General features: G+C 42.1%; 4 protein-coding genes across 7 annotated transcripts; all 4 read left to right on the forward strand.

Moving 5' to 3' along the window:
* The first annotated feature begins 15,679 nt into the window (after positions 1 to 15,679).
* COPS3 (COP9 signalosome subunit 3) lies at positions 15,680 to 47,828 on the forward strand. Its single transcript, XM_049874778.1, has 12 exons — positions 15,680 to 15,841; positions 20,745 to 20,874; positions 23,009 to 23,121; positions 23,217 to 23,266; positions 24,787 to 24,879; positions 26,276 to 26,455; positions 29,083 to 29,223; positions 30,865 to 31,038; positions 36,743 to 36,829; positions 45,661 to 45,774; positions 47,169 to 47,249; positions 47,499 to 47,828. Exons 1-12 carry the CDS (start codon positions 15,787 to 15,789, stop codon positions 47,550 to 47,552), a joined length of 1,272 nt encoding a protein of 423 aa, XP_049730735.1. The 5' UTR covers positions 15,680 to 15,786; the 3' UTR covers positions 47,553 to 47,828.
* Positions 47,829 to 77,988: 30,160 nt separating this feature from the next.
* LOC126068403 (uncharacterized) lies at positions 77,989 to 79,190 on the forward strand. The gene is made up of 3 exons (XM_049870891.1): positions 77,989 to 78,127; positions 78,355 to 78,518; positions 78,600 to 79,190. Exons 1-3 carry the CDS (start codon positions 77,989 to 77,991, stop codon positions 79,188 to 79,190), a joined length of 894 nt encoding a protein of 297 aa, XP_049726848.1.
* Positions 78,413 to 99,077, forward strand: FLCN (folliculin). 4 transcript variants are annotated; one of them, XM_049874774.1, is made up of 12 exons: positions 78,413 to 78,592; positions 84,324 to 84,596; positions 85,864 to 86,010; positions 87,047 to 87,268; positions 88,227 to 88,387; positions 90,102 to 90,193; positions 92,039 to 92,226; positions 94,678 to 94,791; positions 95,534 to 95,657; positions 96,869 to 97,000; positions 97,134 to 97,239; positions 97,814 to 99,077. In XM_049874774.1, the coding sequence occupies exons 2-12, from the start codon at positions 84,348 to 84,350 to the stop codon at positions 98,013 to 98,015; spliced, it is 1,737 nt and encodes a 578-aa protein (XP_049730731.1). In that variant the 5' UTR covers positions 78,413 to 78,592; positions 84,324 to 84,347; the 3' UTR covers positions 98,016 to 99,077. The 4 variants fall into 4 exon arrangements, with proteins under 4 accessions (XP_049730731.1, XP_049730733.1, XP_049730734.1 ...); XM_049874775.1 differs by lacking the exon at positions 78,413 to 78,592 and adding an exon at positions 79,949 to 82,785; XM_049874776.1 differs by lacking the exon at positions 87,047 to 87,268.
* Positions 99,078 to 139,434: 40,357 nt separating this feature from the next.
* PLD6 (phospholipase D family member 6) lies at positions 139,435 to 143,230 on the forward strand. The gene is made up of 2 exons (XM_049874783.1): positions 139,435 to 139,879; positions 142,963 to 143,230. Exons 1-2 carry the CDS (start codon positions 139,435 to 139,437, stop codon positions 143,208 to 143,210), a joined length of 693 nt encoding a protein of 230 aa, XP_049730740.1. The 3' UTR covers positions 143,211 to 143,230.
* The last annotated feature ends 949 nt before the right edge of the window (positions 143,231 to 144,179 follow it).

Below are 144,179 nucleotides of genomic sequence, written 5' to 3' on the forward strand. Positions count from 1 at the left end.
CTGTTCTTTATCAATGAGTAGTATTCCATTGTGTGAATATACCACAATTTATTTACCCATTCATCCGTTGATGGACACCTTGGTTGCTTCCAGCTTTTTGCTATTGTAAACAGAGCTGCAATAAACATGGGTGTGCATATATCTGTTTGTGTGAAGGCTCTTGTATCTCTAGGGTATATTCCGAGGAGTGGGATTTCTGGGTTGTATGGTAGTTCTATTTCTAACTGTTTAAGATAACGCCAGATAGATTTCCAAAGTGGTTGTACCATTTTACATTCCCACCAGCAATGAATGAGAGTTCCAATCTCTCAGCAGCCTCTCCAACATTTATTATTTTGTGTTTTTTGGATTAATGCCAGCCTTGTTGGAGTGAGAGGGAATCTCATCATAGTTTTAATTTGCATTTCTCTAATGGCTAATGATTGAGAGCATTTTCTCATGTATCTGTTGGCTGCCTGAATATCTTTTTAGTGAAGTGTGTGTTCATATCCTTTGCCCACTTCTTGATTGGGTTGTTTGTCTTTTTGTGGTTGAGTTTTGACAGAATCATGTAGATTTTAGAGATCAGGCGCTGGTCGGAGATATCATAGCTGAAAATTCTTTCCCAGTCTGTAGGTGGTCTTTTTATTCTTTTGGTGAAGTCTTTAGATGAGCACAGGTGTTTGATTTTTAGGAGCTCCCAGATATCTGGTTTCTCTTTGTCATTTTTGGTAATGTTTGTATTCTGTTTATGCCTTGTATTAGGGCTCCTAGGATTGTCCCTATTTTTTCTTCCATGATCTTTATCGTTTTAGTCTTTATGTTTAGGTCTTTGATCCACTTGGAGTTAGTTTTTGTGCATGGTGTGAGGTATGGGTCCTGTTTCATTTTTTTGCAAATGGATATCCAGTTATGCCAGCACCATTTGTTAAAAAGGCTATCTTTTCCCCAGTTAATTGACACTGGTCTTTTGTCAAATATCAGCTGCTCATACGTGGATGGATCTATGTCTGGGTTCTCAATTCTCTTCCATTGGTCTATGTGTCTGTTGTTGTACCGATACCAGGCTGTTTTGACTACTGTGGCTGCATAATAGGTTCTGAAGTCAGGTAAGGTGAGGCCTCCCACTTTCTTCTTTTTCAGTAGTGCTTTGCTTATCCGGGGCTTCTTTCCCTTCCATATGAAATTGGTGATTTGTTTCTCTATCCCCTTAAAATATGACATTGGAATTTGGATCGGAAGTGCGTTAAATGTATAGATGGCTTTTGGTAGAATAGACATTTTTACTATGTTAAGTCTTCCTATCCATGAGCAGGGTATGTTTTTCCACTTAAGTATGTCCTTTTGAATTTCTTGTAGTAGAGCTTTGTAGTTTTCTTTGTATAGGTCTTTTACATCCTTGGTAAGATTTATTCCTAAGTATTTTATCTTCTTAGGGGCTACTGTGAATGGTATTGATTTGGTTATTTCCTCTTTGGTGTTCTTTTTGTTGACGTGGAGGAATCCAAGTGATTTTTGTATGTTTATTTTATAACCTGAGACTCTGCCAAACTCTTCTATTGGTTTCAGTAGTTTTCTGGAGGATTCCTTAGGGTTTTCTGTGTATAAGATCATGTCATCTGCAAATAGAGATAATTTTACTTCCTCCTTGCCAATCCGGATGCCTTTTATTTCTTTGTCTAGCCTAATTGCCCTGGCTAGGACTTCTAGCACGATGTTGAATAAGAGCGGTGATAAAGGGCATCCTTCAGTAGTAGTGGTGTTAACTCTTCTCTGAAAGTTTGGTAGAACTCTGCAGTGAAGCCGTCCGGGCCAGAGCTTTTTTTTGTTGGGAGTTTTTTGATTACCGTTTCAATCTCTTTTTTTGTTATGGGTCTATTTAGTTGTTCTACTTCTGAATGTGTTAGTTTAGGTAGGGAGTGTTTTTCCAGGAATTCATCCGTTTCTTCTAGGTTTGCAAATTTGTTAGAGTACAATTTTTCGTAATAATCTGATATGATTCTTTTAATTTCAGTTGGTTCTGTTGTGATGTGGTCCTTCTCGTTTCTTATTTGGGTTATTTGTTTCCTTTCCTGTATTTCTTTAGTCAGTCTAGCCAATGGTTTATCAATTTTGTTAATTTTTTCGAAGAACCAGCTTTTGGCTTTGTTAATTCTTTCAATTGTTTTTCTGTTCTCTAATTCTTTTAGTTCAGCTCTAATTTTTATTATTTGTTTTCTTCTGGTGCCTGATGGATTCTTTTGTTGCTCACTTTCTATTTGTTCAAGTTGTAGGGACAGTTCTCTGATTTTGGCTCTTTCTTCTTTTTGTATGTGTGCATTTATCGATATAAATTGGCCTCTGAGCACTGCTTTTGCTGTGTCCCAGAGGTTTTGATAGGAAGTATTTTCATTCTCGTTGCATTCTATGAATTTCCTTATTCCCTCCTTGATGTCTTCTATAACCCAGTCTTTTTTCAGGAGGGTATTGTTCAGTTTCCAAGTGTTTGATTTCTTTTCCCTAGTTTTTCTGTTATTGATTTCTAGTTTTATTGCCTTGTGGTCTGAGAAGATGCTTTGTAATATTTCGATGTTTTGGACTCTGCAAAGGTTTGTTTTATGACCTAATATGTGGTCTATTCTAGAGAATGTTCCATGTGCACTAGAAAAAAAAGTATATTTTGCAGCAGTTGGGTGGAGAGTTCTGTATAAGTCAATGAGGTCAAGTTGGTTGATTGTTGTAAGTAGGTCTTCTGTGTCTCTATTGAGCTTCTTACTGGATGTCCTGTCCTTCTCCGATAGGGGTGTGTTGAAGTCTCCTACTATAATTGTGGAGGTGTCTATCTCACTTCTCAATTCTGTTAAAATTTGATTTATGTATCTTGCAGCCCTGTCATTGGGTGCATAAATATTTGATATGGTTATGTCTTCCTGATCAATTGTCCCTTTTATCATTATGTAGTGTCCTTCTTTATCCTTTGTGGTGGATTTAAGTCTAAAGTCTATTTTGTCAGAAATTAATATTGCTACTCCTCTTCTTTTTTGCTTATTGTTTGCTTGATATACTTTTTTCCATCCTTTGAGTTTTAGTTTGTTTGTGTCTCTAAGTCTAAGGTGTGTCTTTTGTAGGCCGCATATAGACGGGTCGTGTTTCTTTATCCAGTCTGAGACTCTGTCTCTTTATTGGTGCATTTAGTCCATTTACATTCAGTGTAATTATAGATAAATAAGTGTTTAGTGTTGTCATTTTGATGCCTTTTTATGTGTGTTGTTGACAATTTCATTTTTCCACATACTTTTTTGTGCTGAGACGTTTTTCTTAGTAAATTGTGAGATCCTCATCTTCATAGTGTTTGACTTTATGTTTGTTGAGTCATTACATTTTTCTTGGCTTTTATCTTGAGTTATGGAGTTGTTATACCTCTTTGTGGTTACCTTATTATTTACCCTATTTTTCTAAGTAAAAACCTAACTTGTATTGTTCTATATCGCCTTGTATCACTCTCCATATGGCAGTTCTATGCCTCCTGTATTTAGTCCCTCTTTTTGATTATTGTTATCTTTTACATATTGACTTCCGTGATTCCCTGTTATGAGTTTTTGGTTTTTTTTTTTTAATTAATCTTAATTTGTTTTTGTGATTTCCCTATTTGAGTTGATATCAGGATGTTCTGTTTTGTGACCTTGTGTTGTGCTGCTATCTGATATTGGTTTTCTGACCAAACAATATGCTTTAGTATTTCTTGTAGTTTTGGTTTGGTTTTTGCAAATTCTCTAAACTTGTGTTTATCTGTAAATATCTTAATTTCATCTTCATATTTCAGAGAGAGTTTTGCTGGATATATGATCCTTGGCTGGCAGTTTTTCTCCTTCAGTGCTCTGTATATGTCGTCCCATTCCCTTCTTGCCTGCATGGTTTCTGCTGAGTAGTCTGAACTTATTCTTATTGATTCTCCCTTGAAGGAAACCTTTCTTTTCTCCCTGGCTGCTTTTAAAATTTTCTCTTTATCTTTGGTTTTGGCAAGTTTGATGATAATATGTCTTGGTGGTTTTCTTTTTGGATCAATCTTAAATGGGGTTCGATGAGCACCTTGGATAGATATCCGTTCGTCTTTCATGATGTCAGGGAAGTTTTCTGTCAGGAATTCTTCAACTATTTTCTCTGTGTTTTCTGTCCTCCCTCCCTGTTCTGGGACTCCAATCACACGCAAGTTATCCTTCTTGATAGAGTCCCACATGATTCTTAGAGTTTCTTCATTTTTTTAAATTCTTTTATCTGATTTTTTTTCAGCTATGTTGGTGTTAATTCCCTGGTCCTCCAGATGTCCCAGTCTGCATTCTAATTGCTCGAGTCTGCTCCTCTGACTTCCTATTGCGTTGTCTAATTCTGTAATTTTATTGTTAATCTTTTGGATTTCTACATGCTGTCTCTCTATGGATTCTTGCAACTTATTAATTTTTCCACTATGTTCTTGAATAATCTTTTTGAGTTCTTCAACAGTTTTATCAGTGTGTTCCTTGGCTTTTTCTGCAGTTTGCCTTATTTCATTTCTGATGTCTTGAAGCATTCTGTAAATTAGTTTTTTATATTCTGTATCTGATAATTCCAGGATTGTATCTTCATTTGGGAAAGATTTTGATTCTTTTGTTTGGGGGGTTGTAGAAGCTGTCATGGTCTGCTTCTTTATGTGGTTTGATATGGACTGCTGTTTCCGAGCCGTCACTGGGAAACTAGTTATTCCAGAAAATCCGCTAAAAAAAATGCAGTCAGATCCCTATCAGAATTGCCTTTGAATTATAACCGCCACCTTGTTCCCTGTAAGGATGAAAGTCTGAGATTTGGATCATATATGCTTGGCTGTAGCTGGTTCTGTGTTTTTAGTCCAATTAGGGGTGGATTTTTGGTCCCTGGGTTTTTTTTTTGTTGTTGTTGTTGTTCCTTCTCTCAGGCCAAAAGAGTGGGTTAGGAAAAGACCAAAAGAAAAAAATAAAGGGCGGGGGAAGCAAAGCCACCGTGGAGCCGGAGCCGTTCTCCCTCTGGCTCAGGCAATTCCAGTGTTAATGAAGCCGCCTGGGGAGGGTGGGGGAGGGATCAGAGAGATAGGAGAGTCGCACCTCAGAATACAGCCAGAGTTGCTTGTCTTGCTTGGAATGACTATTATATCTGAGATTCCTGTGGGGCGTGTCACCTATGTGTGCTGGCTTGTGGAGATTGCCCCCGGGGGTCTGGCCCTCTGAAGCCACCCGCTGCCAGTCCAAATCCTAGCGCCAAGGTTCCCCTGCTGGGACGCTTTACTCCCGGCTCCAAAATCAGTCGCTGCCTCTCGGGGACTTCTCCTCCCGCCAGCCGCTTCGCCCCGCTGCACTCGAGAACCAGCTGGGCCCCCTCCCGGGGTTAGTTCAGGGGAGTGGAGCAGCTCCCCATGCTTGTACCGTGACACCGCCCAGTCAAAATCCCGGCGGGACGATTCCCTGGCTGGGATGCTGCTCTCCCAGCTCCAAGACCAGTCACTGCCTCCCGGGGACTTCTCCCACCGGCTGTGTCGCCACGCCGCCTGCGCGAACCGGCTGAGCCCCCTCCCGGCGTGAGTTCAGGGGGTAGGACTGGGCCCCTTGTTTGCACCATCAGCTCCCCTGGGCTCTGCCCTAAATCGGGCGCCAAAGGTTACCTGACTGGGACGCTGGCTCCAGGCTCTGAAAACAATCACTGCTTTCCCGTATTTGTTTGTTTTCCGTCTCTAAACCTGTGTTTGTTGTTCAGGGTTCGTAGATTGTTATGTACGTGATCGATTCACTTGTTTTTCCGAGTCTTTGTTGCAAGAGGGATCCGAGGTAGCGTCTACCTAGTCTGCCATCTTGGCCCCGCCTCGACAGCCTAATTTTTAAAACGGGCAGAGGATCTGAATAGATATGCCACCAATGGCCAAAAATCGCATGAAAAGGTGCTCCACATCATTAGCCATTATGGTAATGCAAATCAAAACCACAGTGAGCTACCACTTCATATCCACTTTTTGGTAGTGTTGTTAGGTGCCCTCGAGTCAATTCTGACTCCCACTGACCCTATGTACAACAGAACGAAACACAGCCTGGTCCTTCGCCATCCTCGTGATTGTTGTTATGCTTGAGTCCATTGTTGCCACCACTGTGTCAATCCATCTCATTGAGGGCCTTCCACTACCCACGAGAATAATTATAATAATAATTTACGTATATATATATATACTTTATAGATATACATAATAACTTGTGTTGGTGAGGATTTGGAGAAACTGGAACCCTTGTACATTGCTGGTGGGAATGTAAAATGGTACAGCTACTTTGGAAAACAGTTCGGTAGTTCCTCAAAAAGTTAAACATAGAGCTACTGTATGACCGACCCAGAAATTGCACTCCTAGGTATACCCATGAAAACATGCTCATGCAAAAATTTGTACACAAATGTTCATAGCAGTATTATACATAATAGCCAAAATATGGAAACAACCCAAATGTCCATCAACTGATGAATGAGTAAACACAATGCAGCAGAGTCATACAATGGAATATTATTCAAACATAAAAAGAAATAAAATACTGTTACGTGCTACAACAGGGATGAACCTTGAAAACTGCTGGATGCACAGGTGTGCTGTATTATAATTGCCCCCCTCACCAACTCCCTAGTTGCTAAATGGACATAATAACTACTAATAGACATAAAGTATGTGCTTCAGGGGGAGATGACTGCCCTCTGAAGAAACCAGAACTCCGGCAAGCTATCTCAGTGGGGTAAAGAAAGAAGGGCTGGTCTAGCGACGGTAAACCTAGTCCACTCTGAACAGGGACAACAAATGATGTCCATTGCCTGCAGGGAAGTTTCCACTTTTATTACCCCCTTTTATTGCCCCTCTCTCTACCTGCTCTCCATACATGCTCTTTGGCTCATCAACATGGCTGTCCAATTAGTATCTAATCCCAGAAAAGTGGAATTTAGGTGTTCTCCTCCCAAGACATGAACAGGGGTGTGCTTGGATGCAACCTCCCCTGTGGATATAGGAGCCTAATTTTGGGAAACCTAGGATGATGATGATGTGTGCAGTTCTACTTACGCCTGTCCTATTTATTCTGTGAGTAATAAATGCCTGTTGATCATGCCATTAGAAGTGTCTGGTCTGTGCTCTGCTCCAAACGGGCCTTCACTAAGAACTTGTGAATATAGTGGCACTGCAAAAACGTCATGCTAAGTGAGAGAAGCCAGACACGAAAGGCCACGTGTGGTATGATTCCGGTTATACGAAATGCCCAGAACAGGCAATCGCTAGAGACCGAAAGCAGATTAGCAGTTGCCAGGGGATGGGGGCAGGTAGGAATTGGGACTAACTGCTAACAGACACGAAGTTTCTCTCGGAGGCAACAGAAATGTTCTGGAATAGATACTGGTGATGGATACACAACATAATAAATATACTAAAACCTACTGAAGTGTACACTTAAAATTTTAAATTTTATGTTCCGTGAATTATACATTTAAAAAATGAGTATAAAGGTGGAATAAAAAGAAATAGCCTTTTATAATATATTTTAAAGTTGCCTTCCCATCCATGGTTTTTCAACTTGATTCATACCTCCTCTAGGAAGCCTTCTGTGACTACCTTAAGCAACACTGATAGTCTGCCAGTCATCATTTCATGTCTTGTAACAATCTTTTGTTTGTGTACCTGGGAAAGAAAACAAACAGAAAAAAAAAACAACCAAACCTGCTGCCATTGAGTCAATTCATAATGACCCTATAGCGTTCCAACTCATAGCAACCCTATAGAACAGAGTAGAACTGCCCCCACAGTTTTCAAGGCTGTAATATTTACTCTGTATAGGGTAGCCATGAGTCGGAATTGACTCAACGGCACTGGGTTTGGTTTTTTTTTTTTTTTAATGTTTACAGAAGCCGACTGCCCATCTTCCTCTTGCAGAACAGCTGGTGAGTTCGAACCACCAACCTTTTGGTTAGCAGCCAAGCATTTTAGCCACTGCACCTCCAGGGCTCCTTTCTGGGAGAGAATGAGTGGCCAAGTTAAATATCTTCCAATTTTCTTTATGAAGATAAGGGCATAGCTTTACAAGAATTGACTGTGCAGCTTTGAATGACTAACTAGAAGTTGGGAGACCACTGAGGGATTTTTGTACCTTAGATTCCTTCATCTTATATTCTGTGTCGCCTACTATGTGTTAGGCTTATTGTAAGCATGTTCGATCGGCCAGTCCCTTAGCTCCTTCTCCTCTCTGCAAGAAAGGCACGAACAGGAAATTTAATGCCATGAGATACATGCTATTGATGGAAATCTAAAATTGGCTGTCAGAGATCACTTAAAAGATATTAAAAAAGAAAACATGCCCTGGCCTCAGTGAGGCTGGGGACTTGACAGTTCATTTGAGCAATGAAGGATGATTAGGAGTTTTCTGGGTGGAGATTGAGGGAGGCATTCCAGGCATCGAGAACAGCTCTTGCAACAGGTGGTACAGCACAGTGGCAGGAAAGCACACAGTATTTTTGAGAAAGGGGAATCCCTTGGGACATGAGTAGATCTCATACGAGGGGAAGTAGCTGACAGTGGCAAATGTAACATACTTTCTGTATTTTATTTTGTAAACAGTGGGGAAATATAAAAGCTGGCGCAAACCTAACTGCCAGTGGGTAATGTACACGAGTGAAATGGACAAAATGGAGATTATAAACCAAGGAGTGCACGTCTTGTTAAAGGAGGGAAATACTATTCAGCTCTAAGCATTGTAGCCATGATACTCAATGTTCTTAAATCTCATAATCTTTCAAGAGAAACTGACAAATCTAGCAGTAGATCTCAAAAATCTTAAAACTACTCTGTGGGCCAAACAAATATTTCTGTGGGCCCAATCAGGGCTGTGCTTTATTATCTTTTCTTGAAATATTAAGCATGATGTATCCTGATTTTCTCCTTCTGGCCCCTCCACAGCCTGATGGCAGGTCATTTGTACTGTTAGGTAACGCTAGATGCTGTATTAGGGAATCCAGAACTTCAATATCTTAAAGCAGTTAAAGTTTATTTCTCATTCACCGACAATGAGATGGAGGGGGTATGTGGTAGCCAGTTTCTGTCATAGCACCCAGTGATCCTTACTTCCAGGAGTTCACATCCTTGCGTAGTCTCCTCCCACACTGAATAGGGCTGACTTGTTAGCAATAGAATATTGGGGAAATGATGGTGTGTGACTTCCAAGACTAGGATATGAAAGGCATCGTGGCTTCTATCTCTCTTGTGGATCTGTAAAGGAAGCCAGCCACCATGTTGTAAAAACACTCAAGCAGCCCCATGGAAATGTCTACATGGCAAGGAACTGGGGCCTGTCACCAGCAGTCAGCACCCACTAGCCATGTGAGTGAGCTACCTTGGAAGCAGATCCTCCAGCCCCAGTCAAGCTTTCAGATGACTGCAGCCCTGGCTGATATCCTGATGCAACCTCATGAGAGACCCAGAGTCACAATCACCTCACAAGACTATGCCCAGACTCCTGACCCTCAAAAACTGTAAGAGATAAGAAATGTTTATTGTTGTTTTAAGTCGCTATATATGGGGGTTATTTGTTATGCAGTGATAGACAACTAATTTAGGGGGAGAGGCTTTGCTTCACTCAGTCATTCAGGGATTTAGGCTGATGGAGGCTCAGCCATCTTCAACACATGGCTTTCAAGTTCTTACTGGCTGTTGACTTCCAGACAGTGGGCAGGGAGAAGAGAGAGAAAACCAAAACCAAACCAGCTGCAGTCGAGTCAATTCCGACTCATAGCAACTCCATGTTGCAGAACAGAACTATATTCCATAGGATTTTCAAGGTTATGACCGTTTAGAAGCAGACCACCAGGCCCCTCTTCTGAGGTGCCTCTGGGGAGTTGAACCACCAACCTTTACAGTTAAGCACTTAACCATTTGAACCCCCCAGGGACAGAAAGAGAGAGAGATTGATTGATTGATTTACATAGATTAGGGCTGGATACAGTATATAGTATTTCCATTTCCATTCCATTGGTCAGAAAGCAGTCACATGGTCACACCTAATTGCAGGTAAGGCTGGGACATGTATCGAAAAGGAAAGAGAAAGTAGAAATGGTTTGGACAAACAACCGGCCATGCCATTATAGTTTCTAAGGGCTGTTTTAATCCTGACTTCTGCTCTTTCTCTCTGGGACTCCATATTCCTGTGGCCACTGGGGATGCTTGGAGATGGTACTTACTGAATTCCTTTTTGTAAATTTCAGCGTTATCTATTGTTCCTTTTTTTGAGTCACCACTTGGTGAGGACATTTCAGTAATACTTTTGCAAACATCTATTGGATCTGAAAATGCTTTGCAATTTTTTTTAAAAAACTGGACAAATCTAAGAGAATATTATTATTGCTATAGACAGGCAGTTCTCAACTAAGACACCCCATGACCCCCCTTATTCACTATATTCTAGCCACACTTGCATTTTTTTCTGATCCTGAGACACACCAAACTTGTTCCTGTCTAAAGACTTTGCACACCATGTTTGTTCCTGTCTGGAATTCTTTGCCCCTAGATCTTCTCTTAACTGTCTGCTTCTCATTCTTCAAGACTTGGAGAAGCAATTCCTGACCTTCCTTTTCCCTATCGCCATATTGTATTGTCTTCATGGCACACATTACTGTCTGAAATTGTTTCGCTTATTTGCTTGCTTATCGCCTGACTCCTCCAACAAGAACTTCAAGTCAGCAAGGACTTTGTCTTGTTCACCCAATATATCCACTGCATCTGGCACAGGGCTTGGCACATATTAGACACAAAGAAAACATGTGTTCAAAGAACTAAAGAACAAATGGTTAAATTTAACACCGCCACCCACTACTGTGTCACAGTTTATTGTGAGGTGTATCTCAAGTAATTGCCAGATTTTACAAATCCCTGGCCTAAAAGTTAGAATATATTCAAGGTTATCCCTGTAATCACATCTCTTTCAATCACTTTATCCTTGAGAGGAAGAAAGAAGGGTGGAATTACTCTTAGCTATTTTGAAATGAGTGTGACGTTTATCCTGGTCCATTTGCCACTATCCAGGTATTTAAGCTTCAGTGTGCATCAGCATCACCTGCAAGCCAAAAACCAAACCCATTGCCATCGAGTTGATTCCAACTCATAGCGACCCTTTAGGACGGAGTAGAACTGGACCGTAGGGTCTCCAACGAGCGGCTGGTGGATTCGAACTGCAGAACCTTTTGTAGCAGCCAAGCGAATTACCTGCAGGGCTTACTAAAACAGATTGTTAAGCACCACCTTCAGAGTTTCTAAGGTAGCAAGTGTAGAGTGGGGCCCAAGAATTTGCATTTCGATCAAGTTTCCAGGGATGGTGATGCTGCTCTGGGAACTACAGTTTGAGAACCACTGCCACAGTCTAAGAAAACATTGTGGGTATTATGAATTGCTGTAATGCTTTACCTCTCTGCAATATGTTTTGGGCTCTCATTAAAATCTGCGTACACTTACGGAAACATGTCCTATGTGTCAAAATATCTGTCTTGTGTACCACAAGAGATCAAAGATTGAGGGCCACTTGCTGCCATGAAGTGTTCAGGGGCATTGCCATCTTCGAGTGACAAGTGTTAAACTCATTCATCTAAACACGTCTCATGTCCACCAATTTATTTCCATCTCAACTTTTAAAGTGCAATTACTACTATCCTATCTCATGTCAACTACTCATGTCAGCTCCTAACTGGCTCTCTGAAGTTATCCACCTGAAAGCAGACTAGTTTTTTCTGAATGTAATCCTATCACACTACCCCCTTGCATAAAACTCGCTGATGGCTTCTCAATCTTCTCAGGAAAAAGCCGAGTATCTCTAACACAGTTTACAGGAGATGAGCCTGTAAAAATGTCATGATGCCAGACCTCGTCTAACTTCAGAGAGAGAGAGAATTACCATCGACATCAGCCCAAGGCTGATCCCTGTGAGGCAGAGGTCAGACATACCTCCACTCTCCAGACTTTTTACCGATTCTGACACCAGATGTCCCTCTGAAAGCACTCTCTATTTCTCTGCTGGGTTCAACAATTCATTGCACTGGCCACACAGAATTCATATCCTATACTCACAAATTCTGGGGTTTATTAGGGAAGTAACAGGTTACAATTCAGGCTCAGGAATGACTCAGGATACAGGTCTTTCATCGGGAACATCTTCTCGGCCATGCCTGAAGGCAGGCCACTCCATGGGCGGCTTGCCCCTCAGCCTGGTCTCTGCCCTGCTAGGGCAAGTGTTACGAAGCTTTTTAGCTCCACCAATAAGTGCCCAGAGGTCCCCCACTCCTCCAGGAAGCCTCTTGTATGAACGCTCTTAGCTCTCTTGCTCAGTGGGCTGGGAAGCCCACTGTAGCCACCTCGCTCCGTGGGCTGGGAAGTTTACTGTGCCATCTTGCACCAGTCTCCTAGTTTTGCTGCTGCTGATTCTCTGCCATTAGACTCTGCCATGCTTGCCGCCACTTCTCACTATCTTTAAGCCAGCACTGGTGTTACAGCTGTCTTGTCTCCTGGGTGTAGGAGCTTCTCAGCACAGGGACCCTGGCTCCAAAGGACGTGTTCTGCTCCTTGCTCTTCTTGATGGTACAAGTCACCCTCTGCTTCTGGGATTGGCTCCCTTTAAGCCTAGTGGGATGACAAAACTGACCAATCCCCTATAAGGGTTCCAAACACCTTATTTACATAGTCTCACCCCTGCAGGTTTCCACGTACCTTATCTGCATTATTAGCAGGCTGTCCAATCCCCTTGGTCCGCAAGCACCTTATTTGCATAATCCACCCAATCATTTTGTGGGAATCCCAAGATCATGGCTAGAAGGGCCATTTAAAGTACAGCTCCTTGATGTACACCCAACCCTGGACAGGTGAGACCAACAGATTATTAGTCACATATACTCACATCTTGCAAGAGGAGGACATCACATGTCTTGCAGGGCCACGTAGGGTTGTACTTGGGAGCAAAGTGAACAAGCAGGGGCTGTGGGAGGCAGGCTTTGCAGCGCCAAGTGGGTGGCGTGCCCCTCGTTCTGATGGGAGAATATGATTGGCTTGTGACATGGAATATAAAATCAAGTGGCATCTGACCTCAAGTAAAATGGCTGAACTAATGCTATGGCTCAGTGTAACCTTTCACACAGATTCCAACACTATTGCTTAGGAACCATCCCTATCATTAAGGAAATGGTTTTCTTGGTTAAAAAAGTAGATACTGTATGTCCTGTGGTCTATAACTAAACCATATCTAAACCCTTTGTTTCAGATCCCCTCAGGAGATTTTATGCTCTGGGCAAGGTAATGTTAACACTTTCCCAACAGTATCCACCACGCCATTTTTTTGTGACGGTCATGACACTCCCTCTGAGACCACATACCTTGCAATTATGTCCTTCAGCCAATCAGTGTATTCCAGCTGTATTAATGTAACCAATAATGTTAAAAATCACGCTTTGCTTTGTCCCGCCTTTGATTGACCTAAATCATTGTGAACCAATCAGAATATTGTGTTCTGTAGTTCTTCCTATGGCACTATAGCTATGTATGATTTGCACCCCCTCCCTTGGATCTGTGAACTTCAGACTCTGAGGTTTCCAAGATCCCCATCTGAATGATATATTGGCTTCAATAAATCCCTTTGATTTTACTTTAATAGAGTTGGAGAGTCTGTTCTCTACAACACTTGTTTGAGTAATTCCCCAATCTGGCAGGGAACTAAAACCCAATATTCAGGAACTGTGCCTGGTACCTTAGATAAGAAAGGTTGTTTAGGTAGGGCACCTTATCCGCAAGAGCAGAGTGGGTAGGGAAACATGCGGTGAGGCCATTTGAGGCCCTTATGGTTTCAGATGTCAAGGCAGCACATAATGAACCTTAATTTTAGGTCTTACACCACATCCATGTCTACCTTGCAGTCTCACCCCATACCACTGCCCTCAAACCCCAAGGACCTGCATTTAGTTCCTCCCTCAAATAGCATGCTCCCTCCCATACGAGGGTCTTGGCACATGCTGTTCCCTCACATAGGAAACTTTCTTTCCTTTTTTGCTTATTAACTCCTGCCCTTCCTTCAGAGCTCTGTTTAAGTGTTATTTCCTCAAGAAAACCTTCCCTGTCACTGCCATGTTGCATGATCTTAGAGAACCAAGTTCCATTCCTAAACAGCACTGACCCCTTTTTTCTAGTCTTTATTGCATGAAAGGAGGACCATAGCTGTTTTTACTCACGAGTGTATCCCCAGTGCCTAGCACAGAAACTAGCACATTGTAGGTGCTTGTCTTAGTTATCACAAATACCACAAGTGGATGACTTTAACAAACAGAAATTTATTCTCTCACAGTATAGGAGTCTGAATTCAGGGTGCCAGATCCAGGGAAAGGCTTTCTCTCTCTGTTGGCTCTGGGGGAAGGCCCTTGTCATCAATCTTGCCCAGGTCTAGGAGCTTCTCAGCACAAGGATCCTAGCCAAATAACACTTTGTTCTTCTGGACATCTTGGTATGATGTCCCCTTGACTCTCTGTTTGCTTCGATCTTTTATATCTCAAGATACAACATAATCGTGTAGATTGATTCCTGCCTCATTAACAAAACTGCCTCTAATCCCACCTCATTAACATCACAGAGGTTAGGATTTACAACCCCTAGGAAAATCACATCAGATGACAAAATGGTGGACAATCACACAATATTGGGAATCATGGCCTTGCCAAGTTGACACACATCTTGGGGGGACACAATTCGATTGGTAACAGTGCTCAATAAATACTAGTTGAAGTTTTCGCAATGAGTATTTATTCAGTCCCTAATATGCACTAAATCCTGTGCTAGCCCCGAAAACGGAATGGAGTTAAGACAGATGCTTGATTTCATGGAACTCACTAGCAATGGATACGGTACTAATTAAAAAAAAAAAAAAAAGAAATGGCCACATGAGCAGTACAAACTGCTTAGGGAGTAGAGTGGTGAAGGGACAGATCAATTCCAGAGACGAAAAACCAAACCCATCGCTGCGGAGTCAATTCTGACTCATAGGGACCCTACAGGACAGAGTGGAACTGCCCCCATAGAGTTTCCAAGGAGCACCAGGTGGATTCGAACTACCGACCTTTTTGGTTAGCAGCCTTAGCACCTAACCACTACACCACGAGGGTTTCAATTCCAGAAAGGAAAACCAATTTATCCATCAAGTATCTAACGTATAGTTCTATGTGCTAGGCACTGTTCTAAGTGCTGTAGGTTGTTGACGTCACTGTGCGAATTTTACATGTGGGGAATCGGAGGCACAGGCCGATCAAGTAAGTTGCTCAAGGTCACACAGTTCCCAAGCAACAGAAAGGGGATTTCTAACCCAGACTGCCTGGCTTCAGAATCTATGCTCCACTACCTCATAGGAGAAAACTTTCGGAAGAGGTGGTCAGTGAGCCGGGTCTGAAGCATTTGGCTAGGTGGATAAACGGGGCAGCCATCCTAACAGAAGCTGAAAATATGACCTACATTATGAGTTTTGTTTCTCCCTTTGGCTCAAGATGGCTGTGGGGACCTATTACACTAGAGCACAGGATTAAAAAAAAGAGAAATTTAATTTCCGGCTACGGCGAGTACCGGAACGGTTTCCACGGAAACAGTAACCGGGTCCCAGGCAGGTGAGCTCTCGCGGTGCTTGAGCAGGCGGAAGTGACGACACACCCTTCGGTAGGCCCTCGGGTGAACCGGTGCCGCCCCTCCTCCCCGAGCGGCCGCTTTTTCCCGCCGAGCTGCCTCTGCTGCTTGGGCAGCCAGGGGGAAACATGGCGTCTGCCCTGGAGCAGTTCGTGAACAGTGTCCGGCAGCTCTCGGCTCAAGGTGAGGCCACGGGCCGTGGCTGGGTCTGGCGCGCCCGCCAGGCCCCCAGGTGATGGGGCTGTGGCCCCGACGCCGGCGCGGACGGGCGGGCTGCCCTTTTCGTCCCGAGACCCTTGTCTGGGACTGGGCTCGAGGCGGCGGCGCTGAGACCGAGGGCCGGGCGCTGCTGACTGAGCCGCCCCCTTCGGTCTCAGTCTCCATCGCCGCCGCTACCCTCGGGGCCCGCCGCCAGCCCTCCCTTGGCCGCGCGGACCCTCTCTTTCGTCCACCCGGCCCGGGCCCCTTCCACGGGGCGCTGCTCTTGACAGTTTGGGGGCGGCAACTTCCGCCGGACTCTTCCGGGCGCCCATTGGCCCCTTCCTTCGCCCTTCCCGTCGGTGATTGGTGAGCTACCTGTCGGTCCCGGCAGCCCTGGGCCGCCTGCTGACTAGGCCGCGGGGCCGGGCGGGCAGCGAAACAATCCAGGGCGCCCGGCGCCACGGTTTCAGCATCGCCTGCGTCCCCCCGCCCGGCCCCTGCGGCTGTTGACCGGCTCACGCCCGGGACGCCTCTGCGCGCCTATTTGAGTCCTACAGATGCAGAAGACACCCTCGCTCATAGGACTCCATTTCTAGGGGTAGAATTGTTCCCGTTATTATTTTCCTCTTAATTTCGCTGTTAGGCTCATTCATCTCAACATCTGAACGTAGAGCACCGGCCAGACTCCTGGACTCAGGAGTTAGAGAAATTAGATACTAGATGCGAAGGCCCCTTTAGCTATCTCGTGCTATCTATAAAGTTATGAGGATTCGGTGAGAGAAACCGTGTATAAAAGCACTTGGAACAGTGCCTGCCATATAAAGGGCAATAAGTAAAGTTAAAAATTATTGTTAACAGCCATTAATTGTAACATGCTAGGAGCTGTGCGATCTTGGACGAGTCACCTTTAATCTCTTGAGTCTCCTTTGTAAAAATGAAGATGTGATATTTCCCTCCCTGTTATTGTAAGCCCTGAATGATCTGCTGTGTAGCCGTGCTTAATACATAATAGTTCTCGCTCATTTTCCTTATTAGTGATAGAAATTTGGCTCACAGAAGAGGGATAGACTTGCATTTCTGTATGAATGAGGGAACCGTTCATTTATTCCACACACACTTAGTTTGTACTTCCTGCGATGTCATGTGGTTAGAAGAGCCCAGTTGGAATCTCAGTCGCTTAATTTCTCTGGCACAATTTCCTTTTTTATAAAATGGTAATAGGACTGTTGTGCAAATCACATGGGATCCCTTACCTGAAAGCTTTGGGTACATACTTGGCAAGACACCGTTTTAGGGGCAGTCTGCCAGTCAGAGGTGAGTATAATACACTCACTGCCCTCAGTTTCTGTGCCTCCTGCTCACTGCAGATTAAATGATTTTTTTGCTATTTTCTCTGCTTTTATTCAGAATTTTCTAACATGGACCTTAAATGATGGGGATGTTATAATTACCAACTTTCTCTAACTAGAGGGAATTTCATAGGCAGCATCTCTGGTTGTGTTCATTTCAGTGCACCTTGACGCACTGAAACTGACTTTTGACTTTCCTCTTGGCTGGGCACTATCATGATTTTCCGGTGGCCCAGCTTATATTTGTCTCAACTTGGCCTGGTTATTTAATTGGAGGGAAAATAATGGGCTGAAATGCTTGCTTCTGGATGTGTCATATTGTTGTAAATGTATTTAAAGAAAAAAGGGGCAAGTAATTCAACTAGAAGAAGCTGATTATTTCATACCTACTAGTGAGATCTATGGAGCCCTGGTGGTACAGTGGTTAAGAGCTGGGGCTGCTAACCAAAAAGTTGGCAGTTCGAATCCACCAGCCACTCCTTGGAAACCCTGTGGGGCAGTTCTTCTGTGTCCTATAGGGTTGCTCTGTATCAGAATCAACTTGATGGCAACAGGTCTGGTTTTTATTTTTTAGTGAGATCTCTGATAAAATGATGGTGACATGATAGTTCTCAGTTCAATCTGTGTTTTTATCTTGAAACTTGATACCTAATAAGATCATGGGTATATGTTTATTCTTGTTTTGTGATGCATGTAATAATAATGAAATGTTTCCTTTATTTTTTGGTAAAAGTGATCAAATCTAAAAAGTATGGTATAGATACCCCAGAAATTAAATTATCAAGGTGCGTGGCTACAATCGCTTGGATTTTAAGCATTATTCTATTTAAGTGTTTTATTAAGAAAGGAAACATAACACAGCTACTAAATAGAAATAGCTAATATTGGTACCTTGAAGTTCAAAATGTAGAAGAGAAACATCGAAGGAGGAAACTTAAGAGACTAATGCCCATGGACTTGTATATACACCTACCACTCTCAATAAAACAGCCAGTAGAATATGGTAGTATACAGTGTGACCATGGCATCTGTCATCAGAATAATTATCAAAATGGGTAAGTCCACTCAAAAGGAACAATTCAAGCCCAATTAAATTCTGTACCTTAGTTGTTAAAACGTAACAGTGTTGTTGTTAAGTTGTTGTTAGGTGCCCTTGAGTCGGTTCCAACTTATAGGGACCCCACACACAACAGAACGAAACACTGTCCAGTCCTGCGCCATTGTCACAGTTGTTGGTATGCTTGAGTCCATTGTTGTAGCCACTGTGTCAGTCCATCTCGTTGCGGGTTTCCTTCTTTTTCGCTGACCCTCTCTTTTACCAAGCACTGGGGACAGATCCCTCCTGATAACATGTCCAAAGTATGTGAGATGTAGTCTCGCCATCCTTCTAAGGAGCATTCTGGTTGTACCTCTTCCGAGACAGATTAGCAGTCTATGGTATATTCGGTATTCTACACCAATACCACAATTCAAAGACGTCAGTTATTCTTCGGTCTTCCTTATTCATTGTCCAGCTTTCACGTGCATATAAGATGATTGAAAACACCGGGGCTTGGGTCAGGCGCACATTAGTCCTCAAGGTGACATCATTGCTTTTCAACACTTTAAAGAGGTCTTTTGTGGCCAGTTTGCCTAATGCACTGTGTCTTTTGATTTCTTGACTGCTGCTTCCATGGGCATTGATTGTGGATTCTAGTAAAATGAAATCCTTGACAACCTCAATCTTTCCTCCGTTTATCTTGATGTTGCTTATTGGTCCAGTTGTGAGGATTTTTGTTTTCTTTATGTTGAGGTGTAATCCATACTGAAGGCTATGGGGCCTTTGATCTTCATTAGTAAATGCTTCAAGTCCTCTTCACTTTCAGCAAGCAAAGCTGTGTCATCTGCATAACACAGATTGTTAAAGAGTCTTCCTCCAATCCTGATGTCCCATTCTTTTTCATATAGTCCAGCTTCTCAGATTATTTCCTCAGCATATGGATTGAATAGGTATGGTGAAAGGATAAAACCATGACACACACCTTTCCTGACTTTAAGCCATGCAGTTTCCCCTTGTTCTGTTGGAATGACTGCCTCTTGATCCATGTACAGATTCCTCATGAGCACAATTATGTGTTGCAAAATTCCCATTTTCCACAATGTTATCCATAATTTGTTATAATCCACTATGCCTTAGCATAGTCAATAAAACACAGGTAAACATCTTTCTGGCGTTCCCTGCTTTCAGCCAGGATCCACCTGACATCGGCAATGATATCCCTGGTTCCACATCCTCTTCTGAATTTGGCTTGAATTTCAGGCAGTTTGCTGTCGATATACTGCTGCAGCTGCTTTTGAATGGTCGTCAGCAAAATTTTGATGTTGTTTGGTAATTTCCACATTTGGCTGGATTACCTTTCTTGGGAATAGGCATAAATAGGGAACTCTTTGAGTCGGTTGGTCAGGTAGCTGTCTTCCAGATTTCTTAGCATAGACGAATGAGCACTTGCAGTGCTGCATCCGTTTGTTGAAACATCGCAATTGGTATTCTGTCAATTCTTGGAGCCTTGTTTTTCACCAGTGCCCTCAGCGCAGGTTGGACTTCTTCCTTCAATACCATCAGTTCCTGATCGTCTGCTGCCTCCTTAAATGGTTGAACACGTACTAATTCTTTTTGGTATGGTGACTCTGTGTATTCCTTCCATCTTTTTTGATGTTTCCTGCATCATTTAATATTTTCCCGTAGAATCCTTCAGTATTACAACTCAAAGTTTGAATTTTTTTTTTAGTTCTTTCAGCTTGAAAAATGCTGAGTGTCCTTCCCTTTTTGGTTTTCTATTTCCAGGTCTTTGTACATGTCATCATAATATTTTACTTTGTCTTCTCGACCCACTCTTTGAAATCTGTTCAGCTTTTTTACTTCATTATTTTTTCCTTTTGCTTTAACTATTCAGTGTTCAAGAGCAACTCTCTTTTGACGTCCCTTTAGGTCTGAAAGATCGGTGGACCTGTTAGGAGATTAAATAATTTAATAAACTGCCAGTTGATTGGCTGCTAAGTAGGCAGTGTATCCCGGGGCAGGAGAAACAGGATAGTCCCTCCATCTCAGGAGTTTATGTTGACAGTTTAAAAGATTGATGATGTAGCCTAGATAAATGAAGATCTGAATTAAGATAGAGGAAGGAATGGAGCTGAGAGAGTTAGGAGGTAAAATCAAATCATACTTGTTGATCTTTTGGATGTAGAAAGGACGCTGAGGTAGGTAATAATAGTAATGTGTACGTTTCTGGCTTGGCTGACAGGAAAAGGGAATGAAGGGGGTGGGGGAGGAGAAACCTTAGGGGCCAGAAGGAAGCAGGAGATCTGTTGTACCTTCTAACTAGTTCTGACCCATGGGCCGGTGTTTCACTTCTTTGGCTCTTTGAGGCCCTCATCTGAAATGAAAGATACAAGGAATCATCTTCAGGTACTTCCAGCTCTGAGATATAAAGTCAGTGGTTACATCTCTAGTTTGGTTAATGCTATAACTGAGTGATAGTGCTATTCCTGTTTTCCAGGGCAAATGACTCAGCTTTGTGAACTGATCAACAAGAGTGGGGAACTCCTTGCAAAGAACTTATCCCATCTGGACACTGTGCTTGGGGCTCTGGATGTACAAGAACACTCCTTGGGGGTCCTGGCTGTTTTGTAAGGGATATTTTATAGTTTTGTGGTTGTTTAAAAACTGAACATTTTCTGGCTTTTTTTTTTTTGGTATATAGAGAAAACCACATGAACAACATTGAGCTCTTTTGCAAAACTAGTTACGTAATATAGTTGCCTTTTACTTGTTCTGGCTAATCATTGTTATCATTTTATTCAGTTTTGTAATTTTTTTAAACTCTTGTTTATGTTTATACAGATTTTGTAAACTTAATAATGGCCATTTCAATTGTGGGCACTATAGTTTGCATTTATCTGAATACTTTTCTTCATGCAATCTATAAGGTCCATATTTTCTAACTTGGAAAGAAAATAGGAAAAGGTAAGGGAACAGAGTATGGTGAAATATGTGACTAAAGTTGCCAGTAATCCAAAGCAGCATTGCTCAGAATTTCTTCAAACAAGTTAGAATGGTTTAGTTTAAGACTTTATTTTAGATGGTTTTCCTTGTAACTGTTTACTTGACAGTAGAATTCTTTTTCTCTTGCTGTTGTAGTATTATAAATGGGGATATTATGGTTGTCATGAAACTAAAAAGAATATAAATAAATTGAGAAGAAATTGACCTAAAGTGAGGGTCTGGCTTCGTTCACACTAGGATTCCCAAAACAAAGAATCACATCAGGAACATTTAGAGAATAAACTTGGTCTGAATGAAAGGGTCTAGAGCTATGCTGTGTGGTAGCCAGTAGCTATATGTGGCTTTTTAAATTAATTAAAATGAAATGAAGTAAAGGATTCAGTTCCTGTTGCGCTGGCCACATTTCGTGCCCTCAGGAGGCACAGGTAGCTGCTGTATTGTCAGTGCAGATAGAGAACAGCTCCCGATATTGAAGAGAGTTATACTGGACGGTGCTGGCAGAGGTTTCTACTGTCTGTGTTTTCTGGTTTATATACAAGAACAGATGACATGTTTTATGCACACACATATGTGTGTATCAAGTAAGATAATGTACACGAAAGCATTTTGAAACTGTAGGGTATTGTACCATTGTAGTCATATAACAGTTAAAATAGATAATGTGTGGGAAGAACCCTGAACTTGTGGCTGAGCCCTCAGTTTGAACCTATATTCTTCCGTTTTTGAGGTGTGTGACTCTGAGCTTCATTTTTTGTTTGTAGAGTGGAAATTATAATCCCTGGGCTATTGTGAAACCCAAACGAGATTCTTTTTTGACACATTTTGATAATTATGAAGTGTAATTACAGGTGTAAGATGACATGGATGAATGCAGACATATTAAAATGTAGGATAATCTTTATTATGTAATAATATTTCCCATTTCATTTTTCTTGAAATTCGTTTCAACAACTGATTTTTTTTTTAATGAAGAGCTTCAAGTTTACTCATGAACAAATCATCCTAAATACCATGATGGTGGTAGCTTATGTGATTTCTTCCCAAGACCTATTTCCAGCCCACTCCCTGAGTGTTTCTCATGGCACTAGATGGCACCACCATTGCCATCTTACTCAGGCTGGACCTTCTGCACCCCTGTCTTCTCACCACCTTCGCTTGTTCCGGTCCCTCCCTTTAGCAAGGCTGTCAGTCCTCACAGATGAACCTCACCCCACTGTCTCTCTCCAGTATCACTGCACTGCCTCAGTCGTGGGGCCATCTCTGACCTGAACTCTGCCACAGCCTCCAAACTAGCCTGTCAGCTCTCATGTCTTGTTCCCTCAATCCACGTTCCTCAGGGCAGAAAAAAATAACAACTGATTTTTAAATAAGTAAATGGTCCTGACCACATCGGAGCTGAAAAATTTTTGTTTAAAAGTTTATATTCATTTCCTTTAGGAATATTAGAGGACGTGATAGTTGGCCTTTTTCAGTAGAGTTATTTGTTTTAAAAAGATGCTTGTTTTTGTTAACCCCATTGTGTCTGTGTTCTGTATCTTCAGTATGTGGAGAACCTACAGTGGTTGCTTTAGCCAGGCCAGGAGAATCTGAGGGACTCTGGTTCTTAATTTCTAGAAATACTGTTACTCCTTTAATTGAACCAAGCACCAAAAGTGAGGCAATAGGGGCAGAAGGCAGGAGTTATTCCTGGCATGAGTTGCTTTTATGTTTTCCACCATGAAATACCAGGATAATTAGGTTTTTTTCTCCTTTTTCTAGGTTTGTGAAGTTTTCTATGCCCAGTGTTCCTGACTTTGAAACGTTATTCTCACAGGTTCAACTTTTCATCAGTACTTGTAATGGGGAGCACATTCGATACGCGACAGACACTTGTAAGCTAAATAACACTTTGATATTTTTCATGGAAGGTATTTTGCCCATGGTGTAGTTATTTATATTTTCAATATTTTGTTATTGTTATATCTAGTTGCTGGGCTTTGCCATCAGTTAACAAATGCACTTGTGGAAAGAAAACAGGTAAGAAGTGTTATTCAAATATCCCTAATTCTGGTGTATCTCTAATTTTCAAAATGAACTAATTCTTTAGGATTCCAGGTTAGCGCTAAGAATCCTAACACCTAAATACACGTAGTCACTTCAGAGCACTGAATGCGTTTGATGCTGGGACAGCTAGCCTGTGTGTAAGGGTGAAGTGGGGCCACATGGTACACTACTGGGTTGTTTTGTTTTGTTTTAACTCCTTTCTAGTACCCTTTATGTTCCAATACGCTGCTTTTTTATTTGCTTCTGATTTTTTTTTTTTTTTTTTTTTTTTATCACGGTATTAGATATAACAAAAAACTTGCTAGGATAGTATAAAGAATTCCCATATACACTTCCCCCAGATTCTTCATATGGTAATATTTTACCATGTTTGCTTATCCTCTTCTCTCTGCTGCTGCTGTTGTGGAGTCGATGCTGATATACTAAACCTTTAGAAATGAAATTGAAAACATGAAGTCCCTTACCCCAAAATATTCCAGTGGGTGTTTCCTAAAAATTAGGCCGTTTCTCTTACACAACTGTGATACAACAGTCAACATCAGGAAATTAACATTAATATGATGCTTTTAACAAATCTACGGACCTTACTCTGATTTTACCCATTCTTCCGCTAGTGTCTTTATGGCAAATGGAAACCCTAGATCATGAATTGAATTGCCTTGTTACGTCTTTTTAGGCTCTCCTAATCTGAAGCAGTCATTTTGTCTTTCCTTATCTTTTGTGATACTGCTGTTTTTTAAGAATTACAATTTGAGTGTTTCTTTTCGATTTAAAGTAAACTTCAAAACTAATGGTTCAAAGGAGGCTGAAAACAAAGAATCAGCTGATATTTTGTAGGAGTACTAAATAAACTGTGGTTTGAAAGAGATAGTTAAAAAAAAAAAAAAGAATCTTTGTTGAAAAAATGTGCAAGTCGTTCAGCTATTTTACAGTCACATCTCCTGTCCAGAAACTGACTGGGCAGCACTTGAAACTCAGTCTTACTATTTAAGATCAGGATAGTAAACTGCCAGTTTGTAACCTTGTGGTATTAGTGTCAATAGTAATTCTCTATCAAGTAAGAGACATTATTATTGGAGAGAACTTACATATGATACTTAGATGGCTGGTGGGAAAACAGCAGCAGCCTTTTTCACAAGTATCCTAAGTGCACGTGTTCCCCTGTTGTGTTGGGAAAATGTTGATTTGTTTAGATGTAAGTGTAATGAACCATTGAGAAAGTTATCGTGCTTTTGATTATTGATCTTCGTTGTAATGAGAACTTTATAATTTAAAAAAAGGTACTGTCTTATTCTAAGTATTATAAGAAACATCTAAGAAGACATTTTGTGACTGAATAGGGATAGCAATTTCCTGAAAGAGTATGGAAACCTCATATTGCTATTTAAAGGAACCTATCAATTAGTGTTATTTTTTATTTGTAAGTGACAACATAAGATCCAATGTGCTGCCATCTTTGAGAACTTATCTGAAAGAGATGTCATTTCTGACAGCCCCTGCGAGGAATTGGTATCCTTAAACAAGCCATAGACAAGATGCAGATGAATACAAACCAGCTGACCTCAATACATGCTGATCTCTGCCAGGTAAACAGCCAAGTGTGTGACTTACCACAAATTAGAGGCTCAAGGTTGTGGATCTGCACAACATTGGGTTAGATGGATGAAGGCAATGTGGTGACAATTGTGATACGTTGTACACGTTGGCAACTGTAGATGCGTCTGTTAGGGAATTTTCAGCAGGGTACTGGATGCAGACTATAGAATGGGGCTCAGCCGGAAGCTTGTGATGTGAGCAGAACAGATAGGATAATTAAATGCTTGTAAATGTTTCCAAAAAATCGCAAGTCATTTTCATTTTTTTTTTAAATATAACAAAACATTTGCCATCTCACATGTATAATTCAGTGACATTATCAAGTCACTTTCTTTGTAAGGAATTGTGGAGCTTGAGACTAAATACAGATAATTTCTCATAACTTAGAGTTCTATCCATTTATTTTATTTTACATGGGTCAGAATCCAGAAGGCACAAAGGAGGGTATATATTTCTTCTCCCCAAAGGAAACCAGTGTTATTAGTTTCATGTGCATCTTCCAGTGGTATTTTATGCATATCCAAGCAAATCTTGGAGATTATTCCATATCAGTTCTTTACAGCTGCTGAGTATTCCCTAATATGGGCGGGCCATAGTTTAACCAGTCCCTACTGGGTACTTAGGCTGTTTCCTTAATGGGTGACATGGTACATGAATCACTTCAAACACAAGTTCTAATTTTTTTCTTTTAAACACTTTTTTGATTGAGGTATAACGTACTACAGTGATTTACGCTGATCTTAAGAGTACAGCTTCACCAGTGTACATGTATGTCCACACCCGTGTGACCACCACCTAGATGCAGAACTTCTCTATGTGCTTGCTGTCTCTAGTTACACAATCCTCCGCACTTACCTGAAAGATTCAGAAATTGAAAAGGATTAATTTAAGAATAAAATACAAACCAACCCCACTGCTGTCGAGTCAATTTGACAGAATAGAACTATCCCATAGAGTTTCCAAGAAGCAGCTGGTGGATTCCAACTCTTAACCACTGTGCCACCAGGGCTCCAGTTTAAGAAGAGTCTTCCATTTTTATTTCACCGTGCTGGTCTATTTCTATTCCACTAGTTCAACCAAGAGAAAAAGGACATATTGTCTCATCTGTAGACAGATGGGCAGTGGGTGGGCCAAGTGATAACTAAGCTTCATTTCATTTGTGAAGTGCTCTGTCTTACAGCTGATAAGTCTTTGTAAAGAAATGCTGTTTTGTTCTGAATGGTTAAGAAAATGGAGTAATGTGTCAACATTTAAATCACTTTAATCAGTAAAATGTAAAACAAAGTATCATATTCTTCAAATTTCTGAAAGCTATGAATCTGCTCCTTTCACTGAAGCCTGCCAGAGTAAAGTTAAAATGATGATTCAATATAAATTTGCTTGTAGCTTTGTTTGCTGGCAAAATGCTTTAAGCCTGCCCTTCCGTATCTCGATGTGGACATGATGGATATCTGCAAAGAGAATGGGGCGTATGATGCAAAGCACTTTTTATGTTACTATTATTATGGAGGTATGATCTATACTGGGCTGAAGAACTTTGAAAGAGCACTCTACTTTTATGAACAGGTAACTATGCCTCTAAATGTATTGGGGTTGTTTTGAACTTGTGAGATCAAAAAAGTGTTCGCGTAGGTGTATAGCGGGAGCCAATTGAGCCCCAAGTCTTGGAGTTTCAGATAGGGGACTTCCTAGGATTGTTTCTGTATGGCAGCATAAACTGGCCATTTGCCCCTTCAGTTGAAGAGCAGTACCAGTGGAGGAAGAGCACTATCGAATGGTTCCAATCTAGGCTCGCCACCTGCACGCTCTGATTTGGGGCAAGATATGTACATCTCTTGACCTTTGTAGCATTCTCTGCACAGGGAAGAGGTTGAACTGAATGATCTTAAAATGTTGTCTTGTTTCGAAACTATGTGTAGTGTTTTGTTAAATTGTATTTATTTTAATATGTGAGACATGGTTCAAAATCAAAGGATATCTAGGAATACACAGTAAAAAGCCCCTCCCACCCTTGTCCCCTGGCCACTGGTCTGTGTAATGAGACATATTACATAATTTGATAGACTATTTTGGAGGTTCAGTCAGGGTCTAAAATACAATATTGATTAATACCTGTGTTTTCAAGATAAATTAGTCAGATGTTCATAAATTCCTATTTTATTCACAGCACGTATTAAGGTGATAAAGGGTATTCTAAAGGTTCAAGGAGCTCACAATTGAGTTGAAACTGCAGTACACACATCTGTGACTCTGAGCACCGCCTCTGTGAGTGTTTGATTGTGGTAACAGTTAACAGACACTGCTGAGGGGCCTAGGGAAGTGTCACCCTAAAGTGGTGGTAGTCAGGGACAGTGTCGCTAAGGGATATGTCTAGTCAGAGTTTTAAAATTGTCAGCGTGACTTCTCTTTAAGCAAAGATGCACAGTTAAATTTTGCAGGTCTTCCAAAAGCTATAAAAACATTATTCTTAAAAAAGCCATTGAATGCAGTATTAGTTTTATAGCCAGTATAATAACTGATGAGCATACTGATAACTTGATATCAAGATGGTGTGGCTGTCAAAAAGCAACTTAGGAAATATTTCTATCAGAGATAACTAAAATGTTTAAAACAAAACATTTTATATGTTTATAGCTATAAACCTTTTACCTAAAAATTAACTTACTCCCTGAATTTGCCCTAAATGAAGATTGTCTAGTGTTAACAATGAGACGCATGCAGTTATCTATGGTGTTACTGTCTTAATTTCAGAAGGTAATACCAATTTTTATTATAGATTAAAAAAAAATTTTAGACCTATTGGGGGAAAAATTTCAGATCATACAGCATTGTATAATGCAAAAAGTAGAAGTAGCTTCATCTCCTCATAGCACTCTGCAGATTGGCCTAGTTTACTGGCCTCTGTTGATGGAAATTTAAGTTGACTCTGGTATTTCCCTGTTAAAACAGTGTCGACGATGGGAACCATTGTACATGTGTCCTCATGCATTTATATGAGTGTTTCTGTAGAATAATCTCGAGGAGGTGGCGGTACAGGCTCAGTGGTTTGAATTTTGATTTGGAAGATTCGGGCTGACTTGGGTATGATAGTTTTTGATTCTTAACCTTCATAAGTTAAGGTGAAAGAAAGTGAAAAGGCAACTCACAGAATAGAAATGATTTTCAAATCATATTTCTGGTGAAGGATTTGTATATAAAATATATAAAGATCTCTTACTACTCAATAATAAAAAGACAAATGATCCAGCTTAGGAATGGGCAATGGATCTGAATAGACATTTCTCCAAAGAAGATATGCAAAGGCCAGTAAGCATATGAAAAGGTACTCATCACCATTTGTCATCAGGGAAGTGCAAATCAAAACCAATTTACACCTAGGATTTTTAAAATAAAAAAAGACAACCAACAGAAAGTATTAGCAAGGGTGGGGAGAATTTTGAACCCTCGTACATTGCTGGTAGAATTGTAAAATGGTGCAGCTACTTTGGAAAACAGTTTGGCACTTCCTTAAAAAGTTAAACATGAGCCAGCAGTTCTACTCCTAGGTACACATCCAAGACAAATGAAAACATAACATACACACAAAAACTTATACTTGAATTTCATAGCAGCATTATTCTTAATAGCTAAAAAGTGGAAACAACCCAGTGTCTATCAACTGATGAGAGGGTAAATAAAATGTGGTGTAGCCATGCAATGGAATATTATTTAGCAATAAAAAGCAGTGACATACTGATACATGCTACAACATGAATGAACCTTGAAAACATTATGCTGAGTGAAAGAAGCCAGACACAAAATGCCACATACTGTATGATTCCATTTATATGAAATATTCAGAGTAGGCAGATAGAGACAGAAAGTGGATTAGTGATTGCCAGGGGTGGAGAAGTGAATGTAGCAAGTGACTGCTAATGGATAGGGGTTTCTTTTTGGGGTGATAAAAACGCCCTGAAATTAGATAATGATGATAGTAGTACACACTAGTCTGAAAACCACTAAATTTTATACTTTAAAAGGGGGTTTTTATGGTTTGTGAATTATATCTCAATAAAGCTGTTATGAAAGTAATAATAATAATGGAACTTTCAGTATGAGCATTATTTTTTAACTAAAGCTGATACATGTGGTTAGTTGCTCTTTCCTGCTATGGTGTGCTCTCTTTCTGTACTAAACACTCTTCTCTTGCACAGGCTATAACTACTCCTGCCATGGCGGTCAGTCATATCATGTTGGAGTCGTATAAAAAGTATATTCTAGTTTCTTTGATATTACTTGGCAAAGTACAACAGCTACCGAAATACACGTCTCAAATTGTGGGTAGATTCATTAAGGTGAGTTTTTAAAATAAAACTGATCTTCTTAAGTGGCATGTTAAGTCCATCAAGAAATTATATTGATACGGTTCTGTGATTTAATTTTATAGTAGCCCTCCCACCAACTTCGGATTAGTAGACAGTAAGTTTCTACTGTGAGCTTCAGTTCAGTCCAAACTCCCTAATCTCATTCCATTGCATACTCATGCTGGTCACCTCTGTTGGAATCATGTTTCTCAGGAACTTGTTTTCAAACCTTCACTCTGGGTGGTTATAGCCATAGATGTTTAAGCTTCTATAAAGGTAGGTTTTTTTGTACTTCTTCATTACATTTTAGCCAAAATACTGAAAAAGCAATGCTGATTTTATTTAACTCTCAATTTGTCTAAATGTTGACATGTTTCCATATCCCATGTCTGAAGACTACAAGCTCCATTCACAGAATTTTTGTTTCAGTTTTCATTGAGGAACTCAGCTTTGAGTCCTCACTTTAAAAATGTATTTTAATTTTGAAGTATATGCTCTTTTTTTTTTTTGTACTGAGCAGTTTAAAAGGATATGTGGGGTCACAATCCTTTTAATAACAGTTTTACCTGATCCTCCTTGTACAGAACTCAAAATTTCAGGATGTTGGGATACCTGGTGATGAGATTTTTATGCTGGCTTGATGTCCTTTGCATAAGAGTTCAGTTGTGGCGGTAGGGCACTAGGCTGCCTAGTTGTGGGTGGGGTAGGCAGTAGGGGTGGGGCAGCCTGAGAGCTCCCTGACTCCCTGTGGAACGATGATGGGCACGTAGGGGTAGAGCATCCACATGCAGGTAATGTTGGGAACTCTCATGGGTCCTTCACTGGTCCCTGAGCTGACCTGCTGTAGGATTAATGCTGTTACAAAATGGGGTCTTCATGACTTGAGGACATCGTCGATAAGCATTAGTAATTTACTTACAGTGACATCATAAATGGTGAAAAGAACGCAGACTTAAGAGTCAGAGATGTGACTTGAATTCATCTTCTGTCTGTTGGTGATGCTCCTCATTATACCACTCTCCATTCTGCCCTAATTTCAGACTGTTTCAAGTAGGGGATAATGTATATAAAGTGCCTAAAACACTCCAGGCTCTTAGTAGGCCCTCAGCCACTTGTATTCTATTCTTGTTCTTGTCTTCCCCCTTGCTAGGAAAAGTAGCGGGTTGAACCTGGTGAAGTGTCTGCTGTGTGTGAGAGGGAGTTGGGAATCATGGAGATTTTGCCTTCTTTCTTCCCAATATATCATAATTTATCAATAGAAAAAAATAGAGAACTACAAAGGAAGAAGAGATGGGCTTGCCTTTACTGGGCTCAGTGCAGGTCACTGCTCAGCTGGTTATTCGCACTGTGTCACAAAGTGTTATTGACGGTAAATTACTCCATAGTAAATTTCAGTGTTGGCCTTAAAAACTAGGCATTTGCTTTGGGTAACTTACAATTTGTCAGGTAACAATAAAGGATATTGACTTAGGATCCTATCCTGATTCATTGGATGTGTTCCTTAAGGTTTTTTGTTTGTTTGTTTTGTTTAATATACCTGCTCAATACATAGTGCCAAAAGTTTTTTTTTTCTTCCTGTACAATTTTATTACTCTAAGTTTTTTTATTTTTTATCTCCCCTTAAACCTTTAGCCCCTTAGCAATGCATACCATGAATTAGCACAAGTCTATTCAACCAATAATCCCTCAGAACTCCGAAACCTGGTGAACAAGCACAGTGAAACTTTTACTCGCGATAACAACATGGGACTGGTGAAGCAGTGTTTGTCGTCTCTTTATAAGAAGAATATTCAAAGGCTTACAAAGGTGAGGCTGTGTTGCCCTCAGATGGCGACTCCTGGCTCTCCCACGCCTGTTTCTCTCCCTTCTTTCCAGTGCTGAGGAGGCAGGTGTGAGGAGAAGGTGTGGCCGGATTTCTATATTAAGAAAGAACTCTATTGCAACTGGTTTTGAGAACAACTTTTGGTCTTTTCCAGACTAAAGTAGGGTATTTGAGAAGAGAAACAGGTGAAGAAGAAGGCAGCAGATACAGCTACACTGGGAGGCAGGCAAAAGTAGCTTTAGAGAGGTCAGCAGTTTAGATGGGGTGGTACTAGTGATGCTGAGAGAAGTCCCTCGGGGCCAGCCTTGGAGCCCCTCAGGCTGTGCTGAACCTATTTGCACTTCTTACTGGAACACTGGACGACTCTAGGCCAGGCTTGTACAAGCTAAATGTAGTTGAATCGTGGGAGGTGAGCAAGTTAGATCATTTTTCTTTTCAAAATGAAAATAACCTGATGGTTTTTTGATTATAGAAAATATGCTTACTGTCAAGTGTACAAACAGCACAGAAAAATAAAAAAGAAAAATGAAGCCCCATGTGTGTTAGGAAGGCATTTGCTGCAAGTAATGGGAAAAGTACTAAGAAGATCTTAAACATATAGAGCATTCCTTTTCTCTCTTTGACAAGTCTGCTCAGAGATCCAGCAGTTCACAGCTGTTGACAGCGTGGTGGACCCACACCTGTGCATACCCTCTGCCTTGTATCCCAGTGGTGATGGTGGAGGAGGAAGTGGGGGAGCAAGAATAGGGGCTGTTGCTAGGGCTGCCTAGCATCAGGAGGCCCACTGAGCTACTGATGGAGATTGGGGAAAGGGATGGTGGATTTGACAAGGTGAAGAACCAGAGAAGGTGACTTCTTTGGCCCCCAAGAGAAGCTTGGGAGGAAGAGTGGTGAGTCTGGGGGTAGCCGTGCAGGTCAGCAAACCAACAGGGATAAGTACTCCTGCAGAAGAGGAAGAAAGTGAGGAGATGGTCACTGGACAGAAGAGAAGGGAATTCCTTCCAGACGTTCTAGAGAGTAATTATAGCTTCCTGTCTTAGTTGTCTAGTGCTGCTATAACAGAAATATGCAAGTGGGTGGCTTTAACAAACAAATTAATTTTCTCACAGTTTAGGAGGCTACAAGTCCAAAATCGGCACCGGCTCTAGAGGAAGGCATTCTTTCACTGTCGGCTCTGGGGAAAGGTCCTTGTCTCTTCAGCTTCTATTCCTTGGTTCCTTGGCAATCTTCATGTGGCATAGCATCATTTTTCCCCATCTCTGCTCTCTTAATCTGCTCCTTTTATATCTCGGAAGAGATTCACCCAAGATACACCCTACACTAATCCTGCCTCATTAACATAACAAAGAAAACGCATTCTGAAATGGGACTGTTACCACAGGTGTAGGGATTAGGATTTACAACATATATTTCTAGGGGACACAGCCCATAACACTGACTAACAGATCAGCGGAGAAGTTGAAAAAAAGTTCATTTGTAGGAGAAAAATCAAAGACATGAAAGCAGCCCAGGAAATACCAAACACGAATTTAAGCTTTCAGCCAGAATAAAGGTGACCTGAGTCACAGACTGAAAACAAGCGTCTAAGATACACAAGGCAACCAGCAGCCTGTTTTCTCCACATACGTGTTTGCCCCAGGAGCCAGCATAACCACTCCAGCTCCCATCCTCACCACCAAGCAGAGGTTCACATAAAAGAATCAAAAGTTAAAAAGGACAGAAGTCAGTGGATGTGCAGGAAGATGTTAAATTACAACATGGCAAATGAAAATTAAATGAATTAAAGCCTAAGAAGTCTAATAAGTAGGCATCATTACAAAAATCATCCGTTTACTATCTTGTGAAAAGACTCAGCCACAGTTCATCACTTTGGAATAAGTCAGTAGCTTATAATTTGAGAAGTTAGTAAAAGAATATGTAGTTTTGTATTGAATAAATCCAGAACAAGAGTTTGACAAAAAAGAAAAAAACACAAATGCAAAGGGACTGGAGGTGGGGGCTGGGGAATCGACTCCACGAAGGCATGAGTGTCCGTGTCCAAGTCCTTCTGAGCTTCCTGTCCTTAGCAGGCTGACTTAAGGTTTTTTGTTTGTTTGTTTGACATCATGTACTAGTGCCAAAATAATAGAAGGGGGGAACCAAAGGATTTCCTAGCCAAGGTAGTCTGTTTTTTATCAGAAACGGGAAATCAAGTGCTTTTCGAGAAGCCTCCGTAAGTTGACTTTGCTTAAGCCTCAGTGACCAGAACTCAGTGACCAGAACTCAGTGACTGTGGTATTGCTAACTGGGAGATGACTAGGGAGAAGGGGTGGGGTTAAATCTGTCACTTGCCAGTAATGAGGGGCTGTTCAATATGAAAATTTTTGTGAGTATTTTTCTAGATTGTTCTTTGTCTCTTCTCTCTGGATGTGCGTACGCTGCCAATTTACATAAAATTGAGATCATACTCTACATGCAGTTTTTTTTTTTTTTTAAGTAATGTGACTTTATCAGAAATAACATGTATCTGACAAACACCTACATAATCAAGGCTCTATTTTAGGGCAGTGAGGAATAGAGAAGTTTCAGACCCAGGTCCTGCTGCCTGGAGACTTGGACCCATAAGGGATGCAAGGTGGTTGAGGTTCTCCAGGCTATTCCGTACCTTGTGTTTTTTGTACAATTTGTCATCAGCCTCTTTCCATGATAACATGATAACAGTTGGAAACCCTGGTGGCATAGTGGTTAAGAGCTACAGCTGCTAACCAAAAGATTGGCAGTTCGAATCTACCAGGCGCTCCTTGGAATCCCTATGGGGCAGTTCTACTCTGTCCTATTGGGTCACTCTCAGTTGGAATCGATTCAGTGGCAATGGATTCTATATCATGGTTATCCATATGTAGTACTCTTCTGTATAAATGGGCCGTGAATTATTCAACCAGCCCTCTACTGATGGAAATTCAGGTGGACGTTTCTATTCATTTCGAAATAGGAGAAATGACCATTTGATTTCTTTTTAAATTTTATTGTGATAAAATATATATAATAAAACATTTGCCATTTTAACCATTTTTTAAGTGTACAATTCAGTGACATTAATTACACTCAGCATGTTGTGCAGCCATCATAACTTTTTATTTCCAAAAGTTTTTCATCACCTCAAATAAAAACTCAGTGCCCCTTAAGTGCTCACTTCCCGTTCTCCCCCTCCCTCCAGAACTTTTGTTTCTGTATTTGCCTATTCTAGATATTTCATGTATTAGTTCTGTGTTTTTAGAAATGTTGATTTTTGGTCCCTCATTTGTACTGAACTGCTTACGTACTTCTTAGAATTAACAATTTCATAATTTCATTTTCTTGATTTCTCCTATTTCTTTTAGTTTTCTTCATATTAAAGTATATGTAGATTTTATTTTTTGGTGATTGGGTTGTAAGAATTTTCAAGATCAGGGTTTTCACTTGCCTGGCTCTGAAAGTACGGTTATAGTAAATATTGTCACCCCCGCCCCCAAAACAAACAAAAAAACCTGCTGCTGTCTCGTCGATGCCGACTTGTGGCGACCCCATGTGTTGCAGAGTAGAACTGCTCCGTAGGGTTTCCTTGGCTGTAATCTTTATGGAAACAGATCACCAGGCCCTTCTTCCACAGGGCTGCCACTGGGTGGGTTTGAACCGCCAAACTTCAGGTTAGTAGCCAAGCACAAACTGTGCTACCTAAGGACCTACGTATTGCCAGCTGCCATAAAAACAAACAGTTTGGTCCTGAAAGGGGGCATTTTAATAAAATTCTAGGCAGAGCAGCGGCAGATACCTGTTTCCTTTGTGTACCATAATTTGTAGCCTCTGTTAGTCTCCCCTCCTCATTTGTTTAACAATTTTAACTTTGAGTTTTGAAGGATAGATACTAGTTTTTGTAACTTTGAATTTTGGTGGATATGAGGTTTTTCAATTTGTATTTAATAGATAATATATTTATAAAGTTTATAATACAAAATTTAAAAGATACATCCAATTCTTATACCCCAGCCACTCTTTTTCTTTCCCCAGAGGCAACCACTATTACAGTTTTTTCTTGGTATCATTCTAGAGATACTTTATGCACACATAAGCAAATACATATGTCTGCACACAAACCACATGCATATGTATATATTCTTCCCTTTTTTTACACAAATGTTAGCATACCATATATACTTTTCTGTATCCTCTTTTTTACTGTTTAATAATGTACAAATCTTGGATTGCTTTTTAGTTCTTAAACAGCTCCCTCACTTGTTTTCTTTTGACAGCTGCGTACTATTCCATTTGTATGGCTGTACTGTAATTCACTACTTTAAAAAAAAACTACTTTACCAGCCCTCTATTGAGGGACGTTGAGGTGGTTTCCTATCTTTTGAGATTGTAAGCATATGTGAGAGTATGTGTAGAAATCAATTCAGTTCAATGCAATTCCACTCTAATTCTATTCCTAATCGTAGATGCCGTACTTCTTCCTCTGACCCTAACCACCAGAGCTAGGTCAGATCTCAGGCTAAAGGGGGCACAGTCCTCCAGACTGCCCAAGACTTTAGATGTCAGCTGTAAGCATGGGAGTCCCCAGTCTACCTTCTCACCTGCTGGGTACCACTACTCTTTCAGGTTTCATAATTTGCTAGAACATATACTTATGATTACAGATTTATTATAGCAAAAAGGATACAACTGAAGAGATGACTAGGATAAGATCTGGGAGGGCTTCCAATACAGAGCTTCCATGTCCCAAAGGACTTGCTATCCTGCCATGTGTATTGATATCTGTCACCAACCAGGAAGCCCATGGAGCTTCTGCAGCTAGAGCCTTTATTGGGGATCTCATTACAGAGGCATGATTGATTGAATCAGGGTACATGTGGCTGAACTCAAGCTTCAGCCTGAGGTTATGTGCCTCCTCCCAGGTCTGATTGATAGCACCTTGTGGGTGTTCCTTGCCTGGTCCGTCCCTACCCAAGAGTCACCTAACTAGCATAACCTGTTAGGTAGGAGTAGTCTGGAAGCCCTCATCAGAGACCTTTCAATCACTGGGGAAATTCCAAGGCTTTAGAGGTTATCTCTCTGGAACCAAGGACAAAGACCAAGTTCTTTGGGTAAAGTTCACTGTAACCTTACAGATACAGCTCTAACAGTAAAACCACTGGGTCAAGAGGAAATGGATGGGAATCTGAGGGGTGCTGCTGAATTGTCTTCATAGTTGTACTTATTTACATGCCTTCCAGCTGTTAGTGAAGATGGCTGTTTACAGACCTGTAATAGTGCAGTGTGTTATCAAACTTTCAGATCTTTGGCACAGTGGTAGGTGAAAATGGAAATCTTGGTGTAGTTTTATTTTACGTTTTCTAAGTGAGATTGAGCATCTTTCATATGGTGGAGAGCCCTTTGATTTCCTTTTTTTGTGTTTGCACATAGTTTTTTCTCTATACCTTTGGAATTGTTGGCCTTTTTCTTAATGTTTTGCAAGAGTGCAGTACATACTCAGGAAGTTTACCCTTTGCGGGCTCTCACTGATGACTCAAACCACTGAGTTCATCATTTCAAGTTGTCTTCACAAACAAAAATTGTGTTGTCCTATCACGGAAAGTAAGTTTTCAGTGACTCAAGTAGAACTCCATACATGTATGATAAAATGTCTTTCCTCAGTTGTTTCCGTCTGTGATTAATTCTTCTGACTTTCAGACATTTCTTACACTGTCGTTACAAGATATGGCAAGTCGTGTGCAGTTATCTGGACCTCAAGAGGCAGAAAAATATGTTCTACACATGGTAAGTGTGTTTTCATCTTTTAAAATTAGTGTATTTTTCTCAGTGTAAAAGCAATGTGTGTATATTATGAAAATACAGAAAAGGAACAAGGTGTAGGGGAATTATCCAAAGTAAACCACTGTCGACATTATGTTCTGTTTCCTCAAAATCTGTAGTTTTCTGTTCATGGTGTGCTCATGATATACACAGTTGTGTCCTGTTTGTTCTCCTTATTTATTATATTTACATTTTTTCATTGTTAGAGTTTTTGTAAGCATCATTTAAAATACTCAGGGAGTATTTTTGGATACACTAAAAATAATAAAGGAGTGCTCCTCAGCATGCTGGTTCCCGGTGGGATTATGAGCTTGCCCAGAATGTAAATCAAGGCACTGCTTCCTTCCTCAAGAAAGTTTTGCTAAAAAATGTTCACTGAACTAAATAGCATGCTTAGTAACATCATTGATTTACGTTCTGATTCAAGTCCCTCGGGTTATCGCGGACTGGTGTCAGTGCATGACTACACTGAGTGGCCCTGAGGTAAAGGGTACCGTCATAAACACACACACACACATTCACCACCTGCCTTAAGGTACAGGCAGTTGTCAACTTGGGACGGGGTTCCACTCCGAAGACTTCATGGAAGTCTGTTCTTACGTAAGTCGAATACCTCGGGTTTTTTTGTTTTTTAATTTAGCTTTCATTATTATTGCCTTTTATTATCAATATCTTTATAAATCCAATCTTAATTTGTCTTTCGGGGTTGGAAGCATTACATATGAACATAGAGATTTTTTTAATACATTACGTACATACAGGCATACTTTGGAGGTAGTGCAGGTTCGGTTCTAGACCGCCATAATAAAGCGAATATTGAAATAAAGCAAGTCACGAATGTTTTGGTCTCCCCAGTGCATATGAAAGTTATGTCCACAATATACTGTAGTCTATTAAGTATGTAATAACGTTATGTCTAAAACTCAGCATACATACCTTAATTAAAAAACACTTTATTGCTAAAAAATTCTAACCATCGTCTGAGCCTTTAGGAAGTCTTAATCATTTTGCTGGTGGTAGTCTTGCCTCAGCGTTGATAGCTGCTGACTGGTCAGGGTCGTGGGTGCTAAGGTTGTGGTGGCTGTGGCAGTTTCGTAAGATAAGACATCAGTGAAATTTGCCACATCGATTGCCTCTTCCTTTCGTGAAGATTTCTCTGTAGCATCCAGTGCTGTTTGATAGCATTTTACCCACAGTAGAATTTCCTTCAAAATTGGAGCCAATCCTCTCAAACCTTGCTGCTGTTTATCAATTAAGTTTATATAATATTCTAAATCCTTTGTTGTCGTTTCAACAATGTTCACAGTGTCTTCCCAGGAGTAGATTCCATCTCAACAAACTAATTTCTTTGCTCATCCATAAGAAGCTACTCCTCATCTGTTGAAGTTTTATCATGAGATTGCCCCAACTCAGTCACGTCTTCAGGCTCACTTCTAATTCAGGTTCTCTTGCTGTTGCCACCACGTCTGCAGTTACTTCCTCCACTGAAGTCTTGAACCCCTCAAAGTCATCCGTGAGGGTTGGAATCAACTTCTTCCAAACTCTGTTAGTGTTGTTATTTTGACCTCTTCCCATGAATCACGAATGTTCTTAATGGCATCTAGAAAGATGAATCCTTTCCAGAAGGTTTTCAATTTACTTTGCCCAGAGGAATCACTATCTATGGCAGCTGTAGCCTTACGAACTGTATTTCTTAAATAATAAGACTTCAAAGTCGAAGTTACTCCTTGATCCATGGGTTGCAGAACAGATGTTGTGTTAGCAGGCATGAAAACAGCATTAATGTCCTTGTACATCTCCATCAGTGTTCTCAGGTGACCAGGTGCTTTGTCAGTGATGAGTAATATTTTGAAAAGAATCTTTGAGAAGTACGTCTCAACGGTGGGCTTAAAATAGTCAGTAAACCGTGTTGTAAACAGATGTGCTGCCATCCAGGCTTTGTTGTTCCATTTACAGAGCACAGGCAGAATAGGTGTAGCATAATTCTTAAGGGCGCTAGGATTTTTGGAGTGATGAATGAACATTCGCTTCAACATAAAGTCACCAGCTGCATTAGCCCCCTAACACAAGAGTCAGCCTGTCCTTTGAAGCTTTGAAGCCAGGCATTGGCTTCTCCTCTCTAGCTATGAAAGTCCTAGATGGCATCTTCTTCCAATGCAAGGCTGTTCTGTCTACACTGAAAATCTGGTAAGTGTAGCCACCTTCATCAGTTATCTCGGCTAGATCTTATGGAGAACCTGCCGCAGCCTCTACATCAGCACTTGGTGCTGCACCTTGCACTTGTGTGTTATGGAGACCTCGGCTTCTTTCCTTAAACCTTGTGAACCAACTCCTCCTAACTTTGGACTTTTCTTCTGTAGCTCCCTTGCCTCTCTCAGCCTTTATAGAATTGAAGAGAATTAGAGCCTTGCTCAGGGTTAGGCTTTGGCTTAAGGGAATGTTATGGCTGGTTTGATCTTCTATCCACACCACTAAAACTTTCTCCGTATCAGCAATAAGGCTGTTTCGCTTTTTTATCGTTCGTGTGTTCACTGGAGTAGTGCTTTTAATTTCCTTCAAGAACTTTTCCTTTGCATTCACAGCTTGACTGTTTGGCGCAAGAGGCCTCGCTTTTGGCCTATTTTGGTTTTTGACATGCTTTCCTCACTAAACTTAATCCTTTCTAGCTTTTGATTTAAAATGAGAGACGTTCGACTCCTTTCACTTGAACACTTAGAGGCCATTGTAGGGTTATTAATTGGCCTAATTTCAATATTGCCCTGTCTCAGGGAAAAGGGAGGCCCACGGAGAGGTAGAGAGACAGGGGAAGGGCCAGTTGGTGGAGAGTCAGAACACACACAACATTTATCCATTAAGTTCACCGTCTTATGTGGCTGTGGTTCATAGCGCCCCAAAACAATTATCATAGTAACATCAAAGAGCACTGATCACCATAGCAAATATAATGAAAAAGTTTGAAATATTTAAAGAATTACCAGAATGTGGCACAGAGACAGGAGGTGAGCACATCCAACTGGAAAAAATGGCGCCGATAGACTTATTTGATGCAGGGTTGCCACAAACCTTCAATTTGTAAAAAAAAAAAAAAACCTGTGATGTGCAATAAAGTGAAGCACAATAAAATGAGGCATGCTTGTCCGTAAAAAAAAAATAATAAAATAAAAATTTACTCCAATGAAGAAGAGTTGGATAAGGTTGGCATTTTGTTGCAGCAATAACTCCACTTGTAGAAGGTTCTAGATCATCTGGATCATCCCTGGGAACAGAGAAGGCGTTTCTAGTCAGAAAATCAGTGAAAGTTGTCTGTATGGTCCATTACCTTTTTTTCTTCATATATTTTGTGGTAACATCTTGCTGCCTCCCAAATCTGTTTATTGACTTTAGCAAAGCGATCAGCATTTGGGTCCATGTTTTCAAGTAATTGAAGCCCCAGATTTAGTTTAGAAAACAAAATCTATACAGCAGTGTTTTGAACGGTAAATCATAAAATTGAACATCTACAAGTGAACATCTGAGAATAACATCAGCAAATCACATGCTGCAACATTGTATGTAGTGCATTTTACTAATGATAAGCGATACCAAAAAAAAGAAAAATACAGTCATAAGCGCAGGTCGTGGTAACTCGAATATGTGGTAAATCGGGCACAACCTGTATTACCAGTACACCTGAAACCCCATTTGTCACTCCCTTCTCCCCAGCACGTCACCACTCCCTGAATTTAGATAAGTGTCATTTAAAGGCTGAGTGATAACTCACCAAGTTAATGTATTGTCATCTACCTGCCTGTAAGTTGTGTACATATACAGCTCTGATCTGGTTCCAGCCCACCTATAACAAATCTGTGACTTCAGCCCCGAGCAGGCAAGCCTTCATATAAATAGAAAGACAGCATTCTACATTTTCCTGCTAGTAATCCCCCTCTGATTTCAGGAGTAGTGCTGTATCAGCATAAGATTAGCACAGCTATTTCCCATTGTGATAATGGAGTATTTTATTTGTATAGTTCAATTTACAAATGTTTTGAGCTTTTTTTTGTCCCCTTCCACCTACCCTTCAAGACATGCACACACAGCAAACAAATAAAACCTGTCCAACTTAACCAAACTTGGAGTGCCTGCTAAGAGCACCTTGCTAGCCCCACAGAGGTTACACAGACTCTTTCCCCTGGGAGCTACTGACCAGTGGGTATAAGTGGTTGACACTAGCCAGGACATAAGAGCCAGGCAAGTGTGTGAGGGGTCAGAGGAGGAAGGGTTGGGTTTTGAACGCTGCTTGGCCAACCCAGAGAAAGCCGTGATGCTGCTAAACATCCTACAGTGCACAGGACAGCCCCACAGCAAACTGGGCCCAAAATGTCAATTCTGCTGAGATTGAGAAGCCCTAGCCTGGAGTGTCAGGTCTATGAGGACAGGGATTTATTTCAAGTAAACGTTTTTACTGAAATGTAACAAGCTCCCCTGGAGTATGGCCCCCAGACACCCTTTTGGCTCAGTAATGAAGTCACTCCCAAGGTTCACCCTTCAGCCAAAGATTAGACAGGCCCATAATACAAAACAAGACTAAAGGGGCACACCAGCCCACGGGCAAGGACGAGAAGGCAGGAGGGGACAGGAAAGCTGGTAAAAGGGAACCCAAGGTAGAGAAGGGAGAGTGTTGACATGACATGGGGTTGTTAACCAATGTCATAGAAATATGTATACTGTTTAGTGAGAAACTAGTTTGTTCTGTAGACCTTCATTTAAGTACAATTAAAAAAAAAAAAAAGATGTAACAAGTAAGTTATAGCTGAATAAATTTTCGCAAAGTGAAAACGTGTATATAACCAGCACCCAGATCAAGACACAGAATATTGCCAGCACCCCAGAACGCCCCTCGTGCTGCTTCTTGTCCCTCCCCTGGCTAGAAAGGTCATCGTTATTGTGACCTCTAACTGCATGTTTTAGTTAGGTTTGTTTTTTGCTTTATATAAAAGAAAACATACAATATATACTTTCTTTGTATCTGGCTTCCCTTGCCCAACGTTTTGAGATTTCATATGTGATGTGTGTAGTTCTAGTTCATTCATTTTCAGGGCTGCTGTATTCCATTGTGTGAGGGTACTTACCCATTCTAACGCATGGACGTTTGGGGTGTTCCCAGTTGGGGTTGTTACACTCGGTGCTTCTGTGGTGAATGTGGGTTTGCTTCTCAGTCAGGTGTATTCCACCATTTGTTAAAGAGGTGGCTTTCTATGGTTGTGTTTACGGAAATTACATTCTACTTACAATGTGATGCTGGTTGCTACTTCATTAAATTGCATGTACCCCTTCCCGGGCCATATATCCCTGAGTAGGCCAGTTGAGGCAACTCACTTTGACTGCTAGCAAATGAAATAATCATTGTCCTCTGTGGAGCTCGTTGTTAGGAATAATCATTATTGTTTGGAACTTCCATTGGTCCCTCACTTTTTAGCTTCATGGATAGGACAATCAGGTGAACCCCCAATCACTGATACAGATAAAGAATGTAGACCTTAAAACTGCCATAGAATCAGCATTGGCAGAAAAGTTTTGTGTTTTTTTTTTTTTTTCAAATTTTTGTTGTGCTTTACGTGAAAGTTTACAAATCAAGTCAGTCTCTCACACAAAAACTTACATACACTTTGCTACGTACTCCCAATTGCTCTCCCCCTAATGAAACAGTCTGCTCCCTCCCTCCACTCTCTTTTCATGCCCATTTTGCCAGCTTCTAACCCCCTCTACCCTCTCAGCTCCCTTCCAGGGAGGAGATGCCAAGATAGTCTCAAGTGTCCACCTGATCCAAGAAGCTCACTCCTCACCAGCATCCCTTTCCAACCCATTGTCTAGTCTAATCCCTGTCTGAAGAGTTGGCTTTGGGAATGGTTCCTGTCCTGGGCCAACAGAAGGTCTGGGGGCCATGACCCCTGGGGTCCTTCTGGTCTCAGTCAGACCATTAAGTCTGGTCTTTTTTGGAGAATTTGGGGTGTGCATCCCACTACTCTCCTACTCCCTCAGGGGTCCTCTGTTGTGTTCCCTGTCAGGGTAGTCATCGGTTGTAGCCAGGCACCATCTAGCTCTTCTGGTCTCAGGCTGATGTAGTCTCTGGTTCATGCGGCCCTTTCTGTCTCTTGGGCTCGCAATTACCTTGTGTCCTTGGTGTTCTTCATTCTCCTTTGATCCAGGTGGGTTGAGACCAATTGATGCATCTTAGATGGCCACTTGCTAGCGTTTAAGACCGCAGACGCCTCTCTCCAAGGTAGGATGCAGAATGTTTTCTTAATAGATTTTATTATGCCACTTGACTTAGATGTTCCCTAAAACCATGGTCCCCAAACCGCCCCGCCCCCGCCCCTGCTACGCTGGCCTTTGAAGCATTCAGTTTATTCAGGAAGCTTCCTTGCTTTTGGTTTAGTCCAGCTGTGCTGACTTCGCCTGTATTGTATGTTGTCTTTCCTGTCACCTAAAGTAGTTATTATCTACTATTTAATTAGTGAATACCCCTCTTTTTCGCGCCCTCCCTCACCCCTCTCGTAACCATCAAAGAATATTTTCTTCTCTGTTTAAACTATTTCTCGAGTTCTTATAATAGTGGACTTATACAATATTTGTCCATTTGCAAATGACTAATTTCACTCAGCATAATGCCTTCCAGATTACTCCATGGTATGAAATGTTTCACAGATTCATCACTGTTCTTTATCGATGGGTAGTATTCCATTGTGTGAATATACCATAGTTTATTCATCCATTCGTCCATTGCTGGGCACCTTGGTTGCTTCCATCTTTTTGCTATCATGAACAGTGCTGCAGTGAACCTGGGTGTGCATATATCTGTTCGTGTAAAGGATCTTATTTCTCTAGAATATATTCCAAGGAGTAGGATTGCTGGACCATATGGTAGTTCTATTTCTAGCTTTTTAAGGAAGCACCAAATCAATTTCCAAAGTGATTGTACCATTTTAGATTCCCACCAGCAGTGTATGAGAGTTCCAATCTCTCCGCAGCCTCTCCAACATTTATTGTTTTGTGTTTTTTGGATTAATGCCAGCCTTGTTGGAGTGAGATGAAATCTCATTGTAGTTTTGATTTGCATTTCTCTGATGGCTAATGATTGTGAGCATTTCCTCATGTATCTGTTAGCTACCTGAATGTCTTCTTTAGTGAAGTGTCTGTTCATATCTTTTGCCCATTTTTTAATTGAGTTACTTGTCTTTTTGCAATTGACTTTTTGCAGTATCATGTAGATTTTAGAGATAAGGCACCGATCAGAAATGTCATAGCTAAAAACTTTTTCCCAATCTGTAGGTAATCCTTTTACTCTTTTGGTAAAGTCTTTGGATGAGCATAGGTGTTTGATTTTTAGGAGCTCCCAGTTATCTAGTTTTTCTTCTGCATTCTTAGTAATGTTTTGTATACTGTTTATGCCATGTATTAGGGCTCCTAACATTGTCCTTATTTTTTTTTCGATGATCTTTATCGTTTTAGATTTTATATTTAGGTCTTTGATCCATTTTGAGCTCGTTTTTGTACATGGTGTGAGATATGGGTCTTGTTTCAATTTTTTGCAGATGGATATCCAGTTATGCCAGCACCATTTGTTAAAGAGACTGTCTTTTCCCAATTTAACTGTTTTGGGATCTTTGTCAAATATCAACTGCTCATATGTGGATGGATTTATGTCTGGATTCTCAGTTTTATCCCACTGGTCTGTGTATCTGTTGTTGTACCAGTACCAGGCTGTTTTGACTACTGTGGTGATATAATAGGTTCTAAAATCAGGTAGAGTAAGGCCTCCCACTTTGTTCTTCTTTTTCAGTAATGCTTTACTTACCCGGGGCTTCTTTCCCTTCCATATGAAGTTGGTGATTTATTTCTCCATCTCATTAAAGAATGTCGTTGGAATTTGGATCGGAATTGCATTAAATCTATAGATCATTTTTTGGTAGAATAGATATTTTTATAATGTTAAATCTTCCTATCCATGAGCAAGGTATGTTTTTCCACTTATGTAGGTCTCTTTTGGTTTCTTGCAGAAGTGTTTTGTAGTTTTGTTTGTACAAGTCTTTTACATCTCTGATAAGATTTATTCCTAAGTATTTTATGTTCTTGGGGGCTACTGTAAATGATATTGATTTGGTGATTTCCTCTCCGAGGTTCTCTTTGTTGGTGTAGAGGAATCCAACTGATTATTGTATGTTTATCTTGTATCCTGATACTCTGCTGAACTCTTCTATTAGTTTCGGTAGTTTTTTTTTTGAGGATTCATTAGGGTTTTCTGTGTATAAAATCATGTCTGCAAATAGAGATACTTTTACTTTTTCCTTGCCAATCTGGATGCCCTTTATTTCTCTATCTAGCCTAATTGCTTTGTCTAGGACCTCCAGCACAATATTGAATAAGAGTGGCGATAAAGGGCATCCAGAAGAATTTTCTCGAAGCATCAGAAAATAATTTCCACAAAGCAAAACACAAATGTATTAGGGCTTCAATTTTTAAAACACAGGGCAGTGTAAATTATGTCTCAATGAAATGGATATTTAAAAATGCAAGGGCAGGAGTGTGTGTGTGTCAGTTTTGCACCCCTGAGCATATATAGTGGTGCCCAGCACATACTAAGTGTTCAGTAAATACTTGTTGAATAAACTAATGGTGCTTAAAAATACATATACAAAGTTATATTTATTGCTTTCTAAGTTATGTTTACTTTGTGTGCTTTCTCCTGGCCATATGTATCACCATATATTTACACAGTGATTAGGTCTAAACTGCTTTCCTGTTTGCTTTTTTTATAGATAGAAGATGGTGAAATTTTTGCAAGTATTAACCAGAAGGATGGTATGGTTAGTTTTCATGATAACCCTGAAAAATATAATAACCCAGCCATGCTTCATAACATTGATCAGGAGGTAAATATGAATGCAAGGTTTTACGTTTTTTTATTGATGTTTGAGATGTTGTGGATAAAATACTCATTGCTCCTGTGCTCAGGATAATTTTAGTTTTAAGCACAGGTAATTCCCAGTTGATGAGCATATTAGTTTCTAGAAAGGTAATTTCAAAATGAGTTGCATAAGACTCTTCAGGATGATATGGTTAGAAATGAATGATGGTTACATTTCCTAACCTCCTCACCAAAGCCTACTTTAACTCCTCAAACACTTGAAGCATCTTACAATTAGTAAAATTATACCTGTACCCAGCCGCCATTTATCATACAGAGTTTTGTTTCTGTAGAGGTCTGGGTCCAGATGTCAGAGAGCAAGAGTTAGCTGGGTGGCTGAGGAGGGAGGATGAGCACAGGGAAGCCTCCCCTACTGCAAAAGCTGCCACCTCTGTGCTTTCTGAGGTTGTGCTGCTCCAGCATCTTTTGGGGCTGTAGGTCAGGTAATGCGTGGGACATTTGCCCTGGGCTGAGGGGCATGGGCTCAGACTGTGCCTATGTCTACCTTGGTCTAGGGAAATGGGTTGAACCAGGAAGTAAATCCCAGAAACTTAAATGCATAGTAATATACTGCACCTCTACAATTTTTCCCAATTCTAAAATCAAAAAAAACTGAAAACTGGACGTTTTTTCTAAGCCATTTGATGGCAAAATGTTACCTGAACTGTATATAGTCTTTGTACCACTTGGTGTGAATATTCTTAGATTTCACTGCAAAAAATATGAATGTGTTTGATTTCAGGGAACTGCTCTAGATCCTGCCAGGTGTGTTAGGTAATGTATAGCGCTTATACTGTTTTGGGGCCCTGGTGGTGCAGTGATAAAGCATTTGGCTGCTAACCAAAAGGTAAGCAGTTCGAATTCACCAGCCACTCCCTGAAAACCCTGTGGGACAGTTCTACTCTGTCCTGTAGGGTCGCTATGAGTCACAATTGACTCAACAGCATCGGGTTTTTGGTACTGTATTAGCTTTCTGAAATCCAAAAAACTCCAAAACCCATTTGCCCCATGGGTTTCCAGATTAAGGAATTCTGAACCTATAGTACTCACATGAGTACCCATTGCCATTGAGTCTGACTTTGAGCGACCCTATAGGACCCATAGGGTTTCCAAGGCTGTAATCTTTACAGAAGTAGACTGCCACATCTTTCTCCCATGGAGCAGCTGGTGGGTTTGAACCGCTGACCTTTCGGTTAGCAGCTGAGTGCTTAATCATTGTGCAACCAGGGCTACTTGTATGAATAAACCAAACCCACTGCCATCAACTTGGTTCCTGCTGATATGAATAGCCTGCATTAAAAAGAATGTACTACTTGGCTTGAAACCATTTACTAATCATGTCAAATGTGTACCACACAGATGCTGAAATGTATAGAGCTTGATGAGCGGCTGAAAGCCATGGATCAGGAGATTACAGTGAATCCCCAATTTGTACAAAAGGTGACTATGCTTTTTCCTCATTAACTAGAAGTGGGATCATTGAAGACGGGATGTTGCCACATCAGGATTATTTTCAAAATAAGATACGACAATGTGCTTAAGGGTGCTCCTTTGCCTACTCTGCATTACACAGAGGCTGACGTTCCTCTGTGAAGGACCAGGCTAAAAAACTTTGGGGCGCTTGTTGGGGGCTGGTGGGAAATCCTTGACAAGCGAGAATAAATACACTGCCTCACTCTCCTTCCACAGAGTATGGGATCACAAGAAGATGATTCAGGAAACAAACCATCCAGCTACTCTTGAAACTAGCATCCTTCCTGAGTTAAAGAAACTATCACCGTGCCCGGTGGCGAGTGTTAGGAGTGAGCAGAGAGGACCAAGACTGTTTCACCTGGACATTAAGAAATTAAATTTTGTTTTGAACCCTGAGTCCTATATGCTTTCAGAAAACCATTCTCTCTGCAAAGAAAGGAAAAAAAAAAAAAAAAAAAATTCTGAAACTTTAAAGCCTGTTGTGGATTTATTTATCCTCAGATTAATGTTGTCATTGCATTAAATCTACCTTTTTGTTTTAAATTACTTGAATGTTGATGTGTTTCTGTATCACTTTTTTTCCCTCTGAAAGGATTTGAAAGAACACATTCAGTGTGAATTTTAGGGGTTTTTGAAAGATTTGAATCACAGTTGATACTATTTTCCTTTTTAAAAAGATGGGAGTCCATAAGGCAGAATTGTTTAATAATTAGAAGTGTAATGTGCATTCTCATGACAGTATGAATTGAGAATTAAAGGTATGCTATTGTGTTCTTAAACACTTTCTAAATGATAGTGTTTTCTATACTCTCTTACAGTCTTGAGAATGGCTTTTTTCCTCTCTACTTATGATCTTTATTAGATACTGTACTTTCTTCTAGAAGCAGTTACAGTAAGCTACACAGGTGTGTATTGATTGCTGTGAAATCTCTCTGACTACAGAGTTCAGTGATTTAGCCCAGGAATGATGTGGACCTATGTAAACTGTGTCCAGATTAAAACACATCCAATTTGGTCCTTTAAAAATATTTCTTGGAGGCAGGGGTAAGATGACAGAGTAGTTAGACAATTCCAATTTCTCTTACAACAAAGACCTGAAAAAACAAGTGAATTGATTATATATGAAATCTAGCAGCGCTGAACATCAAAGCCAAAGTTGAGTAATAAGACTGAGCAACAGCAGGAGGGAAAGGCAGTTCAGAAGCAGTGAGACGTTGACAGACCTGACCTGGTAGGAACCAGCACCCTGCAGGCTGGGGTGGCGGCATGTGCGGTGAGGCAAGCAGTGGCGCTCAGGATGCATTTTCCACATGGGGAGAGACCAAGCGATGGAGTCTACTCAAACCTCCAGAACCTGTGAATAATGGCGTTTAATCGACAAAAGTGTATGTGTCTAACCTGCGCAGATCAAAAAACACCCCCTTTGGGAAGAACCTTTCTCCCATTTCCTGCCCCCACCCCACTCTACACCGGGTCCTGGGCCAGCTTCAGTGATTGCCACATTCCCTGGGCTGGAAGTAGAACCTGTTGTGCCCTGAGCCATTCTTTCAGCTTCAGAGAGGGGACAAATTAACAAAATACAATCTGTCAGCTCTTCTAAGCCAGGAACTCGGCAGGCACAGCCCCTTTGCCTAGGCACAGACGTAAAGGGTCCGTGGACTTTAAATCTTTAAATACCTTTCACCCCTGCATAGACCTGTGTGGGCCCATTTCAACAGCATAGGCCTTCATTAGCACACTACACAGGGTGTATACCTGAAGCCTATTTTCAATTATATCAGCTCTAAGGTGGAGTGGTTGATTGGTGACATTTGACACCACTCTGCCAATTAAGTAGGGTCCTCGCCTCCCCACTTCAGGGGCCTGAGGACCGGTGGCTCCACCCATGCCACTTAGCCACCCATGACTGGGGTCCAAGAATAAGTGGTACCACCCAGTCCTTACAGCCAACAGCAATGGATGCCCATAGTCCAGCTGGAAAACCCACCCACCTGCACACTCTAGGGAATAGGGACACTCTTTCCTTCCAAACACTCGGACAGCCATCAGCCTCCTGCCTTTCTCCGTGCATGACCCCCTACCACAGCCAGATACCTGTGCCTACTGCAATCACCCTTGCCCATCTGGGACAGTAGATGAGAGCCTGCAGCACACACTTGGTGACTGGCTACCAGGACACCTGAGCTGAATCCATACAAGAAAAGTAAATGGACTCCTGGTCTCACATACCTAGTAACAGATCTAACCACCTGGTGACAGGATGTGAGAGCTTCAAAGACACCAATAATCAAACTAGCTCACAAAACCAGCCTATTTGGGCATATCAAAACAAAACAAGAAGCTAGGACACGGTAAGCAAACATAAATATAAATATAGTAACATTTTAAAAAATACAGTAAAAAATAAATATAGTAACATTGATGGCTCAGAGACAACAGTCAATATCAAATCACATAAAGAGGCAGACTGCGATGGCTTCAGCAAGTGCCCAATATAAAGAATCAAGAAGACTTCCAGAGGAAGATAACTTCTTGGAATTATCGGAGGTAGAATTCAAAAGATTATACAGAGCTCTTCAAGAGATTAGGAAGGAGATCAGGCAAAATGCAGAATAAGCCAAGGAACACACACACACAAAGCAACAGAGGAACTTAAGAAGGTTATACAAGAGCATAATGACAAATTTAACAGGCCGCAAGGATCCATAGACAGCAAACTGAAATCCAAAAGATTAACAATAAAATTTCAGAATTAGACAACAGAAAGTCACAGCAGAATTGAGGCAATGGAAGTCAGAATTACTGAGATTAAAGACAAAGCATTTGACACCAACTTATTTGAGGAAAAACCAGATAAAGAATTTTAAAAAATGAAAAAAACCCTAAAAATTATGTGGGACTCTATCAAGGGGAATAACCTATCAGTGACTGGAATACTAGAACAGGGGGGATAACAGAAAATACAGAGAGAACTGTTGAAGATTTGCTGTCAGAAAACTTCCCTGATACTGTGAAAGGTGAGAAGATATGTATCCAAGAAGCTCATTGAACCCCACAAAAGGTAGATCCCAAAAGAAAGTCACCAAGACATAACCAAACTTGCTAAAACCAAAGATAAAGAGAATTTTAAGAGCAACTGGGGATAAACGAAAAGTTATCTACAAAGGACAGTCAATAAGACTAAACTCAGACTATTCAGTGGAAACTATGGAGGCAAGAAGGCGATGGAATCACATATATAAAGCCTTGAAGGAAAAAAATTCCCACCCAAGAATTACATACCCAGGAAAACTGACTCTCAAATATGATGGCAAAATTAGGGCATTTCTAAGAAAACAGAAATTTAGGGATTAGTAAAAACCAAACCAGAATTACAAGAAATACTAAAGGGAATCCTCTGGTTAGAAAATCAATAACATCAGATAACAACCCAAGACCAGAACACAGGACAGAACAATCAGGCATCAACCTAGATAGGGAAGTCACAAATAAATCAAAGCTAAAACACTAAAAATAGGGAAATAGAGACATCAATATGTAAAAGGTGACAACATTAAAACAAAAAGAGGGACTAAATAATGTCATAGATATTTCACATGGAGAGGAAGTCAAGGTGATATAGAGAAATAAAAGATTGGTTTAAACTTAGAAAAATAGGGGTAAATATTAAGGTAACCACAAACAAAACTAACAATCCTACACATCAAAATAAAAAAGAAAAACAAAGACTCAGCAAATACAAAATCAACAATGAAAGGATGAAAAGAAAATACATAAAGAAAAATGACTCAGCACACAAAATTAAACTCAACCACACACAAAAAATACATCAAAATGACAGCACTAAACTCATAACTATCAATAATTACACTGAGGAGCAGGAGAGCAGTGGGATGCAGAACCCAAGTTCTCATAAAAAGACCAGGCTTAATGGTCTGACGGAGACTAGAAGGACCCCAGTGGTCATGGCCCCCAGACCTTCTGTTAGCCCAAGACAGGAACCATTCCCAAAGCCAACCCTCAAGACAGGGAATGGACTGGACAATGGGATAGAAAAAGATGCTGGTGAAGAATGAGCTTCTTGGATGAAGTAGACACTTGAGACTATCTTGGCATCTCCTATCTGGAGGGGAGATGAGAGGGCAGAGGGGTTCAGAAGCTGGTGGAACAGACACAAAAAGAGAGTTGAGGGAAGGAGTCAGCTGTCTCATTGGGGGAGAGCAATTAGGAGTATATAAATTAGGTGTATATAAATTTTTGTTTGAGAGACTGACTTGATTTGTAAACTTTCACTTAAAGCACAATAAAATTCAAAAAAGTAATTACGCTGAATGTAAATGGACTAAATGCACCAATAAAGAGACAGAGAGTGGCAGAATGGATAAAAAACCAGGATCCATCTATATGCTGCCTATAAGAGAGAAACCTTTGACTTAAAGACACAAATAAACTCAAAGGATGGAAAAAATATATATCAAGCAAACAACTAACAAAAAAGACAGGAGTGGCAATATTAATTTCTGACAAAATAGACTTTATACTAAAATTCACCACAAAGGATAAGGAAGGACACTATATAATAATTAAAGTGTCAATACAACAGGAGGACAAAACCATAATAAATATTTATGCACCCAAAGACAGAGCTCCAAAATATATAAACTCTAACAGCATTGAAAAGAGAGGCAGACAGCTCACAATAATAGTAGGAGACTTTGGCACACCATTTCTGGTGAAAGACAGAACATATAGAGAGAAGCTCAATAAAGACATGGAAAATCTAAATGCCACAATCAACCAACTTGACCTCATAGGCATATACAGAACACTTCACCCAACAGCAGCCAAGAGTACTTTCTTTTTCAATGCAAATGGAACATTCTCCAGAATAGACCACATATTGGGCCATAAAGGAAGCCTTAAGAGAATCCAAAGCGTCAAAATATTACAAAGCATCTTTTCTGACCTTAAAGCCATAAAAGTAGCAATCAATAACAGAAAAAGCAATGAAAAAAATCAAACTCATGGAAAGTGAGCAACACCTTGTTCAAATACGACTGGGTTATAGAAGAAATTAAGGACAGAATAAGGAAATTCACAGAATCAAATGAGAATGAAAACACAGCTTACCAGAACCTTTGGGACACAGCAAAAGGAGTGCTCAGAGACAATTTATAGCAATAAATGTACACATCCAAAAATCAGAAAAGGCCAAAATTAAAACACTAACCCTACAACTAGAACAAATAGAAAGAGCAGGAAAAGAAGCCCTCGGTCACCAGAAGAAAGCAAATAATAAAAATGAGAGCAGAGTTAAATGAAATAGAGAATAGAAAAACAATTGAAAGAGTTAACAAGACCAAAAGCTGGTTCCTTGAAAAGATCAGCAAAATTAATAAACCAATGACCAAACTGACAAAAAAGAAACAGGAGAGGAAGCAAATAACCCAAATAAGAAATGAGATGGGCGATACCACAACAGACCCAACTGAAATTAAAAGAATCATAGCAGAATAATATGAAAAACTGCACTCTAACAAATTTGAAAACCTAGAGGAAATGGACAAATTTCCAGAAACACATTACCTACCCAAATTAACACAAACAGAGGTACAACTAAATAAACCTATAACAAAAGAAAAGATTGAAAAGGTAATTTAAAAACTCCCAACAACAAACACAACAGAGAACCCCTGAGGGAGCAGGAGAGCAGTGGGATGCGGACCCCAAATTCTCATAAGACCAGACTTAATGGTCTGACTGAGACTGGAAGGACCCCGGTGGTCACAGCCCCCAGACCTTCTGTTGCTCCAGGACAGGAACCATTCCCGAAGCCAACTCTTCAGACATGGATTGGACTGGACAATGTGTTGGAGAGGGATGCTGGTGAGGAGTGAGCTTCTTGGATCAGGTGGACGCTTGAGACTATGTTGGCATCTCCTGCCTGAAGGAGAGATGAGAGGGTGGAAGGGGTTAGAAGCTGACGAAAAGGACACGAAAAGAGAGAGTGGAGGGAGAGAGCAGGCTGTCTCATTAGGGGGAGAGTAATTGGAAGTGCGTAGCAAAGTGTATATGGGTTTTTGTGTGAGAGACTGACTTGATTTGTAACCTTTCACTTAAAGCACAATAAAAATTATTAAAAAAAAAAAAAAAAACAAAAAAACTCCCAACAACAACAACAAAAAAGCCCTGGCATTGACAGCTTCACTGCAGAATTCTACCAAACTTTCAGAGAAGAGTTAACACCACTACTACTAAAGGTATTTCAGAGCATAGAAAAAGATGGAATACTTCCAAACTCATTCTACGAAGCCAGCATAACACTGATACCAAAACCAGGTTAAAGACACCACAAAAAAGGGAAATTACAGACCAACATCCCTCATGAACATAGAAGCAAAAGTCCTCGACAAAATTCTAGCCAATAGAATTCAACAACATATCGAAGCAATAATTCACCATGACCGAGAAGGATTCATACCAGGTATGCAGGAATAGTTCAACATTAGAAAAAAATCAATGTAATCCATCACATAAATAAAACAAAAGACAAGAACCACATGATCTTATCAATTGATGCAGAAAAGGCATTCGACAAAGTTCAACAGGCATTCATGATAAAAACTCTCAGCAAAATAGGAATAGAAGGGAAATTCTTCAACATAATAAAGTGCATCTATACAAAGCCAACAGCAAACATCATCCTAAATGGAGACAGTCTGAAAGCATTCCCCTTGAGAAAGGGAACCAGACAAAGATGCCTTGTATCATCACTCTTTTTTTTTTTTTTTTTTTTTTTGTTCTTCTCAGGTTTACTATTTCTCAAGATCTTATAATAGTGGTCTTATACAATATTTGTCCTTTTGTCTCTGACTAATTTCGCTCAGCATAATGCCTTCCAGGTTCCTCCATGTTATGAAATGTTTCAGAGATTCGTCACTGTTCTTTATCGATGCGTAGTATTCCATTGTGTGAATATACCACAATTTATTTACCCATTCATCCGTTGATGGACACCTTGGTTGCTTCCAACTTTTTGCTATTGTAAACAGAGCTGCAATAAACATGGGTGTGCATATATCTGTTTGTATGAAGGCTCTTGTATCTCTAGGGTATATTCCTAGGAGTGGGATTTCTGGGTTGTATGGTAGTTCTATTTCTAACTGTTTAAGATAACGCCAGATAGATTTCCAAAGTGGTTGTACCATTTTACATTCCCACCAGCAGTGTATGAGAGTTCCAATCTCTCCGCAGCCTCTCCAACATTTATTATTTTGTGTTTTTTGGATTAATGCCAGCCTTGCTGGTGTGAGATGGAATCTCATCGTAGTTTTAATTTGCATTTCTCTAATGGCTAATGATCGAGAGCATTTTCTCATGTATCTGTTGGCTGCCTGAATATCTTCTTTAGTGAAATGTGTGTTCATATCCTTTGCCCACTTCTTGATTGGGTTGTTTGTCTTTTTGTGGTTGAGTTTTGACAGAATCATGTAGATTTTAGAGATCAGGCGCTGGTCGGAGATGTCATAGCTGAAAATTCTTTCCCAATCTGTAGGTGGTCTTTTTACTCTTTTGGTGAAGTCTTTAGATGAGCATAGGTGTTTGATTTTTAGGAGCTCCCAGTTATCGGGTTTCTCTTCATCATTTTTGGTAATGTTTTGTATTCTGTTTATACCTTGTATTAGGGCTCCTAGGGTTGTCCCAATTTTTTCTTCCATGATCTTTATCGTTTTAGTCTTTATGTTTAGGTCTTTGATCCACTTGGAGTTAGTTTTTGTGCATGGTGTGAGGTATGGGTCCTGTTTCATTTTTTTGCAAATGGATATCCAGTTATGCCAGCACCATTTGTTAAAAAGGCTATCTTTTCCCCAGTTAATTGACACTGGTCCTTTGTCAAATATCAGCTGCTCATACGTGGATGGATCTATGTCTGGGTTCTCAATTCTGTTCCATTGGTCTATGTGTCTGTTGTTGTACCAATACCAGGCTGTTTTGACTACTGTGGCTGTATAATAGTTTCTGAAGTCAGGTAAGGTGAGGCCTCCCACTTTCTTCTTCTTTTTCAGTAGTGCTTTGCTTATCCGGGGCTTCTTTCCGTTCCATATGAAATTGGTGATTTGTTTCTCTATCCCCTTAAAATATGACATTGGAATTTGGATCGGAAGTGCGTTAAATGTATAGATGGCTTTTGGTAGAATAGACATTTTTACTATGTTAAGTCTTCCTATCCATGAGCAAGGTATGTTTTTCCACTTAAGTATGTCCTTTTGAATTTCTTGTAGTAGAGCTTTGTAGTTTTCTTTGTATAGGTCTTTTATATCCTTGGTAAGATTTATTCCTAAGTATCTTATCTTCTTGGGGGCTATTGTGAATGGTATTGATTTGGTTATTTCCTCTTCGGTGTTCTTTTTGTTGATGTAGAGGAATCCAAGTGATTTTTGTATGTTTATTTTATAACCTGAGACTCTGCCAAACTCTTCTATTAGTTTCAGTAGTTTTCTGGAGGATTCCTTAGGGTTTTCTGTGTATATAATCATGTCATCTGCAAATAGTGATAACTTTACTTCTTCCTTGCCAATCCGGATACCTTTTATTTCTTTGTCTAGCCTGATTGCCCTGGCTAAGACTTCCAACACGATGTTGAATAAGAGCGGTGATAAAGGGCATCCTTGTCTGGTTCCCGTTCTCAAGGGAAATGCTTTCAGGTTCTCTCCATTTAGAGTGACATTGGCTGTTGGCTTTGCATAGATGCCCTTTATTATGTTGAGGAATTTTCCTTCAATTCCTATTTTGGTAAGAGTTTTTATCATGAATGGGTGTTGGACTTTGTCAAATGCCTTTTCTGCATCAATTGATAAGATCATGTGGTTTTTGTCTTTTGTTTTATTTATGTGATGGATTACATTAATGGTTTTTCTGATATTAAACCAGCCTTGCATACCTGGTATAAATCCCACTTGATCAGGGTGAATTATTTTTTTGATGTGTTGTTGGATTCTATTGGCTAGAATTTTGTTGAGGATTTTTGCATCAATGTTCATGAGGGATATAGGTCTAGAATTTTCTTTTTTTGTAATGTCTTTACCTGGTTTTGGTATCAGGGAGATGGTGGCTTCATAGAATGAGTTGGGTAGTATTCCGTCATTTTCTATGCTTTGGAATACCTTTAGTAGTAGTGGTGTTAACTCTTCTCTGAAAATTTGGTAGAACTCTGCAGTGAAGCCGTCCGGGCCGGGACTTTTTTTTGTTGGGAGTTTTTTGATTACCGTTTCAATCTCTTTTTTTGTTATGGGTCTATTTAGTTGTTCTACTTCTGAATGTGTTAGTTTAGGTAGGTAGTGTTTTTCCAGGAATTCATCCATTTCTTCTAGGTTTTCAAATTTGTTAGAGTACAATTTTTCATAATAATCTGAAATGATTCTTTTAATTTCATTTGGTTCTGTTGTGATGTGGTCCTTCTCATTTCTTATTCGGGTTATTTGTTTCCTTTCCTGTTTTTCTTTAGTCAGTCTAGCCAATGGTTTATCAATTTTGTTAATTTTTTCAAAGAACCAGCTTTTGGCTTTGTTAATTCTTTCAATTGTTTTTCTGTTCTCTAATTCATTTAGTTCAGCTCTAATTTTTATTATTTGTTTTCTTCTGGTGCCTGATGGATTCTTTTGTTGCTCACTTTCTATTTGTTCAAGTTGTAGGGACAGTTCTCTGATTTTGGCTCTTTCTTCTTTTTGTATGTGTGCATTTATTGATATAAATTGGCCTCTGAGCACTGCTTTTGCTGTGTCCCAGAGGTTTTGATAGGAAGTATTTTCATTCTCGTTGCTTTCTATGAATTTCCTTATTCCCTCCTTGATGTCTTCTATAACCCAGTCTTTTTTCAGGAGGGTATTGTTCATTTTCCAAGTATTTGATTTCTTTTCCCTCGTTTTTCTGTTATTGATCTCTAGTTTTATTGCCTTGTGATCTGAGAAGATGCTTTGTAATATTTCGATGTTTTGGACTCTGCAAAGGTTTGTTTTATGTCCTAATATGTGGTCTATTCTAGAGAATGTTCCATGTGCGCTGGAAAAAAAAGTATATTTTGCAGCAGTTGGGTGGAGAGTTCTGTATAAGTCAATGAGGTCAAGTTGGTTGATTGTTGTAATTAGATCTTCCGTGTCTCTGTTGAGCTTCTTGCTGGATGTCCTGTCCTTCTCCGAAAGTGGTGTGTTGAAGTCTCCTACTATAATTGTGGAGGTATCTATCTCGCTTTTCAGTTCTGTTAAAATTTGATTTATGTATCTTGCAGCCCTGTCATTGGGTGCGTAAATATTTAATATGGTTATGTCTTCCTGATCAATTGTCCCTTTTATCATTATATAGTGTCCTTCTTTATCCTTTGTGGTGGATTTAAGTCTAAAGTCTATTTTGTCAGAAATTAATATTGCTACTCCTCTTCTTTTTTGCTTATTGTTTGCTTGATATACTTTTTTCCATCCTTTGAGTTTTAGTTTATTTGAGTCTCTAAGTCTAAGGTGTGTCTCTTGTAGGCAGCATATAGATGGATCGTGTTTCTTTATCCAGTCTGTGACTCTCTGTCTCTTTATTGGTGCATTTAGTCCATTTACATTCAGGGTAATTATAGATAAGTAAGTTTTTAGTGCTGTCATTTTGATGCCTTTTTATGTGTGTTGTTGACAATTTCATTTTTCCACATACTTTTTTGTGCTGAGGCGTTTTTCTTAGTAAATTGTGAGATCCTCATTTTCATAGTGTTTGACTTTTGTATCATCACTCTTAGTCGACATTGTGATGAAGGACGCGGCCAGAGCAGTTATGCTAGAAAAAGTAATAAAGGACATCTGAATTGGTAAGGAAGAAGTAAAAGTATCTCTATTTGCAGATGATATATGATCTTATACACAGGGAACCCCAAAGAATCCATAAGAAAACTGCTGGAACTAATAGAAAATTTCAGTGAAGTATCAGGATACAAGATAAACATACAAAAATCAGTTGGGTTCCTCTACAGCCACAAAGAGGACGTTGAAGAGGAAATCCCCAAATCAATAGCATTTACTATATAGCTCCTAAGAAGGTAAAATACTTAGGAATAAATCTAACCAGAGAAGTAAAAAGCCTATACAAAGAAAACTACAAGACACCAGTGCAAAAAAACAAAAGAGATGTACATAAGTGGAAAAATATACCTTGCTTATGGATAAGAAGGCTCAACATTGTGAAAACGCCTATTCTACCCAAAGCCAGATACAATGCAAACCTGATCCAAATTACAATGGCATTTTTTAATGAGATGGAAAAACAAATCACCAACTTCATATGTAAAGGGAAAAGGCCCCAGATAAGTAAAGCGTTACTGAAGAAGGACAAGGTGACAGGCCTCACCATACCTGATTTTAGAGCCTATGTACCACCACAGTAGTCAAAAGAGCCTGGATACATAGATTAATGGAGCAGAATTGAGAATCCAGATGTAAATTCATCTACGTATGAGCAGCTGATATTTGACAAAGGCCCCAGATCCGTTAATTGGAGAAAAGAGAGTCTCTTTAACAAATGGTGCTGGCATAACTGGATATCCATGTGTAAAAAAATTAAACAAGGCCCATACCTCACACCATGCACAAAAACTAACTCAAAATGGATCAAAGACCTAAATACAAACTCTAAACGGTAAAGTTCATAGGAGATAAAATAGGGACAATGCCAGGAGCCCTAATACATGGCATAAACAGAATACGAAACATTACTAACAATGCATAAACACCAGAAGAGAAACTAGACAACTGGAAGCTCCTAAAAAACAAACACTTATGCTTATCAAAAGACATCATCAAAAGAGTAAAATGACAACGTACAGGCTGGGAAGAAAATTTTGGCTACAACAAACCTGATCAGCATCTAATCTCTAAAACCTACAAGATACTGCAAAACTTCAACAACAAAAAGACAAATAACCCAGTTAAAAAACGGGCAAAGGATATGAACAGGCACTTCATCAAAGAACACATTCAGGCAGCTAACAGATACAGGAAGAAATGCTCAGGGTCATTAGCCATTAGAAAAATGCAAATCAAAACTACAGTGAGATACCATCTCACCCCAACAAGACTACTATTAATCCAAAAAACACAAAATAATAAATGTTGGAGAGGTTGTGGAGAGACTGGAACACTTACACACTGCTCGTGGGAATGTAAAATGGTACAACCACTTTGGAAATCGATTCGGCACTTCCTTTAAAAGCTAGAAGAAGAACTACTATATGATCCGGCAATCCCATTCCTTGGAATATACCCTAGAGAAATAAATGCCATCACATGAATAGATATATGCACACCCATGTTCCTTGCAGCACTGGTCAAAATAGCAAAAAGATGGAAACAACCTAGGTGCCCAACAACGGACAAATGGGTAAACAAATTATGGTGTATTGACACAGTGCAATACTGTAAAATGGTAAAGAACAATGATGAATCCGTGAGACATTTCATAACATGGAGGAATCTTAAAGGCATTATGCTGAGTAAAATTAGTCAGCCACAAAAGGACAAATATTGTATGAGACTACTATTATAAGAACTCGAGAAAAGGTTTAAACACAGAAGACATTCCTTGATGGTTATGAGGGTGGGGAGGGAGGAGAGGGGGAATCACTAACTAGATTAGCAGCTGTAGCTCTTAACCACTAAGCCACCAGGGTTTCCAACTAGATAGTAGACTAGAATTATCTTAGGTGAAGGGAAAGACAACACACAGTACAGGAGAAGTCAGCCCAAATGGATTCACCCAAAAGCTAAGGAGTTTCCTGAATATTACCAAACATATCGAGGGACAGAGTAGCAGAGTTGGGGGCCTGGGGACCATGGTTTCAGGGGCCATCTAGGTCAAATGACATGACAAAGTTTATTAAGAAAATGTCCTACATCCCACTTCGGTGAGTGGCATCTGGGGTCTTAAAAGCTAGCAAGAGGCCATCCAATATGCATCAATTGGTCTCAACCCACCTGGAACAAAGGAGAATGAAGAACACCAAAGACTCAGGGAAAATATGACCCTAAGATACAGAAAGGGCCACATAAACAAGAGACTTCATTAGCCTGAGACCAGAAGAACTAGATAGTGCCCAGCTACCACCAATGACTACCCTGACAGAGAACTCAACAGAGAGTCTCCGACAGAGCAGGAGAAAAGTGGGGTGCAGAACTCATATCCTAGTAAAAAGACCAGACTTAATGGTCTGACTGAGACTGGAGGGGCCCCAGAAGACATGGCCCCCAGACTCTCTGTTAGTTCAAAATTGAAACCATTCCCGAGGCCAATTCTGCAGACAAAGATTAGACTGGACTATAAGATATAAAATGATAATTGTGAAGAGTGTGCTTCTTGGCTCAAGTAGGTACATGAAACTAAACGGGCAGCTCCCGTCCGGAGGTGAGATGAGAAGGCAAAAGGGGACAGGAGCTGGCTGAAAGGACACGGGAAATCCGGGGTGGAAAGGAGGAGTGCGCTGTCACAGTATAGGGAGAGCAACTAGCATCACATAACAATGTGTGTATGAATTTTTGTATGAGAAACTTGCTTGAACCATAAACTTACACTTAAAGCACAAAAAGAGAGAGAGAGAGACAAAATTGCTTCCAAAAAATAAATAAAGAATACGGGCACCATTTTTCCTCAAAGCAGATTCATTAAAATACCACTTCATTTGGAATATATGAGTTCAGGGGGAGAATGGTAGCGCTTTGGGGCCTTGTACCACTATCCCGGCTGCCTCCTAAGTTAACCCTTCATGGTGCCTACTGGGTAGTATTGTCTCCCAGTTTTAAACCCATCTTTCTGTATTCTCGAGTCCCCGGGTTGTGCAAACAGTTAACACACTCAGCTGCTAACCAAAAGGTTGGCAGTTTGAGTCCGCGCAGAGGTACCTCAGAAGAAAGACCTCGTGATCTACTTTCAAAAAAAAAAGAAAATCAGCCATTGAAAACCCTACGGAGCTCAGTTCTACTCTGACACACATGTGGTGGCCGTGAGTTGGAGGCCACTTGAAGGCAACTTTTTTTTTTTTTTGGTATTCTAGTTTGTGGTCCTGGGGCTAGACCTCTGCAAACTACAATTCTCCCGGCTAGGTTCTGACAGCAGGAAGACTAGGGAGAAAAAAGGAGGACTCCTTGGTGCTTGCCTCCTGCTGTAACAGACGACCCCAACAGGAGCCCTTTGCCCTGGCAGCAGTGGACCGAGCAGGAGCCGTTAGCTCCAGCCTGCAGTTCTCCCACGCCCCTAGACGCAGACTCAGCGCTCCCGCTTAGGGATCCAGGCGCCAGCAGACAGGCGATCCCCTCCTCCTCACACGGATGCCAGAAGTCCAGCCCCACCGGGCCTCCAGACTTCTAAGGCGGCAATCCCAATCTCTTCCCTTTGTTCCCCAAGCCCCAAGGGTGGTGTCTGCTTCCTGCATGGACTGCCTAAGTGATACATAATTCTCTTTTTCCTTCTCCAACACCTGGTTAATGGCTCTATTAAATGTTTTCTCTTAAACAGGTGTGGTTTCTGTGTCCTTACAGGGATTGATTTAGAAAATTTTAGGGGGCTAAGGAAATAAAGGAGATGAGTGGCCTCATTTATTACTAAGAAGAGAAATGTCTCCTGGGTTATGCCTGTATCTTATTTGTGAAAAGCTATCAGAATCCGTTTGCAGCATGAATAGTTAAAACAGCCTTAGCTGTTCCGTTGAGCTAATTCTCAGCAGCAGACTACTTTGTGAAAATATTTAGTGTGGCATTTTGATGGTGCCAGAAGATGGTGAGTTTCCACTTAGGGAATTGTCTTAGTTATCTAGTGCTGCTATAACAGAAATACCACAAGTGGACGCCTTTAGCCAACGGAAATTTATTTTCTCACACTTTAGAAGGCTAGAAGTCCAAATTCAGGGTGCCGACTTCAGCTCTAGTTGAAGGCTTTCTCTCTGTTGGCTCCAGAGAAAGGTCCTTGTCTCTTCTAAACTGCTTGTGGGCAGTCTTCATGTGGCTTGGCTTGTGTCTTCCCGCATTTCTGCTTCCTACCTTGCTTGTTTAACCTTTTATATCTTCAAAAGAGATTGACTCAAGAAACACTCTACACTATTCCTGCCTCATTAACATAACAAAGAAAATCCACAGGTATAGAGGTTAGGATTTACAACACATATTTCAGGTGGGCACAGTTCAATCCATAAGAGGAATTAAGGCAGTTTCTGAGGTCCAAAGATGTCGGCTTAGCTTGGTGTTTGTTCATTAATGGGTCTACCAGTTCTCTAAGGATTTTTTTTTTTTTTTTTTTGGTCTTTTCATGGTAATTTCAAATGGCATTAATGCAAATAACTAATTGCCACATACAAGGGATTACCGAGTCAGAATTGACTGGAGGGCAACCAGTTTGGTGTTTTTTGGTTTACCAGAATCCAGTACTTGCATTATGTGTGACTTTCCATTTGAATTTGCGCCACATGAACTCCCCAAAATGACAGTGCTTCACTTTGAATGTAGACTTGCTCAACTGGATATTCTTGATCTGAGAGCGCTCCAGCAGTTTTAGGTACACCATAAGGTGTTCTTTTAACAAACACCTGGTTGCATGTTTTTGAGATGACAGTAGATGTTTTCTGAGCCAAAGGATGATAGTAATAGGGTATAAGGCAGTGGGATTCTTCTGCCCTGTGGGGATGGCATCTTCTTCGCATTGTTTAAAAAAAAACAACCAAACCCATTGTTATCAAGTCCTTTCCAACTCATAGCAACCCTATAGGACAGAGTAGAATTACCCCCATAGGATTTCCAAGGCTGTAAATCTTTATGAAAGCTGACTGCCACGTCTTTCTCCCACAAAGCTGCTGGTGGGTTTGAATCACTGACCTTTCAGTTAGCAGCCAAGTTCTTAACTGCTGCATCACCAAACCAAACCAAAAAAAAAAAACCCAAACCCATTGCCATTCAGTCTATTCTGACGCATAGTGATCCTATAGGACAGAGCAGAATTGCCCCATACAGTTTATAAGGAGCAGCTGGTGAACTCGAACTGGCAGCCTTCTGGTTTGCAGCTGAACTCTTAACCGCTGTGCCACCAGGGCTCCAGGGATCCTTCTTTACATTGTTTAGTAACTCAAATCCCAAACAAAGCTAGATAACTAAGCATTACTGTGATAGATGCCAAGTAGCCTTAAAAAAACAAAAACCAAACCCATTGTTGTTGAGTCGACTCCGACTCATAGCAACCCTATAGGACAGAGTAGAACTGCCGCATGGGTTTTCAAGGATTTGAACTGCCAACCTTTTGGTTAGCAGCCAAAGTAGCCTTAAAAAACAAAACCAAACCTGTTAGTATCACAATAATAGCTCTGAAGTCCTTTTGAGGACAAATATTTTCTAGCAAGTAATTTAGCAAAAGGAAAAGTTAAGTCTCATAGTTTTAAACCACCCTTTGTCTTTCTGCTGGTTTCATTAAGTTTCCTAAACTGTTGGTGTTCGTCGGTGGACCTACTTTGTTCAGATCCCCTCATTTGTCAATGACAAGAGTCAAGTTGTAGTCTAATTTTCCTCTGTTACTTGCTTTTCAAAGGTGTAGTTTTGAATTTGTTAGCTCTACATTTCTGTGCTGCAACTTTATAGCCAATTTATGGAAGAAAACTTTAATTGCCCTTAAGTCTTAGCAGTTGCCTAGTGCCATGAGAAAATAAATGACTGGGGAAATCAAATATTTCTACAAGGGAAAATGTCATGGCTCCCTCTTTAGGGAGTTGAATTAATCAATGATGGTAAACAAAGACAAAGTTCTATCTGTATCTTTTCCTAATATCAAAAGCTGAAACCAAAGAAGTTTTACTAATTGTAAGAGGCATTCCATAAGCCCGGGTCCATAACGAACTGCTAAAGCTGATTAGACCAAAAATAAACAACTTGGTATTTAACAAGCAGCAAGTATTAGACTAAAACACAAAAAGCCTATCAATTGAATTCTAATAGGGTTGGGGGCAATTTTAAAAAGCTTCCTGAAATGCCGAATTAACACTATCTTTTTTTTTTATTATTAAAGAAAAATTGTATTGGGATACTGATAGTCCTTGTCTTACAGTGGGTTGGTCATCTTCTAACACAGGGTTTTTTGTCTAATATTATTGCCTAATAACGCTAAACCTCAAGTTGAGTTAGAAATTTTGCATGAGTTCCTCCTTCTGAAGTATTACCTGCTGCTGGCTGCCCGAAATTGCTAAACACACCTAAATTTAAGGAATGTTTTCCTGGTTGCTGGAAGAACTGAAAACGTAAGAGCATTGTTTTCATAACAGGAAAGCTATTATTGCTGTTGTTAGGTGCTCTCGAGTCATAGCGACCCTATGTACAAAAGAACGAAACAGTGGCTGATCCTGCATCATCCTCACAATTGTTGCTATGTTTGAGCCCGTTGTTGCAGCTACTGTGTCTATCCATCTCATCTAGGGTCTTCCTCTTTTTTGCTGACTCTCTAACCTTACCAAGCATGATGTCCTTCTCCTGAGACTGGTCCCACCTGATAACACGTCCAAAGTATGTGAGATGAAGTCTAGCCATCCTTGCTTCTAAGGAACACTCCGGCTGTACTTCTTTCAAGATAGACTTGTTTGTTCTTCTGGCACTCCATGGTGTATCCAATATGCTTTGCCAACACCATAATTCAAAGGCATCACTTCTTCCTCGGTCTGCCTAATTCCTGCCTAGCTGAGTAAGGAAGACTGAAGAATTGTTCTGTAGCTTCACGAGAGAGTACACTGGTGAGGGTACATCTAAAAGCCTCTGAAGAGAAATTCTAGAATGAGACTTGACTTTTCTGTATTCATTTGGCTCTTTGGTCTTGGCAACTGGCATTGCTGACGCACGTGGTCAGTATGGATGCTCAGGTCTCAATAACCATTCCATCAAGCCTGTGGGTTCAATAGTAAGAAGGCAGAAAAGCAGTAAGAAATTTCTGATTGGGCCAGTTTCAGTGATGGGTAAACATGTTCTGTTTTTCCAGGCAGTGATATATCTGTAAATGCCAGGCAGTAGTAGTATATCAGATGCTTTTGATGACATTTCATAAAATTCCTAATATGGGATAGAAGCTTTGAGATAAGGATGGCATTTTAGTTAGTTGCACATTGTTTGGCTTTATTGACAGCTTTGTTTTCTTTTATCCTTTTTTATAATATTTCATTATGTTTGTAGTTAAAGTTTTAAACGAATAATTTCTATTATAAGGACCAGCACAAAGCTGATTCCCAGGAGGTGGAAGTTAAACATACCCCAAATGTCGAAACTGCAGTACCACTCCACCACCTCTAACATCAAGTACTCCCCCTTCCCTCAGTACTCTCTCTCTGGTTTTTGGGTCAGTAACTCGCAACATCTCACAGAACTCATGAATGATACGTACAGTTAAGTGGTTTATTAGGGAAGTAACAGGGTACAGCACAGGCTTGGGATCAACTTGGAAGTAACAGAAACAACTCAGGATGCAGTTCTTCGATCAGAACAGCTTTTTTCTTTTTTCATCTTTATTGTGCTTTAAGTGAAAGTTTACAAATCAAGTCAGTCTCTCATAAAAAAATTTATATACTCCTTGCTGAATACTCCTAGTTGCTCTCCCTCTAATGAGACAGCACACTCCTTCCCTCCACTCTCTATTTTCATGTCCATTCGGCCAGCTTCTGCCCCCCTCTGCCTTCTCATTTCCCCTCCAGACAGGAGCTGCCCATATAGTCTCATGTGTCTACTTGATCCAAGGAACTCATTCTTCACCAGTATCATTTTCTATCCTGTAGTCCAGCCCAATCCCTGTCTGAAGAGTTGGCTTTGGCAATAGTTCCTGTCTTGGGCTAACAGAAGGTCTGAAGACCATGACCTCCGGGGTCTTTCTAGTCTCAGTTGGACCATTAAGTCTGGTCTTTTTCGGAGAATTTGGGGTCTGCATCCCACTGCTCTTCTGCTCCCTCAGGGGTTCTCTGTTGTGTTCCCTGTCAGGGTAGTCATCAGCTGTAGCTGGGCACCATCTAGTTCTTCTGGTCTCGGGCTAATATAGTCTTTAGTTTATGTGGCCCTTTCTGTCTCTTGGGCTCATAATTACCTTGTGTCCTTGGTGTTCTTCATTCTCCTTTGCTCCAGGTGGGTTGAGACCAATTGATGCATCCAGACACCTCTCCCCAAAGTGGGATGCAGAATGTTTCTTAATAGATTTTATTATGCCAACTGACTTAGAGGTCCCCTGAAACCATGGTCTCCAGACCCCTGCCCCTGCTACGCTGTCCTTTGAAGTGACAGAACAGCTTCTTCTTGCCCTCTGCCATGGGGCCTTGCTTGGGCCCTTCATGGGCAAGTGTTACAACTCTTAGCTCCTTGGGTCAGCAAGTGCCACTGCAGCCATCTCTCACTGCTATCACTCTTCCTACTGCTGCACCACTGTCTTTCTCTGTCTTCCACATTACAACTCCTCCTTCTATCTGTCTCTCTCCCCGTGTCTCCCTTGAAGCCCAGTGGGATGGCAAAACTGACCAATCCCTTCGTTAAGGTTCCATACAACTTATTTGCGTGGTCCCACCCCTACAAGCCAACTGCGGATCAAACCTTCAATTACTCACATGCAAGTTCAAGTAGAAACTGAAGAAATTGGAACAAGTTGATGAGAGCCAAAGTACCACCTTGGGTATATCCCACCTGAACTTAGAGACCGTCTCAAGAATAGATTTAACGCATTGAACACTAAGGACCGAAGACCAGAAGAGTTGTGGAATGACATCAAGAACATTATACATGAAGAAAGCAAGAGGTCATTAAAAAGGCAGAAGAGAAAGAAAGGGCCAAAATGGATGTAAGAAGAGATTTTGAAACTTGCTATTGAATGTTGAGTAGCTAAAGCAAAAGGAAAAATGAGAAGTAAAAAAGCTGAACAGATGATTTCAAGGGGCAGCTCGAGAAGACAAAGTAAAGTATTATAATGACATGTGCAAAGACCTCGAGATAGAAAACCAAAAGCGAAGGACAGGCTCAGCATTTCTCAAGCTGAAAGAAGTGGAGAAAAAATTCAAACCTCGAGTTGCAATAGTGAAGGTTTCTACAGGGAAAATATTAACAGATGCAAGAAGAGCCAAAAGAAGATGGAAGGAATACACAGAGTCACTGTACCAAAAAGAATTGGTCAACGTTCAACCATTTCAGGAGGTGGTATATGATCAGGAACCAATGGTAGTGTAGGAAGAAGTCCAAGCTGCACTGAAGACATTAGCAAAAAACAAAGCTCCAGGAACTGACAGAATACCAGTTGAGATGTTTCAACAAATGGATGCAGCACTGGAAGTACCCACTTGCCTGTGCCAAGATATTTGGAAGAGAGCTACCTGGCCAACTGACTGGGAGAGATCCATATTTATGCCTATTTCCAAGAAAGGTGATCCAACCAAATGTGGAAATTATCAAACAATATCATCATAAGCATGTAAAATTTTACTGAAGATCATTCAAAAGCAGCTGCAGCAGTATATCTACAGGTAACTGCCAGAAATTCGAGCTGAATTCAGAAAAGGACATGGAACCAGGGATATCATTGCTGATGTCAGACGGATCCTGGCTGAAAGCAGAGAATATCAGAAAGATGTTTACCTGTGCTTTATTGACTATGCTAAGGCATTTGACTGTGTGGATCATAACAAATTATGGATAATGTTGCAGAGAATGGAAACTCTGGAACACTCAATTGTGGTCATGATGAATCTGTACATGGATTAAGAGGCAGTCATTTGAACAGAACAAGGGGATACTGCGTGGTTTAAAGTCAAGAAAGGTGTGCATCAGGGTTGTATGCTTTCACCACACCTATTCAGTCTGTATGCTGAGCAAATAATCCAAGAATCTGTACTATATGAAGAAGAATGCAGCATCAGGATTGGAGGGAGACTCATTAACAACCTGCGTTATTCAGATGACACGACCTTGCTTGCTGAAAGTGAAGAGGACTTACTGATGAAGATCAAAGACCACAGCCTTCACTATGGATTACACCTCAACGTAAAGAAAACAAAAATCCTCACAACTGGACCAATAAGCAACATCATGATAAACAGAAAAGATTGAGGTTGTCAAGGATTTCATTTTACTTGGATCCACAATCAACACCCACGGCAGCAGCAGTCAAGAAATCAAAAGACACATTGCATTGGGTGGATTGGCTGCAAAAGACCTCTTTAAAGTGTTGAAAAGCAAAGATGTCACCTTGAGGAGTAAGGTGCACCTGGCCCAAGCCATGGTGTTTTCAATCACCTCATATGCATGTGAAAGCTTGACAATGAATAAGGAAGACTGAAGAATTGACATTTTTGAATTGTGGTGTTGGAGAAGAATATTGAATATACAATGGACTGCCAAAAGAACAAACAAATCTGTCTTGGAAGAAGTACAACTAGAACGCTCCTTAGAAGCAAGGACGGTGAGACTATGACTCACATATTTTGGACATGTTATCAGGTGGGATCAGTATGTGGAGAAGGACATCATGTTTGGTAAAGTAGAGGGTCATCAAAAAAGAGGAAGACCCTCAGTGAGATGGATTGACACAGTGGCTACAACAATGGGCTCAAGCATTGCAACAATTATGAGGATGGTGCAGGACTGGGCAGTGTTTCATTCTGTTGTACACAGGGTCACTAAGAGTTGGAACTGACTTGACAGCACTTAACAACAACAACCCCTACAAGCCTCCACTCATCTGTCAGTTTGTTATGCTTAGGTGGCTTGTATGTTGCTGTAATGCTGGAAGCTATGCCACCAGTATTTCAAATACAAACAGAGTCACCCATGGTAGAGAGGTTTCAGAAGAGCTTCCAGACTAACAAAGACTAGGAAAAAGGACCTGGCAGTCTACTTCTGAAAGGATTGACCGGTGAAAACCTTATGAATAGCAGCAGAACATTGTCTGATATAGTGCCGAAAAATGAGCCCCACGGGTTGGCACCCAGTAAGGAGGGCACTCAAAATATGACTGGGTAAGAGCTGCCTTCTCAAAGTAGAGTTGACTTTAATGACGTGGATGGAGTCAAGCTTTCAGGAACTTCATTTGCTGATGTGGCACAACTCAAAATGAGAAGAAACAGCTGCAAACATCCATTAATAATCAGAATGTGGAATGTATGAAGCATGAATCTAGGAAAATCGGAAGTCATCAAAAATGAAATGGAACACACAAGCATTGATATCCTAGGCATTAGTGAGCTAAAATGGACTGGTACTCGCCATTTTGAATCTGACAATCATATGATCTACTATGCTGGGAAGGACAAATTGAAGAGGAATGGCATTTTGGTTCATTGTCAAAAAGAATGTTTCAAGATCTATCCTTAAGTATAAGGCTGTCAATGATAGGATAATGTGCATAGACCTACAAGAAAGACTGGTTAATATAAATATTATTCAAATTTACACACCAACCACTAAGACCAAGTATGAAGAAATTGAAGATTTTTACCAAATTCTGCAGTCTGAAATTGATCGAACATGCAATCGAGGTGCATTAATAATTACTGGTGATTGGAATGCAAAACTTGGAAACAAAGAAGAATGATCAGTAGTTGGAAAATATGGTCTTGGTGATAGAAAGGATGCCAGAGATCACATGACAGAATTTTGCAAGACCGATGAATTCTTCATTGCAAATATCTTTTTTCATCAACATAAACGATGACTATACATGTGGATCTCATCAAATGGAATACACAGGAATCAAATTGACTACATCTGTAGAAAGAGACAATGGAGAAACTCAATATCATCAGTCAGAACAAGGCCAAGGCCAACTGCAGAACAGACCATCAATTGCGCATATGCAAGTCCAAGCAGAAGCTGTAGAAAATTAGAGCAAGTCCACGAGAGCCAAAATACACCTTGAGTATATCCCACCTGAATTTGGAGAGCAACTCAAGAATAGATTTGATGCATTGAACACTAATGACCGAAGACCAGATGAGCTGTGGGATAACATCAAGAACACTGTACATGAAGAAAGCAAAAGGTCATTAAAAAGACAGGAAAGAAAGAAAAGACCAAAATGGATGTCAGGAGAGACTCTGAAACTTGCTCTTCAAGGTAGTGTAGCTAAAGGAAATGGAAGAAATGATGAAGTAAAAGAGCTGAAGGGTGGCTTGAGAAGACAAAGTAAGGTATTATAATGAAATGTACAAAGACCTGCAGTTAGAAAACCAAAAGAGAAAAACACATTTGGCATTTTTCAAGCTGAAAGAACTGGAAAAAAAAAAATTCAAACCTCAAGTTGCAATACTGAAGGATTCTATGGGCAAAATATTGAACAATGCAGGAATCATCAAAAGAAGATGGAAAGGATACACGAATTCACTGTAACAAAGAACTGGTCGACTTTCAACTATTTAAGGAGGTAGCATATTATCAAGAACTGATGGTACTGAAAGAAGTCCATGCTGCACTGAAGACATTGGTGAAAAACAAGGCTCCAGAAATTGATGGAATACCAATTGAGATGTTTCAACAAACAGATGCAGCACTGTAGGTGCTCAGTCATCTGTGCCAAGAAATTAAGAAGACAGTTACCTGGCCAATCTTCTGGAGGAGATCCATATTTGTGCCCATTCCAAAGAATAGTGATCCAACAGAATGCTGGAACTATCTAACAATATCATTAATATGACAGGCAAGTAAAATTTAGCTGAAGATAATTCAAGAGCTGTTGCAGCAGTACATCAACAGGAAACTGCCAGAAATTCAAGCCAGATTCAGAAGAGGACATAGAATGAGGGATATCATTGCTGATGGCAGATGGATCTTGGCTGAAATTGGAGAATACCAGAAAGATGTTTACCTGTGTTTCTTTGATTACGTAAAGGCATCCAGCTCTGCGGATCATAACAAATTATGGATAACATTGTAGAGAATGGGAATTCCAGAACACTTAATTGTGCTCATCAGGCAGTTGTTGGAACAGAACAAGGGGATACTGCATCATTTTAAGCCAGAAAAGGTGTGCATCATGGTTGTATCTTTTCACCATACCTATTCAATCTATATACTTAGCAAATAATCCAAGAAGCTGGACTACATGAAGAAGAACATGGCATCAGGATTGGAGGAAGGCTCATTAAACACCTGCGTTATTCAGATGACACAACCTTGCTTGCTGAAAGCGAAGAGGACTTGAAGCACTTACTAATGAAGATCAAAGACCACAGCCTTCATTACGGATTGCACCTCAACATAGAGAAAACAAAAATTCTCACAACTGGACCGATAAGCAACATCATGATAAATGGAGAAAATATTGAAGTTGTCAAGCGTTTCATTTTACTTGGATACACAGTCGACACCTGTTTTAGGCTGGGTTCTCTAGAGAAGTAAAACCAGTAAAGTGTATAAATATATAGAGAGAGAGATTTATATTAAGGAAATGGCTCACATGGTTGTAGAGGCTGGAAAGTCCCAAACCTTGGGGCAATTGGAGTGTTCTTATACTCACATGGCTGCAGGGGCTGGTGAATCCAAGATAGGCATGTCAAACAGCAGGGCTCTGGCTTACAGGCTGCAGAGACCAACGAATCCCAAGACCTGCAAGCAAATGGCAGGTAAGCTGCTAGTTCAAGTCCCAAGAACCAGAGGTCAGATGAATGGGAGCCAGCTACAGGATCCAGAGTGAGCAAAAGCCAGAAAGTCCACTTATATTGGGAGGCAGGCCACACCCCCAAGGAAATTTCCTTTCAACTAATTGGCTACTCACAGCAGATCCCATTATGGATGTGATCACATTATATCAGATCTCCTCATGGAGGTGATTACCTCACTATATGAATGCCAAACTACATCATAACTGCCAAACACTGAGAATTGTGGCCCAGCCAAGTTGACACGCAACCTTAACAATCACAACGCCCATGGAACCAGCAGTCAAGAAATCAAACAATGTATTGCATTGGGCAAATCTACTGCAAAAGTGTTCAAAAGTGAAGATTTCACTTTGAGGACTAAGGTGTACTTGGCCCAAGCCATGGTATTTTTAATCACCTTATATGCATGGAAAAGTTAGACAATAAATAAGGATGACTTTGAGTTATAGAGTTGCTGAAGAATATTGAAGATACCATGGACTGCCAAAAAAAGAAGGAACAAAATCGGTCTTGGAAGAAGTACAGACAGAATTCTCCTTAGAAGTAAGGATGGTGAGACTTCATCTCACATACTTTGGACATGTTATCTGGAGGCACCAATCCTTGGAGAAGGACATCATTTTTGTAGAAGGTCAGTGAAAAAGAGGAAGACCCTTAACGAGATAGATTGACACAGTGGCTGCAACAATTGGCTCAAGCATAGCAACGATTGTGAGGATGGCGCAGGACCGGGCAGTGTTTCATTCTGTTGTACATAGGGTCTCTATGAATCAAAACCAACTCGACTGTACATAACAGCAACAACAACATGATGTTAATGAGGCAGGATTAGAGTCAGTTATGTTAATGAGGTAGAACTCATTGTACAAAATTAGGTTGTATATTGAGTCAATCTCTTTTGAGATATAAAAGACAGAATTGAGCAGAGTAGAGGTGAACTTCATGCCACCAAGAATGAAGAACCAGGAGAGGAGAATGTCCTTTGGTCCCGGGGTCCTTGCACTGAGAAGCTCCTAGACCAGGGGAAAATTGATAACGAGGAATTTCCTCCAGAGCTGACAAAGGGAGAAAGCCTTCCCCTGGAGCTGGCACCCTGAATTTGGACTTCTAGCCTCCTAAACTGTGAGAGAATAAACGTCCCTTTGTTAAAGCCTTCCGTTTGTTGTATTTCTGTTATAGCAGCACTAGATAATTAAGACAGGTGCCATGCATCTCATTTACACTATTACCAAGCTATCCAATCCCCTTTTGGGTCACAAGCACCTCATTTGCATAGTCCCACCTCATCATTTTGTGGGAGTTACAACGATTATGGCTAGAAGGGCCATATTAAGTAATTCACTGCATTGCAGATCACACAGCAAACTACGTTTCCATTTGACAGTTTCTACACAAACTGTTTAGTGACATTAATTTATTTTTCCCAACATGTCAACATTTCTCTTTTATTGCATTCTGGTGTTACCATTTCCAGTACTCTAGTTTCCCTGCCGTCTTATCTTCTCATCTTAACCTTAGAGTAATGTTTTTCTTTTGGTCTCATACAGATGATTTTCTAATGGAGCACCATACTCAGGGGTAATATCCTTTATTTTGTGTGCCAACCTGGTATTTCACCAAAAGGTGACCTCAGAGGATAGTTTGATTCAAAGTTTAAAGAGCATCTCAGGGCAATAATCTTAGGGAGTCCTCTAGTCTCAACTGGTCCAGTAAGTCTGGAATTTTTAAGATTTTGAATTCCGTTCTGCATTTTCCTCCTGTTGTATGAGAGTCCATTTATTGTGGCCCTGATTAGAATGGTCAGTAGTGCTAGCTGGGCACCATCTAGTTTTTCTGGTCTCAGGGTAGATGAAGCCATGGCTCATGTAGGCTATCAGTCCTGTAGACTAGTTTCTTCTCTGAGACTTTGGTTTCCTTCATTCTCTTTTGCTCCCAATGGGTAGAGAGCAATCATCGTAACTTAGATGGCTGCTCACAAGATTTTAAGACTCCAGACACCACTCACCTCACTAGTATACAGCACACGAATTTTGTAAACTGTGTTATGCCAATTAACTGAGTTATCCCATGATAGTAAGGTCCTAAGCCTTCAAACCCAGAAAGCCAATCTTGCAAGGTGTTTGGTTATGTCTGAAAAGTATCTGTGTCTTCTATGAATATATATGTGTGTATACACATATCTGTACATATAGTTACATATAGATACTTCTATCTGTGCACTCGTATGTACCTGCCCATACACATATATGTCTATACACATACATATGTGACCATATGCTTGTTTTTTGGTTATTGCTGGTGTTTTTCTCAAATTATGTCATATTCTTTAGCACAAACATCCTTTTCTCGTGTGCGCTTCATAGTAACATCACTTATTTTAGTCAAGTTGTGCTCATTATATCCACTTTTGTGCTACTTTTCTCATCACCAAAAATAACAAGTATCTACCATCTAGAGAGTGAGTCCTCCTTCCCCTCCCACTCATTCCTGGTAACAACCAATGAACATTGGTTTCTGTATACACCTACTCCTCACTTATCAGCTATCTCATTATACAATATTTTGCATTAATGGCGATAGTAAAAAATCTACTATCTGACTATTTTGCACATTAACAATGTGTGCCTGGCAGTAACAAACATCAAGCTGTAAGGCGATAGTAATGCTGGCTGTGACGGTTAAGGTTTGGCCATGATCTCAGTGGTTTGGTAGTTATGTAATGATGTAATTTGTCAGTTATATGATGATGTAGTCATACTCCATTTTGCAATCTGATGTGGTCATCTTCTGTTTTCGCATAGTGCTGATTTTTGCATAACATCTGGTCTTTGGAACCTAACCATGTTCATAAGTGAGGAGTGGGTGTATATATGTGCATTCTTGTCTTCTTTGTTTTCTGAATATTTCTGCTGAGTTTTAATTGTCTTTCCCACTGATAACATGGGATTCATTTTCTGGCTTCTAGTATGTCCATTTTGTTGACTCCTCTTAAAGTTTATACTCTGTGAGAACCCAGTTTAATTAACCCTTGGTACAATTCACTGGGGCAAGGATTTGGCAGGTTGGTGATGCAGTGGTTGAAGCAATAGACTACTAATTGAAAGGTCGGTGCTTTGATACTTCTGTAGAAATTTATAGGCTTGGAAACCCTGTGGGGTCACTGTGAGTCGAAATTGACTTGATGACAGTGGATTTGGTTTGCAGTTTTTGGGGTAGTTTTTAACAGGTTTTTAGTTATATTTGAGAAAACCCCTCCAAAAGAGGTAGTTGGCTAAGGCCAGTGATATTGGGAAAGATAATAATGGCATAAAGTGAGTCCAGCTGTAGTAAATACACCTTGCATTTTATTGAAATAGCAGCAGTTGGATAGACCTTCTTCATCTCAGGACCTTCATTAGCTTATCATCATGGAAATAAGTTAATCTAGGCAAGGTGGTGGCTCCCATTAACAAACCGAGGAAGTTACGTTCTGAAAATTGAAGTTACAAGATGAAAAAAACAAAATAAAACAACTTTTTCTTTGCTTATGACTGACGAATGTTAGTCTCAAGAATGAGGAAAAAACAGATGTCTTCGGTACCTACGGCTGCTGTAACGCAAATTATACAAGTGGATAGCTTTAAAGAACAGGAATTTATTTTCGAACAGTTCTGGAGGCTAAAGTCCAGATCAGGGCCTCAGCTATGGCAATTCTTTCCTTGTCGGTAGTCCTGGGCATTCCTTGGTGTTCTTGGCTTATAAATGATCCTCCCAAGGTACCTGTTTCTGCCATGTGTGTTGCTGTGTCTAATCTTTTCTTTCTATAATTCAGAAGTGATTAGATTTAGAACCCGTTCTACTTGTGTTGTTGTTGTTAGGTGCCATCGAGTTGGTTCCGACTCATAGCGACCCTATGTGCAACAGAACGAAACGCTGTCGGGTCCTGAGCCATCTTTATAATCGTTGTTATGCTTGAGCTCATTGTTGCAGTCACTGTGTCAATCCACCTTGTTGAGGGTCTTCCTCTTTTCCGCTGACCTTGTACTTTGTCAAGCATGATGTCCTTCTCCAGGAACTGATCCCTCCTGACAACATGTCCAAAGTATATAAGATGCGGTCTCGCTATCCGTGCTTCTAAGGAGCATTCTGGTCGTACTTCTAAGACAGATTTGTTCGTTCTTTTGGCAGTCCATGGTATATTCAGTATTCTTCGCTGTTCTACTTGGGTATGGTCTAATGAACACAACAAAGAAAACCCTATTTTCTATTGACAGGTATACAAAAAAACCAAACCCAGTGCTGTTGAGTTGATTCCAACTCATAGCGACCCTACAGGACAGAATAGAACTGCCCCACAGAGTTTCCAAAGAGCGCCTGGTGGATTCGAATTGCCAACCTTTTGGTTAGCACCCATAGCACTTAACCACTATTAACCACTACGCCACCAGGGTTTCCTAATTAGTCATTTAAAAGCAAAATTGATTACTGCCGTGGAGTCATCTCAGATTCACAGCGATCTTATGTACAACACAATGAAACGTTGCCTGTGCCCATTCCTGTGCCATCCTTACACTTGCCAGCATGAAGGAGTCCATCATTGCAGCTATTGTGCCAATCCATCTCACCCAGGGTCTCCGCTGCTCTCAATGGCCCTGTAGTTCACCAAACATGATATCCTCCTCCAGCGATTGATCCCTCCTGATGACATGGAAAGCAAGTGAGTTGGACAATGTTCTGTTGTGACCCATAAAGTTTGCGTTAGTTAATTTTTAGAAGTAGGTCGTCAGGTCTATTCTCCTACTCTGAGTCTAGAAGCTGTCCTGAAACCATGGATGACCCTGTTGGTGTTTGAAATACTGGTGGCATAGCTTACAGCTCAGAGCAGCATACAAGCCACCTCAGCATGACAAACTGACAGACCGGTGGTGGTTAAAAGGAATGCCCAACCTCATAACGTTTTCTTCCCCCATCAATTTCTTTCTTCTATCAGGCCCCATTTTCAACGTAACCTGGAAATTTGAAGGGAGAGTGAGGCTTTACTGTGATCTTTCCCAATACTTCATTACAATCATATTCTGGACACTCGTTACCAGGAAGAAGTTTATGAGCTTTCCTGGAAATTCAAGGTGTCTTTGATCTTTTTGGGGGGCCCTGGTGGCACAGTGGTTAAGCGTTTGGCTGCTAACCAAAGGGTCAGCAGTTGTAATTTACCAGCTGCTCCTTGGAAGCCCTGTGGGGGCAGTTCTACTCTGTCCTACAGGGTCCCTATGGGTAGGAATCAACTTGACTGCAACAGGTTTGGTTTTTTTGGTTGTTCTTTTTCTGTAGTGCCTCTTAGTCTTTATCAAGAAACTCTAGTACCCATGACTTCAGAAGTATTTAACCCAGAAACAGAGCTCTGTGGACCCCATTACAATATGCACTAATGGTTCAAAATTAATTATGAGATAGCCAGACAGAACAGCCTGGATCCTGCTTCTGACCTCTGGTTCTTGGGACATGAGCCAGCATCCTGCAGTCTTACCTGCAGATTTTGAGATTCACCAGTGCCCACGCATCAGTCAGTTTGTTGTTCTGTGGGGGCTTATGCGTTGCTGTGATGCTGGAAGCTATGCCACCTATATTCAAATACCAGCAGGGTCATCCACTGTGGACAGGTTTCAGCTAACCTTCCAGGCTAAGACGGACCAGGAAGAAGGACCCAGCGGTCTGCTTCTGAAAAGAATTAGCCAGTGAAAATCTTATGAAAAGCAGCAGAGCATTGTCTGATATAGTGCCAGAAGATGAGCCCCTCAGATTGAAAGCCACTCAAAATACGACTGCTGCGACAATTGGCTCAAGCATAACAACGATTTTGAGAATGGTGAAGGACCCGGCAGTCTTTCCTTATGTTGTACATAGGGTCGCTATGAGTCGAAACAGACTGGACAGCACTTAACAACAGACTAGCAGACGCTCAGGTGTTGTGTTTTTCAATAGTGATTATTCAGTAACTGAACTTGGCATTTTGAAAACTCAGCAGCTGCTGGAGAGACCCTGTGTGCACCGTGAGCGGCGTGTGGCGCGCACATGCGCACTCCTACCCCGCCCCAAGGATTGACAACACGGGCCTCCAAATCGCAGGGCACGTCGCTCTCCGGCAGGGTGCCAGCCTGCGAGGGCCACCCTCCTAGTGCGGGGAGAAGGCGGAGTCAGCGCGGAGCTAAACGTGATGGCAGTGTTACAACGCTGAAGCTTCTTCCTGTTTCTCTTTCTCTTCGTTATGGATCAGAAGTCTTAAGCTGACTATACGTACCTCAGATCTCTTTATAACAAATTGTCCTTTCAGGTACACATGCACACCCCGCCCCCGCGAGATAGCTTCCTTTCATAGCCCGCGTCCCCCGCCGGCGTGGTCGGAACCATTCTGTACTTTTCGCGGGGGGTGGCGGACAGGGGCGGCGGCGGCGAAGAAGGGTGGCGGGCGGCTGCTTCGGACCTCCGGCCGGACTCGAGGTTGCCAGTCCTCTGAAGCTTTGTGCGGGGCCCAGCGCGGCCAGGCTTTCCTCAGGGCGGAGGGCGCTCGGCCTGCCCCTACTCCGCCCACCCCCACGGAACTGGTGAATGGCGTTGCCCGGTCAAGTCAGGCGCTTCTGTCTCCTGTGGGGCGGTGCTGAGCTGCCACGGGACCCAGGTGAGAGGCTGGGTCGGGGGCTGGGGGGGTCCGGGGACGCGGCTGGACCCGGGAGAGGGGGCTGGGCCGGGGTCGTGGACGTCGAGGGCCGCGGCGGGACCCGGGCTGGGCCGTGGGGGCTGGGGGCCGCGGCGGGACCCGGGAGAGGGGGCCGGGCTGGGCCGTGGGGGCCGGGGGCCGCGGCGGGACCCGGGAGAGGAGGCCGGGCTGGGCCGTGGGGGCCGGGGTCCGCGGCGGGACCCGGGAGAGGGGGCCGGGCTGGGCCGTGGGGGCCGGGGGCTGCGGCGGGACCCGAGAGAGGGAGCCGGGCTGGGCCGTGGGGGCCGGGGGCCGCGGCGGGACCCGGGAGAGGGGGCTGGGCTGGGCTGGGCTGGGCCGTGGGGGCTGGGGCCGCGGCGGGACCCAGGCGAGGGGCCGGGCCAAGCGTGTGGGGCCAGGTGAAGGCCGCCTGCCTGCTGGGAGGGGGAAGGACCGCGGGGCGGGTTGCCTGGGGCCAAGAGGGAAGGATGGGATGGGATCTATGTCTGGGGTCGGAGGAGGGGCACGAGGCTCTGGTTCCCTAGACAGCGCGGCGTGGGGTTTAACAGTGGGTGTGTGACAGGGCCCGAGGGAATGGGAATCGTTGCTCTCAAGTACTCAGCTCTCCCGCTGGACAGACCCTGAGCGCGGTGCTGTGCTTGCGTTACCTGAATGTAACCCCTTTCTAGCGCCTGGTGAGGGGATGTGGGATTATCCCCACATCGCCCTTGGGGAACCTGAGGCCCAGAGCCATGGCTAACTTCTCTAGTCAGTCAGAGGCAGACTTGGGATTCGAACTGTGATTGTCTGCCCCCAAAACCCCGGGCTTTTTCCTAGAGTCGGAAAGGGAGTTTGGGCTCCAGGAAGGAGGGTTATCTTTTTACTTTACTGAAGAAAAGAACCGGGTGATAGGGGTCGGAGGGGCTGCAAGGGGAGAGCGTTAGCTGAGGCAGGTTTGCAGGTGTAGAAGGGGCGCGAGCCCTGGTGGAGAGAAGGATCGGTTGTGTAAAGCCAGGAGAGGTCAGGGACCTGAGGGGGATGGAGAAACCAGACCTGTCTTCAGGGTTAGCTGAGGGCGCATAGCTGAGTGGATTTTAAGTTGATCTGGGGTTGGTTAGTGATTGGAGTCATAGTGGAAGGGATCTGCCAAGAACCTGTGATACAGAGGGAGGGTGAGATTTGGGATGGGGGAGGGGCAAATCCATGAAGTCCTGGAGTGTACAAATAAGAAATGTGACCTGACTTAAATGCTAGCAAGCAGCTATCTAAGATGCATCAGTTGGTCTCAACCCACCTGGAGCAAAGTAGAATGAAGAACACCAAAGACACAAGGTAACTATGAGCTCAAGAGACAGAAAGGGTGACATAAATCAGACACTACATCAGTCTGAAACCAGAAAAACTAAATGATGCCCGACTATAACCCATGACTGCCCTGAGAGGGAACACGACAGAGAATCCCTGATGGAGCAGGAGAGCAGTGGGATGCAGACTTCCAATTGTTGTAAAAAGACCAAACTTAATGGTCTGACTGAGACTAGAAGGACCCCGGAGGTCATGGTCCCCAGACCTTCTGTTGGCCCAAGACTGGAACCATTCCCAAAGCCAACTCTTGAGGCAGGGATTGGATTGGACTATAAGACAGAAAATGATACTGTTGAGGAGTGATCTTCTTGGCTCAAGTAGACACGTGAGACTATGTGGGCAGTTCCTGTATGGCGGGAAGATGAGAAGGCAGAGGGGGACAGAAGCTGGCTGAATGGACACAGGGAATACAGGGTAGAGAGGAGGAGTGTGCTGACTCATTAGGGAGGGAGCAACTAGGAGTACATGGCAAGGTGTATATAAATTTTTGTATGAGAGACTGACTTGATTTGTAAACTTTCACTTAGATCACAATAAAAAAAAAAAAGAAATGTGATCTGAGCTTAACACCGCCCCCCCTCCCCATCAGGATCATTGATCTATTTTCATTTAATTTTGCCTACCCCCGCCTAGATTTTGCCTTCCCTCTGGTTTAGGGGAAAGTGGGTGTCATGATTCTTTTTCTCCCAGGCCTGCATTCTGAGAGCCTTCTGACAAAGCTAATAGGCCTATATGGGTGTCCTTCAGGGCAGAGTAGATGGGCAACTTCTTCTAGTTTGGTGGGTGTTAGTGGTATCCTTTTCACCTGAAAAGAATGTGGAGCCCAGGGATTGGTTTGTTGCAGATGAAGGTCCAAACTGGTCAGTTCCAGCCACCTGAGGCAGAGGGCGAGGAGGAGCTTGCTGAAAGGAGGTACTGGTTCTCTGGCCCTTGGACACCTGGCACCACCCATTGGTATCTAGTTAGGTTGGCAGGAGGGCCTCCGTGTTGCAGCAGAGAAAGGCCATGGCCAATTTAGTGCTGGAGGCACTAGATCACCAACATTGTCATTGAGCCGTTGAGTAATAGTGGCATGTGACAGTGTTTCCTCTTCTAGTGTCTTATATCAAGGAGTTGTGTAAACAGAAGCCTAGGTGATGTCAGTAGAAGTAGTAGAGCCACAGTGTGAGTGAGTGTGAGCTGAAAGTAATCCCTGTGGACCTTTTCCACCTTGTTCTTACTAAAATCCCAAGCACTGACTTAGGGTCCTCTGTGGGAGATGAGTCTGATGCTCATGACTGGTGAAGTACCATTGTGATACCTCATTTATTTGCAAAGTACTTTCATTTACTGTCTAATCCAAATGGTCCTATGAATAGGTCCAGGGCGTAGGCTACGACATGGCTGCGGGGGCGGGTGAGGGATGAGTGCAGAGAGCACTGTCGGGTCCATGGACTTAGCCAGTGTGTGAGGGGAAGGTGGACAGGAAGCCTGTCTCTTTCAGGTGCCTGAATACTTGGTTTGACTATAATGTTGAAGGGATTGTCAGGCAGGGAAAGATTTTTGCCTCTTCCTTGGGTTCTGGAAAGCTTATTGAAGAGATGTTAGGTGTACTCAGAAGCCAGTTTGAGAAGCATTGGACTGGAGCAGCTATTTCAGCTGTTGTAGCCAGAATGGAAGGAGTGGGTATTAGCTATCTACGTTTCTTCTCCATAGCGATTAAAACCCCCAGTCTAATGAACCTATGGATGTAGTGTTTGCTCATCTGATAGCATAACAGTTAAGTGCTCAGATGCTAACCAAAAGGTTGGCTGTTCGAACCCACCCAGAAGTTCCACAGGATAAAGATCTGGCAGTCTGCCCCTGTAAAGATTATAGCCAAGAAAAACCCTATCGGGCAGTTTTATTCAATCACATGGGGCCATTGAGTTGAAAATCGACCTGAGGATGCCCAACATATGCTGCTTAAGGAATCCCTGGGTGGCGCAGATGATTAAGCGCTCAATTACTATCCAAAAGGCTGACAGTTTGAACCCACCCAGAGGCACCTTGGAAGGCAGGTTGAAAACCCTGTGGAGCAGTTCTACTCTGTGCACGTGGGATTGCTGTCAGTTGGAATTGGCAAGCAAAAGTGAATAGAGCTATAAAGATCATTGCTCTTTTTAGAATTAGCTCTGAATTCTTTTTCTTTCCTAGCAAATGTCAGGTTTTTCAACTGTGGTTGCCATGTGTCATGGGTTGAATTGTGTTCCCCCCCAAAATATGTGTCGACTTGGCTAGGCCATGATTTCCAGTATTGTCTGATTGTCTCCCATTTTGCCATCTGATATGATTTTCCTACGTGTTGTAAATCCTATCTCTATGATGTTAATGAGGCAGGATTAGAGGTAGTTACGTTAATTGACTACGTGCTGCTTTCAGGACTCAATCTACAAGATTAGGTTGTGCCTTAAACCAGTCTCTTTTGAGATATAAAAGAAGCTAGCAGAGAGACATGGGGACCCCATACCACCAAGAAACAACAGTCAGGAGAATAGCGCGTCCTTTCAACCCCAGGGTCCCTGCACTGGGAAGCTCCTAGACCAGGGGAAGATTGATGACAAGGACTTTCCGACAGAAAGCCTTCCCCTGGAGTTGGCACCCACAATTTGGATTTGTAGCCTCTTAAACTGTGAGAGAATGAATTTCTGTTTGTTAAAACCATCCACTTATGGTATTTCTGTTATAGCAGCACTAGATAGCTGAGACGCCATGTCTGGCTCATTTGGAAATGGCCTTGTACACTGTGGCCTAGGGAGAGTGGTAGAAGTGCAATTCTGCTAAATAACAAGGTCAGTATTGATGCTTTGAGATAGGTGAAAATTGACTACGTGCTGCTTTCATGTGGATATTTTGCTGAAATGATTTTTTTAAAAAAAGTTGTGCTAAAATACATACAACATTAATTTGCCATCTTTAACTATTCTTAAGTGTACCATTCAGTGGCATTGATTATATTCACAATGTTGTACAACCTTCAGCATTATCTATTTCCCAAACTTCTTTTTACCCCAAATAGAAACTCTACCCATTAACCAGTAACTCCCCATCCCCTTTTCCTGGTAACCTAGTAATGCCCCTGGCAACTTCTTATCTACTTTCTGTCTCTATAGATTTGCCTACATTTACTTCTCTTTCCTTTGTGCCCCTCTCAAAGAAGGCTCCTCCTGTTCACTTTGACCCAGTTCCCATGAGGCTTTCCCTTATTCCACCAACTACCTGTACATCGCTCTACAGGGGCTATCTACTCCTCCCTGTCTACTCCTCCTCAGAACACTGCTCTCTGGGTCTCTAGGATGGTATTTTGAGTTTACCTTCTGCCTCCTGGCTGGTCCTCTCCCTCTGACCCATGCTTCATCCCTCGGCGCCCTCTGCCGGCTCTGCTTTGAAAATGCAGTCACAACATGACTACTCTCCAAGTGGTGTGAGCACCTTGGCTTTTTCCCTGCTTCCACCTCCTCCTCAACCATATTCTCTTTTCTGTACAGTAGCCAGAATGATCCTTTTCAAATATATTTCAGAGTTTATGTCTCATGTCCTCATAAAATCAGCTTCCTTGTAGCTACCTGCTCTCATATCTTGCTCCCATCACTCCTTCCCAGACACACTCAGGCCCCCCAGTCATGCCCCACCTGAGACCTGGCACCATGCACTAGGTTCTGTGCCTCTACCAGGGTGTCCTCCCTATGGCCCCCTGCTTCCCTCAGCTCTCGCTTAGGGTGCGATTCTAAGGGGTCCTTCCTCTATGGCACTCTCTCCCACTGCCTCTGGTAACACTGTCTTGCGTCCTGCTTTGCTTTCTTTGTACACTTGTTCCCACATGACATTAAGCAGCTTTTCCTGTGTCCCTCCCCTAGAAGACAGGCTTTATGGGTGAATCCGTATCGCCCAACACCCCTGCACACGGTGGTCACTAAGTATTTACTGGACACATGAACTGTCTCCTTGGAACTCCTGTGGTATTTCATTGTGTTGCTCCAATGGTATTTGTCGTGTCTTGCTACATTTCCTTGTCATTCTCGTGTGTGTTCTCCTCTACTGTTTCCTCCATAGCGCTCGTACTAAAGATTCCTTTTGTGGTGGTACCATTTCCTTCTTGTTTGCTTGGAACTTGCTTGGGCAAGGGCAAGTCTCTTTGTTCCCCTGCACCTGATATGGTACTGGCATAAGGTCAGGGCTCGGGGAACACTGGCTGGGTGTGCAGCTCACCTCTATGGGGCTAGGAGCCCATTGGCAGTAGGGCTGACTTGCCCACGATGCCTCCTAGTCCCCGTGCACCAATGTCAGAACGTTTGTGGCCAGCTGACGGCGCCCCTTGCTTCCCCTGCAGGCCGTGTGCCGGTTCCCAGGCACCATGAATGCCATCGTTGCGCTCTGTCACTTCTGTGAGCTGCATGGCCCCCGCACTCTCTTTTGTACCGAAGTCCTACACGCCCCACTTCCCCAAGGGGCCGGGAGCGGGGACAGCTCTGGCCAGGGTGAGCAGGCTGAGGATGAAGAAGGTGGCATTCAGATGAGCAGTCGCATCCGCTCCCACAGCCCAGCGGAAGGGGCCAGTGCGGAAGCCAGCAGCCCAGGGCCCAAAAAGTCTGACATGTGTGAGGTGAGTGTCTTCTGGGTCCCCAGAGCTCCTGCTTTGTGGGGGGTGTTGTACTTGTGCTGCTGCTTCTACCATCCTGGGATAGGGTACATGATCAGCGGAAAGTGCTGCAGAGGAGGGACAAACCAGAGACCCAGTGCCAGAAGCAGTGTGAGGCCCGATGGAGTGATGAGCGTGCTCCTCAGGCACAGACCAGGCACACTCAGTGGGCGTTTTCATGTGCAGTTCATGCCTTGTGCCCGACCTCACTCTGATTCCTGAAGGCCAGTGTCCTTGGTTAGAGCAGCCCCACTGGGGCTCTCTTGGTGTCACCACGTGAGATCTGAGAAGTAAAGTGTCAGTTCCCCGGAGAGGTGCTTCTGAGTGCATAGGACCTGGTAGAGCCCAGGATCCGGGTAATGTTGGACCTGTCACTGCCGTGTGAAGTGGGACCTAGCGTGTTTTGCAGATACCCAGATCCCAAGATGGAATCCAACGTGCAGGAGATTGATTGGCGGGGACACCTGTGAGGTGTAGGGTAGGAGGAGCAAGGAGGGAGGGCTAGGCAGGAAGGGACTTGAGTGGGTCTGGCCAGGCCCTTGGAGGGGCCTTGAGCACAGCTGCCCATTAGAGGGGCCCACATCTTGCGGGAAGGGCTCATCTTGGTGCCCCCTGGTGCTTGGCCCTTGGGTGGGGCAGCCCGCAGGGGCAGCAGAATGCTAGCTCCTCCGACAGTGCTGGGCCGTCAGTCTGTTGCCTCCCTGCAGCAGGCAATGCAAGTGGTGTGTCTGCGGGCATCTTCTGTGTGCTTTGCTTGACCCCTTGCTGTGGCCTGAGGGCCTGCCAGGTGTTTGTGTCAGGACCAATGGCGGGATGGGTCCCATCACTCGAAAGAGGTTCACAGCAGGGTATGGCCCAGCCCTGCCACTCGCCAGCTCTGTGACTCTGGGCTGGCCGCTCAGCATCTAGGAGTCTCAGTTTCCACTTCTGCGAAATGGGGATTCTCACTATGTTTATCTCAGGGTTGTACCTTGAATTAGGTGAGATAAAGTATGCAAAGCTCTTATCACAAGTGCTCAGTAAACATTGTTACTAATAACCTGTGGCAACCTATCTCCTCAGCATTTAAATCCTCAGATAAGTGTAAATCTAAAAAAAAAAAAAAAAAATAGAAGTCAGTTATTTTTGTACAAAAATAGGTTGAGTTTTCTAAATTCAGATTTGCGTAACAGTAAAGGGGTTTGTTGCCAGTTTTCCGACTAACTGGTTTTCTTTTCCTTCTCATGGGCAGGGGTGCCGATCCCTTGCCGTGGGGCATCCAGGGTACATCAGCCACGACAAGGAAACCTCCATTAAATATGTCAGCCATCAGCATCCCAACCATCCCCAGCTCTTCAGCATTGTCCGCCAGGCCTGCGTTCGGAGCCTGAGCTGTGAGGTCAGCATCTTTGATATGGGAGACTGTCTGTGTAGGATTCTCATATGTTCCCCAGTTGAAAGACGCCCTCAGCAAGTTCAGGGGTTTAAGTTAGTTTAGGTCAGTGCCTGTTGCAGAGTACAGACTGAGTCAGTTCTCCAGATCCTCTGAGAATAAGTCCTGTGAGAGTCTTAGGGTTTCTGGATGGTTGCTGATTTTTCACATTAAGCACCAAACTTTTATTATGAGATGTGATTCTAAGATATGGAATATTTCTAGGGTATGTATTTCACTATATGAAGCATCACCTTTTGTAAAGGCTTGATCCTCATAAGCCCCAGTGGTCATCATGGGCCCTCAGGTCCTAGTGAAGAGTGTCAGTTAGTTTGTGCCAGAACTGCATTGCTCCTGGTGTGGAGTTTGAGTCTTAGCGTTTATGGACTGTATTTGTCTGTTTGCCATAAAGAATTCATAATTATGTTACTCAGATTTCCTGTCCCTGGTGTTCACTTGATTAAACAGATTCTGCCCCCTTGCTACCAGTTATTTATTGTGGCCGTGTGCTTGCCTTCAGCTGTTTTCCTCCTTTTAATTTCCTGCTGCTTAATGTGCTAGAAGGCAGATACCATGTGTTAGAATTGTGTGTGAAAGTGTCATGACGGAGGGGCTTTTAACAGTTCTGTCCTAAAAATAAAGTATGTAAACTTTATTATATATACTGTGTAGTAGCTCTTTTGACCTTCTTTTTTTAGGTATACTCCAAGTGGGCAAATTTGAGCCTAGGGTAGATGTAATATTTGTATAGTAATTTTTTTGACTCAAGGTAGAAAGAACGAACCTATTTTAATTGCATTTCATGATAACAAATGTAATAGGTCTTCAGAAAGTGATCCCAGGTGCAGATGAATGCAAAATTACCCCTTCCCTCCTTCCCTCCCCACTCTGCCTGACAATTCATGCTGGCTAATTACTGCAGAGAGAAGTCTGAGGAGGTGGGTGAGACTCTGCTCCTGAAGCAAGGGAGGCGTGCTGCCTCACATAGCTGCGCCCTTTCCAGGTCTGCCCTGGCCGCGAAGGCCCCATCTTCTTTGGGGACGAGCAGCACGGTTTTGTGTTTAGCCACACCTTCTTTATCAAAGACAGCCTGGCCAGGGGCTTCCAGCGCTGGTACAGCATCATTGCCATCATGATGGATCGCATCTATCTCATCAACTCCTGGCCCTTCCTGCTCGGGAAGATCCGTGGGGTCATCGATGAGCTCCAGGGCAAGGCCCTCAAGGTAATGCCGAGGAATGTGGGGCCTGCTGGAGTGGAGGCTGAGCAGTGAGCTTCTCTCTGCTCTGGAGCAGTGTGTGTGGCCCAGCCAGTTCTGTTTGCACTGATCCTGGGCTTCTGCTCTGTCTGAGTCATCCTTTCTTGGCTTCAGAGTTGGGGGTACATATGATAAATCCCCAGTTACTCAGCCCCCGCTTGCTGTCTTTGTCTCTCTTGCACCCACTGTTATCCTGGCTCTTGTTCATCTCTGGTTTCTTTACTGCCAGTGGCATTGAGACCCAGGTTTCAGCCCTGGTTTCTGAGCCTGCTCACTCTGCCGTTCCTTCCAGAAGTCTGTCTGTTCATCGTGTTGTGGATCAGCTCCTAATCAGACCTCCAGTTGTGGCATTGCCTTTGTCAGGATAGACCGCTCTGGTCTTTGGGTGGATGGCCCTCAAATCTCAGTAGATTAAAACCACAAGGGTTTGCTTCTTGCTTATGCCGTGTGTTGCAGGATGCAGGGGGAACAGCTTATTGTAACCACCGGGGCAGACAGGGCAGCAGCTGACTGGAATGCTGCTCGTTTGCCCTGCTGGCGGGAATAGAGTACCAGAGGGCCTTGCTCTCTCTCACCACATTGGCCAGAACTAGTCACATGCCTCACCATGTAGGGAAATCCTCCCTGTGCCTAGAAGAGGGGACTGGAAATGTTTGGAGAAGAGCACTGATGACCACCTAAGCATGCTGTCTGCCCAACTGCCCATTATATGTCTAAGGAGTCAGTTGTAGGAGAGAGTACGGGAGAAGGTCTCCATTGGTTCCTCTCTCAAGTGGCCTTTACTCTAGCTGGAGAAGCAAAACAATTCTGGTGGCAGTTTCTGTAACCTGCACCAAGAGCGGTAGGATTCATGAAGTTGGCTGTGAGTTAGTAGTAACCTTGGCTGCCTAGTTTTGCTCTGATAAGGAGCAAATTTGCATTTCAGGTGTTTGAGGCGGAACAGTTTGGATGCCCACAGCGCGCCCAGAGGATGAACACAGCTTTTACACCATTCCTGCACCAAAGGAATGGCAATGCAGCCCGTTCGCTGACATCTTTGACTAGTGATGACAACTTGTGGGCGTGTCTTCATACCTCCTTTGCTTGGTAATGGGATTTGCAACTGCTAGAATGAGGGCAATAATGTGTTGTTTGGATAGGGCTACAAATTTGGTAGAATTAAAGCAGGGAGTGCAACAGTCCCTGCATGAGTTCCTTTCATTGTTTTGGTGGAGGAGCTCTGGGTACAAAACTGTTAGGCAATGAACAAGCCCTTTTTCCTTTCCCCTAGGCTTTCTCCTTTGTTTTATGGAAAACTTAGGTAGATGGCCCTCACTTCCCAACGATATAAAAGAAATGATGCTCCCATTCCAAGACTAATGATTCCTACCTCTTCTTAAGAACAACAGTAACCATTTCTTTCACTTCTGTGGGTCAGAAATTCGAGAGTGGCAGAGCTGGATAGTTCTGGCAGGGACGTCTCAGGGTGCTTTGATGGCCAGGGTTGCAGCCATCTGGAGATTCAAATGGAGGCTCCACTTCTTAAGGTCCACTCATGGGGCTGGCAAGCTTGCCCTGGCTGCTCTGTCCCTCATCACGCGGATGTGGGAGCAACCCCCCCGCCCCGAGCCAGTGACCCAAGAGAGAGCAAGGCAGAGCATGACCTGGCCCCGGAAGTCACTCACTGCTCACTAGAAGTGTGTCACTAAGTCCAGCACACAGCCATGAGGAGGGGATTAGGCTTTATCTTCTGAAGGGAGGAGAGCCAAAGAATTTGTGCACGTACTTTAAAGTGTCCAAGAATTTGTGGACATACTTGAAAGCCACCACAGTCTGTCCTCTGACGACAAATTGTTTATACTCCTCCCGCATGCAAAATAGATTCACTCCCCCAAAGTCTTCTTCCTTTGCCAAAACCAAACCCGTTGCCATCAAGCAACGCTATAGGACAGAGTAGAACTGCCCCATGGGGTTTCCAAGAAGCTGCTGGTGGATTTGAACTGCTGACTTTTTGTTGGCAGCCAAGCTCTTAACCACTGTGCCACCAGGGCTCCCCTTCCTTTGCAGCCTCCCCTTAAAGTCTAGAGTCCTGTTATCTCCACCAGGTCCTGGTGTGGAAGGGGTTCCTTCACTACAGACAGTGGAACACAGCTCCTGAGGGCCTGGGAGCTAAAGAGAAAAATGATCTCCTTCCCACCTACCCAATATACAGTTCCTCTGGTCTTTTTAAATGTATAAGGGAAATATTTTCAAACCTACCCAAAGTAGAATAAATGGTACAATTTCTTGAACTACCTACATGTTCCTATCACCAGCTTTAGCAGTTACCAACACTCTGCTGCTTTCTCATTTATCCTCCCACTTTTTTTTTCCCAGAGTATTTTTTAAAGCAAATCTTAATTATATCATTTCAAACATAAATATAACCATGATAACGTTATCATATCCAACAAAATGACAGTAATTTAGTGTCATCCAGTACCCAATCCATGTTCAGTTTTCTCTTTTTGTCTCAAGAGTGACTTTTGAATAGGGGTCAGAACAACTCCCACACATTGCTTAGGTTGTTATGTCACACAAGCCTCTCTCAGACTGGAAGAGGGTCTCCTGCTCCCCTCTCCTCCTTTTTTCCCTTGCCTTTTATTGAAGGGCCTGGGTCATTTGTCTTGTAGAACTGCTTGTGTCCCCATGGTGGTGTTCAGCATATTCCTTTATCCCCATATTCCCTGTAAACTGGTAGTTAGATCAAGAAGCTTGATCCATTTCAGGTTCAGGTTTTCTTTTGGCAAAATGGCTCCATAGCTGCCACTGTGCTTTACAGGCTCTTGAAAGCGTGTGGCAGCCGGCTGACCGAGAAGCTGCTGGAAGGTGCGCCAACTGAGGACACACTGGTCCAGATGGAGAAGCTTGCCGGTGAGGCTTAGAGGGGCTTGTGCTGGGAGTCTTTGCCCTGCAGTGGTGCCGGGGTTGTCCTTGTTCCAGCCACATAGCCACTGGGTTCTGACCCGTCCTGCAGGAGCGCTGATGCAGGGAAACGTGGCTCTGCGTAGCCCAGGATGAGCTCTGGTTAAGCTCACTGTTTAATCTTGGTGTCTTTATTGTGAGTCCCTGTCTCATACTCTTGGACATGTGAAAGAATCTCTTTCCAGGCAGATGGGAAAATCCACTACCAGGGCTGTCAGTCTCTGGAAGGAGCCCTGGTGACACAGTGGTTAAAGTGCTTGGCTGCTAACCACAAAAGGTTGGTGGTTCAAACCCACCAGCTGCTCCACGAGAGAAAGATGTGGCAGCCTGCTTCTGTAAAGATTCACAGCCTTGGAAACCCTATGGGGCAGTTCTGTTGCTGTCCTACAGGGTTGCTGTGAGTTAGAATCTACGTGACAGCTGTGGGGTTTTTTTTTTTTTTCCCTTGTTTTTTTGTCTAAGAAAGGAAGTGAATATAGAAAGCCCTCCTTGTTCCTATTTTATGTGGATTAGCTTTTGCAAATAGTCTCTCATTCTTTGCTTTTTAGCAAATACAATGTTATACTTCAGTTGGACCCAGGTTTTCCATCAAGAAGATTGATTCCCAAACCTGCCCTGCCCCGGATTCATGCATCAGAATCTCCACGCCTGTTGTTCAGGGTCCTGTGTGTTTGAGGAGCTGCCCAAGGGCTTCTGCTGTACCTTGGCACCAGCCCAGGACCCTCTGACCTGGATTCTGTGCTTTCTATTGGGGAGATTTGATCTTTGGGGATCTAGATCCACGGGTCTCAGCTATGGGGCTGGATAAATCAGACTTGTAATGCATGTAGCAGGTAGTTTGTTACAAATAGTGTGCATGCTACAGTTTGTGAGCAGTTTAACTTTTTAATAAGTAAGAGGTGTTTCAAGGTGATAACCTGTAGTCAAGGTACTTGCACATGTTTGCATTCAAACAAGCTTTCCTGAGTGGAGGAAAAGGTAATAGAGTGTTGACTAGAGCCGACTGTGCTTAGAAAAGACAAAACCTCACAGTCCACCTTCACATCTTTGTGGGAGTTCTACCCTAGGATCACTCATCACTGTAGTGATTACAAATTTCTAGTACGGTGGCGATGGCAAGGATGGTTTCCCGGTCAGTCAAGTCTATGAGAGCTTTTAGGAAAGGTGGAAATGTCAGGGTGTGTTTTGGTCATGAAGGAGGTGAAAATTGGGGTGTGGAGCCGCACTCTGAAGTCAAACCAGCCTCGCTCCAATCTCGGCTTGGCATGCAGTGGCAGTGTGCAGGCAAGGTCCCTCCCTCTGGGCCAGCTGTCTCATTTGTGATGTGAAATGGAGATGTATTCACTTGTGGGGGGTGGTGCCATGAAGATGAACTAAAATAACAAATATTTTTTCGTCTGTAAAATGGGGATAATAGTACTGACCTCAGGACTATTAACAGGATTCAATGAAATAATGTACATAAAGCCCTTAGAAAAGCACCTAGGAGAGGAAGTATTCAATAAATGGAAACTTTTGTGTTCATCATTGCTTTGAAATTTCCCCACAACAGTGAACAGCTTGCTTCTTTCAAGCGAGTGCTTCAAAAACCTAGGGCGCAGCACCAGGCCAAATGAACAGTGAACCGAGCCTCTCCCTTCTCCAGAGTGCCCAAGGCTATAGCTTCATGTGCCAACTTGCTAGAACCAGAAGTCAGTAACAACTGGCCCAGGCCCCCCAGAGTGCCTGGGGCTGGCCTGGTGGTGTGAGACACAGAACAGCATGTTCTGTAACTGCCTGTCCTCTGGCTTGCAGATTTAGAAGAGGAATCAGAAAGCTGGGACAACTCTGAGGCTGAAGAGGAGAAGACCCTTGTGTTCTCCGAAGGTACAGAAGGGCAGGAGCGGACCAAATGCCCAACAGACTTGTCCTCACTCTCAGACTGTGGAAGCTGGCAGCCTCGGAAGCTGCCAGTCTTTAAGTCACTTCGGCACATGAGACAGGTAGGTGGCAGGGGAGCAGAGCCCCATCAGGAACTCAAGGAGAAGAACCCAGTCTTCTCTTCCCGGCTCATCTCCATCCAACACTTGGCCCTTTGGGCCCATCAGTTTTAAAACCTAGCAAGGGGTAGTTGGTTAGGAGTAACAAAAAACCTTCTGGATGTGGGCTGAAGAAGGTGAGGGCATCTGGGGCATTTGAACCACAGGTAAGGGTTCCTCTTTTTATGATTGTCCAGACATGGACCAGTACTGTGAAATTTGCCTCCAAAAATGGAGGGTGCTGAGAGACCAAAGAAAGAAGCAGGCAACTCCAGTGTGGCAGCAAAGGAGCGTGTTAAGGAGACTTACATACAAGGCAGTAGTCCCTGGTGGCCAAAGGACCAAGGCAGATCTCCACACATGTGGTGGAAGGCCAGAGGTTTTATAGTGGTGGTGAACAGTAGTGACTGTATGCTGGGGGCTTACGTGAGAATGCAAATTATAGTGAAATAGCAGACCATATGGGGGTACCCATGTTCAGCCCCACGAAGCCTTTTTCCCCTTCAGCCCTCCCCCCAAGGGCAGCTCTTACAATCAGGCACGCTTTCTCACTTGTGCTGCTCCCCGTCTTGTGCTGTAGTGTTAGAGACCTGTTCCTGCCCCACTGGGAACAGATATAGAAGTGGGGTTGTCCACATGCCGTATGGTGCCTGTGTTTCTTGCAAGAGACAGTTACTGTGTGCCGAGAACAGGGGGAGGGGTTCTCTGATAAGAAGAAGGAACTGGGAGAGAGAAGGCAACTCAATTCCCAGCCTCCTTATCAGAGAATGTTCTGGGTCCAAGACCTTTGCTTAGACATCTTGAATGAGAGGCGTAGAGGCAGACCATTCCCACTGCAATGATGATGTAGGTGTTATTCTTCAGAGAAAGGGCATGATGGTTGGCTTCTCATGGTCCTTTCTAATCTCGTCATTCTAGAACCTTCTAAAAGTATTGAACCACAGTATTATTGGCTAATGAACCCTGGTTGTGCAGTGGTTGGGTGCTAGTCTGCTAACTGAAAGGCCGCAGTTCAGACCCACCCAGTGGCTCCATAGAAGAAGAGACCTCGTGATCTGTTTCTGTAAAGATTACAGCCTAGAAAACCCTACGGGGCAGCTCTACTCTGTCATATTGGGTAGCTATGAATTGAAAATCGACTCGACTGCACCAGACAACATTACCAGCTTGCATGCAGCCTAGACTGTTGCAGACTGAAAATGATAGCTATTGTTACAAAAAATTGTAAGTAGTCTGGATGTTCAGCCACAGTCGTTACGGCACATCCACACTCAGGCTGCTGTTAAGTACAAGAATCACATGTGTAAACACCCAGGAGGATGCAGGTGTGTGTGTACGTGCACGCCACAGGCACAGCTGGAGCCTAGGTAGCCACACACACACAGCAATACTGACTGACCGTGGTTATACTGGGCACGCGGCTATAGAGCGGGACACAGCGAGATTATGAGGGCAGTTTCTCTTTTTTTCCTTGGTAACACTTTCCTGTATTTATTTTTACAATGAGCATCAATTTTATCAGAAGATAGTTATCTCTGTTTTGGAAGATGGAGTAATTAAGAAGACTGGGGCTTCTGAATGGAAACCATTCACGAATGAAAATCATGTATTTGGCTGAAATCATCCTTGTTGGGCGTTTACTTGGGTTAAGGTTGGAAGGAATCTTGAGTTCTATGAAAGGTGGCAAGTATTTGGAGGCTTTTGGGATTTCATTAAATGTAGTATTGTAGCCTCTTTTTGTTTTTTAAACCAACATGCCATAGGACAACAGGCTGGACTCTTCAAAAATGCCAGTGTCATGGACGTTGATAAGAGGTGGGGTGGGGAGAGGGACCGTCTTGTACTGAAGAAGAATAAAGACATGACAACCAAAAGCAATCATGATCCCTTGGTGGATCCTGGGTCACAAGATCACAGCTGTAAAGGGCATTGTTAGGAAGCCTGGGCTCTGGAATGGGACTGGATGTTGGATGTGGTTACGTTAGCATTGCATCTCCAGGGGTGGCCATGCATCAGGAGGTGTCCTTACCCAGAGCTGTGATGTCTGCAGCTGCCCTTCAGATGGCTTAGCAAAATAAAGTGTGTTCACAGAGAGAAGGTGAATGTTGCAAAAAGGTAACGACTTTATCTGCTTCAAATTTTTAAAAAAATGAAATTGGGAAAAAAGATATTAATGCGTGCAAGAGCTTTGGAATCAGGTTTTTAGGTGCAAATCCTGGGACTTCTACCACCTGAGCTTTTGTTTTTGGGCAAATCTTTGAGAGGATAAATGCCTTTCTTTCTCATGACCCCATCTTTCTTTTACTGTACAAGAGAAGCTTCTAGAAGAACACATGAATAGCATACCTAACTTTGATTGGAGGAAAAGGACATGTTTCTCTTGTTCATGCATCAAGCACTGAGTTGTCTTTTCAGGTCCTGGGTGCCCCGTCTTTCCGCATGTTGGCCTGGCATGTTCTCATGGGGAACCAGGTTATCTGGAAGAGTAGAGACGTAGACCTTGTCCAGTCAGCTTTTGAAGTTCTTCGGGTAAGAGCATCTTTTTTCTTGTGTGTATTGTGTAGCAGGGCAGTGTTTGCTTAGCAGGTTTAAAAAAAATTCTGACTTTAGGTATGAATGTTGGGTGCTAAGGGCAAAACCTCTTGAAAGGGTTAGTGATGGATCTAAGCTAGACCTCTGTTTTCTCCTCTAATAAAGATAGTGGTCATTGATGGTTTTTATTTCTGGTGGAAGGAAACTGTACTATCCTGGTAGATTGATAACTAACAGCCTAATTCTCAAATCCCACTAAAAGGCCATTGGAGGGGTTTCTGGCTGCCGTTGAAGCAGGCCAGGCCATTGTATTTCTTGCAGAGCGTCCTTGATGGGTGGTGGGGTACAGCTGTAGCAAGCTGTCCCCTCTGATGGGAGAAGTGGACAGCCAAGGTCTAACTGGCTCTGAGTAACATTTAAGTCAGTAGAAAGTGTTTGCCCACCTGCCCAGACCTGTGAGGGTACAAAAATGAATGTGACACAGCCTCTCCACAAGTGTACAATCTCTGTGGGATGGGAAGAGACTGAGACAGTAAAGAACAGAATAGGAATTAACACCACTCAGCACAGTCCGTTTGTGACCAATGCCAAGATGAGAGTTGGCTCTTGGGGTGGGAGGCGTCCCCGTGGGGCTGAGGGCAGAGAAGCTTTGGAGGATTGAGGGGTTTGGAGGTGGAGACAGGTGGGCAGAGGGTGTTTCTGGTTGCTGTTGGTTCTGAGTTGTTCTTGTCCTCTCTAGACCATGCTGCCTGTGGGCTGTGTCCGCATCATCCCTTACAGCAACCAATATGAGGAAGCGTATCGGTGCAACTTCCTGGGGCTCAGCCCACAGGTGCAGATCCCCTCCCATGTACTATCCTCAGGTACGTGTGGTCTTGGTCTGGCCTGATGGGAAAGTCTACAGACTTCAGGCTCAAAAGTGGAATTGGTCCTAGCTGTGGCGTGAGGGGGCTGCCTGCTGGGCCTGGAGGCCGGAGGACCGAAGTTATAGACCCAGCTTTTCCACCGACCTGTGGGAGTCAACCTGGAGCTTCCATCCACTGTGTTCTAGTGCTGGATAGCTGTGGCCTCCACTTTCTGCCTTTAAAATTGGGAATGGGATTGGGGGCGGGGCGGGGGGGAGGTGGGTTTGAATTGTATGGCTGGTGTAGGGGTGGCTTGCTGGGCTCTAATTCTCAGTGGGCAATAGGTTGTACTCCTGGGGGTGGGAGGAAGTGTGTCCATTGACGACAGCATGCACGGCCTGCCAGGGACTGTCATCTTGCCTTCCCAATGTATTGGGAGGGCTAATGTGACCTCTCTGATACTGTATCTCCTGTATGCCACAAGTCTTGTTCTCTCTCATTACTCTCCTGTCATACTTCTTTCCTCTTGGGTTTTTCCTTCGTTTCCTGGACCTTCAGTCTGCCAAGGGCCTTCACTATTTAGTAGTACAGTGGGGCTTGCCCAGCCTGGCTCACGCCCTCAGCACTGATGAACTCAGCTACCACAGACAACAGGTTGCCGGTCATCCCTCTTTTTCTGGTTTGAGGACATCCAGGGGTCAGCCTGGGCACAGGTCCAGCTTTCCTGGGCATGCCTGTGAGGCAATCCCTGTGTTATCATATCCACACAGTGTTCGCAGGCTCAGCTGCAGGGACACGAGGCCCCAAGGGGTGGTGGCTTCTGCTGGGAGTGTTAGAGATGCTCTGAAACCAGGGTCTGGGCAGACGTTCTTTCCCACCACTAGCTGTGTGACTTTGGGCAAGTTACTTCTCTTCATCTGTTTCCCTGTCTATAAAAAGGGGGTAACAGTGGAATCAACCTCATAGGGCTGTTGCATATTAAGTGAATTGTTTATAAAAATATTTATTATAATGTAATATCATTAATAGTTTTACTGGGACAAAAATGAACCCTTACCTCTATTCACAAATAAAATATAAAAGGTTTTAAGTATCAAAACATTAATCTCAGAAGGCTTTGGCCTGGCAGTTTTTCCTGAAGTAATTTGGAGCGGCAGAATGGGGAGAACGTTTTAAGTGGTGGAGAGAAGGGGCACCTAATGGAGTGATGTGCTTTCATGCTGCTGCAGAGTTTGCTGTCATTGTGGAGGTCCACACAGTCCCCCGCTCCAGCCTTTACCCAGTGGGGCCTGAGGATGACCAGTCTCTCAGCAAGTATGAGTTTGTGGTGACTAGTGGGAGCCCTGTGTCTGCAGACCGAGGTGGGTGCCGCTGAGTGGGTTACCTTCCATTAGGGAAGGCTTCTGCCCCAGGAGAGCAGCAGGGAGAGCATTACCCTGCACCTCTCTCCTTGTGTGTCGCTGACTCTTGCTTTGCCTCCACCCCTATTCCCAGTTGGCCCCACCATCCTGAATAAAATCGAAGCTGCTCTGACCAATCAGAATCTGTCTGTGGATGTGGTTGACCAGTGCCTCATCTGCCTGAAGGAAGAGTGGATGAAGTAAGGACACCTCCTTTGCCTCTGAGAGTTTGTCCTTTGCAAGTAAATCAATGTCCCCAAGCCTCAAGTGGCTCCTCTGTAAAATGGGGATGGTTCCTACCTCCAGAGGTTGTTGAGTGTCAAGTAAGGACACTAAGCACATGTAAGTGGTGTCCTCTGATGGAAACTCTGTTATTTTGTGCTTGATTAACTTTAAAAATCTGAAAGAGAAAATGTGCTCCCTTTTTTAAAGCAAATTACTTTATTTGAGTAATTTTTTGGTTAAATTTCTACTAGTCGTACATTGCCCTGATTTCAGATAATACACTGAAGCTTAGGAGTATCCAGTCCCTTCCATGAATTTAAGGGGAACAAATTTTTTTTTTCTGTTAATGCTCTGGTTTTCTTACCCAGGGTTAGACATGATGGGCAAATGAGAGGCCTGTTGGTGTTGAGGTAGGCCTGCTGCTGCCCCCTAGTTCTTGAATTCCGGCTCTACTGGCAGAGTTCCTGCTGGTCTGAAAACCACTTAAGCCCCAGTGACCAGAACTCTTGTGCTGTGGTATCTGAGTGTTTCGTCTTTGGTTTTCTACAGCAAGGTGAAGGTCCTTTTTAAATTCACCAAAGTGGACAGTCGCCCAAAAGAGGACACGCAGAAACTCCTGAGTATCCTTGGGGCGTCGGAGGAAGACAACGTCAAGCTGCTGAAGTTTTGGATGACAGGCTTGAGCAAAACCTACAAGTCGCATCTTATGTCCACAGTCCGGAGCCCCACGGCCTCGGAGTCTCGTAACTGACCCCACAGTGGGAACTTGTCTGCACGCATGCCTTTGGGAAGTGATTGTGACTGTCCTTGCCACCAAGCTTAAAAATAGTTGTAAGTTCTCCTCCAGCTCCACAAGAGGTTTGTCCTTTAGTTTCCGGACTGTTGAGGACAGACCTGTTTCCTAGCAAGAAATGGAAACTATTTGGGCTGAACTTTGTCCCTTGTGGGGTTTGGGCCTCGGGTAATTCTCAGCACCATCCCATAAACTGTCTGAACTGCTGCACCACTCAAGAAGGTTGTGAAGGCTTGTGAGCAGGTGTTCTCTGCTTTTGTACATCTCTGTGAGAGAAGACTGGAAGAGAGACAGGCACTTCGTGCCTTTCAAGAATTTAAATCTCCAAATTCGTAGGAGAAACATGTTGGGCTAATTCTGGCTTGGGTGTTTAGCTGCAATAACATCTTATTTTGAGATTAACATTTGAACCTATCCATTTTGATATTCAGCAAGAGTTTTCCAGTTTTTGTGTGTATATGTTGCTACAGTTGTGAATGTTCAGGACATACTCCTTGGTCATTTTTTAGTGATCTTATTTTGAGTTAGGACTCTGGGAATGGCTTTAGGGGTGCAGTGGATGTTTTCCTCATCTTTGGATCTTCGGAACTCACGTGACTCTATTAACTCTTCTGGCCACACTCCCCTGGGGTTGTCTTTGGGATTCACCAGTAATTTGATGCAGCCGCTGCCGTGCTGAAGTTTTAAGTCAAGTGTTGACTTGCCCAGCTCACTGGACACGGAGTTAAGAAGCCTACCACAGTTTGATTCCATATCACTTTACCCTTTATTGCTTCTTAAAAGATTTATGTTTGGTTACAGTTAACAATTTTCAGAGTTAGGTGATTTAAAGCAATTTCATCATCCGACAGTACATTTTTAATAATTCATGACCTGGAGGGATATTCCAGCAATTTTGCTGATTGTTTCTAGTTTTTTCTTTTCGTTTAATTTATATTTAACATGAAGATTAACTGTATATGATGAGGAATCTCCATAATGAAAAACATTGAAACACAATAAAGATTTATTTTTGTAAAATGTTGACTACATGGTTTTATTGACTTGATACCTAAAATTTACTTCAGCTCAGTTGCAGAAAACCTTAATATGGTTAAGATGACATCAGTGAGTATGAAAGTTGAAGGTGCCTTAGTGATCCTGGACGATCTTCCCAGAGATAGTCTTTTGAGCTAACTTTCAAGTTACTCATTTATTCTGAGTGTCTACAACTGTGTGCTTAAGAGTTTTGTTCAACTTTAGGAAATGTTTGTCCCTTAAAGATATTTAAAAGGTACATCCACCTGAGAAGAAGATGGCTGGAGTATACCTGGGTGATAGTGGCAGTTCTTAAAGTGCAAAAAGTAAGTTTCAGTCACCTACTCAGAGTGGAAGGGGACCCTACAGCCTGCCCGGTTCATGGTTAATGAAAGGAAGAGACGATGCCCACTGTCCTCCTCATCTTCCGGTGTTTTTCTTTTCTTTGTTTTTGTAGTGCGTGACGTTAGATGGGAAAACTCTTGTTCTGCTCAAGTGAGGTTTCTGCCAGTGGTCTGCAGTCTAATGGCTGAATCCACTTGGTAATAAGAGACCAACGTGTTAGCTCTGCATTCGTGTCATAGGAATAAACCAAACCCAGACCCAATGCCGTCGAGTCGATTCCGACTCATAGCGACCCTATAGGACAGAGTAGAACTGCCCCATAGAGTTTCCAAGGAGCACCTGGCAGATTCAAACTGCTGACCTCTTGGTTAGCAGCTGTAGCACTTCACCACTACGCCACCAGGGTTATCTGTCATAGGAATACATGACCTAAATTTCCAATGTGTAATAAAACTTTTTTTTTCTAAATTTTTTTTTGCTGTTGAGAATATGCACAGCAAAAGATACACCAATTCTGAAGGGTAAGACTACACAATTCTGGGAAGTCAGCACAGCTTGACCCAGGCAAGATCATGGAAGCTCTGTAGACACATCCAGACTCCCTGAGGGACTGAATTACTGGGCCGAGGGCTAGGGATCATGGTCTTGGGGGACATCTAGCTCAATTGGTATAACAGTTTATGAAGAAAATGTTCTATATCCTACTTCGGTGAGTAGTGTCTGGGGTCTTAAAAGCTTGTGAGCAGCCATCTAAGATACTCCACTAGTCCCACCCCATCTGGAGCAAGGGAAAACAAAGAAAACCAAAGACACAAGGGAAATATTAGTCCAAAGGACTAATGGACCACAAGTACCACAGCCTCCACAAGACCGCGTCCAGCACAAGTAGATGGTGCCCAGCTACCATTACAGACTGCTCTGACAGGGATCACAATAGAGGGTTCCAGACAGAGCTGGAGAAAAATGTAGAACAAAATTTTAACTCACATACTGATGGTAGCCGGGCACCATCCAGTTCTGGTCTCATGGCAAAGGAGGCCATTGTTCATGGAGGCAATTAACCACACATTCCATATCCTATTCCTGACTCTCCTTCCTCTGTTGCTCCAGTGAGCAGAGAGCAGTTGTACCTTGGATGGCCACTGTAAGCCTTTAAGACCCCAGGCACTACACAATGAAATAGGATGTAGAATAGAAGGACTAAACGTGTTATCAGGCCAATTAACTGGGATGTCCCATGAAACCATGACCCTAAACCTCCAAACCAATGAACCAAATCCCATGAGGTGTTTCGTTGTACATAAGCAGCCTCAGCAGCTACTTTTTTTTTTTTGATGGTTGTTGTGAATATATCCATCACACAACTTTTGCCAGTTCAACTTTTTGCAGGTGTACACTTATTGACAGCAATTAAATGATCGGCTGTGCAATACCATTAATGCAATTTTTCCATCACAGTAAACCCTCCTTTTCCCCCTCCTCCTGCCCCTGATAATATCTAGTAAACTTTAGTCTCTCTACATTTGCCTTTTCTTATCTTTTTATATAAATGAGGTCATACAATATTTATCATTTTGTGATTGATTTATTTCACTCAGCATAAGGTCTTCAATGTTTTCTCCGTTTATCATGATGTTGCTCACTGGTCCAGTTGTGAGGATTTTTGTTTTCTTCATGTTGAGGTCCAATCCATACCGAAAGCTGTGGTCATTGATTTTCATTAGTAAGTGCTTCAAGTACTTTTTACTTTCAGCAAGCAAGGTTGTGTCATCTGCATAACGCAGGTTGTTAATGTCTTCCTCCAATCCTGATGCCCCGTTCTTCTTCATATACCCCAGCTCCTTGGATTATTTGGTCAGCATACCGATTGAATAGGTAAAGTGAAAGGATACAACCCCGATGCACAACTTTCCTGGCTTTAAGCCACTCAGTATCCCCATGTTCCGTCCAAACAACTACCTCTTTATCTATGTAAAGGTTCCTCATGAACACAATTAAGTGTTCTGGAATTCCCATTCTTCGCAATGGTATCCATAATTTGTTATAATCCACCCAGTCGAATGCCTTTGCATAGTCAATAAAACACAGGTAAACATCCTTCTGGTATTCTCTGCTTTCAGCCAGGATCCATCTGACATCAGCAATGATATCCCTGGTTCCACGTTCTCTTCTTAAACCGGCCTGAATTTCTGGCAGTTCCCTGTCAATATACTGCTACAGCCGTTTTTGAGTGATCTTTAGCAAAATTTTGCTTGTGTGTGATATTAATGAAATTGATAATTTCCACATTTGGTTGGATCACCTCTCTTGGGAATAGGTGCAAACATGGATCTCTTCTAGTCAATTGGCCAGGAAGCTGTCCTCCATATTTCTTGCACCTCCAGTGCTGCATCTGTTTGTTGAAACATCTCAATTGATATTCCATCAATTCCTGGAGCCTTGTTTTTCGCCAGTGCCTTCAGTGCAGCTTGGACCCCTTCCTTCAGTACCATCAGTTCCTGATCATATGCTACCTCTTGAAATGGTTGACTGTCGACTAGTTCTTTTTGGTATATCATTTTACTTGGATCCACAATTAATGCCCATGGAAGCAGCAGTCAATAAATCAAACAATGCATTGCATTGGGTAAATCTGCTGCAAAGGACCTCTTTAAAGTGTTAGAAAGTAAAGATGTCACCTTGAAGACTAAGGTGTGCCTGACCCAAGCCATGGTGTTTTCGATCAGATCATATGCGTGTGAAAGCTGGACAATGAATAAGGAAGACCGAAGAAGAATTGACACGTTTGAATTGTGGTGTTGGCGAAGAATATTGAATATACCATGGACTGCCAGAAGAACGAACAGATCTGTCTTGGAAGAGGTACAACCAGAACGTTCCTTGGAAGCAAGGATGGTGAGACTGCATCTTACATACTTTGGACATGTTGTCAGGAGGGATTAGTCCCTGGAGAGGGACATCTGCTTGGCAAAGTACAGGGTCAGAGGAAAAGAGGAAGACCCTCAATGAGATGAATTGACACAGTGGCTGCAACAATGAGCTCAAACATAACGATCGTAAGGATGGCGCAGGACTGGGCAGTGTTTCATTCTGTTGTGCATAGGGTCACTATGAGTCAGAACTGACTCGAAGGCACCTAACAGCAACAACAACAATGTCTTTAAGTTCCATCCACACTGTAGCATGTATCAAGACTTCATTTCTCCTATTGGCTGAATAGTATTCCATTGTGTGTATGTACCACATTTTGTTTATTCATATGCTAATAGACATTTACGTTGTTTCCACCTTTTGGCTACTGCAAATAGTGCTGCAATGAACATTGGTGTACAAGTCTTTCTTTGAATCTCTGCTCTCAAGTCTTTTGGGTATATACCTGAGAGTGGAATTGCTGGGTCGTATGGTAGTTGTATTTTTGTTTGTTTGTTTTTGGGTATGACAGTTGTATTTTTAGTTTTTTTAGGAACTGCCACACTGTTTTCCACAGATGTTGTACCATTTTGCATTCCCACCAGCAATGGATAAGGATTCCAATTTCCCCACATCCTTGCTAACATTTGTTATGTTCTGCTTTTTCCTTTTTTTTTTATTGTGCTTTAAGTGAAAGTTTACAGTTCAAGTTAGTGTCTCAAAAATTTATACACACATTCTTATGTGACCTTAGTTGCTCCCCCTATAATGTGGCAACACATTCCTTCTGCCCCAGATTTTCTGTGTCCATTCAACCAGCTCTTGTCCCTTTCTGCCTTCTCATCTCACCTCTGAACAGGAGCTGCTCATTTAGTCTCATGTATCTATTTGAGCTAAGAAGCACTCTCTTCCCAAGTATCATTTTATGTCTTATAGTCCAGTCTAAACTTCAATGAAGAGTTAGTTGGCTTTGGGAATGGTTTTAGTTCTGGGACAACAGAGAGTCTGGGAGGCATGTCTTCTGGGGTCCTCCAGTCTCAGTCAGACCCTAAGTCTGGTATTTGTACTAGGATTTGAGTTCTGCACCCCATTTTTCTCCTGCTCCATCAGGGACTGTCTGTTGTGTTCCCTGTCAGGGCAGTCATTGGCGGTAGCCAGGCACTATCTAGTTCTTCTGGTCTCAGGCTGATGGAGTCTCTGGTTTATGTGGCCCTTTCTGTCTCTTGGGCTAATATTCTCCTTTTATCTTTGGTGTTCTTCATTCTCCTTTGCTCCAGGTGAGTTGAGACCTAATTGATGTATCTTAGATGGCCGCTCGCTAGCTTTTAAGACCCCAGATGCCACTCTTCAGAGTGGAATGCAGAACATTTTCTTAATAAACTTTATTATGCCAGTTGATCTAAATGTGCCCTGAAACCATGATCCCCAGACCCCTGCCCCTGGTACTCAGTCCCTTGAAGTGTCTGGTTGTATTCAGGAAACTTCTTAGCTTTTGGCTTAGTCCCACTGAGCTGACTTCCCTGTATTGTGTGTTGTCCTTCACTTCACCTAAGATAATTCTTGTCTACTTATCTAGTTAGTGAATACCCGTCTCCCTTCCTCTCCACCCTGATAACCATCAAAGAATGCTTTATTCTGTATTTAAATGATTTCTTGAGTTCTTATAATAGTGGTCTCAAACAATATTCGTCCTTTTGTGACTGACAAATTTCACTCAGCATAATGCCTTCCAGATTTATCCATGTCATGAGATGTTTTGCGGATTCATTGTTGTTCTCTGTTGTTGCATGGTAGTCCATTGTGTGAATAATTTGTTTATCCTTTCATGGGCACATAGGTTGTTTCCATCTTTTTGCTATTGTGAACAGTGCTGCAATGAACATGGGTATGCATATATCTATTCATGTGATGGCTTATTTCTCTAGGATATATTTCAAGGAGTGGATTGCTGAATCATATGGTACTTCTATTTCTAGCTTTTTAAGGAAGTGCCAAATCAATTTCCAAAGTAGTTTTACCATTTTACATCCCCTCCAGCAGTGTATAAGTGTTCCAGTCTCTCCGACATGTATTATTTTGTGTTCTTTGGATTAATGCTAGCCTTGTTGGGGTGAGATGGTATCTCATGGTAGTTTTGATTTGCATTTCTCTAATGGCTAAAGATAATAAGTATTTCCTCATGTATCTGTTAGCTGCCTGAATGTCTTCTTTGGTGAAGTGCCTGTTCATATTTGCCCATTTTTAATTGGGTTATTTGTCTTTTTGTTGTTGAGAATTTGCAGTATCTTGTAGATTTTAGAGATTAGACGCTGATCGAATTTGTCGCAGCCAAAATTTTTTTCCCAGTCTGTAGATTGTCTTTTTACTCTTTTGGCGAAGTCTTTTGATGAGCAAAAGTGTTTGATTTTTAGGAGCTCCCAGTTGTCTAGCTTCTCTTCTGGTGTTTGTGTATTGTTAGTAATGTTTTGAATTCTGTTTATGCCAAGTATTAGGGCTCCTAGCATTGTTCCTATTTTTTCTTCTGTGATCTTTATCATTTTAGATTTTATATTTAGGTCTTTGATCCATTTTGAGTTAGTTTTTGTGAATGGTTCAAGGTATGGGTCTTGTTTCATTTTTTTACAGATGGCTATCCAGTTATGCAGCACCATTTGTTAAAGAGACTGTCTTTTCCCAATTAACGGAATTTGGGCCTTTGTCAAATATCAGCTGCTCATGGGTGGATGAATTTACGTCTGGATTGTCACTTCTGTTCCTTTGGTCTTTGTATCTGTTGTACCGGTACCAGACTGTTTTGAGTACTGTGGCGGTATAATAGGTTCTAAAATCAGGTAGTGTGAGGCCTCCCACTTTGTTCTTCTTCTTCAGTTATGCTTTACTTATCCGGGACCTCTTCCCTTTCCATAAGAAGTTAGTGGTTTGTTTCTCCATCTCATTTAAGAAAATGCCATTGGAATTTGGATCAGGATTGCCGTGTATCTGTAGATCACTTTGGGTAGAATAGACATTTTCACAATGTTGAGTCTTCCTATCCATGAACAAGGTATGTTTTTCCACTTACGTAGGTCTTTTTTGGTTTCTTGCAGTAGTGTCTTGTAGTGTTCTCCGTATAGGTCTTTTACGTCTCTGGTTAGATTTATTCCTAAGTATTTTATCATCTTGGGGGCTATTATAAATAGTATTGATTTGGTGATTTCCTCTTTGATGTTCTCTTTGTTGCCATAGAGGAATCTAACTGATTCTTGTATGTTTATCTTGTATCCTGATACTTTGCTGAAATCTTCTATTAGTTCCAGTAGTTTTCATATGGATTTTTTTGGATTTTCTGTGTATAAGATGGTATCATCTGCAACTAGGAATACTTTTACTTCTTCCTTTCCAATTTAGATGCTCTTTATTTCTTTTTCTAGGCTAATTGCTCTGGCTAGGACTTCCAGCACAATGTTGAATAAGAGTGGTGATAAAGGGCATCCTTGTCTGGTTCCTGTTCTCAAGGAGAATGCTTTCAGACTCTCTCCATTTAGGATGATGTTGGAAGTTGGCTTTGTATAATTCCCCTTTATTATGCTGAGGAATTTCCCTTCTATTCCTAATTGCTGAGTTTTTATCATGAATGGGTGTTGAACTTTGTCTAATGCCTTTTCTGAGTCAGTTGATAAGATGATGTGGTTCTGGTCTTTTGTTTTATTTATGCGAGGGGTTACATTGATTGTTTTTCTAATCTTGAACCAGCCCCGCGTACCTGGTATGAATCCCATTTGGTCATAGTGAATTATTTTTTTGATATGTTGTTGAATTCTGTTGGCTAGAATTTTGTTGAGGATTTTTGCATCTATGTTCTGAGGGATATTGGTCTGTAATTTTCTTTTTTTGTGGTATCTTTACCTGGTTTTGGTATCAGGGATATGCTTGCTTCAGAGAATGAGTTTGGGAGTATTCTGTCCTTTTCTATGCTCTGAAATACCTTTAGTAGTGGTGTTGACTGTTCTCTGAAAGTTTGGTAGAATTCTCCAGTGAAGCTGTCAGGGCCCGGGCTTTTTTTTGTTGGGGGTTTTTAAATTACCTCTTTCTAGCTCTTCTTTTGTTGTAGGTTTATTTAGTTGTTCTACCTCTGTTCATGTTAGTTTAGGTAGGTAGTGTGTTTCTAGAAATTTGTCCATTTCCTCTAGGTTTTCAAATTTGTTAGAGTACAGTTTTTCATAGTATTCTGTTATGATTCTTTTAATTTCAGTTGGGTCTGTTGTGATATCACCCATCTCATTTCTTGTTTGGGTTATTTGTTTTCTGTTTTTCAGTTTGGCCAATGGTTTATTGATTTTGTTGATCTTTTCAAAGAACCAGCTTTTTGGTATTGTTAATTCTCTCAATTATTTTTCTATTTCATTTAATTCTGCTCTAATTTTTACTATTTGCTTTCTTCTGGTGTCTGAGGGCCTCTTTTGCTGTTCTCTTTCTATTTGTTCGATTTGTAGGGTTAATGTTTTGATTTTGGCCCTTTCTTCTTTTTGAATGTGTGGATTTATTGCTATAAATTGACTCTGAGCACTGCTTTTGCTGTGTCCCAAAGGTTCTGGTAAGGATGTGTTTTCATTCTCATTTGATTCTGTGAGTTTCTTTATTCTGTCCTGAATTTCTTCTATTACCCAGTAGTTTTTGAGTAAGATGTTCAGTTTTCATGTGTTTGAATTTTTTTTTCCTTGCTTTTTCTGTTATTGATTTCTACTTTTATCGCTTATGGTCATAAAAGACGCTTTGTAATATTTCGATGCTTTTGATTCTGCTAAGGCATGCTTTATGACCTACTATGTAGTCTGTTCTAGAGAATGTTCCATGTACATTGGAAAAGAGAGTACACTTGGCTGCTGTTGGGTGGAGTGTTCTGTATACGTGTATGAGATCAAGTTGGTTGATTGTGGTGTTTAGATCTTATGTGTCTTTATTGAGCTTCTTTTTGGATGTTCTGTCCTTCATCGAAAGTGGTGTGTTGAAGTCTCCTGCTATTATTGTGGAGCTGTCTATCTCTCTTTTGAACGTTGTTAGAGTTTGTTTTATGTATTTTGGAGCCCTGTCATTGGGTGCGGAAATATTTATTACGGTTGTATCCTCGTGGTGTATTGACCCTTTAATCGTTATATAGTGTCCTTCCTTATCCTTTGTGGTAGATTTCCCTTTAAAGTCTATTTTGTCAGAGATTAATATTGCCACTCCTGCTCTTTTTTGATTGTTGTTTGCTTGGTATATATATTTTTCCATCCTTTGAGTTTTAGTTTGTGTCTTTAAGTCTAAGGTGTGTCTCTTGTAGGAAGCATATAGATGGATTGTGTTTTTTAATCCATTCTGCCACTCTCTGTCTCTTTATTGGTGCATTTAGTCCGTTTACATTCAGCATAATTATTGATAGGTATGAGTTTAGTGCTGTCATTTTGATGTCTTTTGTGTGTGTGTGTGTGTGTGTTTTATTAACAATTTCTTTGTTTCACTTAATTTTTTGTTCTGAGTAATTTTTCTTTTTGTATTTTCTTTTCATCTTTTTCATTGTTGTTGATTTTGTATTTGCTGAGTCTTTTTGTTTTTCTTGTATTTTATTTTGATGTGTAGGATTGTTAGTTGCCTTTGTGGATGGCTTATTTTTTCCCCAAAATTTTCTAAGTTTAAACCAATCTTTTGTTTCTTTATATCGCGTTGACTTCCTCTCCATATGAAAGATCTATGACTACATTTTTCAGTCCCTCTTTTTTGTTTTAGTGTTGTCACCTTTTACGTACTGACGTCTTTTTCCCTCTTTTCAGTGTTTTAGCTTTGATTTATTTTTGTGACTTCCCTATCTAGGCTGATACCTGGTTGCTCTGTCCTGTGTTCTAGTTTTGGGTTGTTATCTGATGTAATTGATTTTCTAACCGTAGGACTCCCCTTAGTATTTCTTGTAATTTTGGTTTGGTTTTTACAAATTCCCTAAACTTCTGTTATCTGGAAATGCCCTGATTTGCCATCATATTTGAGAGATAGTTTTATTGTATATGTAATTCTGGGCTGGCAGTTTTTTTTCCTTCGAGGCTTTATATATGCCATCCCATTGCCTTCTTGCCTGCATGTTTTCTGCTTAGTCCAAGCTTGGTCTTACTGACTGTCCTTTGTAGATGACTTCGTTTATCCCTGTCTGCTCCTAAAATTCTCTCTTTATCTTTGGTTTTGGCCAGTATGTCTTGGTGCCTTTTTTTGGGGATCTACCTTGTGTAAAGTTCGATGAGTTCTTGGATAGGTATTTTCTCATCTTTCACGATATCAGGGAAGTTTTCTTCCAACAAATCTTCAACAATTCTCTCTGTATTTTCTGTTATCCTCCCTGTTCTGGCACTCCAATATTCATAGGTTATTCCTCTTGATAGGGTCCCACAAAATTCTTAGGGTTTCTTCATTTTTTAAATTCTTTTATCTGATTTTTCCTCAAATAAGGTGGTGTCAAGTGCTTTATCTTCAGTCTCGCTAATTCTAACTTCCATTGCCTCAGTTCTGCTCCTATGACTTTCTATTGAGTTGTCTAATTCTGAAATTTTATCGTTAATCTTTTGGATTTCAGTTTGCTGTCTCTCTGTGGATTCTTGCAGCCTGTTAAATTTGTCATTGTGCTCTTCTGTAATCTTCTTAAGTTCCAGTATTACTTTGTCTGTGTGTTCCTTGGCTTGTTCTTTGTTTTGCCTGATCCCCTTCCTGATCTCTTGAAGAGTTCTGTATATTAATCTTTTGTATTCTACTCGCGTTAATTCCAGGAAATTCTGTTCCTCTGGAAGATTTCTTGACTTTGTTTTGGGAGCTTGCTGAAGCCATCATGGTCTCCTTCTTTATGTGATTTGATATTGACTGTTATCTCCAAGCCATCAATAAGTTATTATATTTATTCATTTTATGTTTGCTTACTGTGTTCTAGCTTCTAATTTTGTTTTGTTTTGACGTTCCCAAATAAGGTGCTCATGTGAGCTAGTTTGATTATTGGCGCCTTTGAAGCACTCACATCCTGTCACCAGGTGGTTAGATTTGTTATTAGGTATGTGAGCTCAGGGGTCCATTTACTTTTCTTGTATGGATTCAGCTCAGGTGTCCAGATAGTCGGTCCCAAGTGTGTGGTGCAGGCTCTTACCTACAGTTGTAGATGGGCAGGGGTGATTGGAGTAGGCCCAGGTATCTGGCTGCAGTAAGGGGTCACATGCTGAGCAAGGCAGGGGACTGATGGCTGCCTCTGAGTGTCTGGGAGGAAAGCGTGTCCCTGTTCCCTAGAGTGTGTAGGTGGGTGGGTTTTGCAGCCAGACTATGGGCACCCAATGCTGTTGGCTGTAAGGACTGGGAGGCAGCACTTATTCTTGGACCCCTGTTGCAGGTGGCTAGGCGGCGTGGGTGGAGCCACCTGTGCTCAGGCCCCTGATGTGGGTAGGTGAGGGCCTTGCTTAATGGGCAGAGTAGTGTCAAATGTCATGAAACTGCCACTCCACCATGTAGCTGATACAGTAAGGCAAGGCTTCAGGTATATACCCTGTTGTACTCTGCTAAGGAGGGCCTTCGCTGCTGAAATGGGCCCATGTAGGTCTATGCAGCGTTGAAAGGGATTCGAAATCTGTGAACCCCCTCTGCCTGTGCCTAGGGAAATGAGCTGTACCTGCACTGAGTTCCCAGCTTTGGGGGTCTGGCAGATTTTTTTTTTTCCTGTTTGTTAATTTGTTTTTTCTCCCAGGCTTGGAGAATGGCTCAGGTTGTATAACAGGCCCTACTTCCTGCCCAGGGAAAGTGGCAATCTGCAATTGCCGAAGGTGGCCTGGGACCAGGTAGAGGGCAGGGAGGGAGCAGGGAGAGAGGTTCTTCCCAAAAAGGGTGTTTTTTGATCTCTGGGGTAGGTTAGACGCATGTACTTATCTTTTGCCATTTGAGCACTGGTTTTCACTGGTTCTGGGGGGTTGAGCAGGCTCTCCCAATGTGGAAAACATGTCTTGAACACACCTGCTTGCCTCACTGCACTTGTCAGCCAATCCAGCCAGCAGGGTGCTGGTTCCTGGCACGTCAGGTCTGGCAGTTCCTCACTTCTTCTGAATTGCCTCTCCCTCCCCCACCACTCAGTCCAGTTCCTCAACTTTGCCTTTGATGTTCAGAGCTCTTAGATTATATATATAATTGATTCACTTTTTTTCACTTCTTTGTTGTAAGAGGGACCACTGGAAGCATCTGACTATTCTGCCATATTGGCCACGCATCCTTTTTTTTTCTTTAAGTCTTAGCCATCCTAGTGGGACTACTGTGGTTTTGATTTTCATCTCTCTTATTTTTTATGGCTAATGATGCTGAACATCTTTTTGTGTGTTGGGTGGCCACTTGAATGTCCTCTTTGGTGAAATGTCTATTTTATGATTGGGCTTATTTGTCTTTTTGTTGTTAAGTTGTTGAAGTTTTATACATAATTTGGTTATTAGGTTCTTGTCAATTATATAGTTTCTGAAGATACTCTCCCATTTGGTAGCTTGTCTTTTCACTTTTCTGGTGAAGTGTTTTGATGAATAGAAGTTTTTAATTTTTATGAGGTCCCGTTTATTTATTTTGTCTTTTGTTGTTTTTGCTTTTGTTATTATATTAGATAACCCATTGTTGAAGGCTAGGCTTGACAGCATTGCCCCTGCTTGTTCTTCTAAGAATTTTATGGTTGTAGTTTGTACATTTAGGTCCTTACTCCATTTTTAATTTGTTTTTTGTGTATGGTGTGAGGCATGGGTCCTGTTTTATTTTTCTGCATGTGGTACTCCAATTTTCCCAGCACCATTTATTGAACAGACTCTTCTTTCCCCATTGAATGGACTTATTAGCACCCTTGCCAAAGATCACTTGACATAGATGTGTGGGTTTATTTCTGGACTGTCAATTCTATTCCATTTGTCTATGTGTCTTTATTATATCAGTACCAGCTTGTTTAGATTAAATCAAGAAGTGTGAGCCTTCCTACTTTGTTCTCTTTTTTCAACATGTTCTAGCTATTCAGGGCCTCTTGCCATTCCGTATAAAGTTGAGGATTGGTTTTTCTGTTTCTGTAAAGAAGGCTGTTGGAATTTTGCTTGGAATTGCATTGAATCTATAGATTGCTTTGGGTAGTATTGACATCTTAACAATGTGAAGTCTTCCAATCCATGAAATGGAACATCTTAAATCTTTAATCTCTTTCTTTCAGCAGTGTTTTATACTTTTCATTGTCCCTAGTTAGATTTATTCCTAGGTATTTTATTCTCTTAGATGCTATTAAGTAGCATTGTTTCCCTAATTTCCCGTTGAGATTTCTCATTGCTGGTGTGTGTAATAAATCTTTTATTGACAGGAATGAGCAGGCAGGGCCATTAAATGACTTGTTTTTCTGGATAGCTCTGAGCTTTTTTTTCTCCTGAAAATAGTGCAGTGCTTGAAGATTAATTCACATTTGGCAGGGATGGTGCAGAAGATTTAGGAGATGTACCCCAAGGCCTAGCTACACTGATGTTATGATTTTTTTATTCTTTTCATAATGAGTCACATCTTGAGCTTAGCCAAACTATTTGTGTCTTTGAATCTAAAGTGTTCTCTTATAGACAACATATATTTATTATTAAGTTTATGTCCTGCCTGACAATTTCTGCTTTTAATTGAAGTTTTTAGTCCATTCATATTTAATGTAATTATAGATATACAGTAAAATCTGAGAAAACCAGAACCTGTGTAAAGCAGAAACCTATTTGGAGGCAGTAGAAGTTTTCCTGTTATTACATTCAAGATACTGTCCCTTATCATAGTGCATAAAAACAATGTTCTACATCTTACTTTGGTGAGTATTGTCTGGAGTCTTAAAAGCTTGTGAGTGACCATCTAACATACAACTAGTGGTCTCTTCCCATCTAGAGTAAAGGAGAGTGAAGAAAACCAAAGACTTAAGGAGGCAATTAGTTCAGAGGACTAATGGGCCACAGGCACCACAGCTTACATGACCCTGAGACCAGAAGAACTAGATAGTACCCAGATAATACTACCAACTGTTCTGACTAGGATCACAATAGAGGGTTCCGGAGAGAGTGGGAGAAAAATGTAGAACAAAAAACCAAATTCATAAAAAAAAAAAAGACCAGACTTACTGGCCTGATAAGAGACTCGAGGAACCCCCAAGACTATGGCCCTAAGTCACCCCTCTGACTTGGATCTGCAGTCAATCCTGGAAACCACCTTCCTGCCAAGCAATAGACAGGCCTATAAAATAAACAGTAATGCCCGAAAAGAACGTGCTCCATAGAACAAACAATTATACAAAACCAAAAGGGCAACATTTGGTCGAAAGTAAAGACAAGAAGGTAGGAAGGAGTAAGAAAACCAGATGAAAGGAAACAGGCAGCCCAAGGCAGCAATGGGGAGAGTGCTGACACAGTGTGGGGATTGCAATTGATGTCGTGGAATGATTTGTGTACAATTTATTGAATGAGAAACTAATTTGCTCTGTAAACTTTCACTAAAACACAATAAAATATTATTTTAAAAATACTGATAAGTAAAGCAACTTTTCAGAAAAAAAAAATACATGCCCGTCCCTATTCAAGGGAGATGGATTATCGTGGAGATTTATAAGAACAGACAATGTGGAGCATTTGTTCAGATTATTAGGCAATCACTCAAGCATCTTTCTTAAATTCTTCCATGTATAATTCTTAAGATTATACCAAGGAGTCTCAACTAGATACCAGTGGTATTTAACATCTGTTTTTAACACTTGCCACACTTTTTCTTAATTTTTTTTTTTATCTTAAACTGTAGATTATGGACCCTGGTAGTGCAATGGTTAAGTGCTTGGCTGCTAACCAAACTGTTGATGGTTTGAACCCACCAGTCACTCCATGGGAGAAAGACCTAGCGATCTGCTCCAATAAAGATTTCAGCCTAGGAAACCCTATGGGACAGTTCTGCTCTGTCCTATGGGGTCACTATGAGTCAGAATCTACTTGACAGCACACAACAGCAACAATTTTAGATTTACAGAAAGTTGCAAAGGTGATCTAGAGAATTCCTGTACACTCCTCAGTCAGCTTCCCCTAGCGTTAACATTGTACATTACCATAATACAATTGTCAAAACTAGGAAGTTAACACTGTTAACTACAGACTTTATTCAAATTTTAACAGTTTTTCCCCTAATGTCCTTTTTCTGTTCCAGGATTCCATACTGCATTTAGTTGTCATGTCTCTAGTCTCCTCCAACCTGTGACAGTTCCTCAGACTTTGTCTTTCGCGATCTTGACACTTTGGAAGAGTACTGATATGATCATTAAGGTTGTGTGTCAACTTGGCTGGGCCACGATTCTCAGTGGTTTGGCAGTTACGATGTAGTTTGGCAGTCGTGTAATGATGTGATCACCTCCATGAGGGAATCAACTGTGAGTAGTGAATCAGTTGAAAGAGAATTTCCTTGGGGGTGTGGCCTGCATCCAATATAGGTGGACTTTCTGGCAAGGCCCATGGGCTTCTTGCTACTCTGGATCGTGCAGCTGGCTCTTGTTCATCTGACCTCTGGTTCTAGGGAGTTGAGCTAGCAGCTGCCGATCTTGGGATTTGTCATCCTCCACATTCTGTGAGCCAGTAGCCTGCCAGCTTACCTGCCAATCTTGGGATTCATTGGCCTCCACAGCTTTGTGAGTCAGAAGACTCCAACCTGACTCAGGGACTTGGGACTTCCCAGCCTGTACAACTGTGTGAGCTGTTTCCTTGATATAACTCTCTCTCTCTGTGTATATATATATATATACACACACGTATGTGTGTATATATACGTATGTATGTGTGTATATATACGTATATATATGCACATATATGCTTCACTGGCTTTGCTTCTCTAGAGAACCCAGCCTAAAACAACTGGGAAGGTAATTGGTAAAACACCCCCTCAGTTTGGGTTCATCTGATGCTTTCTCATAGGTATAATGAGGTTATACAATTTTGGCAAGAATACCACAAAAATGATGCTCTGCCTTCAATGCATCATATCAAGAGAGTCATGGTGTTGATATATATCTTAGGATGATGATGTTAACTTCTATCACCTAGTTAAGGTGGTTTCTACTGGGTTTTTCCATTATGAAGTTACTATTTTTCCCCCTTGATAATTATTATTTTGTGGGGAGATACTTTGAGACTATAAAATTATCTCATTACTTCTCAAACTTTCACCCACTAGTTTCAACATCTCATCAATGGATTTTGACTACTTCAACAACCTACCAAGCTTTTAACAGGGAGGATGTGCCTTAGCTGAGGTTGGGTTGAGGAAAACAAAATGGCTTCTCTCCAGAAGCTATGAACATGGAATATTTCTCAGCATTTTCTTTGCTATTTATCACATGGTCAACTTCTCTGACTACTCAGAATAGGTTTAAATCTTCCCTGTTAGAACAAGGTAGAAATGAGTGGGTGTAGGGGAAGTGGATATCATGTGCTTTGGAAAACATTCAAGTTCAGATTCTTCCCTTCCTAGCTGTGTGACTCTGGGCAGGTGGCTTAACTCTCTGAGATTTAGTTTCCTCCTCTGTATAAAGAGGTGGTAAGAGCCATTTTGCAGGGTTGCTATGAGAATTAAAAGTGGTAATGTTTGTGGAAGCATGTTACATTCTCATATTCCCCTCAAGTAAAGCACCTAAATGGTAGCCAGTCAAGGGGAGGAAACAGCATTTTTTAACTTTACAGGTTGCCTCTGAGCAGAGTGGATTATACCAGGAATCATGTTCAGATAAAATAGTACCTGCCAAACTAAACCAAAAGCAATTTCCTGAATAAACTGAATGCTTCGAAGGCCAGGGGCAGGGGTCTGAGGACCATGGTTTCAGGCGACATCTAAGTCAATCAGCATAATAAAATCTATTAAGAAAACATTCTGCATCCCACTTTGAAGAGTGGCATCTGGGGTCTTAAACGTTAGCAAGCAGCCATCTAAGATGCATCAATTGGTCTCAACACACCTGGAGCAAGGGAGAATGAAGAACACCAAGGACACAAGGCGATTATGAGCCCAAGAGACAGTAAAGGCTACATAAAGCAGAGACTACATCAGCCTGAGACCAGAAGAACTAAATGGTGCCCTGCTACAACCGATGACTGCCCTGACAGGGAACACAACAGAGAACCCCTGGGGAAGCAGGAGAGCAATGGGATGCAGGCCCCAAATTCTCATAAGATCAGACTTAATGGTCTGACTGAGACTGGAAGGACCTCGGTGGTCATGGCCCCCAGGCCTTCTGTTGGCCCAGGACAGGAACCATTCCCGAAGCCAATTCTTCAGACATGGATTGGACTGGACAATGGGTTAGAGAGGGATGCTGGTGAGGAATGAGCTTTTTGGATCAGGTGGACACTTGAGACTATGTTGGCATCTCCTGCCTAGAGGGGAGATAAGAGGGTAGAGGGGGTTAGAAGCTGGTGAAATGGACATGAAAAGAGAGAGTGGAGGGAGAGAGCGGGCTGTCTCATTAGGGGGAAAGTAATTGGGAGTGTGTAGCAAGGTGTATATGGGTTTTTGTGTGAGAGACTGACTTGATTTGTAAACTTTCACTTAAAGCACAATAAAAATTATTAAAAAAAAAAAATAGTACCTGCCAAAAACACAGCAGTTCTCTGTTCAGAGCCACACTTGTTTGTTGGCACACGTGTTAGGTTTTAAACAAGTTTATCGAAAGCAGGGATACTGGACCAGACCTCACCCTAAGCAGAATTTCTCAGCCTGGCAAGTTAGGGGATAAACCACTAAAATTAATTCAGTTTAGTGTTTTATATATGTCAGTTGTGTCAAGTTTGTAGATAATCTTGTTCAAGTCTTGTATATCCTTACTGGTTTTCTTTTTCTTCATAATTTTATTTATTTTTTGTTGTTGAGATATACACAGCTAAACATACACCAATTCAACAGTTTCTACACATATAATTTAGTCACACTGATTACACTCTTTGAGTTGTACAATCATTCTTACCCTCCTTTTCTGATTTGTTCCTCCCCCATTAACATAAATTCACTATCCCCTAAAATTCCTATCTAATCTTTCGGATTGCTGTTGTCAATTTGATCCCATACAGATAGTTCTTAAAAGAGCATAATGCTTAAGGCAGCCTTTTTTTTTTTTTTTTTTTTCTAGTTAAGCTAAAATTATTGTTTGGTTTTAAGATGACTTCGGGAGATATTTTTGGTTTAAGGTTTAAAGATTATCTGAGGGCAATGGTTTCAGGGGCTCATCTACCCTCCATGGCTCCAGGAAGTCTAGAGTCCATGAGAATTTGAAATTCTGTTCTACATTTTCCCCCTTTTGATCAGGATTCTTCTGTGGAATCTTTTACCAAAATGTTCAGTAATGGTAGCCAGGCACCATCCAGTTCTGGTCTCATGGCAAAGGAGGCAATTAATTGTTCATGGAGGCAACTAGCCACACATTCCATATCCTCCTCCTATTCCTGACTCTTCTTCTTCTTCTGTTGCTCCGGGTTAATACAGATCAATTGCTATGCCTTGGATGGCTGCCTGCAAGCTTTTAAGACCCTGAACTAGAAGGTAGAACAGAGGCACTAAATATGGTATTAGGCCAGTTAACTGGGATGTCCCATGAAACCATGACCCTAAACCTCCAAACGAAGGAAGCAGATCCCATGAGGTATTTGGCTGTACCTGAGCAGCCTCAGCAGCTACTCTTTTTCTTGTTGTTGCTGTAAATCTATCTATCACACAACTTTTGCCAATTCAACTTTTTACAGGTGTACAACTTACAGCAAATAATAATCACAATAATCAGTTGTGCAATCCTACCTTTAATGCGATATATCTATCAGCTTTAACACCCCTTCCCTCCTCCCTCCCGCCCCTGGTAACTAATAAACATTGTCCTGTATACATTTGCCTTGTCTTGTCTTTTTATGTAAGTGAGGTCATACAGTATTCATCACTCATAATGCCTTCCAGCTCCATCTGTATTCTAGCATGTATCAAGACCCTATTTCTTCTACTGGCTGAATACTATTCCATTGTATGTCTGTACCACATTTCGTTTATCTGTTCGTCTGTCAATGGACATTTATGTTGTTTACACCTTTTGGCTATTGTGAATAGTGCTGCAATGAGCATTGGAGTACAAGTCTCTGAGTCTCAGCTTTCAAGTCTTTTGGGAATATACATAGGGGTAGAACTGCTGGGTCATATGGTAGTTGTATTTTTAGTTTTTTGAGGAACTGCCATACTGTTTTCCACAATGATTGTACTATTTTGCATTCCTACCAGCAATAAGTAAAAAACCCCATTGTATCGAGTTGATTCTGACTAATAGCAACCCTATAGGACAGAGCAGAACTGCCCCATAGGGTTTCCAAGGCTGTAAATCTTTATGGAAGCAGACTGTCACATTTTTCTCCTGAGGAGCGACTGGTGGTTTTGAACTGCTGATCTTCTGATTAGCAGACGAGTGCCTTAACCACTGCGCCTCTAGGGCTCCGCCAGCAATGGGTAAGGGTTCCAATTGCCCCACATCCTCACCAATATTTGTTATTTTCTGTTTTTTTACCTTAGCCATCCTAGTGGGTGTAAAGTCATATCTCATTGTGGTTTTGATTTGCAGCTTTCTGATGGGTAATGACACTGAGCATCTTTTCATGTGTTTGGCAGTCTCTTTGGTGAAATGTCTATGAAAGTCCTTGCCCATTTTATGGTTGGGCTATTTATCTTTTTGTTGTCAAGTTATTGAAGTTTTATACATATTTTGGTTATTAGGTTGTTAGCTATATGGTTTCTGAAGCTAGTCTCCCAGTTGGTGGCTTGTTTTTTCAATTTTTGGTAAAGTCTTTTGATGAACAAGAGCCATGGTGGCACAGTGGTTAAGAGCTCATCTGTTAACCAAGAGGTCAGCAGTTTGTATCCACCAGTTGAGACAGAGCCCCCACAGTGATGTATTAAAAATCCTGTTTCAATCTTTGATGGTTACGAGGGAGGGGAGGGGTGGGGATGGAAAAACACATAATAGATAAGCAGTAACTTCGGTGAAGGGTAAGACAGTACACAATACTGGGGAAGCAAGCACAGCCTGTACAAGGCAGGGCCATGGTAGCTCCATAGACACACCCGAACTCCCTGAGGGAATGAACTGCTGGGCTGAGGGCTGCAGGGACCATGGTCTCAGGGAACATCTAACTGAATTGGCATAACATAGTTTATAAAGAAAATGTTCTACATTCTACTTTGGTGAGTAGCATCTGGGATCTTAAAAGCCTGTGAGTGGCCATCTAGGATACTCCATTGGTCTCACTCCTTCAGGATCAAGGAAGAATGAAGAAAACTAAGACACAAGGGAAAGATTAGTTCAAAGGACTAATGGACCACATCTACCATGGCCTCCACCAGACTGAGTCCAGTACAACTAGATGGTGTCCAGCTACCACCGTTGACTGCTCTGACAGGGATCACAATAGAGGGTCCCAGACAGAGCTGGAGAAAAATGTAGAACAAAATTCTAACTCAAAAAGAAAGACCAGACTTGCTGGCCTGACAGAGACTGGAGAAACCCTGAGAGTATGGCCCCGGGACACTCCTTCAGTTCAGTAATGAGGCCACTCCTGAGGTTCACCCTTCAGCCAAAGACTGATCAGGCCCATGGAACAAAACAAGACTAAAGGGGTGCACCAGCCCTGGGGCGGGGACTGGAGGGTAAGAGAGAACAGGAAAGCTGGTAATAGGGAACCCAGGGTTGAGAAGGGAGAGTGTTGACATGTCATGGGGTTGTTAACCAATGTCATACAACAATGTGTGTACTAACTGTTTGATAAGAAACTAGTTTGTTCTGTAAACCTTCATCTAAAGTTCAATTAAAAAAAAAAAAATCCCGTTTCTTTTGCTGGGCTTCCTCCCCGCTAATGTTGCATTTAAATCCTGCTTTTGCTTGGAAGTTATATGTAAACCCCATTTCACGTGCAGTATGATTAAGAATGTTGCTGACATAACTTGTATGAGCTCCCTACTTGTAAACCCCTTAAAAGTAACTTTTCTCCTCACCCTCAGGGAGCAGTCTTGGCGGCAGTAGCTCCAACTGACTCCTTTTCCTTGCATAATGAAATAAAGGTGTGTTTGCTGTTTTCCCATCTGTCTCTATAGTTTATTGGCCAATATGAGTCATGCTGAGCAAGAGCCTGGGGTTCCACCCAGTAACACAGTCACTCCTTAGAAACTTTTTGGGGCAGTTCTACTAAGTTCACTAAGAGTTGGAATCAACTTGACAGCAATGGGTTTGGTTTTTGATGAACAAAAGTTTTTGATTTTTATGAGGTCCCATTTATTTGTCTTTTGCTGTTTGTGCTTTTGTTATTAAAAAAAAAAAAAATTACATTAGATAATTCATTGTTGAAAGCTAGGCCTGAAAGTGTTGCCCCTGCTTTTTCTTCTAAGAATTTTATAGTTTTAGTTTACACATCTAAGTCCATTTGAATTTGTTTTTACATATGGTGTGAGATATGGGTTCTGTTTCATTTTTCTGCATGTGGAACTCCAGTTTTCCCAGCACCATTTATTGAAGAGACTCTTCTTTCCGCATTGAATGGGCTTAGCACCCTTGTCAAAAATCATTTGACCATAGATGTGTGGGTTTATTTGTGGACTGTCAATTCTATTCCATTTGTCTATGTGTCTGTTGTTGTACCAGTACTGGGTTGTTTTGACTACTGTTGCTGTATAGTAAGTTTTAAGATCAAGAAGTGTGAGTCCTCCTACTTTGTTCTTCTCTTTCAACACTGTTTTAGCTATTAAGGGCCTCTTGCCATCCCATATAAAGTTGAGAATTTTTTTTTTTAATTTCTGTAAAGACAGCTGTTGGAATTTTGATTCAGATTGTGTTGAATCTATAGATTGCTTTGGATAGTACTGACATCTTAACAATATTAAGTATTCCAACCCATGAACATAGAACCTGTGTAAGGCAGACACCTGTCGGAGAAGGAGAACTCAAGTTTCTTCCACTAATAGAGAACAACAGAAAAGTGGTTAGACTGGACCCTGTTATGGTGGAAAACTTGTAAGACCTGGAAAAACAAGGGAGTTCTGGCTCTCACATGTTTCATTGTAATGGGATTTACAGCTGCCATTTTGCCTTTTGTTTTCTATGTCTCACGTCTTTTTATTCTTCCGTTTCTCTTTTACTGCCTTCTTTTCTGTTGAACAAATAAGTTTTAATGCATCGTTTCAATTTCTGATTTCTTAAGGGTATTTTTTAAAAGTGTTTTTAGTGGCTGTTTTGGGATTTACGATATGCATATTTATCACAATTTACTTAAGATTAATGCTGACTTAATTCTGGAAAATGTAGCAAATTCAATATAGTTCCATTTTCTCCCCTCTCCTTTGTGCTATTATCATATATATTACATATATGTTGTTGTTGTTAGGAGCCGTTGAGTCAGTTCCGACTCATAGCGACCCCATGCACAACAGAATGAAACACTGCCCAGTCCTACGCCATCCTTACAGTCGTTGTTATGCTTGAGCTCATTGTTGCAGCCACTGTGTCAATCCACCTCGTTGAGGGTCTTCCTCTTTTCCACTGACCCTGTACTTTGCCAAGCATGATGTCCTTCTCCAGGAACTGATCCCTCCTGACAACATGTCCAAAGTATGTAAGACGCAGTCTCGCCATCCTTGCTTCTAAGGAGCATTCTGGTTGTACTTCCTCTAAGACAGGTTTGTTTATTCTTTTGGCAGTCCGTAGTATATTCAATATTCTTCACCAATACCACAATTCAAAGGTGTCAATTCTTCTTCAGTCTTCCTTATTCATTGTCCAGCTTTCACATGCATATGATGCGATTGAAAATACCATGGCTTGGGTCAGGCACGCCTTCGTCTTCAAGGTGACATCTTTGCTCTTCAACACTTGAAAGAGGTCCTTTGCAGCAGACTTACCCAATGCAACACGTCTTTTGATTTCTTGACTGCTGCTTCCATGGCTGTTGATTGTGGATCCAAGTAAAATGAAATCCTTGACAACTTCAATCTTTTCTCCATTGCTCATTGGTCCAGTTGTAAGGATTTTTTTGTACATATATATATGTTAATCCAGCAATAGTGCTGTAACTATTATTTAAATGTTTTTATGTATTTTAAAGAAATTAAGAGAAGAAAATGTAACACACATATACAGTTTTTTACATCTATGCACATACTTGCCATTTTTAATTGTCTTCATTTCTTCTTGCGATTACAAGTTATTATCTGGTATCCTTTTCTTTTAGCCTGAAGGGCTTCTTTTGGTATTTCTTGTACGATGGGTCTGCTGTCAACAAATTTTCTTAGTTTTTATCTGCTGGTGTTTTTATTTCACCTTTTTTTAAAGCCTTTTTTTTTTATTGTGGTGAAAATATACACAATAAAACACACACCAATTCAAATTTTCTACATGTATAATTTAGTGGCATAGATTGCACTCTTTCAGTTGTGCAACCTTCTCACTATCATCTTCATTTCTGAAGAACAGTTTAGCTGAATTTAGAATTCTTGGTTGACAATTTTTTCTGTAAACATTTTGAATATGTCCTTCCACTGCATTCTGTCCTTCATTGTTTCTGATGGATAGTCAGCTTTTAGTTGTTTTGTATTGTTGTTCCCCTGTACGTGAGTCACTTTTCTCTTGTTGCTTTCAAAATTTTCTCTTTGTCTCAGTGTTTCAGCATTTGATTAAGATGTCTGTAGGCATGATTCTCTTTGTGTTTGTCCTACTTGGAGTTTCTTGACCTTCTTGAATCTGTTGGTTAATATTTTTCATCAAGTTTGGGAAGTTTGCAACTATTGTTAGTTCAGATATTCTTTCTGACCTTTTCTCCCTCCTTCTGGGACATCCATTACATTTATGTTGGGTTGCTTAACATTGTCACACAGATCTTTGAAGGAAAACAGTTTTCCTTAATTTTTTTTTTTATCTCTGTTCTTCAGATTAGATAATTTTTATTCATCCATTTTCAAGGTCACTGATTCTTTCTTATGCCCATTTCATATCCGCTATAGAGCCCCTCTAGCAAATTTTTAATTTCTGTGTTTGTACATTTCAACTCCAGAATTTCCATTTGGACTTTATTTTTCAAGTGAGATTTCCTGTTTTTTAATTCATTGTCATATTGTCTGTTAATTCTTGGACCATATCTATAACAGTTGTTTTGGAGTCTGAACCATTTTCTGTGTGCCCTGCTGGGCCCCCATGCCAGTGTTGAGCTCTGACTCTTTGCCTACTAAATTGAACAACCAAGTCCTTTCAAAGTCAGTTTTTTACTGGCTTCTTTATATCCTGTATATGGATCACACTTTCCTGTTTGTTTGCAAGTCTAGTAAGTTTTGGCTGAAAACTGAACATTTTAGTTAAGATATAGGAACTCTGGATTCTATTTTATTTTTCTGAGTTTTTATTTGGGGGGTGTAACTTGCATGGACTTAAATTGCAAAACGTGTTCCCCTACAGACAGTGGTGTGTTGTGTGTCTGCTAAGCTTTTCATTCTTGTTTTTATTTGTCCCAAGGGACCACCCTTGTGTCGTCTAGCTTAGTGGTTAGCCAATGATTTTGGTAGAGGTTATACTCAAATACTTTGAGGTTGTAGGACTTCTACCCTCTGATGATCAATCTGTTTGTGGGTCAGAAAACCCTCTCAAGCCTCCCTTGGCTTTTATGTTTCTTATCCACACACACATAATTCTTCAGTAAGCCAGGGGTGTGGAGGGCATATCTCAGCCTTTCTATGCTCTTCTCATTTCCAGGATCTTCTTGTTAAATTTTAGCTGGTCTGCTGCTCACCCCAAGTTGAAATTCAGGCTTACGCTAGTAAAGCTGCAGGTTTTCCTTATTCATTCCTGACTCTGCCATTTTGGGCCAGTGAAGCTTTAGGTTTTTGCAGCCATCTCCACACTGATAAAACTACCACTTTTACCAGCCAAGCTGGTGGAGGAATTGGGAGCAGCCCCAGTCAACAGGGCCACAGACTCCTGCTGCTCTTACCCAAAGTTTTGGAGTTGTTCAGGAGTAAATGCTTCTCATTTTGTTGTTTGCTTTTGGTAGATTTCCAGTGCTCTGATGTGGTTGTTTTTGACCACTTGTTCCAGTTTTATGTTTGTTTTTGCAGAAAAGAATTGAGTATATCTTCAGGCTGCCATAACTGGAAACCCCGTATTATCATTGTAGATGAGAAAAGTGAGGCTCAAAGAGATGAAGAGCTTTCCCTAGACCATGCAGCTAGGAAGGATAGGAGCCAGGACTAAACTCGGGGCTCTATTTTTTTTGTAAAGAGTTCAATTGAGGTATAATTGACATATAATAAATTATACTTACTTAGATGATAAAATCTGATAAGTTTTGACATGTATATACCCTTGAAACAATCAAGATAATAAACATATCCATCATTTTCTGTCCCTTGGTAATCTCTCCCTCTCACCTTCACAATCCTATCACATTTCTAGTCAACCACTGATCTGCTTTCCGTCACCATAGTTTGCATTTTTTAGACTTTTGTATAAATGGGGTAATACACTACCAAGTCTTTTTTGTCTGGCTTTTTTCACTCAGCATAATTGAAATTTATCCATGTTGTAGTGTATAAAAAATCAGTAGTTTATTTTTATTGCTAAATGGTCTTCTATTGTGTGGCTATACAAAAGTTTACTTATAGGCTATTACACAGAAAGCTGCTATAAGCATTTGTGTGCAAGTCTTTGTATGGACACGTGCTTTCATTTTTCTTGGGTTAATACCTGGGAATGGAATAGAGGAATCATATGGAAGGTGTATGTTTAACATTTTAAAATAAACTATTAATTTGGAATAACTTTAGATTTACAGGAAAAAAATAAAGATAGAAGATAGAGTTCCCATACACCCTCATCCAGTTTCCTTCACAGTTAGCATCTTACACGCTACATGTGTCAAAACTTAGAAACTGACATTGGTAGATTACTATTAATTAATCCCACAGTTTATTTGAAGTTCACCAGTTTTCCACTAATATCAGGATACCACATTGCATTTAGTCGTCATATTTCCCCAGTCTCCTCTGGTCTGTGACAATTTCTCAGTCCCTTGTTTTTCATGACTCTTCTGTAAAGAAGAGCTGTGTCTTCCCTCTGATTTACTCAGTCATTTATATCAGTATGGACTCGTGCATATTTATTTTATACTGAAGTTAAAAGCCAATACTACACTATTTTGTTACTAGAATTGTTCCAGTTTTGGCTACTGGAGTTTCTTTCAGGTTGCCTTTAGTATCCCTTTGACATGTCCACCTGTTTTTATTTTTGAGCACTTCTTTACTGATACTGCAAGATGCCTCAGGCTCATCTTGTATATTCCCTGCCCTAGCAGTAGAGGGAAACCCTGGTGGCGTAGTGATTAAGTGCTATGGCTGCTAACCAAAAGGTCGACAGTTCAAATCCACCAGGCACTCCTCGGAAACTCTATAGGGCAGTTCTGCTCTGACCTATAGGGTCGCTATGAGTTGGAATCGACTCGACGGCACTGGGTTTGGTTTGGTTTTGGTTTTCTAGCAGTAGAAACAGCCATTTCTTCAAGGAACCCTCATTCCCTTTATTGGAGAATGGAATTAAAAATCAAGATGTGGGTACTGGGTGTGTTCATTGCTACTGGGGTGTCATTGCTTCTAGGCCGTCCAAAAGGTAGGTAATATATTTGTCAGATCTAACTATATTATAGTATAGTATAGTATAGTATAGTATAGTATAGTATAGTATAGTATAGTATAGTATAGTATAGTATAGTATAGTATAGTATAGTATAGTATAGTATAGTATAGTATAGTATAGTATAGTATAGTATAGTATAGTATAGTATAGTATAGTATAGTATAGTATAGTATAGTATAGTATAGTATATTATATTATATTATATTATATTATATTATATTATATTATATTATATTATATTATATTATATTATTATATTATATTTTTGTATATATGTATTAAGCTAAACATTAATTCACATTGATGACTCTTACTCTAATCCAATACCACAGGGTGCATTCTAGCCTTCCCATTTACTTATCTGTAATTTCTCTCTCCAAGAGTGAGAACCCTGGTTCCCACCTTCCACTTACTTGTCTAACTCCAGTGTACATGTAAAGCAGTGTCAGAATTGTTAACCAGTACCCCTGTGGGAGACAACTTTACCAACTATAGCCTCTGCTGTCAAGTCAGCTCTGACCCATAGTGACCCCATAGGGTTTCCAGGGCTGTAAATCTCTATGGAGGCAGACTGCCACATCTTTCTTCTGCAGAGCAGTTGGTTGTTTGAAACTGCTGACTTTTTGGTTAGCTGTTGATGGCTTTAACCACTGTGTCACCCAGCCTCCTTTACCAACTATAGTGGAGTATTTATATATAGTGCCTTTTGTTTTTTTAGCCTTACAGTTTCCAGTTAAAGCACATTTTCCGAGGCAGAGCCAACATGGTGCTATAGACAGAAGCACCATGCCACCCCTCTGCAGCAAAGACCCGAAAAACTAAGTAAAACAGATACAAATGTCAATCCTGGAGCCCTAAGCATCAAATGAAGGGATAAAGAACTTGATCAAGCATTGAATGGAAGAAGAAACTGACAGAGAACAGAGAACGAGGAGAGCTACAGAGTGGAGGTCTCCTGCTAGCTAATGCAGCACAGATTTGCCATCTTGGGCCACAGCCACCGAGCTTCCAACAGGAGTCAGAGCACCTGGTAACCAGATATACACACTTTTCCACCCCCAACGCTTCTGCCTTGTACATTGCCTCTGCTGCTTTCCAGTGGGCCATGGTCACTCAGCCAGAGAGTCACCGGCTCACTGCTGCCCTGGGTCTGCCATGTCCCCAACAGCCAGTTCCCACACTGCCATATATTTTTTTATTTTCTGTTTGTTTCTTCTCTCTCTCCTTTCCTTTCTCCTGCCCACCTAGCCCTGTGTACTGTGTCTGTCCCTTCTTGATGGGCCATGCCACACTGTTCAGCTAGAGAGCCACTGGCACATGGCCTCCCTGAGTCCACGCTTCCCCCACTGGTCAGCTCCCTCAGTGCCATATTTTTGGGTTTTTTGTTTCTTCTCTCTCTCCTTTCCTTTCTTTTCTCCCACCCACCTACCCCATGCGCTACCTCTGCCTCTTCTTGATGGGCCATGCTGCACCTCTCAGCTAGAGAGCTGCTGGTACACAGCCTCCCCAGGTCTGCCCTGCTTCTATCTACTGGCTTCCTCAGTGTCATATTTTTTATTTTTCTTTATCTTTTACTTTCTCCCTTTTCCTTCTCCCTCCCACCTAGTCCCTGTACTGCCTGTGCCCCTTCCTGAGGGGCTGCACCATGCTGGCCAGTGAGAGAGACACCAGGTCGCCACCACCCTGGCTCCCCCCTACCCCCAATGGCTGGTTCCCTCAGCACCATATTTTTTGTAGTTGTTGCTTTGTTTCTTCTTTTTCCCTTCTTTCTTTTCTTCCGCCCACCTAGCCATGTGTGCTGCCCTCGCCCCTTCTCGATAGACTGAGTCACACTGTTCAGCTAGACAACCACTGGCATTTGGCCTCCTGGGTCTGCCCCACCCCCACCCACTGACTCCCATTGCACCATTTACTTTTTTTTTCATTATCTGTTGCTTCTTTTTGTCTTCTTTCCACTTATCTTCGCATGCCACATCCTCTTCATTCCCTCCTACCTATCTGCATTGTGCACTGAGCACCGTGCCCCTGTGCGGCACTGGCGCAGACCCCGGATCACTGGACCCCACACTGTGCTGCCCCCTGGCCCTGCCCCATTGGCCCCAGCTCATGCCACAAACAACCCATCCCTGCCCCTACCTCCCCACTGGACCTGCCCTGCTGTACCATAGTTGAGTAACTGGCCCTGCCCACCTGGGCACAGTAGTGAGAAGTATCATGGCCACAAATGAGCAAGCAAAAAAAAACATGCCCAGCATGCCAGCCCAGGTGTAACCAAATGAAACAAAAAAGCAGAATGAAACAAACAAACCTGCAATCAATAAACAAAGAAAATAATTCCTGAATGTCTCAGAGACATCAGACAATATCAAAACATAAAATAAAGGACAGGATGGTTCCAGTAAGTGACCAAAATAAAACGTCCGATGACTTTCTGGTAGAAGAAAAGGCACTGGAACTACCTGACAGGGAATTCAAAAGCCTCTGGGTCAGGTCTCTAAGAATTTAGGAAAGAGATGAAAGAAAACACAGACAAAACTAAGAAAAAAATAAACAAAATCATAGAAAATTGGGGAAAACAGACAAAAAACAATGGAAGAATTCAGGAAAATAATACAGGAACAAAATGTCAAGATAAATAAACAAATAGGAATTATACAGCAACTAGAAATCCAAAAGATAAACAGCACAATAGCAGAAATGGACAATGGAAGAGAAAGTTTTAAGAGCAAATTTAAAACAGTGGAAGACAAGATCAGCAAAATATAAGACAAAAAATTGGATACCACTTTGGGGAAAAATCAGAGAAAAGAACAAAGAAAAACGAAGCAAATCTGAGAAATATGTGGGATACAATCAAGAGCAAAAATGTGCACATGATCAGAGTTTGGGAACAAGGGAGAAAATGGAAAACACAGAGAAGACTGTTGAAGATTTGCTGACAAAAAACTTCCCTGATAACATGATAAAAAGCTAACCATCCAAGAAGCTCAACAAACCCCATATAGGATAGATCCCAAAAGAAAGTCAACAAGACATGTCATAATCACACTTGTCAAAACCAAAGGCAAAGAAAGAATCCTGAGAGCAGCTCAGGAAAAATGAAAAGTCATATACAAAGGGGAAACAATAAGACTAAACTCTGATTACTCAACAGAAAACATGCAGGCCAGAAGGCAGTGGGAAAACATATAAAGAACCTTGAAGGAAAAAAATTGCCTAACAAGAATAACGTATCCTGCAAAACTCTTGCTCAAATGTGATGGCAAAATTAGGACATTTCCAGATAAATAGAAATTAAGGAAATGTGTAAAAACCAAACTAAGCTTACAAGAATTATTAAAGGGAGTCCTTTTTTTTTTTTGGTTAGAAAACAAACAACATCAGAAAACAACCTGAATCTAGGATACAAGACAGCATCAGCAAGATACGAGCTTAGGTAATGAACTCTCAGGGGTGAAACAAAACTAAAAGATTTACAGCATGGAACCAAAGACATCAACCTGTAAATGATGACAATGTCAAACAAATAAAAAGAGGGAATAAACAGTGTAGGTACTGACCTTTCAAATAGAGAGGAAGTCAAGGTGATATCAAGTAACAAAAGACTGGCTTAAACTTAGGAAGGCAGAGGTAAATTTCAAGGTAACCACAAAGAAAGTTAACGAACCTACTCCTCAAAGAAGAAAAACATAAAGTCTCAGTGAACACAAAATGTACAAAAATGAAAGAAAAATCCACAAACAAAAGGAATTCAGCACAGGAGAGTAAGAGGAACAAAGAAAATGTCAGCACCTTAAAAAAAGCATTAAAAAATAAGAGCAATTATCTCACACCTATTCATAATCACACTGAATGTAAAGGGCTCAAAATGCACCCATAAAGAGACAGGGAGTGACAGAATGAATTAAAAACAAACAAAAAGACTGGACCCATCAATATGCTGTCTACGAGAGATACACCTTAGAAACAAAAATAGAAATATATTCAGAGTCAAGGATGGAAAAAATACACCAAGCAAACAGCAACCAAAAAAAGAGCAGAAGTGGTAATACTAATCTCAGATAAAACAGACTTTAAGACAAATTGCACCATAAAAGACAAGGAAGGACATTATATAATAATTAAAGGGACAATTCACCATGAGGTCATAACCATAATAAATATCTGTGCACCCAATGACAGGGCTCCAAAATACATAAAACAACTCTAATCACACTGAAAAGAAAAATTGACAGTTCCACAATAATAGTAGGAACCTTCAACACACCACTCTTGGAAAAGTACAGAACATCTAGAAAGAAACTCAACAAAGATACAGAAGATTTAAAGGCCACAATCAACAGACTTGACATCACAGACGTATGCAGTACACTCCACCCTACAGCAGCCAAGTATACATTCTTTTCCAATGCACATGTAACATTCTTCAGAACAGACCACATCTTAGGCCAAAAAGCAACCCCCAACAAAATCCAAAACACTGAGATAATACAAAGCATCCTCTCTGATCATAACACCATAAAAGCAGAAATTAATAACAGGAAGAGCAAGGAAAAATAAATAAAAAACATGGATGCTGAATAACACCTCGTTTAAAAACCACTGAGTAATAAAAGAAATCAAAGAGGGAATAAAAAAATTTCTAGAATCAAATGACAATGAAACATCATGATGAGAACATCATACCAAAACCTTTGGGACACAGCAAAGGCAGCACTCAGAGGTCAATTTATAGCAATAGATGCACCCATCAAAAAAGAAGAGACAAAAGTCTAAACATTAGCTATGCAACTTGAACAAATAGGAAGAGAACAGCAAAAGAAGCCTACAGCCACCAGAAGAAAGGAAATAAAAAGATCAGAGCAGAAATAGAGAATAGAAAAACAACAGAAAGAATCAACAAAACCCAAAGTTGGTTCTTCGAAAGGATAAACAAAATTTACAAACCATTGGCCAGATTAACAAAAGAAAAACAGGAGAGGAAGCAAATAACCCAATAAGGAATGAAATGCGGGATATTACAACAGACTGAACTGAAATAAAAAGGATCATAACAGAGTACTATGAAAAACCGTACTCCAACAAATTTGAAAACCTAGAGGAAATGGGCAAATTTCTAGAAACACACTAGCTACCTAAACTAATGCAAACTGAGGTAGAAAATCTGAACAGACCCATAATAAGAAAAGAGATTGAAAAGGTAAAACAAACAAATAAACAAAGTCCTGGCACAGATGGCTTCACTGAAGAATTATACCAAACATGCAGAGAAGTGCTCACACCAGTACTACTCAAACTACTTTGGAACATAGACAGGAAGGAATACTTCCAAATTCACTCTATGAAGCCAGCATAACACTGATACCAAAACCAGGCAAAGACACCACACACAAAAAGAAAATTACAGACTGGTATCTCTCATCAGAAACCCTGGTGGTGTAGCGGTTAAGTGCTATGGCTGCTAACCAAAAGGTCAGCAGTTCAAATCCATCAGGCGCTCCTTGGAAACCCTATGGGGCAGTTCTACTCTGTCACTATGAGTCAAAATTGAGGCAATAGGTTTGGTTTTTGGTTTATCTCTCACAAATATTGATACAAAAATTCTCAAAAAAAACCCTCTAGCCAATAGAATTTAGCATCATATATGGTAAAAAACGAAACAAAGATATACCACAACCAAGTGGGATTCCTACTAGGTATGCAAGGATGGTTGAACATTAGAAAATCAATCAATGTAATCCACCACACGATCAAACTTCTGGCCACTATGGCACCATAGATGGAAGTACCACACCATCCCTCCACAGCAAAGACTCAAAAAACTAAGTAAAACAGGGACAAACGTCATTCCTGGAACCTGAAGTGTCAAACAAAGAGATAAAGAACTCAGCCAAACACTGAATGGACTAAGAAACTGACAGAGGACTGAGAGCAAAGAGAGATACATGCCAAGGTTCCTTATCACCTAACACAGCAGATTCACCATCTTGGACTCCTGTCAGAGATCAGCTTCACAGAGCTTCCAGTAGGAGACAGAGCACCCAGTAACCAGCGATACACACTTTCCCACCCCCCATCTCCTTCCTGCTGCTCTACTTCTGAGCTTCCTGGATGAGTGCAGTAGCTTGCCTGGAAGAGAAGTACAGCATCTGTGTCGCTTGGATTCACCCTACCCACATCACTGTTCAGTGGACAGGGTGTACGGGAAAGCAGCTTTGCGAAGGTCCCAGCAAGAGACAGAGCACTCGGTAACGATCAATACACACTTTCTTAATCTCCACCCTTCTTTCCCTCCCTCTTTGGCCTCCTCTGCTTCCTCCCAGCCACAGTATCTTGGACAGGAGGCAACTGCTTCCACCCTGGGCCACTTGGACTCGCCCCATCCACACTGGCTGGGTCCCAAAGGTGGTGTAGCTTCTTTTCGTCTCTTTGGGTTTCTTCCTTGCCTCCCACCACCTCACCCTCCTTTCTCTCAAACACCTGGCTCCATGTGCCATCCTTGCTTCTTCTTGAAAGGCTGTGAAGCCCCGCTCGATTGGGGATCCACTCCCCCAGCCCATGACATCACGCTGGTGGGATCCTGGGAGCTATTTTTTTTTCTTGTTTTGTTTGTTTTCTCTTTTTGCACTTGGGAGCCATTTCTAGCTGGGCTGCACTGCATGGCCTAGGAGCCACTCCCCCAATCTGCACAGCCATGTTCCTGGGAACATTTCTCTTTTTTCCTTCTCTCTTTTTCCCTTTCTATCATTTCTCAGTTCTCGTCTGTCTATACTTATCTTCTTTTCCAGTCTCCTGAATACCTGGTGCTGTGTGACATCTATACCCCCTCTATCCAGGCTATACTGTGCAACCTGGGAGACTTCCCCAGTGTTTGCAGCCACATGGTGGGACCCCTGGGGGCTTTTCTTTTCTACTTTTTTTCTTTTTCAAATTTTTATCTAAGATTTTTTTTCCCCTTTTCCTTTTTGCTTCTCCCCATTTCTTGGATTCTCACCTCTCCACTGCAATGGTAAGCTCCTTTTGCACACTTTTTTTTTGGGGGGGGGAGCGTGTGTTTTTTTTTCCTCTGTTTGTTTTTGGCTCCTGTTTCTCCTCTTTCCCGTACCCATACTAGCTTGATACATCACAACCTCCCCCCTCTTTCCTGCCTACCTGCACCATGCAGCACAGGCACAGCCTATCAGAACCTGACCGGCACTGATTCTGGTCCACCCTGACTGCCCAAGTACATGCCCAAAACAACAAATCCCAGCCCCTCCCCTTCAGCTGGACCTGCCTTGTTGCACCATAGCTGAATGACTGAGCCTGCCCATTGGACAAGAAGGTGAAAAGTATCGTGACTACAGATGAGCAAACAACAAAGAATGCACAGCCCACCAGCTCAGACATAACCAAATAAAACAAAAAACCAGGATGAAACAAACAAATGTACAATCAAGAAATGAAGAAAATAACTACTGAATGTCCTGAAGACAGCAGACAATGTCAAAACATATTTAAAAAACAGGACAGGATGGTTCCAGTAGGTGTCCAAAATAAAACATCAGATGACTTTCCAGTAGAAGAAAAGGCACTAGAACTACCTGACAGGGAATTCAAATCTCTAATATTCAGAGCAATCCAAGAGTTGAAGCAAAAAGCAGACAAAAATGAGAAAAAAACAAATTTATGGAAAAGACAGACAAATTCATGGAAAATACAAACAAAAAAAATGGAAGAATTCAGGAAAATAATACAGGAACAAAATACCAAAATAAATTCACAACTAGAAATCATACAAAAACAACAATTAGAAATGCAAAAGATAAACAACAAGATTTAAGAAACAGACAGTGCCATAGAAGGACTGAGGAACAGGTTCGAAAGGATGGAAGACAGGATCAGTGAAATTGAAGACAAACACTTGGATACAACTCTGTTTGAGGAAAAATCAGAAAAAAGAACGAAGAAAAATGAGGAAACCCTGAGAATTATGTGGGTTACAATCAAAAGCAAAAATCTGTGAGTGATCAGAGTTCCAGAACAGGGAGAGAAAACGGAAAACACAGAGAGGATCATTGAAAAACTGCTGACAGAAAACTTCCCTAATGTCATGAATGATGAAAAGCTGACCATCCAAGAAGCTAAATGAACCCCATATAGGACAGACCCCAAAAGAAAAACATCAAGGCATATCATAATCACTTTCGCTAAAACCAAAGACAAAGAAAAAAACCTGCGAGCAGCTCAAGAAAAACAAAAAGTCACATACAGAGGGACAAATGATAAGACTAAGTATAAAAAAAAAAAAAAAAAGTATAAGCTCTGATTATTTGGTAGAAACCATGCAGGCAAGAAGACAATGGTATCATATATATATAAAACCTTGAAAGAAAAATATTGCCAACCATGAATAATATAGCCTGCAAAACTTTTGTTCAAATATGGTGGTGAAATTAGGACATCTCTAGATAAACAGAAATTAGGGGGATATGTAAAAACCAAACCAAACCTACAAGAATTATTTCAGGGAGTCCTTCAGTCTGAGAACAGATGACATCAAACCACAGCCTGAATCTAGGACACAAGATTGTACCAGCCAGGTACCAACGTAGGAAATGAACTCTCAAGGAGTATCCAAAGCCAAAAGAATTGCAACAGGGAACCAGAGAGGTTAATCTGTAAATGACAACAACCTCAGAGCAATAAAAGAGGGAACAAATGGTGTAGGTATAGAACTTTCTAATGGAGAGGAAGGCAAGGTGATACCAAGTAATAATAGACTTGTTCAAACCTAGGAAGATAAGGGTAAATTTCAAGATAACCACAAAGAAAGTTAAGAAACCTACTCATCAAAATAAAGAAAAAACAAAAAGTCTCAAGAAAAACAAAATCTACAAAAACAAAAGAAATGAAAAAGAAATCCACAAACAAAAGGGACTCAGCACAGGAGAGTAAGAGGAACAAAGAAAATGTTAGCACCACAAAAAAAAAAAAAAAAAAAAAACTACAAAATGACAACAATAACCTCACACCTATCAATAATTACACTGAATGTAAATGGGCTAAATGCACCCATAAAGAGACACAGAGTGACAGAGTGGATAAAAAAACAGGTTCCATCAATATGCTGTCTACAAGAGACATACCTTAGAAACAAAGATGCAAATTTATTAAAAATCAAAGGACAGAAAAAAATATATCAAAAAACTACCAAAAAAGAGTAGGAGTGGCAATACTAATCTCAGATAAAATAGACTTTAAAACAAAATCCACCATAAAAGACAAAGAAGGGGTCTATATAATGACTAAAGGGACAATTCATCATGAAGACTTAACCATAATAAACATGTATGCGCCCAATGACAGGGCTCCAAAATGCATAAAACAAACTCTAACAACACTGAAAAGAGAAATTGACAGTTCCACAGTAATAGTGCATGCCTCATATGCATGCGAAAGCTGGAAAATGAATAAGGAAGACCAAAGAAGAATTAATGCCTTTGGATTGTGGTGTTGGCTAAGAATACTGAATATACCATGGACTGCCAAAAGAACAAACAAATCTGTCTTGGTAGAAATACAATCAGAATGCTGCTTCAAAGCAAGGATGGCGAGACTCCATCGTACATACTTTGGACATGTGGTCAGGAGGGATCAGTCCCTAGAGAAGGGCATCATGCTTGGTAAGGTAGAGGAGCAGCAAAAAAGAGGAAGACCCTCAACGAGATGGGATGACACAGTGGCTGCAACAATGGGCTCAAGCATAAAAACAGTTGTGAGCATAGCGCAGAACTGGGCAGTGTTTCATTCTGTAGTATATAGTGTAGCTATGAATTGGAACCAACTCTATGGCACCTAACAACAACAAGCCAGGTGCCAGAAACACTAAATATGGCTCTGTTTAAAAGTCAAGTCAATTTTAGCCATTCACATGCACTGCTTGTTTATTATGCCATTATCACATAGTACAACTGCAATTATTAATACCATTAAATATGTATCCATGAAAAAAAAAAGAATCACATGATCATCTCAACTGATGCAGAAGAGGTATTCGATAAAGTCCAATACCCATCCCTGATAAAAACTCTCAATAAAATAGGAATAGAAAGGAAATTCCTCAACATAATAAAAGACATTTATATAAAACCAGGAAACCCTGGTGGTGTACTGGTTAAGAGTTCGGCTGCCAAGCAAAAGGTCAGCAGTTCAAATCCACCAGGCACTCCTTGGAAACCCTATGGAGCAGTTCTACTCTGTCCTATAGGGTCACTGTGAGTCGGAATCAACTTGACAACAACAGATACAAAACCAACAACCAACATCATTCTCAGTGGAGAGAGGTGAAAACATTCCCATCAAGAACAGGAACAAAACAAGGATGCTCTTTATCACCACTCTTATTTAACATTGTGCTGGATGTCCTAGCAGAAACCCTGGTGGCGTAGTGGCTAAGTGCTATGGCTGCTAACCAAAGGGTTGGCAGTTTGAATCCGCCAGGTGCTCCTTGGAAACTCTATGGGGCAGTTCTACTCTGTCCTATAGGGTCGTTATAAGTCAGAATTGACTCGACGGCACTGGGTCTGGGTAGGATGTCCTAGCTAGAGCAAGAAGGCAAGAAAAATTAAAGAGCATCCAAATTGGTAAGGAAGAAGTAAAACTATCCCTATTCACAGGTGATATGATACATAGAGAGCCCAAAAGACTGCACAAGAAAACTACTGAAACTAATAGATTCAGCAGAGTAGCAGGGTATAAGACAAATATACAAATATCAGTTGGATTTCTATGTGCCAATTAAGAGAACTTCAAAAAGGAGATGGGAAAGCAATGCCATATATAATGGCCCCTAAAAAAGCAACATACTTAGTAAATCTAGCAGGAGCTTAAAAGACCTATACCAAGAAAACTACAAAACACTACTACAAGAAACCAAAAGAGACCTACATAAATGGAAAAACATACCATGTTCATGGATAGGTAGACTCAACATTGTGGAAATGTCAATTCTACCCAAGCAATCTACAAATACAATGCAATCCAGATCCAAATACCAATAGCATTATTTAAGGAGATGGAAAAACTAATAATTAACTTTACATGGAAAGGAAAGAGGGCCTGGATAAGTAAAGCACTATTGAAGAAGAAGAACAAAGTAGGGGGCCTACATTACCTGACCTCAGAAGCTACTATACAGCTAAGGTAGTCAAAATAGCCTGGTACTGGTACAACAACAGACACATTGACCAATGGAATAGAATTTCAAACCCAGATGTAAATCCATCCACCTATGGTCACCTGATCATCGACAAAGGCCCAAAGTCCAGTAAATGGTGAAAAGACAGTCTTTTCAACAAATGGTGCTGACAAAACTGGATGTCCATCTGTGAAAAAATGAAACAGGATCCATAATTCACACCATACACAGAAACTAAATCAAAATAGATAAAGACCTAATATAAAACCCAAAACTATAAAACCATGGAAGGAAAATAGGGTCAACGCCAGAGGCCCTAATACATGGCATAAATAGGATACAAACCATACCTAACAATACATAAACACCAGAAGATAAGATAGATAACTGGGATCTTCTAAAGATTAAACACCTAATCCTCAACAAAAGACCTCACCAAAACAGTAAAACGAGAGCTTACAGACTGGGAAAAAAAATTTGGCTATGACATATCTGACAAAGGTCTAATGTCTAAAATCTCCAGGGAAATCCAACACCTCTACAACAAAAAGACAATCCAATAAAAAGTGGGCAAAGGATATGAACAGAAGACACTTCACCAAAGAAGACATTCAGGCAGTTAACAGACACATGAGGAAATTAGAGAAATGCAAATCAAAACTACAATGACATGCCATCTGTCATGGATTGAATTATGTCCCCCCAAAAATGTGTGTATCAATTGGGCTGGGCCATGATTCCTGGTATTATGTGATTTTCCTCTATGTTGTAAATCCTGCCTCTTATGATGTTAATGAGGGAGGATGGGTGGCCGTTATGTTAGTTAGGCAGGACTTAACCTACAAGATTGGATTGTGTCTTCAGGCAATCTCTTGAGATATAAAAGAAAGAAGCGAGCAGAGAGACAGAGGGACCTCACACCACCAAGAAAGCAGTGCCAGGAGCAGAGTGCGTCCTTTGGACCTGGGGTTCCTGTGCAAGGAAGCTCCTAGTCTGGGGGAAGACTGATGAGAATGCCAACAGAAAGAAAGCCTTCCCCTGGAGCTGACACCCTAAATTTGGACTTCTAGCCTACTTTACTGTGAAGAAAGAAACTTCTCTTTGTTAAGGCCATCCACTTGTGGTATTTCCGTTATAGCAGTACTAGATGACCAAGACACCATCCCACCCTGACATTACTGGCATGAATCCAAAACCAGAAAATAACAAATGTTGGAGAGGCTTCAGGGAGGTTGGAACTCTTATGCACTGCTGGTGGGAAAGTAAAATGGTACTTCCTTAAAAATCTAGAAGTAGAAATACCATATGACCCAGCAATCCCACTCCTAGGAATATATCCTAGAGAAATAAGAGTGGTCACATGAATAGACATATGTGCACCCATGTTCACTGCAGCACCATTCACAATAGCAAAAAGGTGGAAACAACCTAAGTGCCCATCAACAGATGAATGGATAAAAAAAGTATGGTACATACATACAATGGAATACTATGCAATGATAAAGAACAATGATGAATTTGGAGAACATGCTGAGTGAAATAAGTCAATTACAAAAGACAAATACTGTATGAGACTACTATTATAAAAACTCATGAAAAGGTTTCCACAAGAAATAAACAATCTTTGATGTTACAAGAGGGGAGGGTGGGGAGGCAAAAACAGTAACAAGACAGTAAGTGGTAATTTTGGTGAAGGGTAAGACAGTGCACAATACTGGGTTAGCCAACACAACTTGACCAAGGCAAAGTTGTAGAAGCTTCCTAGACATGTGCAAACTCTCATAGTGATCAAGTTACTGGGCTGAGGGGTAGGGACCATGGTCTTGGGGGACATCTAGCTCAACTGGCCTAACACGGTTTCTGAAGAATATGTTCTACATCCTACTTTTGTGAGTAGTGTCTGGGGTCTTAAAAGCTTGTAAGCGGCCATCTAAGATACGTCTACTGATCCCACCTGAAGCAAGGGAGAATGAAGAAAACCAAAGACACAAAGGAAAGATTTGTTCAAAGGACTAATGGACCACAACTACCACAGCCTCCACCAGACCGAGTCCAGCACGACTAGATGGTGCTGGGCTACCACCACAGACTGCTGTGACAGGGATCACAATACAGGGTCCTAGACAGAGCTGGAGAAAAATGTAGAACAAAATTCTAACTCACGCACACACACACAAAAAAGACCAGACTCACTGGTCTGACAGAGACTGGAGAAACCCTGAGAGTATGGCCCACTGGACACCCTTTTAACTCAGTACTGAAGTCGCTCCTGAGGTTCACCCCTCAGCCAAAGATTAGACAAGCCTATAAAACAAAATGATACTGACTGGGCACACCAGCTCAGGGGCAAGGACTAGAAGGCAGGAGGGGCCAGGAAAGCTGGAAGAATGGAAATGGGGAACCCAAGGTTGAGAAGGGGAGAATGTTGACATGTCCATGAGACAGGTCATTAATTGTTTAATGAGAAACTAATCTGCTGTGTAAATCTTCACCTAAAGCACAATTTTAAAAAATTCCAATTTTAAGCCAGCTCCGTCTTTTCCACCATCTAACTTTTTTAACAGGTAGAAGTCATGGAGGCCATCGGCTGATTACAAGGAGATTATACAGAAGCCGTCATTTAACTTAAGCACTAGAGGCTGAGTTAGCCTTGCAAATTCCCAACCAGAATTCAGGAAAAAGTAAATATGCCAGCCCTTCCCAAGCTACACACGGGCGCTGGTGGTTGCTAAGACAGGACCATGATTTCTTAGTCCGCACTCAGCTTGTGCTCAAAGCAGTATCCGCATCTTCAAACTTGAGCTGCATTAGGTCACACGAGAGACACTAGGCTAAGGCTGCACTTGGTACCGCTGTCATCATACTGCTGCTTCCAGCACTTGGCCCAAATCCTGACTCTTCCTAAGATTTGATGATCTGACGTTTCCCAGCCCCCACAAACTGTTATTCAAGACCCTCCCTCAGCCTTGCCTCCTCGGTCTCCCCAGAACCAGCGAGGTGGACCTGGGTGGGCAGCACCACAGGGAGGAGGGGCCAGCATCATCTGCCTACCCCTCCCCCTCCCCCGCCCTCTCCCCTCCCCTCCTCCCAGCGTCCGTGGCGCGCACGTGCTCAGGCGGCGGCCTCGCGCTCACGTGGCTCAGGGCGCAGGCGCAGTGGAGCGCGCACGCGGTTTGGCGCTGGCGGAAGAGGCTGGTGGAGGCGGCAACATGAGGCGGTTGCGCTGGCAAGTGGCGGCCGGAGCGGCCGTGGGGCTCGCGCTGGCCCTGGAGGCGCTGGCCCCGGTGCTGCGCTGGCTGTGGGGCGGGCGGCGGCGGCCGCGGCACGAGGTGCTCTTCTTCCCGTCGCAGGTGACCTGCACGGAGGCCCTGCTGCAGGCCCCGGGCGCGAAGCCGTCGGCGGCCCCCGCGGGCCCCGGGTCCCCCGCGGGCTGCCAGTGCAGCCTGCCTCACTGCGAGAGCGCGCTGAGCCGCCTGCTGCGCGCCCTGCTGGCCGCCCGCGCCAGTCTCGAACTCTGCCTGTTTGCCTTCTCCAGCCCGCAGCTGGGCCGCGCCGTGCAGCTGCTGCACCAGCGAGGCGTGCGCGTGCGGGTCATCACCGACTGCGACTACATGGCGCTCAACGGCTCGCAGATCGGCCTGCTCCGCAAGGCAGGTAGGCCGCATGTCCGGGGGGGTGCGCGGACAGTTGACACCCATCTCCTGGGCCTTGTGAGGCCGGATAGTTTCCACCTGAGAACATGGAGCCATGCAGAGGGATCCAGCCCCGTGGGCGACTCTGTGCCAGGACCCGCAGCCCTAACATGGGGTGTGAGGCCTCGCAAAGGAATTTCTGTCCCATGTCTTGAGTGTGACCCAGGAAGTGAGCAGGCTGTGTGTTCCCAGCTCCTGGCGGTGAGAGTGCTGGGATTCCGCCGGAGCAGGTGGCCATCCTCCCTGAAATTCCCTTAGATTCCCACCCACTTTTCCGGTTGGCGTGGCCTTGGCACACTTGGGGACCGTGTGTGCCAGGTTGAGGTGAGCAGAGAGCCCGGCGTGACCATTGGAGCCTGAAACAAGTGGCTTAGCCTGATGGAGCTCGGGAAGTGGAGGGCAGAGTTTAAAAACAAACCTATATGCTTGCCCACCAGCAAGTGGCCCTGAGAGCCGGGAGGCTCTCACTGACTGTGTTCCTGTCCGCAGGTAAGCTGGGAGGTTAAGATTCCCCTTCAGCTCCAGCAGTGAAGGGCATACAGAGGGAAATAGCACACTAAAGACTGGAGCTAAATGTCCAGTTGATTAGCAGCTCTCTTAACTATTTTCTCCAGCTGCAAGATGGGGATGAGAGAGCCTGGCCCACCTGCCTCTCTCCCTGGGGTGGGGGATGGAATGAAACAGGAGGTGTGAATAATTTTGAAGGCAATCTAAATTCAGTCTTGTTTTCCTGTGACTTCTGTGTTCCCTGCTCTCACACCTGTGTGTCAGCTGGCGTTTGTTGTGCACGCACAGTTTCCAGCGCTGCGCAGTCTAGCCTGAGTACCTCCCGTGTCAGGCCCAGGAACGTCTTTCTTGCATGGGCATACATTCAGCCTGGTAGTTCTAGTGGCCACAGGGACTGAAAACCATCCTAAACCCTTGAGAACTGCCTGGCTGCATAGTGGCCCCACAGTCACTCTGACTTCAACTGTGCCACTGCCGGCCCTTGCCGACCCAGGAATTGGAGCAGCCTTCCTGGGCCCCGGGCTGGGTTGTCTCTGTCACCCAGGAATCTGACGGTAGGGCACTTCCAGTGTCACTGAGCACAGTGTGCAGCTGACGCTGCTCGCACAAACGTGGTTTAAATGTCGAGGACTGATCACTTGGACTCTCACTGGCCTGGTAGGAATTGTCCTAAACCTGTTCGTCGTTTTAATGGACAGGGAGCAGGTGTGTTTAGCTGTTTGCTTTTAGAGAGGCAGAATCTCTGGGTTAGAAAGAATCTTAAAGGGCCTCAGGCTGGCTTTCCCCTTGTGGCCCCCCACAGTCTGCTTGAATTTGAAGCAGTATATTCGTGTGCCAGGAGTAGCTCTTCGAGCCGGGATTCCATGGTGAGCAAGACAGTTCCAGGGAAGCTGACTGAGCCAGGAGTGTCTAATTCATGGTGGTGAAAGGGGTCACAGAGACAGTAAAGTAGGGGATGGCCATGTGGGCGAGGGGTGAGGATGCTGGAGGAAGAGCCTTCTCGTTGGAGGGCACAGCGGATACAAGGCCCAGGTCAGGACTGAGTGAGTGTGAGGAACAGAAGCCCGCTGTGGGCAAAGGTGGAGGAACCAGAGGGGCCGAGGTCGGGGGGCAGAGGCCCGCAGGCTGGTTTACATGGGCAGTGAGCTGCACAGGGGTTGCTGGTCTCACAGAGCTCTCAGTGCTGTGGAGAAGGTGGGCATCAGGTGGTGTGCGGGGCCAGGATGGAAGTGAGGAGGCTGTGGAAGAGCCCTGTGTTGTGGGGTGGCATTGGAGGTGGGGAGAAGTAGTCAGGATCTAAGACGTTTTTGAAGGTAGAGCTAACAGGATTTGCCAATGGGTTGCTTATAGGGTGTGAGGAGAAGAGCTGCCAGGGTCACCTGGGATAGGAAGTCACTACTTTCCAAGGTAGCATTGTTAGGTAAAATACAAGTTGCCCAGTTAAATTTGAATTTTAGACAAACAAAAAGAATTTTTTAGTGTAACTATGTTCTGAATATGGCATGAGACACACACTAAAAATTATTTGTTTATCTGCAATTCACATTTAGTTGGGGTGTCCTGTACTTTCATTTGCTGAATCTGACAACCCTGTTCCACAAAGCCTGTTTTAAACTGTCCTTTTAAATCACACTTCTGAATGTCTCACTCACTGAGCAGGTAATTACTGAGCTGAGAATTAGTGTAGGTGCTGAAAGTGTAATGAGCAACACAGCCCAGGTCCCTGCCTAGAAGAACTTTTGAACAGTGGGAGAAAGACAAACCATCAAACAGCAGATAACACAGAGGACATGGTGTAGGAAACTGTTTAACAGTTTAACCCATCTGTTGACCTCGGGTGAGGCTTGCTTCACTACCTCTGTTGGGCCTCACCAGGCTGGCTGCCCTGCCTGTCCCCTGCCCAGGCATGGCCCAGGGTGGCAAGTGGGGGCAGTAGCTGCAGCCTTGGTAGTGAGAGGACGTGAGGCTTATGGAGCCCCCTTGGTCCCCTGAAAAAGGGAGGGTGTCACAGCAAGGAAGCCCCTGCTTGTTTTTTCGCGGGGGCAAGATGAAATACACAGCTGGGACCCAGGACCTCTGGATGGAAGGGGCTGACTGGTGTGGACTCCAGAGGGGTGGGTGGGCTATATCCCAGAGAAGTTGGACAATGTCAAGAATGGGATAATCTGTGAGGCTAATGAACAGATGTCCACTGGGGTCTCGCATCTGTCCTCCCCTCAGGGCTGCTTCTACAAGAAGACGGCTTCTCCTGGGTGTGCTTGCCTTTCACGTGGCACAGGCCACTGTTTGTGTCTGTGCCCAGGCTGAAACTCTTTTTGCTCTTCACGCACTCCTGGCAGTTCCTCCTGTGACCTGGCCTTCAGGACTGGTCACCATCTGCGCTCCTCACTGAGCCACTACTTCCCTGTGCAGGCGTGGCTTTCTTCCCTTTGTCTGCCAAATTGGAAAAGGTGGCACAAGAAACCGGTCAGCACAGGTATTTGGCTGAGATCATCTCTGTGCAGGCAGCAGTGACAGTGCCATTTGCCTTTTTTGTAGGTATTCAGGTTCGGCATGATCAAGACCTGGGCTACATGCACCACAAGTTCGCAATTGTGGACAAGAAGGTGCTGATCACTGGCTCACTCAACTGGACCACCCAAGCCATCCAGAACAACAGAGAGAATGTTCTGATTATGGAGGATGAGGAATATGTGAAGCTTTTTCTGGAAGAATTTGAGCGTATTTGGGAAGAGTTTAACCCTACAAAGTATACTTTTTTCCCCCAAGAAAAGAAAACTCAGTGAAGTCATGCTCTAAACTCCGCCTTCAGTGTGAGCGGGGCGAGTTGTTTCAGTGCTGGGCACTCCTGGCACCTGCAGAGAAGGGGCTGAGCCAGCCTCCCCTCTGGAGCCGCCCAAGTGTGGGGACAGCTCCAGCGTGGGCTCTGCCCCTTAGAATGGGAGAAGGGTCCCATCAGAAAAAATCATTTGTACTGAATCCTTGTTCATTAAAGTCCTGAATTAAAGAATGTTTGGGGTTTAAAAGGAAAGGGAGATTGCTGTCACATGGGGTCAGTTTTGGTGGCTTTATGAGTGAAACGAGAAGCAGGTCATAGTGTGGCCTGCCAAGCCATTCGGACGGAGCCCTTTTGCTTTGTTGTTTTTCTCCACCCTGAGTAAACGGAGCGACAACTTTTTATCAGGTGTGCTCTCCAAGAACCTTACCTGGCGTCCTGGTTTAGAATCGGAGGGTTTCTCTTTCTGCTGCAGCTTTAATGAACACTAGGGTTGAAACTGTAGGATTCCTTTTTCTGATTCTAGAACATCTTCTGCTTTGGCTGATTTTCATCCAGCTCAGCCCTTGCAGTATTTCCCTGAAAGCGTTTCTTTCTTCTCCCTTTGAACTAGCGTCTTTCTCCTCTAGCACAGCCAAACCTTTTAAAAACAAGAATGTTTCTTGCACTGGTTAGAGGCTGACAGTCTCTTCATCCCCGGTGTCACAAGATCCTTGGATGGTTATCGGCAGGGAAAAAAGGAGAGGAGCCAGTGCAAGTGAATGTGACATGCGGGTGGGCGTGCCTGGCGTGGTGGTGTGCCTTAGTCCCTTTAGACCACGGCAGACTCGTCTGTCTGAGCATCAGTTGCCACTGCGAAAGAGGTCACGGTCTTAGGAGGGTTTCCTTGCCTAATTACTCTTCAAAGCAGACAGACGTGAAAATGTTCGTACTCGGAAGCGCACTGTCTGTGGTCACTCGGTAACGTACTGTGATCTGT

This window comes from Elephas maximus, chromosome 2, assembly GCF_024166365.1.
Source record: "Elephas maximus indicus isolate mEleMax1 chromosome 2, mEleMax1 primary haplotype, whole genome shotgun sequence".
In the NCBI taxonomy this organism is placed as follows: Eukaryota; Metazoa; Chordata; class Mammalia; order Proboscidea; family Elephantidae; genus Elephas; species Elephas maximus.

What these genes read in the sequence shown, in the direction of transcription:
- COPS3 (XM_049874778.1), top strand. Translation starts at nt 15,787, where the DNA reads ATGGCGTCTGCCCTGGAGCAGTTCGTGAACAGTGTCCGGCAGCTCTCG. An exon ending in CCGGCAGCTCTCGGCTCAAG is followed by an intron (nt 15,842 to 20,744) that starts GTGAGGCCACGG and finishes CCTGTTTTCCAG; the next exon opens with GGCAAATGACTCAGCTTTGT. An exon ending in CACTCTACTTTTATGAACAG is followed by an intron (nt 26,456 to 29,082) that starts GTAACTATGCCT and finishes TCTCTTGCACAG; the next exon opens with GCTATAACTACTCCTGCCAT.
- LOC126068403 (XM_049870891.1), top strand. Translation starts at nt 77,989, where the DNA reads ATGCGCACTCCTACCCCGCCCCAAGGATTGACAACACGGGCCTCCAAA. An exon ending in GAGTCAGCGCGGAGCTAAAC is followed by an intron (nt 78,128 to 78,354) that starts GTGATGGCAGTG and finishes GGTGGCGGACAG; the next exon opens with GGGCGGCGGCGGCGAAGAAG. An exon ending in CGCCCACCCCCACGGAACTG is followed by an intron (nt 78,519 to 78,599) that starts GTGAATGGCGTT and finishes CCCAGGTGAGAG; the next exon opens with GCTGGGTCGGGGGCTGGGGG.
- FLCN (XM_049874774.1), top strand. Translation starts at nt 84,348, where the DNA reads ATGAATGCCATCGTTGCGCTCTGTCACTTCTGTGAGCTGCATGGCCCC. An exon ending in TTCGGAGCCTGAGCTGTGAG is followed by an intron (nt 86,011 to 87,046) that starts GTCAGCATCTTT and finishes CGCCCTTTCCAG; the next exon opens with GTCTGCCCTGGCCGCGAAGG. An exon ending in CCAGATGGAGAAGCTTGCCG is followed by an intron (nt 90,194 to 92,038) that starts GTGAGGCTTAGA and finishes TCTGGCTTGCAG; the next exon opens with ATTTAGAAGAGGAATCAGAA.
- PLD6 (XM_049874783.1), top strand. Translation starts at nt 139,435, where the DNA reads ATGAGGCGGTTGCGCTGGCAAGTGGCGGCCGGAGCGGCCGTGGGGCTC. An exon ending in CGGCCTGCTCCGCAAGGCAG is followed by an intron (nt 139,880 to 142,962) that starts GTAGGCCGCATG and finishes CCTTTTTTGTAG; the next exon opens with GTATTCAGGTTCGGCATGAT.